The sequence below is a fragment of the Excalfactoria chinensis genome, chromosome Z, assembly GCF_039878825.1.
Source record: "Excalfactoria chinensis isolate bCotChi1 chromosome Z, bCotChi1.hap2, whole genome shotgun sequence".
Classification (NCBI taxonomy): Eukaryota; Metazoa; Chordata; class Aves; order Galliformes; family Phasianidae; genus Excalfactoria; species Excalfactoria chinensis.
In genome coordinates this window covers 68,857,220-69,001,398 of record NC_092857.1, presented here as the reverse complement: position 1 = coordinate 69,001,398, position 144,179 = coordinate 68,857,220, and the positions used below count along the sequence as shown (strand labels likewise).

Below are 144,179 nucleotides of genomic sequence, written 5' to 3'. Positions count from 1 at the left end.
AACCGCTGGCTCTTGTTCTGTAGTCCCCCAGGTCCTGCAGAGCTGCGCCGAGTTCATTGAGCAGCATGGCGTGGTGCAGGGGATCTACCGCCTGTCCGGCGTGGCGTCCAGGATCCAGCGCCTACGGTAAGAGTGCTGCGACTGACACAGCTGTCAGCAGGGGCACGTGCCATGCTGCGGGCGTTCAGAGGAACCCCTTCCTTTTCCTGACTGTATTCTGTGTGGCTTTGGACTTGCTTTCCTCTTTCTCAAAGCCCTCTGCCCAATCCTGTGTCCTTCTCTGCAGCCATGAGTTTGAGTTGGAGCAGGTTCCCGAGCTCAGCGTCCGAGACATTCACAGCGTGAGCTCCCTCTGCAAGATGTACTTCAGGGAGCTCCCGAACCCTCTGCTGACCGAGCAGCTGTATGCCAAGTTCTCGGTAAGCTCAGGGCAATGTCTTGGAAATGACACGCACCTCTTCCCTGGGCGTCCTGGCTGATGGTTGCAGCAGTGCCCCAGCTCCGAGGTCTTATTTCTGTTAGCCCCATGAGGCATGTCTTTGCCACATCCTGCCTCAGGCTGATGCCACTTTTGGTGGTGCCAGGAGGTGCTTATTTAAGCTATTCACGACGCTTGGAAGAATTCCCTTTCCTTTGCTATTCCCGCCTGGTGTCTGAATCCCTTCCTGCCTTTTTCCAGGACGCTGTTTGCGCTGCGACGGAGGAGGAGCGGCTGCTCAGCATGCAGGATGCCATCCAGCAGCTGCCCGCTCCTCACTACAGGTCAGTGCTGCGCTCGGTCTGCTGAGTTCAGCCCTGCTGCCTTTCAGAGGGCCATGATGCGATTCCAGGTGTTGCCTCACGCTGGCAGCATCATGCCTGTGCACGCTGAAGCGGCTGAAGGCTGCGTCGGGTCGGTTGATTGGGTCAGTTCCTTGGTACGGGGGCACGGTTGGTGCAGCCGATGGCTGCGGCTGTGCTGTGCTGGGGCTTGGTGCTGCAGTGTGGTGGCATTGGGAATGTTTTACCTACTTCATATTCAGGGACGGTAGCAATGACAACAACCGGCATGAAGTGAGGTTTGTTTTGTGCGCTGCAGCACGGCTTGCTTTTTGGTGCTGAACATCTGCCCCTCTTGTTTTCCAGGACGCTGGAATATCTGATGAGACACTTGGCGTCTCTGGCCGGGAACTGCTCCATCACCAACATGCATGCTCAGAACTTGGCGATAGTGTGGGCTCCAAACCTCTTAAGGTAAACTTCCGTTTCAACACGATGCTTACTTCTGCTCTGGCCCAACCCCAGGGGCACAATTTCCAGGTGACAGTTTCTACTCACTTGTTTAGCTGGGACTGCTGTGTCCCTGATCATCCAGGAGAATTTTGTCAGTGGCATCGCTGATTGCCCACTGCGGAAGTCTCCAGAGCCCAACTTGTCAGGTTTTGGCTACAGAAATTCAGACTGGGGGAAATGATCCTGGGGAAATGACTTGTAAGATCTGCCTTTTCTTCAGATCCCAGCAGAGCCAGTCCGCCTGCGCCAGCGGAGAAGCTGCGTGCAAGGAGCTGCAGATGCAGTCAGATGTTGTGGAGTTCCTCATCAGCCACACAGACGTCCTCTTCCCCTCCAAATCCACGCCAGCCGTGGGAGAGAGGGCAGGTGAGCGTCTTCCTCCATTAGCTTGATCTTGATCTGACACCTTGATCCAAGCCAGGCCTTCTCCAAGACCTTTGAAAATGCTTTTTCTGTCGAGGAGACAGCAGGCTTCTGGGTTTAGATTAGAATATGGTGCCCCGTTCCTGGGTCCTGAGAGTGTCCAAACCCAAAGCTTCCATGGAGAAAACCGTCACTGCCGTTCAGATGTTTTGCAAGCAGGTGAAGCTTGATTGAAGTGTGGCAGCAAAGCTTTCCGAGGTCCCTGCCCCCTAGTTTTTCTAGGTTTTTTGTTTGCCTGTTTCGATACAGTGAGCTGCTCTTAATTGTGGCTGTGTCCTTTGCCACGAGCATACCTCTGAGCACACGGTTCTTTTGAGCTCCTCTTCTTCCAGTGGCTCTGATAAGCAAGTCTGAGAGAAATGCAGAACTGGGATGGCTGTGCGGCTGCCTTCTGATCCTCCCTCTTACCTGTGGTTTCCCCTTGCAGGGCACAGCTCTCTGGACGGGCCCAAGTCTGTGTGGGTGTCTCCTCCATCCACAAAGCTGCTCACGCTGCAGGAGGCACAGGCTGAGAGGAGAGGCCAGAGCAGCTCTCCTGCTGCGACACAGAGCAGCAACACCGAGGTGGAGGAAGGCCCCACAGCTGTAATGAGGAACTTCCACACGGTCATTGATTCTCCATCGGAAAGGTAAAGAGGACTTCCCTTTCCAGCCGCTATCATCATTGGTCGGGTGGGTTTGCCAGGAACGGGCAACTGTCGGCAAGGGCTCGGAGCAGCTCTTCCCTCACCCTGCACCACGACTGACAGCACGCTCTGCTTTCTCTCTCCAGACCAAGTTCTCACAGCAAGAGGACGGAGTCACCAGCTGGCAGTTGGCGTTCCTGTTTCTGTCTGGGCAAACCATCCCCTGCAGCCAAACGCCAACTGCAGCTCAGTGCCAGGGATCCCTCAGAAGCACAAGTCGTGGTCCTGGCAGGTAAGGGTGCAAATCCAGCTTTCAAAGCACTGCTTGTCAGCAGCACAGGTAGGATTCATGCTTTCAGTGGGCTTGTACCTCCTTCTGGCGCTCGAGCCTGTGCCTGACATCTTTGGTTCACCCCTGTCTTTCCCAAATGAGTCTCTTGTCAACACAAGAGCTGGACCTGCACGAGGATCACTGTCAAGACAGTGACACTGTTGCTAGAAGCCTATTTGCTTCTGCCCACCACCACTACGTAGCCAGATGTCAAGAACCTCTTTCATGATTCATCTTGTGAACGTTTGACACTAACCGCTGTCCATCTACTCCTTCCTAGGTGACCCGAGCCCTCGTGTGTCCCGAAGACGCAGGGCATGCTACGACAGCGCATCCTGTGCTTCCATCAATGAAGAGCTGTTAGGAAGCACAGGGTGCTGCATTTCAGTGGAGAGCCTTCCATATGGCACCATCAATGCAGACAAGAACATCATCGTCGTTGAAGCCCTCGTTCATCCCATCCCTCCGGAAGCTGCTGACCTGAGCCTGCCAGACACCACAGGCACCAGCGTGGATTGGGACCCAGTGCAGGGGTCCCAGGACAGCCCAGCCCAAGCACAGCCCGAGTGCCCCGACAGCAGCACCACCATGCAGGCTCAGGTCAGCAACACCGAGGAGAAGCCGAGCCTCTTGGAGGGGGGTGTAGAATCAGGCCACCAGTGCCAGGCTCCAAGCAACAGCACGAGCTCTGAGTTACTCTCTCCTTAACAACAGAGGATTGGTCCCATCTTAAAGCCTGGACCTCTCACGCCCTCCTTTGTCCCATTGAATAAAGGCACGCTCGTGCTCAATCAACACTTTGGCTGCATTCCGATTCTTCATTCACAGGGACTGGGATGAATGCAAGAAACAGCAAGGCAGCTCAGCTTGCAGTGCTCTGGCTGTGGGGTGCGTGCAGCCGAGCTCTGGGTGTGTTCCCATTTTGCCTGACTTTGGGATGCCTGCAGCGAGAGCTCTGCTACCATTTTTTATCCTAGCATCCTGGAACTGCTCATGAAAACTCCAAGCCTCCTGGCTGCGGCTTTGTGATGCTTTTCAGTGCTTTTTCTTTATTGCTTTTTGGATGCTCTAACACCTCTGTCCTCTCGTCGTTTCCATTCCCGGCTCCCACCTCTGAGCCAGCCCTGCAGATCATCTCCAGCCCTGCCATCATGGCGCTGCGGCAGGAGGAGCTCACCCTGACCAACATCAGGCAGTGCTGCCTGCCTCTCTCACTCTCTAGACCAAGTGTAACTACGCTGTTGTGGAGACAAATGCTTTCTGTCACATCCTCCATCCCCGCAGCCATTTACTGGTAGGCGGCTCTTGCAGAAGAAGATTCAAGCAGCAGGACCTTTTGCCCAACTACAGCACACGAATGCTACAAAAGCAGAAACAACCCGCAAGCTCTGAGTCTGTGAGTCTGCACAGGCACGCACCGACTGCGTTTGATGGTACCCCCCATCCTTGATTTCCTTCCCTGCTTCTTGTCTGATGGCACTGCTGAGCCAGGAACAAGCTGCCCGGCGTGGCAGAGCGTGGTGCAGAGCTGTGCTGGGACCTCCTCCCCTTCCTCTGCTGCAGCTTGGCGTGCAACCTCACCCACTTCTCTGACAGACCTGCTGATCCCATCGGGAAGCTCTGGCACGGGATGTGCCTCCAACCCAAAGCTCCTTCCCACCTCCCAAGGGAAAGCAAAGCAACCCGAGCATCGCCAACAAACCTGCCCAGCAGACAGCAGGGAATGCAAACAGCTTCTGGCTGCTCCCCTGCACTCCCATCCTAAGTAAGAGACCCCACGAGGACTGGCTGGGAAATCAGTGCATGACACACGTGAGTGTGCACAGGATTGTGCAAAGCAGTGGGGTTCCACCAGTGTGTGTGTATTTGTGCACAGATGCTGTTGCACACGTTTGTGTTCATGAGTGTACAAACCAGTGGGGTTGCTCAGGTCTGTGCATGTCAGTGGGTATGTGAGCAAGGACAAGCACGCACATATATGTGCGTGCACAGGGGTGTGTAAAGGTTGGAGCTGTGCAAAGACATTGTGGTACCGGTGTGTGTGTGCACTTTGGGAGTGAAAGGAAGGGGTTGCACGTGTGTCTGTGTGTGTGCGCACAGGGCTGCACTAAGGGATGTGGTTGCGTGAGTGTGTGTGAGCACATGGATAGTGCGTGGATGCGGTGGCACCAATGTGTGCTTGCACAGGGGTGTGCTGAGGAGTTGGGTTGCACACAGGTGCACACACAGGGATGTTTGTGGTAGCTGTAGGCAGCTCTGAGCAAGTTTTTCTGAGCAAGTTCCCATCTCTTTTCCATTCCTTTGCCCCTCAGAACGGTTTTCCAGTGGCTCTCGTCCAAGAATTCTTGGAACAGCCTGCGGCTGGCTCTCCTGAAGCTCAGGGTCCTGACTTTGCTTTTGGCCAGGCCCGCATTCCTCGAGATGAGGAACTCTAGGAGGGCATGGTCACTACAGGCCTGACCACCTCCAGACTTAAGCCCTGCTGTGCACCGTGTCCAGTAATGCTTCCCTTCTGCTTGGTGTGCTTAATGCTTGGGCCACACAGTTCATCTCTGTGCACTCCAGCAGTCTCTCAGACAGCTTGCAGCCAGCCATGCTGATTTCCCAGCCTGACTGGAATCCCCCATCAAGTTAAGAGTCAGTGAGCGCGGTGCTTCTGGTAGCTGCAGTAAGCAGGGCCCATCAACAGGCTCCCTTCACCGGGCGGCCTGGAGCAGACCCTCACCTCCAGAAGCCCACGATTGGTTCAGTCATTAATTTGACCTGCAAGTTCTCCATGTGATCATGGCTGTTCTTAGTCCTTAGCAGTCAGCTTCTTCATATAGAGGGCAAATCCCTTGCCCTCCTGAATTCCACAGTAACAATCACGTCTGCTTTGTGTCAGGCTTTTGTTTTCTTTTTTTTAGTTATTACTATTCTTTTCCCATTTACTAGGTAGGAAAGCTACTTTCTGAGCCAGGAGAAGAAGAAGTGCAACAGGCAACAATCTTCCTTGCACTACGCAGTTTGCATGAGTAGCCAAGTGCTCCTGAGGTCATGTGTGCTGCAGAGCTGACCTTGGTGGCAGGGGCCGTGTCTTCATTTTCTACCTGCCCCGTGGGAACATAAGAAGACTATTCAGAGCAGGAGCTGCAGAGCAGGATGAACGGCATGAGAAGGTAAGGCTGGGAACCAAGGAGGCAGCTTTTGTGTCGGGCAGCAGTGATGCAGGGGGCTCCACAGCAGGAAGCTGGCTCATCCAAACGCTTGCTGAGTGTTTGGAAGCCCAAACCCTTATGGTCTCTAAGCTGAAGGCAGCCCAGAGGCAGCATGTCCTTGATCTGATCGTGGTGTGCCTGAGTGAGGGAGTGATCCAAGCTGGATGCAGAAGAGTCATCTTAATTTCTCTGATATTTGACTTCAGGTGACACCTCTTGGGTGTTGGTTTCCTAAAATTTGGATCTAGGAGGCGGCCTCTCCCTTTGCTTAAGGTTGCAGTCATTGCTGGTGTGGGATCATTTGTCCCACAGCTGGTGAGCAGAGCTGTTGCTCTCCTGAGCGTGCTGCACGTGGAGACAGAGCTTTGGACCCCCTTGCTAAAGACCACCCTGTGAGAGCCTGTCAGAAGCACTGCTGCGGTGTGCACGTGAGCTGGGCGCAGCTTAGGCTGAGCAGAACTAAGAGGTGAGCTGGGTTTGGTGCTGGGTGGTTGCTGGGAGGTGTCTCAGCAGAAAAGCCTGGCTGGGGTGTGCACGCTGTGTCAGTCCTCATCCCAGCTGGCAGTGAGAGTTGGAGGAGGGTGATGGGTGCTGCCTGCTCTCGCTGCTGCACCGAGTTTGTGGCACAGCAGCACAGTGGTGAGTGAGCTGGGAGGGGGACGGACTGCTGCTGTGCATGGCTAGGCCAGAGCTGGAGGTTTGTCCAACACGTGCATCATGCTGGTGCAGCCATTGCAGCTGCAGCAGGAGTGGAAGACAAAGAAGTTTTCTTCGTGAGAGCAACACCAATGATTTGATTCAAATGTATAACTGCTATGAAGATGGTGAGGAACAGATCCACCTGAAAGACATGCTTGATCACATCAGGAATGAGCATGTGATCAAATAGAGCCAGCATGGCTTTCCCAGGGGAAGGCCATGCCTAACCAGTCTGGCGGCCTTCTGTGATGGAGTGGCGGCATTTGTGGACAAAAGGAAGGAAACAGATGTCATTGACCTGGACTTGAGCAAGATCTTTGACATGGCCCTCCACCACATCCTTCTCTCTAAATTGGAGGGACGTGGATTTGACAGGTGGACCACCTGGTGGAGAAGGTATTGGTTGAAAGGCCACAGACAGAGGGTGGTGATTCATGGTTCTGTGTCCAGGTGGAGGCCGATACCAAGTGGTGTCATCCAGGAGTCTGTCTTGGGACCAGTGCTTTTTTACATCGTTATCAGGGACACCAATGATGCAATCGAGTGCACCCTCTGCTGTTTGCTGAGGGTGCGTCTGACACAGCAGAAGGAAGGGATGCCATTCAGAGGGACCTCGCCCGAGAGGTTGGCCTAGGTGAATCTAATGAGGTTCAACACAGCAAAGTGCAAGGTTTTGCACTTGGGCTGGAGGAATCCCAGGCATTCCTACAGACTGGGAGGAGCGGTCCTTAAGAGAAGCCCCGCAGAGAAAGACCTGGGGGTCCTGGTGGATGAAGAAGAGAACGTGAGCCATCAGCGTGCTCTTGCAGCTCAGAGAGCAAATGGTACCCTGGGCTGCATCAGAAGAGGGGATGGCCAGCAGGGACAGGGAGGTGATTGATCTTCATGATCCTTGAGGTCCCCTCCAACCCGGGCCGTTCTATGGTTCTGTGATTACACTCGCTGTCCGAAATAATGGCAGCTGTGCAGAAGCTGGATATATGTGGGGACAGCTCTTGTAAGCAGCTGATTTTAAGACCTTGCCCTAGTCGAGAGTCTAAATTGCGTGTCAGAAGAAAGCTGGGAAAGTGGTTATTGCTCATTATTTTTCATTTGCTGATTCTTTCTTTAGGGTTCCTTTTCAAAAGGAGATTTTGGTGATGGAAGCAGCTGAAGAAGGAACAAAACCAGCTCTTGCCAGGAGTGCTTGAAGTCCCTGTGGAGAGAAGCAAAGAACCTGGGCTTCCTCTGGGATGCTCCCCACCATGTCTCAGGAAGGAGACAGCTGCTGTTCCAATTTCTGCTCTGTGTGTGGAAAGGTACGCCTGGGTTTCTTCTGCTTGTTTTCTCTTTCTTTTTCTCTCTTTTAAGGAGAAGGGGTGGAGCAAGGGGAGACCCACTGGTCATTTGTTACCTCAAGAACAGGATGGATTCTGCATTCACCGTGAAAAACCTGGGCTAGTAGCACGGGCGTGTTTCAGGCTGGACTCTTCTTTTCCTGCTCAGTTTCCTTTTGGCTACAGGGAGACAGCTGTCGAAAGGTGTGTTTTCAAAGCCACTCTAGAAAACCGTGTTTCACTGTTGCAGGTGGTTCAGTGTGCTCTTGCAGTGTAGATGCGTTTGCTGTAGAATCTTAGTGTTTTCTGTTCCTAGGGGAGGACTGGGAGGAGGTAGTGAGAAGAGAATTCAATGCCTTGGGTGTATCTTAGTGAGAAATGTTGGCATGAGGTGCTGAAAGTCTTCAGCTGTAAAAGGACAGTGAGGCTCAGACTCCTTAACCTGCTGGAGCAGGGCGGAAGCAAGGAGTGGGCACTGCCCTCCCAAGTGCAGGCTGCACTTGGTTATGGTCTGCCAGGTCTCTGCTGCCCTGTGTTTCTTCTGAGAAGTTTGTTGGAGCTGCTTGGAGTAGTGAAGGGTGGGGAAGAAGTGCTGTTCAAGAGCTAAGGCTCTGCATGATAATTCTGGATGGATTGAACCACGGTGTCTGAAGACATAGCTTCCATCAGAATGATCCCAGCATTGTGCAAGTGTCTCAGCTGAACCCCCTGAGCAGGTGTCTGAGAGCACCCGCCTCCTCCAGCTGAGCCATAGGCAAGCTAACTGTGCCCAGGAATTACAGCTTATGCAGACTGAATATGCTTCCAAGTGTTTTCCTTAGTGATAAACAATGTCCCAGCACTCTGATATTCCATCTCCGGCACAATCTGGAGCATCTCTGCAAACCATGGGTGCCCCTTCCCACCCCCGTTTCTTCCTTTCTCTCTTTAGAATCAGTGTGGTGCAGTTCCCTGCGTTTGTGAGCAGCAGCCAGCAGGCCGCAAGAGATCCAGTTGCACCTTTAGCAGACAGAGGGATGTGATGGGGACAGACTGTCCTTACCGCCATGCAGAAGTGAGTTTTTCCCGTCCTCTATTAAGAAGTAGGAAAGAATAGAGTTTGAATGTTACTTCTGAGCAGGTGCTGTGCTGTAGGGGATGTCAGGTAACCATTTACTTGGGGGTGCGGGAAGGAGCAGTGCAAAGTGATGTATTAGTTTGTGTTTTGGCTGTTGAAGTGCAGTTCCATTTTGGGGAGCAAAAAGATGGGCTAATGTGGAAAACAGAAGGGAGAAGGCTAGTACCTGGACAGTGGGCTGAGCTTTGGTGACTGCAGCCATTTGCAGGAGAAGTTTTGCTGTTTTGCACAGTGGAGTTCAGAATGGGAGCTGATGATGAATGGGAGCTGCTGGAGAAACAGACTTCCATGGACAAGTTCCAGTGCCTCAATGACTTTCTTGTAGCGAGGCAGCAGTGATGCTGGAGGGCACGTGGTGAGTGCGTGGACAGGGTGGCACAAACGAGTGCGTGTGCTGAGGAGTTGGGCTGCACACAGGTGCAGACAAAGGGATGTTTGTGGTAGGTGTAGGCACGTCCGTGTTCCCAGGGATGGTTTGCACACGTCTGTGAATGCAAAGGAGGGCAGAAGATGCGGTGCGTGCATGAGGGTGTGCAAAGCAGGCAGGGTGGCACACAGGTGTGCGTGTGCACGTGGATAGGGGAAGGCTGGGGTTACAGGTTGACCTGTGCTGAGGTGAGTGGGGGCTCACGGTGTTGCTCAGTGGTAGATTTGTTCACACTGAGTGCTACCAGGAAAGTCGCGCACCCTTTTTGTTTCAGCTGTGCCAGTGCTGTGATCCCTTGCTGCTGGGCTGGGGTGTTGGAAGGATGGTGTGCGTGCCGAGCTCCCATCTCTCTTGCAGGAATCAAGTGTAGAGCCAAAGGGATGTTTGGGCCAGGTGGCTGCAAGAAGGCTGGCTGTTTGGGATGGTGGTAGCTGATGGAAAATGGGTATTCCGTTCAGCTTTTAACAGAAGTCAGGGGTCCTACAGCAAGAATGACTAGGATCTCGAATGGCTTCAAACATGCACACTGAGTACATCTGTCCTGCCATGCCATCTCTGCTTCTTTCTGATGAAAGCATTTTTACGACCACGTGTTGGGCCTGTTTGCTTGAAGAAGGAGAAATGTTAGGTACAGTTCTCACCGAGAACTTCTGCGTAATTTGAATCATGAGTGTTAGCACAGTTCTCCTACTACTAATGGCTTTCACTAAACCACGTCCCTCAACACAACATTCAGTCGTTCCTTGAACACCCCCAGCGTCGGTGACTCCACCAGCTCCCTGGGCAGTCCATTCCAGTGCTTGGCCACCCTTTCTGAGAAGTAATATTTCCTAATGTCCAGCCTGAATCTCCTCTGCTGCAGCTTGAAACCATTCCCTCTAGTTCTGTCAATAATGACACAAGAGGACAGGCCGTCCCCCAGCTCACTACAACCTCCCTTCAGGAAGTTATATTGAGCAAGAAGGTCTCCCCTGAGCCATCTCTTCTCCAGGCTGAGCATTCCCAGCTCCTGCAGCCTCTCCTCATATGGCCCCATTGTGCTCCAGAGCCCTCACCAGCTTTGTTGCCCTTCTTTGAACACGTTCCAAAGCCTCAGTGTCTTTCTTGCAGTGAGGGGTCCAAAACTGGAAACAGAACTTGAGTTGCAGCATCACCAGTGCCGAGTACAGGGGGACAGTCACCTCTCCGCTCCTGCTGGCAGTGCTGTTTCTGGCGCAAAATGAATGTAAGTGTCACATGTGTAACATCCTTTTTGATGGAGTTCTCTGACGGGAGTCCAATGGATTTGAGACCTGACTTGAAGCCTGTGGGCATCACCCAGGAGTTGGAGTGCCAGGATTAGGCCAGGGAACAGGAACCTCTTTGGTGGTTATTAACTCCCACCTTTTTTGGTCAGGAATCTATGTATGTATTTTTGTTGTTTTTTTTTTCATGCAAAGAAGAGACCAGTGAAGCTGTGAGGTGTCTAGAGCACAAGTCTTATGGGGAGCTTCTTATGGAACTGGGATGATTTAGTCTGGAAGAGAGGAGGCTCAGGGAGGACCTTATCATTCTGTACGATTACCTGAAGAGAGGTTATGTGGAGGTGAGGGTTGTCCTGCTCTTCTCCCATGTAAGTAGTGACAGGAGTGGAAGGAACGGCCTCAGGTTGTATGAGGGGAGATTCAGCTTGGATGTTAAGAAAACCATCTCCAAATGGGTGCTCAGACGCTGGAGGCATCTGCTGGCTGAGCGCTTTGTTGGGTGAGCATCACACTGCTGGAAAGCACGCAGCTGTTGTCTCTGCGAACAGCCCCATCCGTGGGGACTGGTGGCTTTTTCATGTTACCCTTGTGTTTCAAGTCCTACATCCAGTTACTCGTGCTGTTTGAAAGCACCATCTTAGAGGCAGCCTTGATTTCTGCAGCTGCGAGCTTTGTGCCACGGGAGCTCCCCTGCTTCTCCCTGGGATGGGCGACCGAATGGAAGGCCCAGCAGAAGTCTGGGTAGGTGATATCACTTGCTGTTCCTTTCCCCACCCGTGCCAGGAGAAGCAGGGAATGGGACTGGGGGACATCCCAGCGGTGGGATCCTGCCTCAGCAGAACTGAATGGCTGTTCTGATCCATGTATTTTAACCTGAGTGGATCTGACACTAACAAGAGAGGCGAGGGGCCTGTGGGAAAAAAAATGTATGTGCCACAATGTGTGCTATAATGTAAACCATGAGGTGGGTCAGAGTGGAGCACAGGCTTGGGTGCATCTGATTCAGGAGCAGGGACACGCAATGCTCATCTTGGGTGTCTGGCTGACAACAAGAGCAGAGAGGTAAGTTTCACAGGGTCGCGTGCCCATTTTATTTTCTTTTTCATTCATGATGCATAGAGGCGTTACCCAGACAAAGTGAGCATTTGTCAGCTGGACTTGCTAGAAATGACCTAGGCAGTGAAATGGGTTTGAAGCATCCCAAAGAGCCCTGCAAAAGAATGCTGAGAGTTAACCTGGCACCCTCCTTTGGAAACCTCCGGTGTCTGTCAGCTCTTCAGCTGTGCCCAAACACCTCCCATTGCGCTGCCACACCAGGACGTAATTCCAACCCCACCCTGAGTTCTGGAATGTTGTGGTGCCGTGTTGGAATCACATGTGACCAGGGGGTCTTGCCTCCCCCCCTTGTGGGGGGTCATGGTGGACCAGGCTGGTGGCTGTTGGTGATGTCATAAGCGGCTGGCATGTGGAGAGGAGTGGTGTGTTCTATGTTCCTTTGTGGGCGTGTAGGAGTTCGGAGTGGTTGTTTGGCTTGTTGTTCTTGTGCCTTTAGTGCCTTTGTTTGAGTACCATCGTGCGCAGCATCCTGTAGGTAAGCTGAGCCGGCGTGGGATGGACGGGTGGGCAGTGAGGTGTTGAGAAGTGCTGGCTGTCGGAGCTCCCAGCACCGTATTGCTTACTCTTGCGCATCAGACGTCATTTTCCCCCGGTAGACACGTCCCAAAGGGGGTATTCATAAAAGTACCACCCGTCCCATGCTTCTTCAGCCGTCTTCTTTGCTCAGTTGTGGAAGCAGAGTAAAGCTGCTGGGCGGACAGGCATCACATAGCCTGAGACTCAGCATGTCTTGCAGCAAGTGGATGGGACAGTTGTGCTGTGTGCTTTATTCCATGGCTGTCTTATTCCTGCTCACTGACCTGCTCTTTCTCTCTCCTCTGCCCACCCTCTGCCCACTGCCTTGGTGCAGCTTTTGCTCTCATAAGATCTGAGCAGAGTGACCAGGAACTGCTGCAGATAGCCTGAGGTGATCTCGTTGCCAGGTACGTGCCATCTTTTGTCCCACCACGTCGTTTTGCATGCCGTGGGTTTCTTCACTGCCCTCCAGCTCAGCCCTCAGAAGAGTGCTGTCTAATGCCCTGCTGTCGCACTGTCAGAGCGCTCTGGGCGAATGCATCTGCTGCTCTGTGCCAGAGTCCCCATCTGCTGGCAGAGGGATAGCAACTTGGTACAGCACTGCCTCAGAGGCTGTCACGTTTGAATTTACTGAAGCAAGGGGTAGTTTCTCGAACACTTGCCTATGCCGCAGGGTATGCAAGGGTAGCTCTGAAGAAGTCCCTCCATACTGTGCTGGGTGAATAGAGAAAACAGAAGTGTGTTTCTGCTCTGTTCCAGCTTGTCACACCTGCTGGGATGGGCAACGCATGCAGCGAGATCAGATGTGAGCCCGAGGTAGCGGGCACGGAGGTACAGTATGAAGCTCTGACTTGTCTTTGTTCCCTGTGTTGAGCTAGCAGAGGGAGCTGCAGATGTACTCTCCTACAGGAAAGAGTGGGCCAAAGGGGGCCAGGCCACCTGTCCACGCCAGTGCCATTGCTGATGAGTCTGTGTAGAGAGAGATGCATCTTTGCATGGCCTGGCGATCCTGCTGCATGCCAGGAAGAGAAACAACTGTGATGAGAAGTGCAGCTCCTTCTGAAGTGCTCCTGAGCAGGAGGGAGCGCATTTCCTGCAGCTTTCTCTGCAGATGTGCTCCTCACCTTGAAATCCTCCTGGTTTGTCCTCAGCTCCTGACCACGGCCTGTGCTCTGTTTTGCAGGCTGATAACATGTGGAAGCCGCAGCTGGTGCGTGCGGAGTCATCTTTCAACGTGCCAGCGATTGCGGCAGCCCATGTTATTAAGCGTTACGTCGCCCAGGGGCCGGATGAAGTCTCCCTGGAGGTAAGCAGTTACAGGCGTTCCTTGTTGTCATGCACGGGAGAGTAGTCTAGGGTGTGAACGGCTCAGGAATATTCACAGACACCTTCAGAATGTCTCGTGAGGTGAAGCTTCGAAGGTTCGGTTCCAGCTTAGACTTGCGCTGGGTCAGGAGGAGTTCAGCCATCTCTCCAGTATGGTTGGATTGGGCATTTGAACCTTGTAATCAAGCAGATCCTGCCCAGTATGGGAGCCTGGTCTCTGAGCAACAGCAGACGGGTGTGTGAAGTGTGCAGATGTGTTCAGGAAGCCCTGCTAACCGATGCCCGTGGTTAAAGTGGAGCTCTTCCATAGCCTTTGGCAGAGAGCCTGCTGATTTTGAGACCTGTTTCCTACTGCACAGCTGTACTGTGTATGTTGTGTGACCCTTGTACCTCCAAGTTCAGTTTTAGAAGGGAAAATGCCTTGGGGCTGCATTGGTGCAATTGCTGTCTAGCTTTAGGATATTCTGTGGCGCAGAAGAAGGCAGTTATTTGAGCTGTGTTTTCCTGCCAGCTGTGCTGAAGCTGGGATTGACGTTTCAATCTCTTGCAGGTGGGAGACTTGGTGTGCATTATTGATATGCCACCAAAGGAGCTGAGCCCCCGGTGGAGAGGCAAGCGTGGCTTTCAGGTAGGCACATGCTTTCGACTAGAGAGCCCAACTTCAGTAGAGTCAGGAATATCAGCTTGGAGCTGCTCTGCCTGCACAGGATGGCTTCCGGATGCAAACGGTTGCCCTGTGTCGCTGTCAGGGGACATTCCCTTGGGCTCTGGGCTCAGGCTAATGCCCTCCTCTCTTTTTGTTCTTGTTACAGGTTGGGTTTTTCCCTGGTGAGTGCGTGGAGCTCATCAGTGGAAAAGTTCCCGAGTCCCTCATCAATTCATTGCCAAAGCCAGGTACACATGTTACATTTGACAATGCGGGTTAGTAAAATGGGGTCAGAGCGTGGCTTTCAGGGGGTTCGTTAATGCTAGCGTTGAGCAAGATTAGCAACAGGACTGCATTAAGGTCCATGGGAACACGCAGAGATCTGTCCCAATCCCACTGTGTTTATTGTTGGGCTTGGGGAAGTCACAGAATCCTCCTGGAATGGCTTGGGATTGGCAGGGGCCTAAAGGATCATCCTCAGGCTCCATGGCCTCTGCCTCAGTCTGGGTCGGCAGCCGACGCATTTAGCAGGAGTCGAGAGCAGGCTGTCCGGGGCCCCTTCTGACCTGGCCTTGGGCACGTGCAGGGACGGGGAAAATCCGTTCTTGCGTGTCCTTGTTGGGAATGTTCTTCCCGATGTTCCGTGCTCGGTCGAAGACGTTACGCTCAGCCTCGTCCAACCGAGCCAAGCCTGAAATGAACTGGTTTCTTTGTTTTGTTTCTTTGCAGTGCCGAGGAAACGGGGCAAGCTCAGCACCTTCCTTCGTTCGGTGGTGAAGGCTCGCCCCAGGAGATCGGAGCAGCCGGAGCCAGCGAAGGAAGGGGTGTTTGGGTGTGACCTGGGGGAGCACCTTCTCCGCTCTGGCCGTGATGGTAAGGAACAGCCCATTGCTGAGATCTCCCTCCGCTGGGCATCTAAAGATAAAAGGGAGATCATATCCAACAATTGTTTCAGTCTGAAAACATAGGAAGCCTTCTGGCCAAACAGAGCATCCTGCATCCTTTTCCTAGCTCTTCTGGACTTGAGATTGCATTCCTCCATTCCCCAGGGAGCTGTGATGGGACTTGCAGTGTCTGTGGTTTTGCCAGAATTACTTTCTCCAGGCTGTTGATTGGTGGTGGCATTTCTGGAAAGCCAAGAACACGTCTCTGTGCAGTTTCCTCACAGCTGTCTCTGCCAGCTTTCTCCTCTAAGGAGGAAGCAAGCGGTGGCCCGGCTGGGCTTACTGGGTGGGATGTGAGAAGAGCAGGGCCTGAAGCAGGACTTGAGTAAGAAGCTGAGCTAACCGCTGGCTCTTGTTCTGTAGTCCCCCAGGTCCTGCAGAGCTGCGCCGAGTTCATTGAGCAGCATGGCGTGGTGCAGGGGATCTACCGCCTGTCCGGCATGGCGTCCAGGATCCAGCGCCTACGGTAAGAGTGCTGCGACTGACACAGCTGTCAGCAGGGGCACGTGCCATGCTGCGGGCGTTCAGAGGAACCCCTTCCTTTTCCTGACTGTATTCTGTGTGGCTTTGGACTTGCTTTCCTCTTTCTCAAAGCCCTCTGCCCAATCCTGTGTCCTTCTCTGCAGCCATGAGTTTGAGTTGGAGCAGGTTCCCGAGCTCAGCGTCCGAGACATTCACAGCGTGAGCTCCCTCTGCAAGATGTACTTCAGGGAGCTCCCGAGCCCTCTGCTGACCGAGCAGCTGTATGCCAAGTTCTCGGTAAGCTCAGGGCAATGTCTTGGAAATGACACTCACCTCTCCCCTGGGCGTCCTGGCTGATGGTTGCAGCAGTGCCCCAGCTCCGAGGTCTTATTTCTGTTAGCCCCATGAGGCATGTCTTTGCCACATCCTGCCTCAGGCTGATGCCACTTTTGGTGGTGCCAGGAGGTGCTTATTTAAGCTATTCACGACGCTTGGAAGAATTCCCTTTCCTTTGCTATTCCCGCCTGGTGTCTGAATCCCTTCCTGCCTTTTTCCAGGACGCTGTTTGCGCTGCGACGGAGGAGGAGCGGCTGCTCAGCATGCAGGATGCCATCCAGCAGCTGCCCGCTCCTCACTACAGGTCAGTGCTGCGCTCGGTCTGCTGAGTTCAGCCCTGCTGCCTTTCAGAGGGCCATGATGCGATTCCAGGTGTTGCCTCACGCTGGCAGCATCATGCCTGTGCACGCTGAAGCGGCTGAAGGCTGCGTCGGGTCGGTTGATTGGGTCAGTTCCTTGGTACGGGGGCACGGTTGGTGCAGCCGATGGCTGCGGCTGTGCTGTGCTGGGGCTTGGTGCTGCAGTGTGGTGGCATTGGGAATGTTTTACCTACTTCATATTCAGGGACGGTAGCAATGACAACAACCGGCATGAAGTGAGGTTTGTTTTGTGCGCTGCAGCACGGCTTGCTTTTTGGTGCTGAACATCTGCCCCTCTTGTTTTCCAGGACGCTGGAATACCTTATGAGACACTTGGCGTCTCTGGCCGGGAACTGCTCCATCACCAACATGCATGCTCAGAACTTGGCGATAGTGTGGGCTCCAAACCTCTTAAGGTAAACTTCCGTTTCAACACGATGCTTACTTCTGCTCTGGCCCAACCCCAGGGGCACAATTTCCAGGTGACAGTTTCTACTCACTTGTTTAGCTGGGACTGCTGTGTCCCTGATCATCCAGGAGAATTTTGTCAGTGGCATCGCTGATTGCCCACTGCGGAAGTCTCCAGAGCCCAACTTGTCAGGTTTTGGCTACAGAAATTCAGACTGGGGGAAATGATCCTGGGGAAATGACTTGTAAGATCTGCCTTTTCTTCAGATCCCAGCAGAGCCAGTCCGCCTGCGCCAGCGGAGAAGCTGCGTGCAAGGAGCTGCAGACGCAGTCAGATGTTGTGGAGTTCCTCATCAGCCACACAGACGTCCTCTTCCCCTCCAAATCCACGCCAGCCGTGGGAGAGAGGGCAGGTGAGCGTCTTCCTCCATTAGCTTGATCTTGATCTGACACCTTGATCCAAGCCAGGCCTTCTCCAAGACCTTTGAAAATGCTTTTTCTGTCGAGGAGACAGCAGGCTTCTGGGTTTAGATTAGAATATGGTGCCCCGTTCCTGGGTCCTGAGAGTTTGGACACCCAAAGCTTCCATGGAGAAAACCGTCACTGCCGTTCAGATGTTTTGCAAGCAGGTGAAGCTTGATTGAAGTGTGGCAGCAAAGCTTTCCGAGGTCCCTGCCCCCTAGTTTTTCTAGGTTTTTTGTTTGCCTGTTTCGATACAGTGAGCTGCTCTTAATTGTGGCTGTGTCCTTTGCCACGAGCATACCTCTGAGCACACGGTTCTTTTGAGCTCCTCTTCTTCCAGTGGCTCTGATAAGCAAGTCTGAGAGAAATGCAGAACTGGGATGGCTGTGCGGCTGCCTTCTGATCCTCCCTCTTACCTGTGGTTTCCCCTTGCAGGGCACAGCTCTCTGGACGGGCCCAAGTCTGTGTGGGTGTCTCCTCCATCCACAAAGCTGCTCACGCTGCAGGAGGCACAGGCTGAGAGGAGAGGCCAGAGCAGCTCTCCTGCTGCGACACAGAGCAGCAACACCGAGGTGGAGGAAGGCCCCACAGCTGTAATGAGGAACTTCCACACGGTCATTGATTCTCCATCGGAAAGGTAAAGAGGACTTCCCTTTCCAGCCGCTATCATCATTGGTCGGGTGGGTTTGCCAGGAACGGGCAACTGTCGGCAAGGGCTCGGAGCAGCTCTTCCCTCACCCTGCACCACGACTGACAGCACGCTCTGCTTTCTCTCTCCAGACCAAGTTCTCACAGCAAGAGGACGGAGTCACCAGCTGGCAGTTGGCGTTCCTGTTTCTGTCTGGGCAAACCATCCCCTGCAGCCAAACGCCAACTGCAGCTCAGTGCCAGGGATCCCTCAGAAGCACAAGTCGTGGTCCTGGCAGGTAAGGGTGCAAATCCAGCTTTCAAAGCACTGCTTGTCAGCAGCACAGGTAGGATTCATGCTTTCAGTGGGCTTGTACCTCCTTCTGGCGCTCGAGCCTGTGCCTGACATCTTTGGTTCACCCCTGTCTTTCCCAAATGAGTCTCTTGTCAACACAAGAGCTGGACCTGCACGAGGATCACTGTCAAGACAGTGACACTGTTGCTAGAAGCCTATTTGCTTCTGCCCACCACCACTACGTAGCCAGATGTCAAGAACCTCTTTCATGATTCATCTTGTGAACGTTTGACACTAACCGCTGTCCATCTACTCCTTCCTAGGTGACCCGAGCCCTCGTGTGTCCCGAAGACGCAGGGCATGCTACGACAGCGCATCCTGTGCTTCCATCAATGAAGAGCTGTTAGGAAGCACAGGGTGCTGCATTTCAGTGGAGAGCCTTCCATATGGCACCATCAATGCAGACAAGAACATCATCGTCGTTGAAGCCCTCGTTCATCCCATCCCTCCGGAAGCTGCTGACCTGAGCCTGCCAGACACCACAGGCACCAGCGTGGATTGGGACCCAGTGCAGGGGTCCCAGGACAGCCCAGCCCAAGCACAGCCCGAGTGCCCCGACAGCAGCACCACCATGCAGGCTCAGGTCAGCAACACCGAGGAGAAGCCGAGCCTCTTGGAGGGGGGTGTAGAATCAGGCCACCAGTGCCAGGCTCCAAGCAACAGCACGAGCTCTGAGTTACTCTCTCCTTAACAACAGAGGATTGGTCCCATCTTAAAGCCTGGACCTCTCACGCCCTCCTTTGTCCCATTGAATAAAGGCACGCTCGTGCTCAATCAACACTTTGGCTGCATTCCGATTCTTCATTCACAGGGACTGGGATGAATGCAAGAAACAGCAAGGCAGCTCAGCTTGCAGTGCTCTGGCTGTGGGGTGCGTGCAGCCGAGCTCTGGGTGTGTTCCCATTTTGCCTGACTTTGGGATGCCTGCAGCGAGAGCTCTGCTACCATTTTTTATCCTAGCATCCTGGAACTGCTCATGAAAACTCCAAGCCTCCTGGCTGCGGCTTTGTGATGCTTTTCAGTGCTTTTTCTTTATTGCTTTTTGGATGCTCTAACACCTCTGTCCTCTCGTCGTTTCCATTCCCGGCTCCCACCTCTGAGCCAGCCCTGCAGATCATCTCCAGCCCTGCCATCATGGCGCTGCGGCAGGAGGAGCTCACCCTGACCAACATCAGGCAGTGCTGCCTGCCTCTCTCACTCTCTAGACCAAGTGTAACTACGCTGTTGTGGAGACAAATGCTTTCTGTCACATCCTCCATCCCCGCAGCCATTTACTGGTAGGCGGCTCTTGCAGAAGAAGATTCAAGCAGCAGGACCTTTTGCCCAACTACAGCACACGAATGCTACAAAAGCAGAAACAACCCGCAAGCTCTGAGTCTGTGAGTCTGCACAGGCACGCACCGACTGCGTTTGATGGTACCCCCCATCCTTGATTTCCTTCCCTGCTTCTTGTCTGATGGCACTGCTGAGCCAGGAACAAGCTGCCCGGCGTGGCAGAGCGTGGTGCAGAGCTGTGCTGGGACCTCCTCCCCTTCCTCTGCTGCAGCTTGGCGTGCAACCTCACCCACTTCTCTGACAGACCTGCTGATCCCATCGGGAAGCTCTGGCACGGGATGTGCCTCCAACCCAAAGCTCCTTCCCACCTCCCAAGGGAAAGCAAAGCAACCCGAGCATCGCCAACAAACCTGCCCAGCAGACAGCAGGGAATGCAAACAGCTTCTGGCTGCTCCCCTGCACTCCCATCCTAAGTAAGAGACCCCACGAGGACTGGCTGGGAAATCAGTGCATGACACACGTGAGTGTGCACAGGATTGTGCAAAGCAGTGGGGTTCCACCAGTGTGTGTGTATTTGTGCACAGATGCTGTTGCACACGTTTGTGTTCATGAGTGTACAAACCAGTGGGGTTGCTCAGGTCTGTGCATGTCAGTGGGTATGTGAGCAAGGACAAGCACGCACATATATGTGCGTGCACAGGGGTGTGTAAAGGTTGGAGCTGTGCAAAGACATTGTGGTACCGGTGTGTGTGTGCACTTTGGGAGTGAAAGGAAGGGGTTGCACGTGTGTCTGTGTGTGTGCGCACAGGGCTGCACTAAGGGATGTGGTTGCGTGAGTGTGTGTGAGCACATGGATAGTGCGTGGATGCGGTGGCACCAATGTGTGCTTGCACAGGGGTGTGCTGAGGAGTTGGGTTGCACACAGGTGCACACACAGGGATGTTTGTGGTAGCTGTAGGCAGCTCTGAGCAAGTTTTTCTGAGCAAGTTCCCATCTCTTTTCCATTCCTTTGCCCCTCAGAACGGTTTTCCAGTGGCTCTCGTCCAAGAATTCTTGGAACAGCCTGCGGCTGGCTCTCCTGAAGCTCAGGGTCCTGACTTTGCTTTTGGCCAGGCCCGCATTCCTCGAGATGAGGAACTCTAGGAGGGCATGGTCACTACAGGCCTGACCACCTCCAGACTTAAGCCCTGCTGTGCACCGTGTCCAGTAATGCTTCCCTTCTGCTTGGTGTGCTTAATGCTTGGGCCACACAGTTCATCTCTGTGCACTCCAGCAGTCTCTCAGACAGCTTGCAGCCAGCCATGCTGATTTCCCAGCCTGACTGGAATCCCCCATCAAGTTAAGAGTCAGTGAGCGCGGTGCTTCTGGTAGCTGCAGTAAGCAGGGCCCATCAACAGGCTCCCTTCACCGGGCGGCCTGGAGCAGACCCTCACCTCCAGAAGCCCACGATTGGTTCAGTCATTAATTTGACCTGCAAGTTCTCCATGTGATCATGGCTGTTCTTAGTCCTTAGCAGTCAGCTTCTTCATATAGAGGGCAAATCCCTTGCCCTCCTGAATTCCACAGTAACAATCACGTCTGCTTTGTGTCAGGCTTTTGTTTTCTTTTTTTTAGTTATTACTATTCTTTTCCCATTTACTAGGTAGGAAAGCTACTTTCTGAGCCAGGAGAAGAAGAAGTGCAACAGGCAACAATCTTCCTTGCACTGCGCAGTTTGCATGAGTAGCCAAGTGCTCCTGAGGTCATGTGTGCTGCAGAGCTGACCTTGGTGGCAGGGGCCGTGTCTTCATTTTCTACCTGCCCCGTGGGAACATAAGAAGACTATTCAGAGCAGGAGCTGCAGAGCAGGATGAACGGCATGAGAAGGTAAGGCTGGGAACCAAGGAGGCAGCTTTTGTGTCGGGCAGCAGTGATGCAGGGGGCTCCCCAGCAGGAAGCTGGCTCATCCAAACGCTTGCTGAGTGTTTGGAAGCCCAAACCCTTATGGTCTCTAAGCTGAAGGCAGCCCAGAGGCAGCATGTCCTTGATCTGATCGTGGTGTGCCTGAGTGAGGGAGTGATCCAAGCTGGATGCAGAAGAGTCATCTTAATTTCTCTGATATTTGACTTCAGGTGACACCTCTTGGGTGTTGGTTTCCTAAAATTTGGATCTAGGAGGCGGCCTCTCCCTTTGCTTAAGGTTGCAGTCATTGCTGGTGTGGGATCATTTGTCCCACAGCTGGTGAGCAGAGCTGTTGCTCTCCTGAGCGTGCTGCACGTGGAGACAGAGCTTTGGACCCCCTTGCTAAAGACCACCCTGTGAGAGCCTGTCAGAAGCACTGCTGCGGTGTGCACGTGAGCTGGGCGCAGCTTAGGCTGAGCAGAACTAAGAGGTGAGCTGGGTTTGGTGCTGGGTGGTTGCTGGGAGGTGTCTCAGCAGAAAAGCCAGGCTGGGGTGTGCACGCTGTGTCAGTCCTCATCCCAGCTGGCAGTGAGAGTTGGAGGAGGGTGATGGGTGCTGCCTGCTCTCGCTGCTGCACCGAGTTTGTGGCACAGCAGCACAGTGGTGAGTGAGCTGGGAGGGGGACGGACTGCTGCTGTGCATGGCTAGGCCAGAGCTGGAGGTTTGTCCAACACGTGCATCATGCTGGTGCAGCCATTGCAGCTGCAGCAGGAGTGGAAGACAAAGAAGTTTTCTTCGTGAGAGCAACACCAATGATTTGATTCAAATGTATAACTGCTATGAAGATGGTGAGGAACAGATCCACCTGAAAGACATGCTTGATCACATCAGGAATGAGCATGTGATCAAATAGAGCCAGCATGGCTTTCCCAGGGGAAGGCCATGCCTAACCAGTCTGGCGGCCTTCTGTGATGGAGTGGCGGCATTTGTGGACAAAAGGAAGGAAACAGATGTCATTGACCTGGACTTGAGCAAGATCTTTGACATGGCCCTCCACCACATCCTTCTCTCTAAATTGGAGGGACGTGGATTTGACAGGTGGACCACCTGGTGGAGAAGGTATTGGTTGAAAGGCCACAGACAGAGGGTGGTGATTCATGGTTCTGTGTCCAGGTGGAGGCCGATACCAAGTGGTGTCATCCAGGAGTCTGTCTTGGGACCAGTGCTTTTTTACATCGTTATCAGGGACACCAATGATGCAATCGAGTGCACCCTCTGCTGTTTGCTGAGGGTGCGTCTGACACAGCAGAAGGAAGGGATGCCATTCAGAGGGACCTCGCCCGAGAGGTTGGCCTAGGTGAATCTAATGAGGTTCAACACAGCAAAGTGCAAGGTTTTGCACTTGGGCTGGAGGAATCCCAGGCATTCCTACAGACTGGGAGGAGCGGTCCTTAAGAGAAGCCCCGCAGAGAAAGACCTGGGGGTCCTGGTGGATGAAGAAGAGAACGTGAGCCATCAGCGTGCTCTTGCAGCTCAGAGAGCAAATGGTACCCTGGGCTGCATCAGAAGAGGGGATGGCCAGCAGGGACAGGGAGGTGATTGATCTTCATGATCCTTGAGGTCCCCTCCAACCCGGGCCGTTCTATGGTTCTGTGATTACACTCACTGTCCGAAATAATGGCAGCTGTGCAGAAGCTGGATATATGTGGGGACAGCTCTTGTAAGCAGCTGATTTTAAGACCTTGCCCTAGTCGAGAGTCTAAATTGCGTGTCAGAAGAAAGCTGGGAAAGTGGTTATTGCTCATTATTTTTCATTTGCTGATTCTTTCTTTAGGGTTCCTTTTCAAAAGGAGATTTTGGTGATGGAAGCAGCTGAAGAAGGAACAAAACCAGCTCTTGCCAGGAGTGCTTGAAGTCCCTGTGGAGAGAAGCAAAGAACCTGGGCTTCCTCTGGGATGCTCCCCACCATGTCTCAGGAAGGAGACAGCTGCTGTTCCAATTTCTGCTCTGTGTGTGGAAAGGTACGCCTGGGTTTCTTCTGCTTGTTTTCTCTTTCTTTTTCTCTCTTTTAAGGAGAAGGGGTGGAGCAAGGGGAGACCCACTGGTCATTTGTTACCTCAAGAACAGGATGGATTCTGCATTCACCGTGAAAAACCTGGGCTAGTAGCACGGGCGTGTTTCAGGCTGGACTCTTCTTTTCCTGCTCAGTTTCCTTTTGGCTACAGGGAGACAGCTGTCGAAAGGTGTGTTTTCAAAGCCACTCTAGAAAACCGTGTTTCACTGTTGCAGGTGGTTCAGTGTGCTCTTGCAGTGTAGATGCGTTTGCTGTAGAATCTTAGTGTTTTCTGTTCCTAGGGGAGGACTGGGAGGAGGTAGTGAGAAGAGAATTCAATGCCTTGGGTGTATCTTAGTGAGAAATGTTGGCATGAGGTGCTGAAAGTCTTCAGCTGTAAAAGGACAGTGAGGCTCAGACTCCTTAACCTGCTGGAGCAGGGCGGAAGCAAGGAGTGGGCACTGCCCTCCCAAGTGCAGGCTGCACTTGGTTATGGTCTGCCAGGTCTCTGCTGCCCTGTGTTTCTTCTGAGAAGTTTGTTGGAGCTGCTTGGAGTAGTGAAGGGTGGGGAAGAAGTGCTGTTCAAGAGCTAAGGCTCTGCATGATAATTCTGGATGGATTGAACCACGGTGTCTGAAGACATAGCTTCCATCAGAATGATCCCAGCATTGTGCAAGTGTCTCAGCTGAACCCCCTGAGCAGGTGTCTGAGAGCACCCGCCTCCTCCAGCTGAGCCATAGGCAAGCTAACTGTGCCCAGGAATTACAGCTTATGCAGACTGAATATGCTTCCAAGTGTTTTCCTTAGTGATAAACAATGTCCCAGCACTCTGATATTCCATCTCCGGCACAATCTGGAGCATCTCTGCAAACCATGGGTGCCCCTTCCCACCCCCGTTTCTTCCTTTCTCTCTTTAGAATCAGTGTGGTGCAGTTCCCTGCGTTTGTGAGCAGCAGCCAGCAGGCCGCAAGAGATCCAGTTGCACCTTTAGCAGACAGAGGGATGTGATGGGGACAGACTGTCCTTACCGCCATGCAGAAGTGAGTTTTTCCCGTCCTCTATTAAGAAGTAGGAAAGAATAGAGTTTGAATGTTACTTCTGAGCAGGTGCTGTGCTGTAGGGGATGTCAGGTAACCATTTACTTGGGGGTGCGGGAAGGAGCAGTGCAAAGTGATGTATTAGTTTGTGTTTTGGCTGTTGAAGTGCAGTTCCATTTTGGGGAGCAAAAAGATGGGCTAATGTGGAAAACAGAAGGGAGAAGGCTAGTACCTGGACAGTGGGCTGAGCTTTGGTGACTGCAGCCATTTGCAGGAGAAGTTTTGCTGTTTTGCACAGTGGAGTTCAGAATGGGAGCTGATGATGAATGGGAGCTGCTGGAGAAACAGACTTCCATGGACAAGTTCCAGTGCCTCAATGACTTTCTTGTAGCGAGGCAGCAGTGATGCTGGAGGGCACGTGGTGAGTGCGTGGACAGGGTGGCACAAACGAGTGCGTGTGCTGAGGAGTTGGGCTGCACACAGGTGCAGACAAAGGGATGTTTGTGGTAGGTGTAGGCACGTCCGTGTTCCCAGGGATGGTTTGCACACGTCTGTGAATGCAAAGGAGGGCAGAAGATGCGGTGCGTGCATGAGGGTGTGCAAAGCAGGCAGGGTGGCACACAGGTGTGCGTGTGCACGTGGATAGGGGAAGGCTGGGGTTACAGGTTGACCTGTGCTGAGGTGAGTGGGGGCTCACGGTGTTGCTCAGTGGTAGATTTGTTCACACTGAGTGCTACCAGGAAACTCGCGCACCCTTTTTGTTTCAGCTGTGCCAGTGCTGTGATCCCTTGCTGCTGGGCTGGGGTGTTGGAAGGATGGTGTGCGTGCCGAGCTCCCATCTCTCTTGCAGGAATCAAGTGTAGAGCCAAAGGGATGTTTGGGCCAGGTGGCTGCAAGAAGGCTGGCTGTTTGGGATGGTGGTAGCTGATGGAAAATGGGTATTCCGTTCAGCTTTTAACAGAAGTCAGGGGTCCTACAGCAAGAATGACTAGGATCTCGAATGGCTTCAAACATGCACACTGAGTACATCTGTCCTGCCATGCCATCTCTGCTTCTTTCTGATGAAAGCATTTTTACGACCACGTGTTGGGCCTGTTTGCTTGAAGAAGGAGAAATGTTAGGTACAGTTCTCACCGAGAACTTCTGCGTAATTTGAATCATGAGTGTTAGCACAGTTCTCCTACTACTAATGGCTTTCACTAAACCACGTCCCTCAACACAACATTCAGTCGTTCCTTGAACACCCCCAGCGTCGGTGACTCCACCAGCTCCCTGGGCAGTCCATTCCAGTGCTTGGCCACCCTTTCTGAGAAGTAATATTTCCTAATGTCCAGCCTGAATCTCCTCTGCTGCAGCTTGAAACCATTCCCTCTAGTTCTGTCAATAATGACACAAGAGGACAGGCCGTCCCCCAGCTCACTACAACCTCCCTTCAGGAAGTTATATTGAGCAAGAAGGTCTCCCCTGAGCCATCTCTTCTCCAGGCTGAGCATTCCCAGCTCCTGCAGCCTCTCCTCATATGGCCCCATTGTGCTCCAGAGCCCTCACCAGCTTTGTTGCCCTTCTTTGAACACGTTCCAAAGCCTCAGTGTCTTTCTTGCACTGAGGGGTCCAAAACTGGAAACAGAACTTGAGTTGCAGCATCACCAGTGCCGAGTACAGGGGGACAGTCACCTCTCCGCTCCTGCTGGCAGTGCTGTTTCTGGCGCAAAATGAATGTAAGTGTCACATGTGTAACATCCTTTTTGATGGAGTTCTCTGACGGGAGTCCAATGGATTTGAGACCTGACTTGAAGCCTGTGGGCATCACCCAGGAGTTGGAGTGCCAGGATTAGGCCAGGGAACAGGAACCTCTTTGGTGGTTATTAACTCCCACCTTTTTTGGTCAGGAATCTATGTATGTATTTTTGTTGTTTTTTTTTTCATGCAAAGAAGAGACCAGTGAAGCTGTGAGGTGTCTAGAGCACAAGTCTTATGGGGAGCTTCTTATGGAACTGGGATGATTTAGTCTGGAAGAGAGGAGGCTCAGGGAGGACCTTATCATTCTGTACGATTACCTGAAGAGAGGTTATGTGGAGGTGAGGGTTGTCCTGCTCTTCTCCCATGTAAGTAGTGACAGGAGTGGAAGGAACAACCTCAGGTTGTATGAGGGGAGATTCAGCTTGGATGTTAAGAAAACCATCTCCAAATGGGTGCTCAGACGCTGGAGGCATCTGCTGGCTGAGCGCTTTGTTGGGTGAGCATCACACTGCTGGAAAGCACGCAGCTGTTGTCTCTGCGAACAGCCCCATCCGTGGGGACTGGTGGCTTTTTCATGTTACCCTTGTGTTTCAAGTCCTACATCCAGTTACTCGTGCTGTTTGAAAGCACCATCTTAGAGGCAGCCTTGATTTCTGCAGCTGCGAGCTTTGTGCCACGGGAGCTCCCCTGCTTCTCCCTGGGATGGGCGACCGAATGGAAGGCCCAGCAGAAGTCTGGGTAGGTGATATCACTTGCTGTTCCTTTCCCCACCCGTGCCAGGAGAAGCAGGGAATGGGACTGGGGGACATCCCAGCGGTGGGATCCTGCCTCAGCAGAACTGAATGGCTGTTCTGATCCATGTATTTTAACCTGAGTGGATCTGACACTAACAAGAGAGGCGAGGGGCCTGTGGGAAAAAAAATGTATGTGCCACAATGTGTGCTATAATGTAAACCATGAGGTGGGTCAGAGTGGAGCACAGGCTTGGGTGCATCTGATTCAGGAGCAGGGACACGCAATGCTCATCTTGGGTGTCTGGCTGACAACAAGAGCAGAGAGGTAAGTTTCACAGGGTCGCGTGCCCATTTTATTTTCTTTTTCATTCATGATGCATAGAGGCGTTACCCAGACAAAGTGAGCATTTGTCAGCTGGACTTGCTAGAAATGACCTAGGCAGTGAAATGGGTTTGAAGCATCCCAAAGAGCCCTGCAAAAGAATGCTGAGAGTTAACCTGGCACCCTCCTTTGGAAACCTCCGGTGTCTGTCAGCTCTTCAGCTGTGCCCAAACACCTCCCATTGCGCTGCCACACCAGGACGTAATTCCAACCCCACCCTGAGTTCTGGAATGTTGTGGTGCCGTGTTGGAATCACATGTGACCAGGGGGTCTTGCCTCCCCCCCTTGTGGGGGGTCATGGTGGACCAGGCTGGTGGCTGTTGGTGATGTCATAAGCGGCTGGCATGTGGAGAGGAGTGGTGTGTTCTATGTTCCTTTGTGGGCGTGTAGGAGTTCGGAGTGGTTGTTTGGCTTGTTGTTCTTGTGCCTTTAGTGCCTTTGTTTGAGTACCATCGTGCGCAGCATCCTGTAGGTAAGCTGAGCCGGCGTGGGATGGACGGGTGGGCAGTGAGGTGTTGAGAAGTGCTGGCTGTCGGAGCTCCCAGCACCGTATTGCTTACTCTTGCGCATCAGACGTCATTTTCCCCCGGTAGACACGTCCCAAAGGGGGTATTCATAAAAGTACCACCCGTCCCATGCTTCTTCAGCCGTCTTCTTTGCTCAGTTGTGGAAGCAGAGTAAAGCTGCTGGGCGGACAGGCATCACATAGCCTGAGACTCAGCATGTCTTGCAGCAAGTGGATGGGACAGTTGTGCTGTGTGCTTTATTCCATGGCTGTCTTATTCCTGCTCACTGACCTGCTCTTTCTCTCTCCTCTGCCCACCCTCTGCCCACTGCCTTGGTGCAGCTTTTGCTCTCATAAGATCTGAGCAGAGTGACCAGGAACTGCTGCAGATAGCCTGAGGTGATCTCGTTGCCAGGTACGTGCCATCTTTTGTCCCACCACGTCGTTTTGCATGCCGTGGGTTTCTTCACTGCCCTCCAGCTCAGCCCTCAGAAGAGTGCTGTCTAATGCCCTGCTGTCGCACTGTCAGAGCGCTCTGGGCGAATGCATCTGCTGCTCTGTGCCAGAGTCCCCATCTGCTGGCAGAGGGATAGCAACTTGGTACAGCACTGCCTCAGAGGCTGTCACGTTTGAATTTACTGAAGCAAGGGGTAGTTTCTCGAACACTTGCCTATGCCGCAGGGTATGCAAGGGTAGCTCTGAAGAAGTCCCTCCATACTGTGCTGGGTGAATAGAGAAAACAGAAGTGTGTTTCTGCTCTGTTCCAGCTTGTCACACCTGCTGGGATGGGCAACGCATGCAGCGAGATCAGATGTGAGCCCGAGGTAGCGGGCACGGAGGTACAGTATGAAGCTCTGACTTGTCTTTGTTCCCTGTGTTGAGCTAGCAGAGGGAGCTGCAGATGTACTCTCCTACAGGAAAGAGTGGGCCAAAGGGGGCCAGGCCACCTGTCCACGCCAGTGCCATTGCTGATGAGTCTGTGTAGAGAGAGATGCATCTTTGCATGGCCTGGCGATCCTGCTGCATGCCAGGAAGAGAAACAACTGTGATGAGAAGTGCAGCTCCTTCTGAAGTGCTCCTGAGCAGGAGGGAGCGCATTTCCTGCAGCTTTCTCTGCAGATGTGCTCCTCACCTTGAAATCCTCCTGGTTTGTCCTCAGCTCCTGACCACGGCCTGTGCTCTGTTTTGCAGGCTGATAACATGTGGAAGCCGCAGCTGGTGCGTGCGGAGTCATCTTTCAACGTGCCAGCGATTGCGGCAGCCCATGTTATTAAGCGTTACGTCGCCCAGGGGCCGGATGAAGTCTCCCTGGAGGTAAGCAGTTACAGGCGTTCCTTGTTGTCATGCACGGGAGAGTAGTCTAGGGTGTGAACGGCTCAGGAATATTCACAGACACCTTCAGAATGTCTCGTGAGGTGAAGCTTCGAAGGTTCGGTTCCAGCTTAGACTTGCGCTGGGTCAGGAGGAGTTCAGCCATCTCTCCAGTATGGTTGGATTGGGCATTTGAACCTTGTAATCAAGCAGATCCTGCCCAGTATGGGAGCCTGGTCTCTGAGCAACAGCAGACGGGTGTGTGAAGTGTGCAGATGTGTTCAGGAAGCCCTGCTAACCGATGCCCGTGGTTAAAGTGGAGCTCTTCCATAGCCTTTGGCAGAGAGCCTGCTGATTTTGAGACCTGTTTCCTACTGCACAGCTGTACTGTGTATGTTGTGTGACCCTTGTACCTCCAAGTTCAGTTTTAGAAGGGAAAATGCCTTGGGGCTGCATTGGTGCAATTGCTGTCTAGCTTTAGGATATTCTGTGGCGCAGAAGAAGGCAGTTATTTGAGCTGTGTTTTCCTGCCAGCTGTGCTGAAGCTGGGATTGACGTTTCAATCTCTTGCAGGTGGGAGACTTGGTGTGCATTATTGATATGCCACCAAAGGAGCTGAGCCCCCGGTGGAGAGGCAAGCGTGGCTTTCAGGTAGGCACATGCTTTCGACTAGAGAGCCCAACTTCAGTAGAGTCAGGAATATCAGCTTGGAGCTGCTCTGCCTGCACAGGATGGCTTCCGGATGCAAACGGTTGCCCTGTGTCGCTGTCAGGGGACATTCCCTTGGGCTCTGGGCTCAGGCTAATGCCCTCCTCTCTTTTTGTTCTTGTTACAGGTTGGGTTTTTCCCTGGTGAGTGCGTGGAGCTCATCAGTGGAAAAGTTCCCGAGTCCCTCATCAATTCATTGCCAAAGCCAGGTACACATGTTACATTTGACAATGCGGGTTAGTAAAATGGGGTCAGAGCGTGGCTTTCAGGGGGTTCGTTAATGCTAGCGTTGAGCAAGATTAGCAACAGGACTGCATTAAGGTCCATGGGAACACGCAGAGATCTGTCCCAATCCCACTGTGTTTATTGTTGGGCTTGGGGAAGTCACAGAATCCTCCTGGAATGGCTTGGGATTGGCAGGGGCCTAAAGGATCATCCTCAGGCTCCATGGCCTCTGCCTCAGTCTGGGTCGGCAGCCGACGCATTTAGCAGGAGTCGAGAGCAGGCTGTCCGGGGCCCCTTCTGACCTGGCCTTGGGCACGTGCAGGGACGGGGAAAATCCGTTCTTGCGTGTCCTTGTTGGGAATGTTCTTCCCGATGTTCCGTGCTCGGTCGAAGGCGTTACGCTCAGCCTCGTCCAACCGAGCCAAGCCTGAAATGAACTGGTTTCTTTGTTTTGTTTCTTTGCAGTGCCGAGGAAACGGGGCAAGCTCAGCACCTTCCTTCGTTCGGTGGTGAAGGCTCGCCCCAGGAGATCGGAGCAGCCGGAGCCAGCGAAGGAAAGGGTGTTTGGGTGTGACCTGGGGGAGCACCTTCTCCGCTCTGGCCGTGATGGTAAGGAACAGCCCATTGCTGAGATCTCCCTCCGCTGGGCATCTAAAGATAAAAGGGAGATCATATCCAACAATTGTTTCAGTCTGAAAACATAGGAAGCCTTCTGGCCAAACAGAGCATCCTGCATCCTTTTCCTAGCTCTTCTGGACTTGAGATTGCATTCCTCCATTCCCCAGGGAGCTGTGATGGGACTTGCAGTGTCTGTGGTTTTGCCAGAATTACTTTCTCCAGGCTGTTGATTGGTGGTGGCATTTCTGGAAAGCCAAGAACACGTCTCTGTGCAGTTTCCTCACAGCTGTCTCTGCCAGCTTTCTCCTCTAAGGAGGAAGCAAGCGGTGGCCCGGCTGGGCTTACTGGGTGGGATGTGAGAAGAGCAGGGCCTGAAGCAGGACTTGAGTAAGAAGCTGAGCTAACCGCTGGCTCTTGTTCTGTAGTCCCCCAGGTCCTGCAGAGCTGCGCCGAGTTCATTGAGCAGCATGGCGTGGTGCAGGGGATCTACCGCCTGTCCGGCATGGCGTCCAGGATCCAGCGCCTACGGTAAGAGTGCTGCGACTGACACAGCTGTCAGCAGGGGCACGTGCCATGCTGCGGGCGTTCAGAGGAACCCCTTCCTTTTCCTGACTGTATTCTGTGTGGCTTTGGACTTGCTTTCCTCTTTCTCAAAGCCCTCTGCCCAATCCTGTGTCCTTCTCTGCAGCCATGAGTTTGAGTTGGAGCAGGTTCCCGAGCTCAGCGTCCGAGACATTCACAGCGTGAGCTCCCTCTGCAAGATGTACTTCAGGGAGCTCCCGAACCCTCTGCTGACCGAGCAGCTGTATGCCAAGTTCTCGGTAAGCTCAGGGCAATGTCTTGGAAATGACACTCACCTCTCCCCTGGGCGTCCTGGCTGATGGTTGCAGCAGTGCCCCAGCTCCGAGGTCTTATTTCTGTTAGCCCCATGAGGCATGTCTTTGCCACATCCTGCCTCAGGCTGATGCCACTTTTGGTGGTGCCAGGAGGTGCTTATTTAAGCTATTCACGACGCTTGGAAGAATTCCCTTTCCTTTGCTATTCCCGCCTGGTGTCTGAATCCCTTCCTGCCTTTTTCCAGGACGCTGTTTGCGCTGCGACGGAGGAGGAGCGGCTGCTCAGCATGCAGGATGCCATCCAGCAGCTGCCCGCTCCTCACTACAGGTCAGTGCTGCGCTCGGTCTGCTGAGTTCAGCCCTGCTGCCTTTCAGAGGGCCATGATGCGATTCCAGGTGTTGCCTCACGCTGGCAGCATCATGCCTGTGCACGCTGAAGCGGCTGAAGGCTGCGTCGGGTCGGTTGATTGGGTCAGTTCCTTGGTACGGGGGCACGGTTGGTGCAGCCGATGGCTGCGGCTGTGCTGTGCTGGGGCTTGGTGCTGCAGTGTGGTGGCATTGGGAATGTTTTACCTACTTCATATTCAGGGACGGTAGCAATGACAACAACCGGCATGAAGTGAGGTTTGTTTTGTGCGCTGCAGCACGGCTTGCTTTTTGGTGCTGAACATCTGCCCCTCTTGTTTTCCAGGACGCTGGAATACCTTATGAGACACTTGGCGTCTCTGGCCGGGAACTGCTCCATCACCAACATGCATGCTCAGAACTTGGCGATAGTGTGGGCTCCAAACCTCTTAAGGTAAACTTCCGTTTCAACACGATGCTTACTTCTGCTCTGGCCCAACCCCAGGGGCACAATTTCCAGGTGACAGTTTCTACTCACTTGTTTAGCTGGGACTGCTGTGTCCCTGATCATCCAGGAGAATTTTGTCAGTGGCATCGCTGATTGCCCACTGCGGAAGTCTCCAGAGCCCAACTTGTCAGGTTTTGGCTACAGAAATTCAGACTGGGGGAAATGATCCTGGGGAAATGACTTGTAAGATCTGCCTTTTCTTCAGATCCCAGCAGAGCCAGTCCGCCTGCGCCAGCGGAGAAGCTGCGTGCAAGGAGCTGCAGACGCAGTCAGATGTTGTGGAGTTCCTCATCAGCCACACAGACGTCCTCTTCCCCTCCAAATCCACGCCAGCCGTGGGAGAGAGGGCAGGTGAGCGTCTTCCTCCATTAGCTTGATCTTGATCTGACACCTTGATCCAAGCCAGGCCTTCTCCAAGACCTTTGAAAATGCTTTTTCTGTCGAGGAGACAGCAGGCTTCTGGGTTTAGATTAGAATATGGTGCCCCGTTCCTGGGTCCTGAGAGTGTCCAAACCCAAAGCTTCCATGGAGAAAACCGTCACTGCCGTTCAGATGTTTTGCAAGCAGGTGAAGCTTGATTGAAGTGTGGCAGCAAAGCTTTCCGAGGTCCCTGCCCCCTAGTTTTTCTAGGTTTTTTGTTTGCCTGTTTCGATACAGTGAGCTGCTCTTAATTGTGGCTGTGTCCTTTGCCACGAGCATACCTCTGAGCACACGGTTCTTTTGAGCTCCTCTTCTTCCAGTGGCTCTGATAAGCAAGTCTGAGAGAAATGCAGAACTGGGATGGCTGTGCGGCTGCCTTCTGATCCTCCCTCTTACCTGTGGTTTCCCCTTGCAGGGCACAGCTCTCTGGACGGGCCCAAGTCTGTGTGGGTGTCTCCTCCATCCACAAAGCTGCTCACGCTGCAGGAGGCACAGGCTGAGAGGAGAGGCCAGAGCAGCTCTCCTGCTGCGACACAGAGCAGCAACACCGAGGTGGAGGAAGGCCCCACAGCTGTAATGAGGAACTTCCACACGGTCATTGATTCTCCATCGGAAAGGTAAAGAGGACTTCCCTTTCCAGCCGCTATCATCATTGGTCGGGTGGGTTTGCCAGGAACGGGCAACTGTCGGCAAGGGCTCGGAGCAGCTCTTCCCTCACCCTGCACCACGACTGACAGCACGCTCTGCTTTCTCTCTCCAGACCAAGTTCTCACAGCAAGAGGACGGAGTCACCAGCTGGCAGTTGGCGTTCCTGTTTCTGTCTGGGCAAACCATCCCCTGCAGCCAAACGCCAACTGCAGCTCAGTGCCAGGGATCCCTCAGAAGCACAAGTCGTGGTCCTGGCAGGTAAGGGTGCAAATCCAGCTTTCAAAGCACTGCTTGTCAGCAGCACAGGTAGGATTCATGCTTTCAGTGGGCTTGTACCTCCTTCTGGCGCTCGAGCCTGTGCCTGACATCTTTGGTTCACCCCTGTCTTTCCCAAATGAGTCTCTTGTCAACACAAGAGCTGGACCTGCACGAGGATCACTGTCAAGACAGTGACACTGTTGCTAGAAGCCTATTTGCTTCTGCCCACCACCACTACGTAGCCAGATGTCAAGAACCTCTTTCATGATTCATCTTGTGAACGTTTGACACTAACCGCTGTCCATCTACTCCTTCCTAGGTGACCCGAGCCCTCGTGTGTCCCGAAGACGCAGGGCATGCTACGACAGCGCATCCTGTGCTTCCATCAATGAAGAGCTGTTAGGAAGCACAGGGTGCTGCATTTCAGTGGAGAGCCTTCCATATGGCACCATCAATGCAGACAAGAACATCATCGTCGTTGAAGCCCTCGTTCATCCCATCCCTCCGGAAGCTGCTGACCTGAGCCTGCCAGACACCACAGGCACCAGCGTGGATTGGGACCCAGTGCAGGGGTCCCAGGACAGCCCAGCCCAAGCACAGCCCGAGTGCCCCGACAGCAGCACCACCATGCAGGCTCAGGTCAGCAACACCGAGGAGAAGCCGAGCCTCTTGGAGGGGGGTGTAGAATCAGGCCACCAGTGCCAGGCTCCAAGCAACAGCACGAGCTCTGAGTTACTCTCTCCTTAACAACAGAGGATTGGTCCCATCTTAAAGCCTGGACCTCTCACGCCCTCCTTTGTCCCATTGAATAAAGGCACGCTCGTGCTCAATCAACACTTTGGCTGCATTCCGATTCTTCATTCACAGGGACTGGGATGAATGCAAGAAACAGCAAGGCAGCTCAGCTTGCAGTGCTCTGGCTGTGGGGTGCGTGCAGCCGAGCTCTGGGTGTGTTCCCATTTTGCCTGACTTTGGGATGCCTGCAGCGAGAGCTCTGCTACCATTTTTTATCCTAGCATCCTGGAACTGCTCATGAAAACTCCAAGCCTCCTGGCTGCGGCTTTGTGATGCTTTTCAGTGCTTTTTCTTTATTGCTTTTTGGATGCTCTAACACCTCTGTCCTCTCGTCGTTTCCATTCCCGGCTCCCACCTCTGAGCCAGCCCTGCAGATCATCTCCAGCCCTGCCATCATGGCGCTGCGGCAGGAGGAGCTCACCCTGACCAACATCAGGCAGTGCTGCCTGCCTCTCTCACTCTCTAGACCAAGTGTAACTACGCTGTTGTGGAGACAAATGCTTTCTGTCACATCCTCCATCCCCGCAGCCATTTACTGGTAGGCGGCTCTTGCAGAAGAAGATTCAAGCAGCAGGACCTTTTGCCCAACTACAGCACACGAATGCTACAAAAGCAGAAACAACCCGCAAGCTCTGAGTCTGTGAGTCTGCACAGGCACGCACCGACTGCGTTTGATGGTACCCCCCATCCTTGATTTCCTTCCCTGCTTCTTGTCTGATGGCACTGCTGAGCCAGGAACAAGCTGCCCGGCGTGGCAGAGCGTGGTGCAGAGCTGTGCTGGGACCTCCTCCCCTTCCTCTGCTGCAGCTTGGCGTGCAACCTCACCCACTTCTCTGACAGACCTGCTGATCCCATCGGGAAGCTCTGGCACGGGATGTGCCTCCAACCCAAAGCTCCTTCCCACCTCCCAAGGGAAAGCAAAGCAACCCGAGCATCGCCAACAAACCTGCCCAGCAGACAGCAGGGAATGCAAACAGCTTCTGGCTGCTCCCCTGCACTCCCATCCTAAGTAAGAGACCCCACGAGGACTGGCTGGGAAATCAGTGCATGACACACGTGAGTGTGCACAGGATTGTGCAAAGCAGTGGGGTTCCACCAGTGTGTGTGTATTTGTGCACAGATGCTGTTGCACACGTTTGTGTTCATGAGTGTACAAACCAGTGGGGTTGCTCAGGTCTGTGCATGTCAGTGGGTATGTGAGCAAGGACAAGCACGCACATATATGTGCGTGCACAGGGGTGTGTAAAGGTTGGAGCTGTGCAAAGACATTGTGGTACCGGTGTGTGTGTGCACTTTGGGAGTGAAAGGAAGGGGTTGCGCGTGTGTCTGTGTGTGTGCGCACAGGGCTGCACTAAGGGATGTGGTTGCGTGAGTGTGTGTGAGCACATGGATAGTGCGTGGATGCGGTGGCACCAATGTGTGCTTGCACAGGGGTGTGCTGAGGAGTTGGGTTGCACACAGGTGCACACACAGGGATGTTTGTGGTAGCTGTAGGCAGCTCTGAGCAAGTTTTTCTGAGCAAGTTCCCATCTCTTTTCCATTCCTTTGCCCCTCAGAACGGTTTTCCAGTGGCTCTCGTCCAAGAATTCTTGGAACAGCCTGCGGCTGGCTCTCCTGAAGCTCAGGGTCCTGACTTTGCTTTTGGCCAGGCCCGCATTCCTCGAGATGAGGAACTCTAGGAGGGCATGGTCACTACAGGCCTGACCACCTCCAGACTTAAGCCCTGCTGTGCACCGTGTCCAGTAATGCTTCCCTTCTGCTTGGTGTGCTTAATGCTTGGGCCACACAGTTCATCTCTGTGCACTCCAGCAGTCTCTCAGACAGCTTGCAGCCAGCCATGCTGATTTCCCAGCCTGACTGGAATCCCCCATCAAGTTAAGAGTCAGTGAGCGCGGTGCTTCTGGTAGCTGCAGTAAGCAGGGCCCATCAACAGGCTCCCTTCACCGGGCGGCCTGGAGCAGACCCTCACCTCCAGAAGCCCACGATTGGTTCAGTCATTAATTTGACCTGCAAGTTCTCCATGTGATCATGGCTGTTCTTAGTCCTTAGCAGTCAGCTTCTTCATATAGAGGGCAAATCCCTCGCCCTCCTGAATTCCACAGTAACAATCACGTCTGCTTTGTGTCAGGCTTTTGTTTTCTTTTTTTTAGTTATTACTATTCTTTTCCCATTTACTAGGTAGGAAAGCTACTTTCTGAGCCAGGAGAAGAAGAAGTGCAACAGGCAACAATCTTCCTTGCACTACGCAGTTTGCATGAGTAGCCAAGTGCTCCTGAGGTCATGTGTGCTGCAGAGCTGACCTTGGTGGCAGGGGCCGTGTCTTCATTTTCTACCTGCCCCGTGGGAACATAAGAAGACTATTCAGAGCAGGAGCTGCAGAGCAGGATGAACGGCATGAGAAGGTAAGGCTGGGAACCAAGGAGGCAGCTTTTGTGTCGGGCAGCAGTGATGCAGGGGGCTCCCCAGCAGGAAGCTGGCTCATCCAAACGCTTGCTGAGTGTTTGGAAGCCCAAACCCTTATGGTCTCTAAGCTGAAGGCAGCCCAGAGGCAGCATGTCCTTGATCTGATCGTGGTGTGCCTGAGTGAGGGAGTGATCCAAGCTGGATGCAGAAGAGTCATCTTAATTTCTCTGATATTTGACTTCAGGTGACACCTCTTGGGTGTTGGTTTCCTAAAATTTGGATCTAGGAGGCGGCCTCTCCCTTTGCTTAAGGTTGCAGTCATTGCTGGTGTGGGATCATTTGTCCCACAGCTGGTGAGCAGAGCTGTTGCTCTCCTGAGCGTGCTGCACGTGGAGACAGAGCTTTGGACCCCCTTGCTAAAGACCACCCTGTGAGAGCCTGTCAGAAGCACTGCTGCGGTGTGCACGTGAGCTGGGCGCAGCTTAGGCTGAGCAGAACTAAGAGGTGAGCTGGGTTTGGTGCTGGGTGGTTGCTGGGAGGTGTCTCAGCAGAAAAGCCAGGCTGGGGTGTGCACGCTGCGTCAGTCCTCATCCCAGCTGGCAGTGAGAGTTGGAGGAGGGTGATGGGTGCTGCCTGCTCTTGCTGCTGCACCGAGTTTGTGGCACAGCAGCACAGTGGTGAGTGAGCTGGGAGGGGGACGGACTGCTGCTGTGCATGGCTAGGCCAGAGCTGAAGGTTTGTCCAACACGTGTGTCATGCTGGTGCAGCCATTGCAGCTGCAGCAGGAGTAGAAGACAAAGAGGTTTTCTTCGTGAGAGCAACACCAATGATTTGATTCAAATGTATAACTGCTATGAAGATGGTGAGGAACAGATCCACCTGAAAGACATGCTTGATCACATCAGGAATGAGCATGTGATCAAAGAGAGCCAGCATGGCTTTCCCAGGGGAAGGCCATGCCTAACCAGTCTGGCGGCCTTCTACGATGGAGTGGCGGCATTTGTGGACAAAAGGAAGGAAACAGATGTCATTGACCTGGACTTGAGCAAGATCTTTGACATGGCCCTCCACCACATCCTTCTCTCTAAATTGGAGGGACGTGGATTTGACAGGTGGACCACCTGGTGGAGAAGGTATTGGTTGAAAGGCCACAGACAGAGGGTGGTGATTCATGGTTCTGTGTCCAGGTGGAGGCCGATAACAAGTGGTGTCATCCAGGAGTCTGTCTTGGGACCAGTGCTTTTTTACATCGTTATCAGTGACACCAGTGATGCAATCGAGTGCACCCTCTGCTGTTTGCTGAGAGTGCGTCTGACACAGCGGAAGGAAGGGATGCCATTCAGAGGGACCTCGCCCGAGAGGTTGGCCTAGGTGAATCTAATGAGGTTCAGCACAGCAAAGTGCAAGGTTTTGCACTTGGGCTGGAGGAATCCCAGGCATTCCTACAGACTGGGAGGAGCGGTCCTTAAGAGAAGCCCCGCAGAGAAGGACCTGGGGGTCCTGGTGGATGAAGAAGAGAACGTGAGCCATCAGCGTGCTCTTGCAGCTCAGAGAGCAAATGGTACCCTGGGCTGCATCAGAAGAGGGGATGGCCAGCAGGGACAGGGAGGTGATTGATCTTCATGATCCTTGAGGTCCCCTCCAACCCGGGCCGTTCTATGGTTCTGTGATTACACTCGCTGTCCGAAATAATGGCAGCTGTGCAGAAGCTGGATATATGTGGGGACAGCTCTTGTAAGCAGCTGATTTTAAGACCTTGCCCTAGTCGAGAGTCTAAATTGCGTGTCAGAAGAAAGCTGGTAAAGTGGTTATTGCTCATTATTTTTCATTTGCTGATTCTTTCTTTAGGGTTCCTTTTCAAAAGGAGGTTTTGGTGATGGAAGCAGTTGAAGAAAGAACAAAACCAGCTCTTGCCAGGAGTGCTTGAAGTCCCTGTGGAGAGAAGCAAAGAACTTGGGCTTTCTTTGGGATGCTCCCCACCATGTCTCAGGAAGGAGACAGCTGCTGTTCCAATTTCTGCTCTGTGTGTGGAAAGGTACGCCTGGGTTTCTTCTGCTTGTTTTCTCTTTCTTTTTCTCTCTTTTAAGGAGAAGGGGTGGAGCAAGGGGAGACCCACTGGTCATTTGTTACCTCAAGAACAGGATGGATTCTGCATTCACCGTGAAAAACCTGGGCTAGTAGCACGGGCGTGTTTCAGGCTGGACTCTTCTTTTCCTGCTCAGTTTCCTTTTGGCTACAGGGAGACAGCTGTCGAAAGGTGTGTTTTCAAAGCCACTCTAGAAAACCGTGTTTCACTGTTGCAGGTGGTTCAGTGTGCTCTTGCATTGTAGATGCGTTTGCTGTAGAATCTTAGTGTTTTCTGTTCCTAGGGGAGGACTGGGAGGAGGTAGTGAGAAGAGAATTCAATGCCTTGGGTGTATCTTAGTGAGAAATGTTGGCATGAGGTGCTGAAAGTCTTCAGCTGTAAAAGGACAGTGAGGCTCAGACTCCTTAACCTGCTGGAGCAGGGCGGAAGCAAGGAGTGGGCACTGCCCTCCCAAGTGCAGGCTGCACTTGGTTATGGTCTGCCAGGTCTCTGCTGCCCTGTGTTTCTTCTGAGAAGTTTGTTGGAGCTGCTTGGAGTAGTGAAGGGTGGGGAAGAAGTGCTGTTCAAGAGCTAAGGCTCTGCATGATAATTCTGGATGGATTGAACCACGGTGTCTGAAGACATAGCTTCCATCAGAATGATCCCAGCATTGTGCAAGTGTCTCAGCTGAACCCCCTGAGCAGGTGTCTGAGAGCACCCGCCTCCTCCAGCTGAGCCATAGGCAAGCTAACTGTGCCCAGGAATTACAGCTTATGCAGACTGAATATGCTTCCAAGTGTTTTCCTTAGTGATAAACAATGTCCCAGCACTCTGATATTCCATCTCCGGCACAATCTGGAGCATCTCTGCAAACCATGGGTGCCCCTTCCCACCCCCGTTTCTTCCTTTCTCTCTTTAGAATCAGTGTGGTGCAGTTCCCTGCATTTGTGAGCAGCAGCCAGCAGGCCGCAAGAGATCCAGTTGCACCTTTAGCAGACAGAGGGATGTGATGGGGACAGACTGTCCTTACCGCCATGCAGAAGTGAGTTTTTCCCGTCCTCTATTAAGAAGTAGGAAAGAACAGAATTTGAATGTTACTTCTGAGCAGGTGCTGTGCTGTAGGGGATGTCAGGTAACCATTCGTTTGGGGGTGCGGGAAGGAGCAGTGCAAAGTGATGTATTAGTTTGTGTTTTGGCTGTTGAAGTGCAGTTCCATTTTTGGGAGCAAAAAGATGGGCTAAGGTGGAAAACAGAAGGGAGAAGGCTAGTACCTGGACAGTGGGCTGAGCTTTGGTGACTGCAGCCATTTGCAGGAGAAGTTTTGCTGTTTTGCACAGTGGAGTTCAGAATGGGAGCTGATGATGAATGGGAGCTGCTGGAGAAACAGACTTCCATGGACAAGTTCCAGTGCCTCAATGACTTTCTTGTAGCGAGGCAGCAGTGATGCTGGAGGGCACGTGGTGAGTGCGTGGACAGGGTGGCAGAAACGAGTGCGTGTGCTGAGGAGTTGGGTTGCACACAGGTGCAGACAAAGGGATGTTTGTGGTAGGTGTAGGCACGTCCGTGTTCCCAGGGATGGTTTGCACACGTCTGTGAATGCAAAGGAGGGCAGAAGATGCGGTGCGTGCATGGGGGTGTGCAAAGCAGGCAGGGTGGCACGCAGGTGTGCGTGTGCACGTGGATAGGGGAAGGCTGGGGTTACAGGTTGACCTGTGCTGAGGTGAGTGGGGGCTCACGGTGTTGCTCAGTGGTAGATTTGTTCACACTGAGTGCTACCAGGAAACTCGCGCACCCTTTTTGTTTCAGCTGTGCCAGTGCTGTGATCCCTTGCTGCTGGGCTGGGGTGTTGGAGGGATGGTGTGCGTGCCGAGCTCCCATCTCTCTTGCAGGAATCAGGCGCAGAGCAAAAGGGATGTTTGGGCCTGGTGACCGCAGGAAGGCTGGCTGTTTTGGATGGTGGCAGCTGATGGAAACAGGTGTTGTTGTGACCATTCAGCATTTAACAGAAGTCAGGGGTTTTGCAGGAAGAATGACTTGGTTCTCGAATGGCTTCAAACGTGCACACCGAGTACGTCTGTCGTGCCGTGCCATCTCTGTTTCTTTTGGATGCAAGCATTTCTACTACCATGGCCTGTTTGCTTGTAGAAGGAGGAATGTTAGGTACAGTTCTCACCCGGAACGTCAGTGTAATTTGAATCATGAGTGTTAGCGTAGTGAAGCGAAGGAGGGCCCCGGAAGCAAATTGGGTGCTGTGGAAGCACTGCGCGATGAGAAGGTGGGAGGTAACACCTGCTGGCAGATGTGGAAACCACTTTGGGATTGAGGTGTGGAGGAAAGGAAGGGCGATGACGGAGCTGATGGCAAAGAGCTTCCTGGGGAGGCTAGGTGCTTGCTTGGGGATGGATCTGACCGACTCCTTGTGTGCAGGTGTCCAGACAGGGTGTGTGGAGCAATTTTCATCCCAGGGTCTGTCTGGTAGGACAGGGGCTTGGGCCAGGCCAGGGCAGTGTGCTTTGCTCTTGTTCTTAGTTCTTGTTTTTGCTCTGGAGGGCAGGTGGCAATCCTCAGGAGCCAAGGCCTGTGGTTGCGGTTTGCAGAGAAAGAGGTCCTGCAGGCCTTGTGTGACACCCATGGAGCTGCAGCGAGGCTGCATCGGTGTAAAACACGAGAAATCCACAAGAGATCTGAAGGTGGGTTGGGGGACTCGAGTTATGCCGGAGGGGATGTGCGTGCTCCTTTACGTGTGCGTTGTCCGCCTACTGTATGGCGGGTGGGCTTGGAAAGCTGGTACCGTGTTTGTGTTGTTGGGAGAAGTGGATATCAACTCTTCTCTCTATTGAAAGATTTAAGAAAAGAGCCTCTGCTTGCTTCTTAGCGTATGAATCATGGAGTCGTAGAATCACCAGGGTTGGGAAAGACCTAAAAGATCATCCAGTCCAACCATTCTCCAATGACCAATAGCTCCCACTAAAGCACGTCCCTCAACACAACATCCAGTCGTTCCTTGAACGCCCCCAGGGTCGTTGACTCCACCACCTCCCTGGGCAGTCCATTCCAGTGCCTGGCCACCCTTTCTGAGAAGTCATGTTTCCAAATGTCCAGCCTGAATCTCCCCTGCCGCAGCTTGACACCATTCCCTCTGGTCCTATCAATAACAACACGAGAGAAGAGGCCGTCCCCCAGCTCACTACAACCTCCCTTCAGGAAGTTATATGGAGCAAGAAGGTCTCCCCTGAGCCATCTCTTCTCCAGGCTGAGCATTCCCAGCTCCTGCAGCCTCTCCTCATATGGCCCCATTGTGCTCCAGAGCCCTCACCAGCTTTGTTGCCCTTCTTTGAACACGTTCCAAAGCCTCGGTGTCTTTCTTGCAGTGAGGGGTCCAATCCTGGAAACAGAACTTGAGTTGCAGCCGCACCAGTGCCGAGTACAGGGGGACAGTCACTTCTCTGCTCCTGCTGGCAGCGCTGCTTCTGCTGCAAAACGTATGTAAGTGTCACATGTGTGGCATCCTTTTTGATAGAGTTCTGTGACGGGAGTCCAATGGATTTGAGACCTGACTTGAAGCCTGTGGGCATCATCCCGGAGTTGGGTGAGGATGAGGCGTAGGAACAGGAACCTCTTTGGTGGTTATTAACTCCCACCTTTTTTGGTCAGGAATCTATGTGTGTGTTTGTTTTTTTTTACATAAAGAACAGACTCATTGTGCAGCTTGTGAATGAATTCCTTCACGCCTGCTGATTGGTGCTGTTCTCTACAGGGAGCTGCAATGGAAATGGACACTTGTGGTCCCCTGTCTGGCCCCCTCCCACGTGCTCAGATCAGCCAAGTTGTCAAGGCCTGGCTCTTGGTTGGTGAGTTGTGCCGAGGTCAGAGAGCTGGATTTTCTGGGCTTTGAGACACGTCTTCCAGTGGCACGCTGTGTTATTTCTGATGTGTTGACCTGTTGAGCTGCAGCCCCAAATGAGGATTCAAGTCCTACCACAGCAGAAATGGTTTGGATTGGAATAGGAATGCAGAAGGCTGGAGCCAGCAGGAGCAGGGAATCCATCATGGCCCTGTACTCGGCACTGGTGAGTCCTCACCTTGAGTTCTGTGTTCTGTTCTGGGCCCCTCACTGCAGTGAAATCCTGAGATGTGTCCAGAGGAGACCAGTGAAGCTGTGAGGTGTCTAGAGCACAAGTCTTATGGGGAGCTTCTTAAGGAACTGGGATTATTTAGTCTGGATAAGAGGAGGCTCACGGAACACCTTATCATTCTCCGTGACTAACAGAAGAGAGGTTATGTGGAGGTGAGGGTTGTCCTGCTCTTCTCCCATGTAACTAGTGACAGGAGTGGAGGGAACGGCCTCAGGTTGTATGAGGGGAGATTCAGCTTGGATGTTAAGAAAACCATCTCCAAATGTGTGCTCAGACGCTGGACGCGTTTGCTGGCTGAGTGCTTTGTTGGGTGAGCATCACACTGCTGGAAAGCACGCAGCTGTTGTCTCTGCCAACAGCCCCACCATGGGAACTGGTGGCTTTTTCACGTTACCCTTGTGTTTCAAGTGCTATGTCCAGTTACTTGTGCTGTTTGAAAGCACCATCTAAGAGGCAGCCTTGATATCTCCAGCCCTGAGCTTTGTGCCACAAGAGCTCTCCCGCTTCTCGCTGTGATGTGAGACCGAATGGAAGGCCTTGCAGAAGTCTGGGTAGGTGATGTCAGTTGCTGTTGATTTCCCCACCTCGGCTGAGAAAAGCAGGGAATGGGACTGGGGGACATCCTGACGGTGGGTTCCTGCCTCAGCAGAACTGAATGGCTGTTCTGATCCACGTGTTTGAACCTGAGTGGATCTGATACTAACGACAGAAGCGAGGGGCCTGTGGGAAGAAAATGTATGTGGCGCAATTTGTGGTGCAAGGTGTTGTAGGAGCTGCTGCTAACAGTGCCCAGAAGGCTTCCTTTTTGATGGGGAGAGGATTAACTAGGTTATTTTAATGAATCTATTTCCTTTCTGTTCATCTTTCCTACTACCTCTCATAAAACTGTCTGTGGATTCTCAAGTAGTATTTCTTGCTAAATAGAGTATGCGTGCACCCTGCGCTTTCGTCTGCGCAAAAGATCTAATCATCTCTGTCTGTGTTTCTTTTAGACCCTGAAGTGTAGCACAGACTTGGGTGAGTCTTCATTCAGGAGCAGGGACATGCAATGCTCATCTTGGGTGTCTGGCTGAGAAGAAGAGCAGAGAGGTAAGTTTCATAGGGTTGCGTGCCCACTTTATTTTATTTTTCATTCATGATCGTAGATGCGCAGAGGTGTTACCTAGACAAAGCGAGCATTTGTCGGCTGGACTTGCTAGAAATGACGTAGGCAGTGAAAATGGGTTTGAAGCATCCCTAAGAGCCCTGCAAAAGAGTGCTGAGAGTGAATCTGGCACCCTCCTTTGGAAACGACAGGTGTCTGCCAGCTCTTCAGCTGTGCCCAAACACCTCCCATTGCGCTGCCACACCAGGACATAATTCCAAGCCCAGCCTGAGTTCTGGAGTGTGTGGTGAATGTTGTTGAAATCAGATGTGACCCCGTGGTCTTGCCTCCCCCCCTTGTGGGGGATCATGGTGGAGCAGGCTGGTGGCCGTTGGTGATGTCATAAGCGTCTGGACTGAGGGGAGGAGCGGTGCGTTCTGTGTTCCTTTGTGGGAGAGTTGGAGTTCGGAGTGGTTGGTTGGCTTGTTGTTCTTGTGCGTTTAGTGCCTTTGTTTGAGTACCATCGTGCGCAGCATCCTGTAGGTAAGCTGAGCCGGCGTGGGATGGACGGGTGGGCAGTGAGGTGTTGAGAAGTGCTGGCTGTCGGAGCTCCCAGCACCGCATTGCTTACTCTTGAGCACCAGACGTCATTTTCCCCCGGTAGACACGTTCCAAAGGGGGTGTCCGTAAAGGTGGCACCCGTCCCGTGCTTCTTCCGTCGTCTCCTTTGCTCAGTTGTGGAAGCATCGTCTAGTTGCTGGGCAGACAGGCATCACGTAGCCTGAGACTCAGCATGTCTTGCAGCAAGTGGATGGGGACAGTTGTGCCGTGTGCGTTATTCCATGGCTGGCTTAGCCCTGCTCATTAACCTGCTCTTTCTCTCTCCTCTCCCCACCCTCTGCCCACGTCCTCGGTGCAGCTTTTGCTCTCAGAAGATCTGAGCAAAGCGACAAGGAACTGCTGCAGATAGCTTGAGGTGATCTCTCTGCCGGGTAAGTGCCGTGTTTTGTCCCCCCGCATGGTTTTGCAGGCCGTGTGGCAGCGTGTTTAGTAACACAGCCTCATCCAGCTTAGATGTGACCCTGGTCACGGGTGGGATTTTCCACTGCCCTCCAGCTGCAGAAGTCTCTCCATACTGTGCTGTGTGACTAGATAAACAGAAGTGTGTTTCTGCTCTGTTCCAGGTTGTCACACCTGCTGGGATGGGCATCGCGTGCAGTGAGATCAGCAGTGAGCCTGAGGTGGCGGGCACGGAGGTACAGTGTGAAGCTCCGGCTGGTCTTTGTTCCCTGTGTTGAGCCAGCAGAGGGAGCCGCAGATGTGCTCTCCTGCAGGAAAGAATGGGCCAAAAAGGGCCTGGCCACCTGTCTGTGCCAGTGCCATTGCTGATGAGTCTGGGTAGAGAGAGATGCATCTTGGCATGGCCTGGCACTGCACGCCAGGAAGAGAAAGGACTGTCATGAGACGCGCAGCTCCTTCTGAAGTGCTCCTGATCAGGACGGAGCGCATTGCCTGCAGCTTTCTCTGCAGATGTGCTCCTCCCCTTGAAATCCTCCTGGTTTGTCCTCAGCTGCTGACCACGGCCTGTGCTCTGTTTTGCAGGCTGATGACATGCGGAAGCCGCAGCTGGTGCGTGCAGAGTCATCTGTTAACGTTCCAGCGATTGCGGCAGCCCATGTTATCAAGACCTACGTCGCCCAGGGGCCGGATGAGCTCTCCCTGGAGGTAAGCAGTTGCAGGCGTTCCTTGTTGTCAGGCACAGGAGAGTAGTCTAGGGTGTGAACGCCTCAGGAATCTTCTCAGAGCCCTTCAGAATGTCTCGTGAGGTGAAGCTTTGAAGGTTCGGTTCCAGCTTAGACTTGTGCTGGGTCGGGAGGAGTTCAGCCATCTCTCCAGTATGGTTGGATTGGGCATTTGAACCTTGTGATCAAGCAGATCACAAGCCCAGTATGGGAGCCTGGTCTCTGAGCAACAGCAGACACCACGGTGCGTGATGTGTGCAGATGTGTTCAGGAAGCCCTGCTAACTGATGCCCGTGGTTAAAGTGGAGCTCTTCCATAGCCTTTGGCAGAGAGCCTGCTGCTTTAAGACCTGTTTCCTGCTGCACAGCTGCACTGTGTGTGTTGTGTGACTCTTTTGCCTCCAAGTTCAGTTTTAGAAAGGAAAAAAGCCTTGGGGGCTGCACTGGTGCAATTGTTGTCAAGCTCTAGGATATTCTGCGGCGCAGAAGCAGGCAGTTGTTTGAGCTGTGCTTTCCTGCCAGCTGTGCTGAAGCTGGGATTGACGTTTCAATCTCTTGCAGGTGGGAGACATGGTGAGCATTGTCGCTATGCCACCAAAGGAGCTGAGCCCCTGGTGGAGAGGCAAGCGTGGCTTTCAGGTAGGCACCCGCTTCCAACTAGAGAGCGCAGCTTCAGTAGAGTCAGGAATCTCAGGTTGGAGCTGCTCTGCCTGCACAGGATGGCTTCTGGACGCAAACGGTTGCCCTGTGTTGCTGTCAGAGGACCTTCCGTTTGGCTCTGGGCACGGGCTAATGCCCTCCTGTCTTTTTGTTCTTGTTACAGGTTGGGTTTTTCCCTGGTGAGTGCGTGGAGCTCATCAGCGGAAAACTTCCCGAGTCCCTTGTCGATTCATTGCCAAAGCCAGGTACACATGTTACATTTGACAATGCGGGTTAGTAAAATGGGGTCAGAGCGTGGCTTTCAGGGGGTTCGTTAATGCTCGAGTTGAGCAAGCTTAGCAAGAGGACTGCATTAAGGTCCATGGGAACACGCAGAGATCTGTCCCAATCCCACTGTGTTTATTATTGGGCTTGGGGAAGTCACGGAATCCTCCTGGAATGGCTTGGGCTTGGAAGGAGCCTAAAGGATCATCCTCAGGCTCCAAGGCCCCTGCCTCAGTTTGGGTGGCCAGCCTGCGCATTTAGCAGGAGACGAGAGCAGGCTGTCCGGGGCCCCTTCCGACCTGGCCTCGGGCACTTGCAGGGATGGGCAAAATCCGTTCTTGCGTGTCCTTGTTGGGAATGTTCTTCCCGTTGTTCCGTGCTCGGTCGAAGGCGTTACGCTCGGCCTCGTCCAACCGATCCAAGCCTGAAATGAACTGGATTCTTTGTTTTGTTTCTTTGCAGTGCCGAGGAAACGGGGCAAGCTCAGCACCCTCCTTCGTTCGGTGGTGAAGGCCCGCCCCAAGAGAGCGGAGCAGCCGGAGCCGGCGAAGGAAGGGGTGTTTGGGTGTGACCTGGGGGAGCACCTTCTCCGCTCTGGCCGTGATGGTAAGGAACAGCCCATTGCTGAGATCTTCCTCCATTGGGCATCTGAAGATGAAAGGGAATACTGGGTGGGATGTGAGAAGAGCACGGCCTGAAGCAGGACGTGAGTAAGAAGCTGAGCTAACCGCTGGCTCTTGTTCTGTAGTCCCCCAGGTCCTGCAGAGCTGCGCCGAGTTCATTGAGCAGCATGGCGTGGTGCAGGGGATCTACCGCCTGTCCGGCGTGGCGTCCAGGATCCAGCGCCTACGGTAAGAGTGCTGCGACTGACACAGCTGTCAGCAGGGGCACGTGCCATGCTGCGGGCGTTCAGAGGAACCCCTTCCTTTTCTTGACTGTATTCTGTGTGGCTTTGGACTTGCTTTCCTCTTTCTCAAAGCCCTCTGCCCAATCCTGTGTCCTTCTCTGCAGCCATGAGTTTGAGTTGGAGCAGGTTCCCGAGCTCAGCGTCCGAGACATTCACAGCGTGAGCTCCCTCTGCAAGATGTACTTCAGGGAGCTCCCGAACCCTCTGCTGACCGAGCAGCTGTATGCCAAGTTCTCGGTAAGCTCAGGGCAATGTCTTGGAAATGACACGCACCTCTTCCCTGGGCGTCCTGGCTGATGGTTGCAGCAGTGCCCCAGCTCCGAGGTCTTATTTCTGTTAGCCCCATGAGGCATGTCTTTGCCACATCCTGCCTCAGGCTGATGCCACTTTTGGTGGTGCCAGGAGGTGCTTATTTAAGCTATTCACGACGCTTGGAAGAATTCCCTTTCCTTTGCTATTCCCGCCTGGTGTCTGAATCCCTTCCTGCCTTTTTCCAGGACGCTGTTTGCGCTGCGACGGAGGAGGAGCGGCTGCTCAGCATGCAGGATGCCATCCAGCAGCTGCCCGCTCCTCACTACAGGTCAGTGCTGCGCTCGGTCTGCTGTGTTCAGCCCTGCTGCCTTTCAGAGGGCCATGATGCGATTCCAGGTGTTGCCTCACGCTGGCAGCATCATGCCTGTGCACGCTGAAGCGGCTGAAGGCTGCGTCGGGTCGGTTGATTGGGTCAGTTCCTTGGTACGGGGGCACGGTTGGTGCAGCCGATGGCTGCGGCTGTGCTGTGCTGGGGCTTGGTGCTGCAGTGTGGTGGCATTGGGAATGTTTTACCTACTTCATATTCAGGGACGGTAGCAATGACAACAACCGGCATGAAGTGAGGTTTGTTTTGTGCGCTGCAGCACGGCTTGCTTTTTGGTGCTGAACATCTGCCCCTCTTGTTTTCCAGGACGCTGGAATACCTGATGAGACACTTGGCGTCTCTGGCCGGGAACTGCTCCATCACCAACATGCATGCTCAGAACTTGGCGATAGTGTGGGCTCCAAACCTCTTAAGGTAAACTTCCGTTTCAACACGATGCTTACTTCTGCTCTGGCCCAACCCCAGGGGCACAATTTCCAGGTGACAGTTTCTACTCACTTGTTTAGCTGGGACTGCTGTGTCCCTGATCATCCAGGAGAATTTCGTCAGTGGCATCGCTGATTGCCCACTGCGGAAGTCTCCAGAGCCCAACTTGTCAGGTTTTGGCTACAGAAATTCAGACTGGGGGAAATGATCCTGGGGAAATGACTTGTAAGATCTGCCTTTTCTTCAGATCCCAGCAGAGCCAGTCCGCCTGCGCCAGCGGAGAAGCTGCGTGCAAGGAGCTGCAGACGCAGTCAGATGTTGTGGAGTTCCTCATCAGCCACACAGACGTCCTCTTCCCCTCCAAATCCACGCCAGCCGTGGGAGAGAGGGCAGGTGAGCGTCTTCCTCCATTAGCTTGATCTTGATCTGACACCTTGATCCAAGCCAGGCCTTCTCCAAGACCTTTGAAAATGCTTTTTCTGTCGAGGAGACAGCAGGCTTCTGGGTTTAGATTAGAATATGGTGCCCCGTTCCTGGGTCCTGAGAGTGTCCAAACCCAAAGCTTCCATGGAGAAAACCGTCACTGCCGTTCAGATGTTTTGCAAGCAGGTGAAGCTTGATTGAAGTGTGGCAGCAAAGCTTTCCGAGGTCCCTGCCCCCTAGTTTTTCTAGGTTTTTTGTTTGCCTGTTTCGATACAGTGAGCTGCTCTTAATTGTGGCTGTGTCCTTTGCCACGAGCATACCTCTGAGCACACGGTTCTTTTGAGCTCCTCTTCTTCCAGTGGCTCTGATAAGCAAGTCTGAGAGAAATGCAGAACTGGGATGGCTGTGCGGCTGCCTTCTGATCCTCCCTCTTACCTGTGGTTTCCCCTTGCAGGGCACAGCTCTCTGGACGGGCCCAAGTCTGTGTGGGTGTCTCCTCCATCCACAAAGCTGCTCACGCTGCAGGAGGCACAGGCTGAGAGGAGAGGCCAGAGCAGCTCTCCTGCTGCGACACAGAGCAGCAACACCGAGGTGGAGGAAGGCCCCACAGCTGTAATGAGGAACTTCCACACGGTCATTGATTCTCCATCGGAAAGGTAAAGAGGACTTCCCTTTCCAGCCGCTATCATCATTGGTCGGGTGGGTTTGCCAGGAACGGGCAACTGTCGGCAAGGGCTCGGAGCAGCTCTTCCCTCACCCTGCACCACGAGTGACAGCATGCTCTGCTTTCTCTCTCCAGACCAAGTTCTCACAGCAAGAGGACGGAGTCACCAGCTGGCAGTTGGCGTTCCTGTTTCTGTCTGGGCAAACCATCCCCTGCAGCCAAACGCCAACTGCAGCTCAGTGCCAGGGATCCCTCAGAAGCACAAGTCGTGGTCCTGGCAGGTAAGGGTGCAAATCCAGCTTTCAAAGCACTGCTTGTCAGCAGCACAGGTAGGATTCATGCTTTCAGTGGGCTTGTACCTCCTTCTGGCGCTCGAGCCTGTGCCTGACATCTTTGGTTCACCCCTGTCTTTCCCAAATGAGTCTCTTGTCAACACAAGAGCTGGACCTGCACGAGGATCACTGTCAAGACAGTGACACTGTTGCTAGAAGCCTATTTGCTTCTGCCCACCACCACTACGTAGCCAGATGTCAAGAACCTCTTTCATGATTCATCTTGTGAACGTTTGACACTAACCGCTGTCCATCTACTCCTTCCTAGGTGACCCGAGCCCTCGTGTGTCCCGAAGACGCAGGGCATGCTACGACAGCGCATCCTGTGCTTCCATCAATGAAGAGCTGTTAGGAAGCACAGGGTGCTGCATTTCAGTGGAGAGCCTTCCATATGGCACCATCAATGCAGACAAGAACATCATCGTCGTTGAAGCCCTCGTTCATCCCATCCCTCCGGAAGCTGCTGACCTGAGCCTGCCAGACACCACAGGCACCAGCGTGGATTGGGACCCAGTGCAGGGGTCCCAGGACAGCCCAGCCCAAGCACAGCCCGAGTGCCCCGACAGCAGCACCACCATGCAGGCTCAGGTCAGCAACACCGAGGAGAAGCCGAGCCTCTTGGAGGGGGACGTAGAATCAGGCCACCAGTGCCAGGCTCCAAGCAACAGCACGAGCTCTGAGTTACTCTCTCCTTAACAACAGAGGATTGGTCCCATCTTAAAGCCTGGACCTCTCACGCCCTCCTTTGTCCCATTGAATAAAGGCACGCTTGTGCTCAATCAACACTTTGGCTGCATTCCGATTCTTCATTCACAGGGACTGGGATGAATGCAAGAAACAGCAAGGCAGCTCAGCTTGCAGTGCTCTGGCTGTGGGGTGCGTGCAGCCGAGCTCTGGGTGTGTTCCCATTTTGCCTGACTTTGGGATGCCTGCAGCGAGAGCTCTGCTACCATTTTTTATCCTAGCATCCTGGAACTGCTCATGAAAACTCCAAGCCTCCTGGCTGCGGCTTTGTGATGCTTTTCAGTGCTTTTTCTTTATTGCTTTTTGGATGCTCTTGGACACTGTGGTTGCTCCCTCACACCTCTGTCCTCTGGGCTTAGATTAGAATATGGCGCCGTGTTGCTGGATCCTGAGAGTGGCCATACCCAAATATTACATGGATTAAACCATCACTGCCGTTAAGATGTTTTGCAAGGTCATAAAGCTTGATTAAAGTGTGGCAGCAAAGCTTTCTGCCCCCTGGTTTTTCTAGGGTTTTTGTTTGCCTGTTTCGATACAGTGAGCTGCTCTTAATTATGGATGTGCCGCATATATGATATGATATGGCTGTTTTCATATCATATCATATCCCTGTCTTCCATACGGATATGCTCCACGAGCTTTCCTAGAACAGAGATAAGACTTTCTTGTTTTTCTCGGCACTCCTTGCCAAGTTTAGTTCAAACTGGGCCTTGGCTTTCCTGCCCCCATCCCTACACAGCATAGCAGCTTGCTTATAGTCTTCTTTCCACTGCCTGTGCATCTTCTTGCTTCTCAGTTTCATGCCTCTCACTTCTCAAACAAGGAGACCAGCATCAACAGACAGCACAGCCAAGAGTGCTGCATCACTGGAAATGGACTTTGTTATTCAGTATACCTCTGAAACCTGTAGGAAAACATCCAGCGGATTATGAGGCACACAGTACACAGTATTTTAATAAGCCTTTGGTTTCAGTTTGCCTAACAGTGAAATCCTACCAGTGTACACTGTAGTTACACTGACCAAAGCGCAGAAGGATGGTCAGATAGAGCAGCTCTCGATTCAGAGCTGAGCTTCACTGGGGTGGCTCCTAATGTGGCACACCTATTAACTGCTGGACGTGATGCTGGCTGCATGGACCAAAATTCCTCTTCCTGCTTAACACGTGATGGAAGAAAACACAATTTCTAAGTATCCCACAGAATGATAAGATCCACTCAGTCTCAATACAGTATTTTTTTGCTGAACAGTAGTTGTCCTGGAATCCAGTGTTACGGTTGGCATGAAAGCAGGGGAGTGTTTGAAAGGAAATTTCAGCGTTATAAATGATTTCCCAACTGCACACAGCTGAAAATGTTATAAATGCACCCACTTCAAAATAGCAGAGCGTGTGGAACACAGAACCAACCACAGCTGAGCTGTTTCCTTGAGGATGGGGGGAGAAACACCCACCACTTCCACGTCCTGCTCTCCCGAGAAGAGGAGCAACACTGCCCATGCAGCACTGGGCAGGTGCTGGCATTGCTCACAGGCAGATCATTCAGGTATGTGAACCCAACATGCCACAAGGCACTTCAGCTCTTCCCTTCCTGCCCTCTTCCTTTTCAATGGACCAAAGGGGCTCTCACGTGTTTGTGTTCATGCCTAACATCCTATCTGACCATGTAGGATCTTCAGTTCTTTTCAGAGAAAGGAAAACAAAACTTCTCTTCATCAGGACATACGTTCTTCAGGAAAGCACAGCTGGATTAAATATCCAAGGAAAATAAACCAGTCACCAGCACTTGAAGTGAGCACAACCAAAGCAAATAATTGAAAAGATCTTTTTCCAATGAAGTTACGTTAAAAACCCGCCAATACATCGCTGCTTGTGAGACAAAAGCCAGTAACGGAGGACATGAAATGGACCTCAAATATGTACGTAACTTGGTACTGTTAGCACCAAAACAAACAAGAAGAAGAAAAGGAGGAAAAAAACAAAACCCGCACCAAGGCCCCCAAACCAGTCCTTTGTAGAAAGCAGCAGTTATTCAAATATGACTGAAGTGTCAAGACAGAGATCCACATAAATCGAGGTCAGATCTCTTTGCCCACAGATTGTACAGAAACGTGACAGACACAGCTGCAGGGTCAACTTCTCTGTTGTTCAGACCAGAGAGATTGGTGCAAATGCAAGAATTTGGGGTTTTTCTGACCAAGGGATGGGCCTGGTAGCTGTGAATGGGCCTCACCTGCATCAAAGGGGGAACTGAACCCTAGCTCAGGAGCCGGCAGAGCTCACTGAGAGGACTTGGAATATGAAGGGACAAGGGCACAAAACCAGGCCTACTAGAGATGAGCCTGATGAACCCCGACAAGACCTTCTCTGTTAACAAACAGCAGGTCCAGCATTTTGCTTCCCCTTGTTGGCTCCTTCACCAGCTGTGTCACGAATTGATCTCCCACACACTCTAGGAACCTCCAGGACCGTTCCTGATCTGCTGTATTATCAATTTTGCAGATGCCCGGGAAGTTGGGGAATGAGGGGTAGAGACTTTGAGACCTCACCCAACTGTCTATGTAGCACTTTATCCACCACTCCATCCTGGTTGGGTGGCCAAAGCCAAAACGCTGCTTTGTACCAGACTTGATGAAGAAAACTAACTTTGTTCCAGCTGAAGCCAGGACAGGGATCATTCACAAGTATTCAGTGTCTGTGCGTTGGCTTTAATATTATTGCACAGCTACTGAAGGGGCAAACTGATCTAAAAAGTCTCACATCATATGGTTAATCACTATCAGAACAGGGACTGAATTTCACTCAGAACATACTATCTTTTACTTAGTGCAGGCATGCCCAACCCACAGCCTGCAGGCCCCGTGCCAGCCAGCTCTGCCCACCTTGTGTTCACCCCCTGCCCCATGCCATTATGGTAGCAGCTCAGCCCTACTGAGAGGCCTGTCCCAGCCCCCACTCACACACAGCCACCGCTCACAACAGCCCCACACTGAGCCCGACTGATTGATCTCACAAAAACACGGTCAAATATCCCACTTTTTTTCTTCTTCTTCTCTCTTCATGATTCAATTAAATACACATGTGCTTCTTCCTCATCAACTTCTATGATATAGAGCACAGTTGTCAAAACTTTTGGCTTGCATGGGCCACAATGAACAAAGAGTTGTCTCAGGCCAAATACAAAATATGTAACATAGCTAATGCATATCACCAACAAAACCTACTTCATTTTCATACGTGCTGACATCCACTGTTTGGTCTCCATCAAAGTTCAGCAGGCAAACATCGGGGTGGGTGTCATTTTTTCCACATGGAGGAATTCAGTGACACCCCTTTGCTTCATGCAGGCTTCCACATCAGATGCCATTCTGTCAGACTACCCCTGTGCTACCAGCTGTCACACGGCAGTGACATGTAAGGAGACACTGATGGGAAGGTTCAACCTCTGCTGTACCACCACCATCTGCCTCTGACAATGTGAGCACCATAAAGCAGGAGGCATTACTTTCAGAGCAGCCCTTGTACCACTGCGGGGTGAAGGATACGCAAAGATTTCAATGAGAATAAACTTACGATTAACAACACTCAACCGTGCAGTCAAATGTAATTCTATATGAGGTTGGCCAAAATCCCATGGGGGAGCCCACACTTATTCTGTGGTTAGCCCTGATTTCGTATGTTAATAACAGCTCCATCAAATGTCATTTCCTTTGAGGTGCAGGCTCTGCTTGGCAGGAACTGTGCTTTGACCTATGATGTCTAGGTTACCGATGCTTAAATCACTGTTTTATGACAAGCAAGCAACTATGCTTTACTCTTCAGCTTTTATTTTCGCACTTCATGTCTGTTTGTTCTGTTTTGTTTTCTAAATGCACTCCAATAGGAGCAGCGTAAAACTGAGTGTACCTGTCTGACAGTGCAGTTTGTTCATTACCTGAAAGACAACACTGCCACCGTGTGTTGTTATAGTCTGAATTACCCACAAATTAGGCAGAGAAAACATTTCCTACTTCTTTCACTAAAATCAGGTTCAGTAGGATTTGAAATCATTATTTTATCTTTATTATTATATGGAAACTGAAGGACTAGAGAAGAGGTACCCAGACCCTCAATCCCCCACCAGAACTGCATCCACACACAGTTTTCCCTGTACATATCCCCCCAGGGGATGGGACCATGCAGCCTTCCTCCTCTTGCATGTGGACGCAGATGCTATTGGGCACTGCTAGTACCGTGTTTTGAAAGGCTGCACAAAAGCACAGCAAAAATACACTTCCAAAACACAACACTGTGCATCAGCAAACACCAGAGTACTTTATGGACAGTCAAAATGCTGGTGTTAATGCCTTTCCAGAATACTGGTGTTACACTGGAAGGTTGCTCAATGCCTGTACTGTATGTTTATTTAATTGACAGTTTCTTTAGCACATAGTTCAACATAGGAAAGCCATTACACACCTTATTCTTGTACCTCTTTACTGGCATATAAGGCAGGTTAGAGGCAATGACAGTTTAGGTTAAACAAGAGTTTGCTTTCTCCACGTCTCATTTCTGTGGCCTACATTTAAATAGCAGATGCATATAATAAGCAGGAAATACTATTAGAAATTAATCAGTTAAACTGTGGACACGATTTGCTACCCCCAGCAATAAAAATATGCTTTGTTAGACAACTTGGTTGTATTGAATTCACTTCCTTTTATTGCAGTGACATCCCCATGGTACAAAGTATTAACTGCAATAGTTACATTGAAACATTAGAAAAGCATTTGTGTGTGACAGTTACAGTACAGTATCAAATATTACATCTTCAAACCACGTGGGTCATTACCCACAAACGCTCAAACCTTTAAATTATTTTCAGTTATTCTTAAATATGCAATGTCAGAAAAGCATATAAAAAGAATGTATGTAAAAGGAAACCTAAATACAAATACAGAGTGAGCAAATAAATAATTGATTTTCTCCAGCTATTGCTGTCTTCCTAAACCCATACAAAGAAACCTAACCTATAAAAGTATGAATTTCCATGTGTCAGCGATACTTCAGTTTTCAAGTAATTAACCACAATTGGAACTTAACTAAATTTGGCGTCAAAATCAAAGCAGAAGTAGGAGTGACTGCCACTAACTAACATTTGTTGCTAACAATTACTACTGGCAGTTGAAGTTGTAGTGTAGCAAATAATCTTGAAAGTTGACCTCATGCCTCGTGTTAGTGGACTTCCCAGAGTGCATATGTGAAAAGCATCCTATAGTATTTCACAGACATCACCCTAACTATCCCCGTATGCATATTTAGATATATTTTATATAATTTTATACACATATATGCATGTATACACACACTTCATTTGGTTTCTGTGTTACAGATCACAAGCAATGGTTTCCTGAATGGGCAAAAAACCTTTTAAATAAGTGTACCTGTGCACGATTTTTATTTTAAGATAGCAGCACTAAGTCTATGCCTTACTGTCTGTCTGTTCAAAAGAGCGTAACCCACAAAACAAAAAGAAACGTGGCCATGGTTCCATATACACAATGCGACATTCATATTCCCCAAAAGCCATAGTGAAACCTGCAATTATTCTTGATTCCCACTCCTCGCTTAGAAGGAAGTAGAACTTTTACTGCAAACTGCCATAATTTTTACTGTAAGAAGCCGGGTTCATGCTGGCATCAGTTATCCCACGCTTAGCAGCAACGCGTGCATGTTCCTGTTTAGGCAAAATGATTCAATAGGCTTAAATCCAATTGACAAAAATAATGGAAACAACTTTGCAGTTCACCAAGAAACTGACAGTGTATACAGCACCGTGTAGAATACAAGTAGCTTTTTTTTTAATCTTGAATCATAACTTGAATCTTTACGTTGTCGCACAATGATTAATTGTTCTATTCTTCAAAAGGAACAGTTACGTTTTAACTTGATCTTGTATTTAGCATAACACAACTTTTCTGTGTGTCCTTAAATCAAAGTCGCTGAAGCACTGGTAAACTGATCTATTAGCATGACCAACGCTGATATCAAAAGCTTGTGAAATGTTTTTAGGCAATCCTTTCTATCCAAAATAGATAGCAATTTAAAAAGCAGTTCACGTTACTAACCTCCATATAAAGGCCCAAGTGTAATTTCTTGTGTAGGTGTTCATATAGTAGACTAAAACATGAAGTTCAAAATAGAAAATGAGAGGGCACACAAGATTGGCAGTTTCTTGATTGAACATAGAAAATGTATAAAGTAGAATGCATGGAAAAAATCTAACCTGGCAGATGATCAAACCTGAGTATATTTTAATAAGACTAGGTATATTTTCTGACATGCGAATGAATTGACTAAAAACATCTCCCCTAGTAACTCGTGGTCCTTTTAACCATTTAATAGAGAAATGTGAGACAGCTTTAGCTTTTGCTTTTTTTTTCTTTTCTGGATAGTGAGATTCCACATAGTGCTTACTGTTTTCTGTTAGATAGAATCACGTTGCTCATATTATCCCCACTTAAGTTGTTTTGTTTCAAGATAAGTTCTAAGTGACACCAAAACATCGATAGGCCAGGAACTAGGACAGGTCTGTTCTTCCAATTTTAAGATGAATGGCCTTAGTCTGTAAGATGAATTGTTTCATACTAGAACTACAGATTTATACAGCATCCTTCACCACCACCGCTAGCTAATTTCATAGCTGTGTATATCAGACTAACACCAAAAAAGACCACAATGTCGGATTCGAGAAATAGGATCCTCTCTGACAGGACAACTTTATTTAGAAACATAACTAAATTTTGTAACAGTTAAAATCAAACGAGGTCCAGACAACATCAAGGATTTGTCTTTGTTCAACTGACCTGCCTCAATTCTCACATTTCTTTAGAATCTAACAGATATAATAATAATTAAAAAAAAAAATAATAGAAATCAACAAAACCTTCTGACAATAGAAAACATACAGTACTAATAACTAATAACTCAATGGAAGACTAAAAAGCAGCATTCATTTTTACTGTAATATGGAAGAGACTAAAAAATAAAAGTCTGATCTAAAGTCTTAGTTGAAGGCAGATTTTGACATTCTATATAAATTTACAAAGTAGGATGTATGGATGAGATTTGGTTAATTTCAGAAGGCACCTCAAGGCTAAAAGGCTTTTATAAATCTATAATCCTTTCGTTGATTAAAAATAAAACACTTTTATTGCTGCTATTCAAATAGCAAACAAAAAGCTTGCCTTGTTCTTCAGTCTAACAAGGAATCCTCCCCCATTAAGCAAGATTAAATTACAGAAAATATAGAATAAAACTGAAGATGTTACAACTTTAGAAATACATTGACTTTCCTTGTGTGCTTTCAAGTCAGTGAAATAGTGAAAGAAGAGTCACTTTTTGCCTTTGTGATGTTAATAATCTATAGACCACGTCAGTCACTCTTCCCAGGGCACTTAAGTACCATGTCCTTACAGCTGTTTCGCATGCAGTGTTCTTAGGAGTAGAAGGTAAGGACGCTCTGATGATTCCCACGAACAAGAAGAATTGGTGGCAGATCTTTTGAAAGAGCTTCTAACCAGGCCATGTACAGTGCACTAGAAACTGCACCTTTTCGTGCAACTGGCAGACTCCTAAAGTTCACATTAGGGAAAAAACAAACAAACCAAAACAACACATTTAATCATATGACAACGAAAGTACAATTCTGCACAGAGGGAGACATTAGGACAAATTTCCTGACCTTTCTGGTTTTTGCTTTTTTTCCCCTCAGAATTCAGTTAGTAAGCTGAAGAGCCTGTTACCTTAACCAACAACAGGCTCTATCCACACCTCACTTTTGGCCTTCTACCATTATTCAATATTCAAGCAGCTTAATGAGAAATTCTTATTTTGGAGATCTTATTACTACTCCGGATTTTAATATCTGAAAAAGCATTTTTTTCCCCCTCCTATGATCAACCCCACATTGATGTAGTCATTCAAAAGCATCCATACTATTTTCCTTCAAAAAACTACTTTAAGTCTATTTGCCCTGTTCTAATTTTATCTTAACATGGTACCACAAGCAGTCTAACCAAGGACAAGTATTAGAATGAGCATCACCAAAACAAAACATCATCAATGGGGATTCCCCACTAAGGGGCACTGAGACAGTCATTTGCCATCTGGACAATCTCTCCAGAGAGGTTTGCTGTCTACCTGGGGACCACGTTCGTGATATCAAGCAGCTACCTGGTACAATAAAGCCAGAGAACTACTACCCACTCCTACTTTTTCAAAGTGGGTCACATCAGGCTGCAACAAGGATATTAATATTAGAAGGGATTTTATGGCCCTTGGAAAGATTCTGAAGGAATAAGGAGCACAGATAGTGTTCTCCTCTGTCATTCCAGCTAGAGACTGGACCCAGGTAGGAGGAGGCAAATGGACCGTGTGAATGAACAGCTGAGCAGATGGTGCCATTCTGATGGCTTTGGATTCCATGTTCTTGGACACCTTCCAGAGTCTGGGCATGCTGACAATGGATGGGACAAAACTGGCCAGGTAGGGCAATAGTGTTCTGGGCTGCAAGCCGGCTGCACTGACCCACAGAACTGAAACCAGATTTGACAAGGAAGGGGATATACTTCTGTGCAACAGAGAAGGGCCAGGGCACACTGTCACTTTACAAAGCAGCAGGGAAAAAAACCTCAGAATTGTCCCAAAGGAGTCAGGGAGGACTCCTCTAAGAAGGTAGAGCTTTAGTGCCTCTAGACCAACACATATAGCCTGGAAGATAAGCAGGATAATCAAGGTGCAGTTAGAAAACTCTGACTGCCACAGAAACATAGTGGGACAAACTATACAATGCTGTACTGAGGCTTACAAATGCTTTTTTAGAAGCGACAGGCAGGGCATAGCAGGCAGAAGAGTTGCTATCTATGTTAAGAAGTGGATAGAATGCAGACACCTGCCTTTGAGAAACAGCTGTGAACAGGCTGAAAGCTTACGGGTTAGAATTAGGGACCAGATCAAAACAGACTTCTGATGAGCAGGTCTATTACAGGTTACCCAATCAAGGGAAGCTTGTGGATGTGGTAGTCTTGCTTCAGCTACAAGAAGCATCACATTCACAGGCTCTCATGGTAATGGAGGACTTCAACCATGCAGATATCGGCTGGGAAAGCAATATGGTGAGCTGAAAGCAACCCAGGAGACTCCTGGCATCTGCCAAGGACAGCTTCCAGGTAGGGGACAAACCCACCAGAGGTAAAGCATTCATGGACCTGATGTTCAACAGTGCAAATGACTTCAAAGAAGTCTGCAGAAACCGCGCTCTGAGTTTGTGATCTCTAGGAATACAGGCCTGGCAAAAAGTCGAGTTCAGGACTCTGAACTTCACAAGGCTGACCTGCTGGCTATTCCAGGAATTACGGGATGAAATCTCCTGAAATCTCTCCTAGGGACAAAGGAACAATAGAACTGGCAAGTCTTTAAAAATGACTTTCTGAGGGTACATGAGTTTTCCATTCCTATAAGTTATAAATCAAGCAGAAGAATCAGGATGTCAGAATGGGTGGTACAACAGGGACCTTCTTGTTAAACAGATGAGAGGGAAATGCACAGGCAGTGAATGCAGAAATGTGGTCTGGGAATAACATAGGGATGGCATTCAGATATGAAGAGATGGGATCAGGAAAGCCAAAGCACAGATGGAATTGAATTTGGCATGGGATGTGAAAATTAATAAGAAGACATTCTACAGGTACAGTGATCAGAAAACAGTGTCCAAGACGAGCATATTCCTCTAATAAATGAGAACTGGAAACAACAGAAATGGAGAAGGGTGAGGTTCTCAATAAGTTGTTTGCATCAGCCTTTTCTGGCAGCCAAGCTTCCCACACCTTTCACGTCCTTCAACCTCTATGCAGGGATTAGGGGAGCAAAATCCCTCCCTCTGCAAGTGAAGAACAAGCTCAAGATCACCTGATGACTAAACACGTATAAGTCTATCAAGGCTCCATGACATGCACCCCCAGAGTCCTTCAATGATGGAGTGACTGCATCAGAGGAGAAGGGAAGAATAACTTGGATATAAATGGTGCATTGTTCAGTGGACAAGGAATTAATTGGATGGTTACAGCCAGATGGCCGTGGTCAGTGGCTCAGTGTCCAGGTGGAGGCTAATCACAAGTGGTGTTTCCCAGGGATCCTTCTTGGGACTGGTGCTCTTTAATGCATTTATCAATAACACAGTGGGACTGAGTGTGCCCACTGCAAGTCTGTAGGTGACAGCAGCATGAGCAGTGCAGTTGTTGATACAATAGAAGGAAAGGATGCCATTCAAAGGGACCTAGAGAAGCCTGGAAAGTGAACTTGAGATTCAGAAAGGCCAAGTACAAGGTACTGCACTTGGCTGGGACAATCCCAGATGTGAGTACAGACTGGGAGAGGAACTCATTGAGAACAGCCCTACAGAGAAAGACTTGGGAGTTTTGGAAGACAAAAGGCTTACCATTTTTGCAATCTAGCTCCATCATTCTAAAGTGCTCTAAAATATTTCTAGCACTGATATCTTCTTGATTATTTCTACAATTCAATCTTATGCCTTGGTACTTTTCCTGACCTGTATTTACATATATTTATGGTTCATATTAGAGTTCTATATTAATTAGAATAACAGAAAAAAATCATTTACTTACATTACAATTACATTAGCTGTACTTGAATGTTCTTTGAGCAACTCATTTAACCTGATCTGCCGGTAAGTCTGTAAGGAAAACAAAATTTGTTAGGAAGAGTTCTTCTGGACACTACAAAAACGCTCATTCACTTCAAAAAAGTGACAGACAGTAACAATTAGTTGGTACAAATTATTTTAGAAAGCATGCACTTCTTGCTTAGTTTGGCAACTTTTTCCACTTTCTTTAAATATCTTTGATTCCAAGGCTTAGGTTGAGAAAAGCTTAAAATCTGCAAATAAAACAAGTACCATGAAAGCCAACTTCAATAGAGTTTTTCTACTAAAAGTACCGTAGAATCACAGAATTACTCAGGTAGGAAAAGACCTCAAAGATCATCAAGTCCAACCGCAGCCTAACCACAGTACCCTAACTCTAACAACCCTCTGCTAAATCATATCTCTGAGCACCACATCCAAATGGCTCTTAAACACATCCAGGGACGGTGACTCAACCACCTCCCTGGGGAGCCAGTTCCAGTATTTAACTACCCTTTCTGTAAAGAAGTGTTTCCTAATGTCCAACCTAAATTTACATTGGCACAACTTGAGGCCATTTCCCCTCATTCTGTCACCTGTCATCAGTGAGAAGAGACCAGCTCCACTCCCACTATAAGCACCCTTCAGGTACTGGAAGAGAGCGATAAGGTCTCCCCCTCAGCCTCTTTTTCCCCAGACTAAACAGCCCCAGCTTTCTCAGCCTCTCCTCATAGGGCTGATTTTCCAAGCCCTTCACGAGCCTCATTGCCCTTCTCTGGACCTGCTCCAGTACCTCCACCAGTACCTCCATGTATTTTTTTGTACTGAGGTGCCCAAAACTGAGCACAGTACTCAAGGTGCAGCCTCACCAATGCCGAGTACAGGGGAAGGATGACTTCTCTATTCCTGCTCACTACACTGTTCTTGATACAAGGCAGGATGCCATTAGCGTTCTTGGCCACCTGGGGACACTGCTGGCTCATATTCAGATGACTGTCCATCAGCTGAATCATTCTCCAATGCTTGTGGAAGCAAGAGCCCTTATGCCCTCAAGGTTTGTACAAGGTATCTCGTACACTCAGAGCGTTCCTGAAGTGATCCTGATCTTTAGGAATGGACTTCTTTTTTTAATCAGTCTGTCCTTTCCTAACACCTTCTGCTGAAGATGTTCCTCCCATTCCTCCTATCGTCAAATTCTTTTGTAGCTTGTACTTACATCTGCAGGTCTCTTTCCTGTCAACTGCCTTGCAATAAACATTCAGTTTTAGCTACTCATAGTTTTGCTGCTTTCAGCTCAGTTTAAGACTCTTCCTTGCCTGCTAGCTGCAGTAACAAATAAGCTATCAGGAGGAAATGAATACGTTACTGCTATGATCATATCGAAAAGGTTTTGTGGATAAGATACGACAGACAGCAAAGCATCTGTAAGAAAACTACTAAATGTTTTCCACAAATATCTTCATAATATGCAGTTACTACACCCTGCCATAAGCTGCCAGTCAACCTGTATCTACATGTTGTTTAAGTCCTTGCTATTTACACTTGCAATGCAGCATGACCTATCTATAATTCCTATTTATTCTTTATTGCAAATCCTCGGAGAAGCTGAAAAAATTCAGGAAGCAGAAAATAAAATTAAGGGTGGAATATCTTTTAAAAACCTCCAAATGTTGAAATTTTACTCAGTCTTTCTTTAGATTCTTGTCTATATCTGCATTCTATTATAGGATGCAGCTTAAGTCTCCTCCACAGAAGCTCTGGAAAAGGATTCTCTGTGGAGTGTGCAATGCACAACCCCTTGAGAAAAACATCACATCCTTCAAACATCCGCTAAAACCACAACTAGGTAATAGTGTATTTTGTTTTGTTTTTTTAAATAATGAAGCACTGAAGGGTAGATGTGGCTCAACTAAAAAAAAAAAAACAACAAAAAAACAAACAACAGTTTAGGCCCACAATCATAAAAGGCACCATTATATCTTTTTGATACAAGTGATTCCCCCCATTGGACTGCGATGCTTTCTACTAGTTATTCATTAAAGCAGCTACAGAAAATACAAAAAAGCAATAATAAGCTTGATGGCACCACGGGCACAAATATAGCAGAAGAGAAGTTTTACAGTGTTTAATACAACATGCTGAAGAATACAGAACCTTTGTTTTATAAAGCTCAAGTTCATTATCTGTTATCCTCCATGGTTCATCCTCCTTCATTTTATCTGCAACTTCTTGCTCTTTATCATCTTCATGAAGTCTGAAAGGCTCTATCATTTCTTCAAAAGCTGCAATACTGTAACAATCAAATGAACAGTCATTAAAAATGGACATGGCACCACTCCATATGTCAACAATGACTTTCACACTACTAGAAATTAAGCTTTACTGACGTATAAAAACTGAGCAAACTTCCTGCACTTGTAACACTGAGTCAGCTACTTACATACACCATAATAAAGGTAAAGGCAGATATTGCAATTTAACATCCATTAGTTACTTTCACTGTTTTCTGTGAGTAAATATAGTTCTAGACAGTTTATATAGTTCTAGACAGTTTAAAAGAAACCAATAACTTTAGCTAAAGTATTTTACTATAGTTGTTTCAAAGCTCATGACTAGTTACTGTACATTTTCTAAGCTAGAATAGTTTCATCCAAATTAAGTTTGAAAGAGGAATTTACAGGTCACAGACCAAAAAAAGCCCTGAATGACTATCAGGTCTCATACTAGCATCATTAGGACTTCAGCTTTGATTTCATTCTGCTCTTTTAATCTTTCCATAACAGCCTACGAGTGGCATTCAAATGCCACTCAAATGCAAATATTTGCATTCAAATGCAAATAGGCAGAGCAATTGCATTTCCTCTTTGTTAGTTTCTATTTTTCAAGAATATGAGCTGTTATTTTGAAACTACTTGAATGTTATATCAACAGCTTTAAAAGAAAACCTTCAGAAAACCAGAAGGATATTGATTTTTGCTCAAAGCAACTTACTGTAATGCTATAATCCTCTTCAGTATCTTTATTTACCTGGATGAGGGCATTGAGTGCACCCTCAGGAAGTTCGCAGATGACACTAAATTGGCTGGGAGTGTGGACCTGCCTGGGGGTAGCGAGGCCCTACAGAGGGATCTAGACAGGCTGGAGAGCTGGGCTGAAGCCAATGGGATGAGGTTCAACAAGACCAAATGCCGAGTCCTGCACTTCGGCCACAACAACCCCAGGCAGCGCTATAGGCTTGGGGCGGAGTGGCTGGAGGACTGTGTGGTGGAAATGGACCTGGGGGTACTGATTGATGCTCGGCTGAACATGAGCCGACAGTGTGCCCGGGTGGCCAAGAAGGCCAACGGCATCCTAGTGTGTATCAGGAATGGTGTGGTAAGCAGGACTAAGGAAGTCATCCTGCCCCTGTACTCGGCATTGGTGAGGCCTCACCTCGAGTACTGTGTCCAGTTTTGGGCACCTCAGCACAAGAAAGATATGGAAGTACTGGAGCAGGTCCAGAGAAGGGCAATGAGGCTTGTGAAGGACTTGGAGAATCAGCCCTACGAGGAGAGGCTAAGGAAGCTGGGGCTGTTTAGTCTGGGGAAAAGGAGGCTGAGGGGAGACCTTATTGCCGTCTTCCAGTACCTGAAAGGTTCTTACAGCGAGAGTGGGGCAGGTCTCTTCTCACTAGTGACAAGTGACAGGACGAGGGGAAATGGCCTCAAGTTACGCCAGGGCAAGTTTAGGTTGGATATTAGGAAGAACTTCTTTACAGAAAGGGTAGTTAGGTACTGGAATGGGCTCCCCAGGGAGGTGGCTGAATCGCCATCCCTGGATGTGTTTAAGAGCCATTTGGATGTGGTACTCAGGGATATGATTTAGCAGAGGTTTGTTAGAGTTAGGGCACTGGTTAGGCTGCGGTTGGACTTGATGATCTTCAAAGTCTTTTCCAACCTGGGTAATTCTATGATTCTATAATGAGATCGAAACTATTGTGATAATGCAGGGTGGCAAAGTCTTTGACTACAGCAAATGAGAATGAGCCCAAATGCAGCAGCCACAGATGCAGAAACGAAGGAAAAGGGCTGCTTACCTTTGAAGGTTTCAGATAGGTAGGGATCTCCTGGGAGAAATACCCTCTTCCCTTCACTGCCAGCCCTTAAATGAGGTCTGGGAAGGGGTGGATCCTGGCTCCACCCCTTCCAGTTACTCAGGTGCATTGCATTCACCTGAGCTTCCTTGGGTTGGCCCTGCCTTCCCACCAGGTGCTCAATCACTGATTCAGGCTGTGGCTCAGCATTTCCACTACACTTGCCCTATTTTCTCTACCCATGTTATGAAACTTCAACACTAAAGTAGGGCTGCTGCATGTTATGAAATGCAACTCATCTTTGAATAACCCCATGTTATGAGATGAGAGGTAGGAACAGCAATGAAAAATTTGGCAGAGGACACTGAAAATTATGCGTTACATCCAATGAAATAAAGAATTTCAATATATATATATTTTTATAAAGAACTCAAGCACCATACACCTTCTATGATTGAAAATTACAGTACAGAAAGTTCAAAATCACTATTTATGATATTTTGTAATATCAGAATGTACTTACACCTAAGCATCCATGCAGTTACACTGGAACTCAACCCCCATTAACGGTATTCTACTACCTCTAATGTTTTCAATACTATATAAATATTCTTTCTACTTAATTTACAGCTACTGTTAGCTCAAATTGGATGTCTTAATAAGCTCTTGGATTTATTGTGGAGAACATTCTCAAAGAGAGGGGAAAAATGATTTCAGAAGAAAGAGCTCATTAAGCACTCCTATGAAATAGAAATATTTGTATGAAATTCTACAGTCTCAACTTTTATACATAAATGAGCACTATCTCTTAGTTCGTACATTTCACAGTAGTGGAATCCCAAGAATCAAGACAACAAGCATATCGGAGCGCTAGCAGTGCTCTGTCATTTTAGATACTTGATATACTCCACATCATCTGTATTTTTTTTTAACTTGAAAATCAGTTATCACATACACGATTAGGTAACTTACAAGTTCAAGCTAATCTAAAATTAAAAACGGAAAAACAGATCAGACTATCTGAAGTTTCATTACGTTTAACTAAGCACGCAAATATGACTAACTGGCATTTTTACAAGCATTTCTCTTTTTAAAGAAGATTTTGCCAGGTTTTAAGCAACCGGACAGCTTTAAGTTTAACATGACAATTTAAGTGCTAGAGATCTGAAAAAATAAGAAATTGAGTTTTCTCAGATGCAAGAGTTTTTGCTTAGTTTACTACCTAGATTTCTGTGAGAAATCACACTGCCTTCTTCATCACATTTATTATGTTGGAAATAACTGTATTCTATTCATGAAACAGACTAAGAATTCAAAAACGAGCTGGATTTTTCTGAGACTTACTTTTCTTTCTTTGGCTTAGTATTAATATCACCAAGAACCATAATGTCTGAGAAGTCTATCCGAAACTTGCTGAGCAGGGTAGCCATCCTGTATTAAAAAAAAAAACAACAAACCTTAATGCACGTTCAGATTTTTCCCCCAGGGTAAACAGGTAAGTATGTGGTAATAAAAACTTTCTTTCTTTTTTTTTTTTTCAAAAAGGCAACTTAAGTGTGAAATTATCTGACTAGTATTGCTATAAAGCTGGCATACTGCTAAGAATTAACAACAAACATTAACTTTTAAAATATAAGATCTTTTCCCTTGAAGTCTTCCTTCAAGCTCTCCCAAACAGTTCTTCGCTTAGAAACCAGAGAAAAATGTTACTGTTAGACTGCTGCAAAATGAACATCTAATTTGGAAGTAACTTGCCCAACACTATTTAATTGCAATGGAACACTTTTCTGAAGAGGAAGAGAATATGGTTCTCTGATAAAGAACAACTAAAAAAGCTACTAAGAAGAGTCTCACTTGTTCTCCTAGCATTTGAAATGAAAATTTTGAAGGTAAACTTACGCTCTTCTGTCATGATCAATCCTGTTTATTTTTCCACCAATGAACACTCTTATCTTACACTCTTTCCATTTTTTCTTGGTTGTAATAAGATAAGGAATCAACAGTGTCAAACCTGCATTTTGATCAGAATTTAGGAATGGGTCAGAAAATACAGAAAGAGAAGAATTTAACAGCAGCTTGTATATGTACCATCTGAAAAGTATTTATTAAGAATTAGTTTCAAATCACTTCACCTTAGTAATTCTTTTCAGCAGTTTTAAAATATAAAGTACATTACCTCCATCATCGAAGAGCCACCAGACATCAATATTGCTTTTGCCCTGTTTCTTCTGAAACTGACTACTAGCATCAAGAAGTCTTTGGTCAGCCACATTTAAAGGAGAAGATGAGCTCTTCAAATCTGGAGGGAAACAAACCACACAAACATTCATTTTAAAGTGTTTTAGTTAATAATATTAAAATTGTGCATTTGGTTTCTGAGATTTTGCAGGCTCCCTGCATTTTCACTTAAACCATTATTCCCCAGACTCCAAATTTGAACAGAATGGATAGAAACTGCTACATTTAGGGAGCCTGGAAAACTGTAAGCTCAGTAGTTAAAATTTAAACCTCTTAATCATTTAGCAGACATTTGATAAAGGATTGCAAGATCTTGATATACTCATTTGCCTGTACGACTACATTTCATACATACTTCAGGACTTTAAGCAACTTGTTGCTACCTCTGGCATATAACAGTATCTACATGAATTTCAGGGAAATACTAATGTACAAGGAAATACCAACTCTTCATAGATTATCCCAAGTTGGAAAGGACTCACAAACCCTGGCTCCACATATGACCACCCAAACACAAGGTCCTTTAGCTGCAGTTGCTCAGGGCTATTCCCACCACCCTCTGGTGCACACCCTTTTCCTGACCTCCAGCTGCCTCTCCTTCCCCTGACACAGCCCCATGCCATTCCCTTGGGCACTGATCTTTCCTCAAATTCTTCTTCCTTCAAGTAGACAAGAGAAAGGCTAGTTCTAAACATCAAAATCACCTGCAAAAGTAATTTCATGTTTGCTAGGCTCTGAAGCACAAAACAGGTTATTTTCTGCAATGATGTCACTGGATTTACTGAGAAGACAACAACACCGGCTTTTTTCAATTACATTAATACATGAAAATATATTTTAAAGTAACTATTTGAAAGATAGACAAATTAACTCCCTCACCTTAGATAAGAGTCTAGTTTTAACAAGAACTGGGAGTTAGTCTGGAATTTAGAGCACATCTGTAACTGACTTAGTGTTCTACTTTACTGCTTACTGGGAGTTTCTCCGAACTGCCATCTTGTGGTTTAATGTGTAATCTCACATTATGCTATTCATAAACAAGGGTTTCTAGATGTTGAAATTATAAAGGAAACACAAAATAGGATAAGATGCTTTTTAGGTAAGGCAAAAAAAACCAACAAAAAAAACAACAACAACAAAAAAGAACCTCACACACAAAACACATGTGCTTAATTCCCAAAAAAGTCTGAAATAAACTAGGTGAAAATTCCCCTCTGAAAACGCTGTTTATCTGAATGACTACTCCACATTATTTCAGATGTTAATCTCACAGATTGGCTACACTATCCTTTGCTTTACAAACTACTGAACAACTCAAATAAAGCAACAATTACAGCTTTAGAAGATGACTGAACAGACCAACTAGGCACTTCCACTACATCATTAAAACATCCACTGTACCTAAATCAAGTTGACTCCAGCAAATACCTAAGACATGAATAACTTAGCAGGCTCCTGAACACACCTAATCCCCACAGATGAAGAAACAAACTGAGCTTGCATATTTTCTTGTCTTTCAAATATATGTGTAAGATGGAGTACAAAAGGAAAATTGAAATTAACAATGTGAAAGTATGATTTAACAAAAAGGTGAAAAATGCCTGCCTTTTTTCAACAGTGGTTGTGTTGGAGTCTTTCCATCCTCGTCCTCCTCTGGAAGATTTTTAAAGATACAAAATAAAAAGGTTAATATCCTCTGTGATGTTAATGAAAACAGTACAAGTGTATAAAAAAAAAAAAAAACAAAGGAAAAGAAAAGAAAAATGAAAATGAAATGGACTTTCATACAAAGAAAACCACACGAGTTTGGTCTACCACGTCCTGAGAATAATTTGTATTTGAACACAATAGCAGCTTAATCATATTTCTCAATAGTTAAGTCAATCCTAAGTTTTACTTGCAAAAGAAGAGGAAAGTTGGTTATTGTCATGTCAATTATCCCAGATGATTTGTTAGTTAACATGAAGATCATAATATACTCAAGCCTGAGGTGAAAACCACCATCATGAATTCACCAGCCTTAAAAATCACACCTCTAACAAACAGCTGTGAGGCCCGATTCCCAAACAATTTTTATTGGCACTCAATCTCATTAACTAAGAAACAAAAAAGGCGTTGCTGGCCTTAGGCCATCATCATTTTTATTTAGATCATAAAAATATGACTTACATACTTGTAGTAAGCAAAATATTTGAGCTATTAGATATCGGCACCCCAAAAAGAATGACAGTTTCTCTATTTCACAGATAAAACAAAAACATCAGAAGGAGAGAGGGACTGAAGAGGAAACAAGAGAAAGAACGAGAACTCAAATTTCACTGCTAACTAGCAGTTAGCTACTTTAACTAGTTACCTCTATGTAGAGCAGCAGTTCTCTCACTAGATGATGGCACAAAAGCTACAGAAGTGTCTGTCTCAGCCTTCTTGCTATAATCCACCTTTACTATCACATCCTTGGAACATGGAGATTTCTCTTGGGATGACAGTAACTCTTCTTTGGGAAAGCAAAGAAATGCATTATAAATCATTGACTTGTCCCACATAGTATAAGATGGAGGTCTGTGACTATAACGAGATGGTTTTCATTTAGCTACACAGCTCAGTTCCACTGCCCCTGTCATGCTATGGCAAAGGGGGGAAAAAAACAAAAATAAACCTCCATCACAAATGAACAGTTTCCAAGTATAAAAAAATGCACCTGCTCTGAACAGAGCTTTAATCTCTTCCTACTTCCAAGATTTTGAGCTCTGAATGCGTTACTGAAGGCTAAACGTAAAGCAGATCTACCTAACACTTAAGAAGTACAAATTTCAAGTTTGTGCTCGTCACCATTAATGTGATGGCTTTTTTTTTGGTGTTTTGTGGGTTTTTTTTGTTTTGTTTTTTTCCAAATGTGTAGCAATGTAATGACAGTACCTCTAGCATAAATAGAATTTGAAAGCCGGAGCTAAATATAACTGCTGGCTAGAATATTTCACATTGTGGTTAAGTTTCCCACAAGAGGAAAATCCTCTTAGAAGTACTGGATTTTGGTATCTGTTACCAGCAAGCACAGAAATCCTGACAGTGTAAACATAATATTGACAAGATGTGTTAAACCTGAAACACACCACAAAAGCACTGCATTTTCTGCCATCATATTAATGGAGTTACACTACTGGTTACATCTCACACTGAGATTCTGTTTACAGTCGGAAAGGGAAAAAAATGTATTTAATGAAGCATTTTCCATGCAAAAAAAGATCGTAAATTCTAATTCCAAGTGGAAGTTGATCTTTACACAAGATCCCAAAACAAAAACTTTTTCCAGGCATGGCTCCAGTGGAGCTGTTTGGTAACTGCCAGAGTTAAAGCAAACTCATTGTCTCAGTGGGTACTAATACCTGACATGTCTTGAAACCCAACAGACTGCCGCTGAGGTCTCTAAAGTAGGTAGTAACAGGGGCTACACTGAAGGAGTGAGAGACACGTGACCCATACTACCTGATCAGGCAGCCCACAACTAGAAGAACTCAGTGCCAATTTTGCTCTTCAAAGCATTTCAGAAAGAATATAATTCCTTTGAAAGTAACAGCTTACAAACACAGATAGTTGAAATGCACAGAAAAGCATTTCTATTGCTGAACAAGGGTTATTTTTATTGTACATTTTAGCTTTACTCATTTCAATGGTTTTTATTCTATGAAAAGAGTGGTGTGGGAGTCTTGACTTTCTTCACTTTTTTTTTTTTTTAAATAAACCATCTTTATTTAGTATTTTCAGAAAATGGTTTTAAAAGAGAGTAACAGCTAATAATGACAGGAAACAACATCTTACCTTGCCCCTGAAGGTGAGAAATGTCTAAGCCCTCCTTTAGGCGGATGACAACCACACCATACTGAATGTCAAAGGCATCACTAAACAGAGAGAACAACAAGACAAAACATTTTACCTCTTCTTTCCCAGAAGATCTACTTTACATGTCCCTCTGTAGACAAATATTGATTAAACGTTGCTATTTAAATTCCCAAATCATACATTTGTTACAATTTCAGCTTCAATTCCAAAGGAACAGACAGAAAGGTTATATACTATCTTTGCTCTCTCTCCTATATAGAACAGTGATAAAAGAGTAACAGGTCATTCAAGTTCCACACAGATGATGACAAGATAAACTGGAAAATATAAATGATGCTGGAAAGTGAGACATCAAAGAATGGATTTCTCTTGAGATCTTCCTGACCTGATAGTTATGAACTTCCGAGACATTTAGGTATTAAAGCAATCTATAAAGTTGTTTGTTGTAACGAAAACAGCTACTAGACACTTATTTCCATTGCATCTGAGGGGGAAGAAACTCACTTTTTTAAAGACAGAAAGCTAGAAAAGAAATCTTACTTACTGTAGAAAACAGAGTAACAGTCAGAATTAAAGGCTAAGTAAAATGTAGGACAAAAAGAACGCCCAGAGAATCACTTGACTGGGCAGGTCATGAGAGCTCTCCCAGTACAAGACATTTCAAAGTGAAATAAAGTAAAAAAGCAAACCCAAGTACTAACCAACAACACACCACCAATTTTCCCAATCTATTGTGTACTCCTACTTTTTTTTTTTTAAGGGACTGGAAGTGTGAGTGGGTGTGCTTTTTCCTTTTCTAGTATCTGCCTGTAATCCCTTTCCATCATTCTTTCAAAGGCATAATAAATAAGCGCAAAGCACAGATGGAACAGGTTTAACAGTATGTTAGGAAAACGAGAAAAAACCCTCTATGTAAATGCAAAAAGATCTGTTTTTCTAAATGCTAGCAGTAGCAGTCAATGCTATTTTCAGACAATTGGTCTGCCTTTCAGTACTACCAAAGTACAGTCAGATTTCCTCTCTTCCACCTTTTAGCTACTTTTTACTTTTGGCATCAATGCAATCCACCTACACTAAATATCTTACTTAAAAGAGGGCAAGCTTCAGCCCCACAGTTGATTCATTCCCTCCACTTAGTCTGCACAGGGGAAAAAAAAGTAAGAAAACCCTCACTTTCAAGAGAAAATAGTCTAATGAATTCAGCAGACATATAAGACACTACTTTCTTCACTGAAAACAGGAACAGTTAAATCTCAGACAACTGCCAGAATTCCTTCTGGATGCAGGAGTTATGTGGAAATCTGGTCTGCTGAAGCAATAGAGTTGCTCATATAATTTCTTTATCAGGAAAAAAACCTAGCTTTTCTGTACAGCAGTATAGACAAGTTGATCTGAAAGACAGGAGGAGAGCTTATGCAACAAAGACATTGAAGTATAAGTTCTTTCACTTCTTAAGAAATGTACTGAAATGGAACAAATGCAGCCTCTCTGCATTTTCTACTTACTGGAACAAATTAATGTAGGTTTCAACATCTCTCATGTCACTTTGTCGCCAGTTTTTCTTAAATCCAACAACAAGAGTATTTGGTCTCATTCTACCCAAACCAGCAGCCTAAGGAGAACATAATATATTGTTAAAATCGCATTACTGAAACAAGTAAAGGCTACATTATTTATTTCAAACAGAAAATAAAGCATTGAAAAGTTATTTTTAAGAACTTTACATAATGAAAATACTTCAAAGTGAAAAAACATTTCTGTTTTTTGACACTCAATGTCCCCATTTCCATTGAGAAAAACAAAGAGAGGTGCACCTGCATTAAGTACTGTCCCCCATCCCTCAAATCCTCTGCATGTACTGGTGCATAGAAAGCCTTCATCTTGTTTTTAATTAGCCATCGCTGGTATTTGGCCAGATCAGTTGACAGCTCCTTCATGGCTTGCCTCCGAGGACCCTTTCAAAAGAAGGAAACACGAAGTAGAGTGAACAAGAATCATGAGCACAACTAAAGCCCTGTTTTTGTGCGGTTTTTCTTTTTGTTTGTTTGGTTTTTTTTAAAGCTACTTTACTGCTAGAATCGAAATCAAACTTGTCTGTAACAGGACTGCAATTCTGCCTATGACCGTAAATAAAACATACTGCAAGTCATCTTTTCTTTCAATTTTTTCTTTAGTGACCTCAAATTGCAGCAAAGTTTGAATGGTGATGACACATACATGAATAGATCCTACTCTATTTGAACACCTCAGGATACCACACCTTTTCTTTAAAAAGGAAAGAGACAGTTTAGTTAAAGGAAAAGAACAACAACAACATAATATATCTTTAAAGATAGAATGTACTTACCATATGTACGTGTCCACAGATCATTAAGCCCACATTTTTGGTAAAAGCATGAACAAGATGAAGTAAAGCTGGACGTGCATTTGGAGCACCTGTCATAATTAAGCACTGTGGCCTACAATTGTGAATAAGAGTTGGGAGAAGCAGTTATAACATCGCTTATCTTGAGAGTTTGCATAGTTTAGAAAAGCTTATTCTAAATACTGCTCTCAGAAACACAATCTTCAGTGAGGAGGAACATTATCTATTCTTACAAGACTATGTTAAATTAAGCAGAGATCAATCTTTCACAATTGTCAGCAGATCTATGATCAATTGGTTCTAATAAATAAATAAATTAGCAAAGTCTGAAGTCTGAGAACTTACACATTTAAAAAGATCAGAAACAGACTTTAGAGAAAACTAAGCCAGACAGGTGAATTTCTTCCCCTACTTGTCAGACATTCCCACACTTTCTAGCATGCAATTCTTAAGGCATACAGGAAAACCACCTCACACAATTTTTCCTCTCACTGCTCGCACTGAGAAGGCAAGCAACCGCAAGTGCAGCCCTTCTAGCCATTCCTTCTAATCAATTACAAAGATCAAGTATTTAATCTTATTTTAGAAGGTCTCATTTTTAAGATTCTTTATTTTTAAGATTTTTTTTAAAGATTATTTTTAAGAATCAGTGGAGTTATGTATTTATCACTCCGAAAGCTCCAGGTTTTGGGTTTTTTTTATGTACATATACACATTTTTATTTTATTTTCTTTAATAAACTACATAGGTGAGAAGCCAGTATTGTGACAAAAATATTACTACTAAAGTTCCTGTGCTTACACCTGGCAAGAAGATCAACACCTTCCTCGCAAAACAACTAGTGAAGTTTATAACTCAAAAGGCTACATATTAACTTTCAAACAAAAAAGCTGAAGTACTTCCAATGGAACCTAAAATGCATACTGGCCAGCAGAGCACTCACTCTATCAGCACAAGCAAGAAGTTTTATTTGGCAAGAACTTTCCTATGATGTCTGTTTCTTCAGCCTGCAGTCCAAAATAGATTTGCACCAGAGACAATGCAACACTAATCACAGCAAGGTAACATAAATTACATTATGCCAAATTTGAGATTTGCATTACGACTGAAAATTGCTTCTCTTGACAGCTAAGCAACAACAAATCAGTTTCTGAAGTCAGGCTATTTTGCTGATAACAGTACAACTTAACATCAGAGGAAATACAGTGTTTGTAAATAATCAGCAATTTTAATGCCTATGGATTTCAGGAACAGCTGTTCCATAAAACATTTCCTCAAAGCCTAGTAAGCTTTTTAAATGTTTTTTTTTTTTTTTTTTTTTTTTAAGCATATTTTCTCTGGAATTGCCTACTCCAATGAAGAATAAATAATGCAGGATATTGCCTACTTCAGTCAGCTCTTCCTGGGCTGCTGTCAGTCATGCTGGTTGATAACAAATCAGTTCTGTCCTTCAGCTGTGTCAAACACAAGTGTAGTCTATTTACCACAGCAACAAGAACACATCTGAAGTGAAACTGCTGTTGAGGACAGTATACACATCTTTGGGATTTTAGCATAGATCATATTTAGCCTTATGTGAACCTTAGTTAACAGTTGGGAGGTTATCTTCCAGTTCAGTTTCATTAATAATGAATACAGTTCACAAGTCATGATGCAATCCATGAAAATACAGTGTATCAAGACAATAAATAAATGGGCAACACTCATTGGGTTGCTTCTGAAATGGACTCTTAATCTGAAATAATATGTTCATGTAGCCATGTCCAGACAATCTCTATGATAATGAAATTCAAAGCTGTGAAAATCCACAGCAGGTAAGCGGACAGTTTAATTAAAGTCATGACAGCAGTCACCATTAGTTTACCCTACCGATCACACAGCGTAAATAATTTGCTGTATAAAACTTACCTGAAGTTTTTCACATGATCTTCCACTCCAGAAAGACGAATAGAATGCTGTAATGCGTTCAAGTAAGTCAAAGCTTGCGTTGATGATCCCCAGTTCACATCTGTGAAAATTGAAGTTTCACTATTTTACATATAGTTATTCAACATTTCTTTTTCTTAAATCATGTTAACACACAAGATTTAATCTACACCTAAATGCGTTCTACGCTACACAAAACAAATCTCAAATTACATATGCAATTCCAATTAAAGATAAAACTTGCATGGAAGTTCTGACAAATAAGAGTTTGTTTTTCTACAATTATAGGAAGAAATAATTGAGTATTTTGCAACATTAAAGAGAATAACTTCAAAGCTACAAAAATAATGCTTTTGGAAAGAATATAGTTAGAGCTATGCTACATCTCAGCAAAGGAAAAAGCAACCTTAAAACACTGTCTCAATTAGTTAACTACTTTCTGTAAATAACTTGTGCACTAAAGAGGACAAGGTCTAGATAAAGCTGTACTACTTAGATATCTATCTATTTTTTAATATGGAAATGAAAGTTCCCAGTATATTTACTATTTGTTTCCATTTGTTTTTGACAGCTACAGTGACCTTACGATCCTTATGATCACACACTTGAAAACTACACAGTTTTGGTCTTTTTCTTACTGTCAACACTTTTTGGCTCAGATATGCTACATCTTCCACTTACAATTATACTGCATTCTTAAAGGAAGAAAGAGCATATACATTCTTGTTCAAAGCTATAGGAATGGTGTACTGAAAAAAAAAAAAAAAAATACAAAACACAACCAAAAACAGACACTATCAAATCCCTTTTCCAACTGGAGAGGTAGAAAAAAATACTCCCTTTTGCTTCTAGCCAGAAATATGCTTTCAGAAGTTTGAATCAGTCAAAAAAGAATTAGGCTCCCTATTACCCCCTTCCCTCGTCTCCTCCCTTCACCCCCCACTGCACACACACCTCTTCCATCTTCTACATCCCTCTTCCTCCCACTAGAACCAGAATCGGCCCCTATACGTACCTGGTTTCTTGTAAGTGACATAAATGTACAGTCCAAGGACTATCACATATGTTAGAAGCGCGGCCCACCAATTAATGACAAACATCACAATGCAGCACAAAATGGCTCCAACAAGAGAAATCCACATATTGTAGTATTTGAAAGCAGGACGCCAACCTAGCCAAAATTTAATTTGGAGGATAAAGGAGGAAAGAGGGGGAAAATTTAATTTTCAAGGGATAGAAGGTGCTGTTACTTTCCCTCCTTTGTGCTCTGAATCACATTTCACCATAACACATAACAGTTTCAGTAACATAACAGTTTAACACTTTGGCCCATTTATAAAAATTTCTAATTTTTCACCATCTATGAAACTTATTCACATCTTTATTAAATAGGTAAGCAAAAGTTCCCAATGTTGTCCTCTAAAAGTTACCTCTGAATTTTCAAGATGCTTGTGCTGGTATGTTTACTGAAGCGGACTAGAGGTACCTTTGGCAGTAAGTTACAAGAAAATTGATTTTTGCATTCAAAACAAGACCTCAGTCATCTCAAAGGGTAGCATCAGTTATCAGCTAGTACCTCTCCCTCTTACACTGTTTCTGAATATGTACGTTTAGTATTTCCACACAGAAATTTTCATTACATGAAAATCCCCCTATTTCATCAATACATACGGATCCTTCACAAACATTTATACAGAGCTGTGTAAAAACTAAAACATTTAAGGACATTTTAGCACAGGGGACCAGGTACAAGAAACACCAGGTCTGCAAGTATTGCTCCTCAGTTCAGTCTTACATTCTAACTGGCCTCCCATACCAAACAAAGGCTATACATATATGTCTACCCCACTTTCTTCTGGGCTAGAAGACTAAATATATTACAAGAGAAATCCAAAGATAACGAAAGAGTGGGTCTTGAACACCAGAAAATGATTTAGCAAGAAAGCTTTCTTGAACTGATAGGCTTAAGAATACTTTATAAGAAATGAGATGCTGAGGCATATTATCAGAGATCTATTCAAGAGTTACTGAACACACATTGAATTATGTTCTGTTTCCTCAGCAAAGGTGACCAATACTGGTAGCTCCCAAGCTTTTCTGGACCATTTCATCCTTCAAATTTTGAAGGCTCAAGGTCATATTTTATTAAGAATAACTCAGATGTGTCATGAAAGTCAAACAGACATTTAGTGTTGAATAAAAGCAGACTTCCATTTATGTTAGCAGCTTTTGAATTATTTTTCTGCATTTAGGAATTGTGAGATAAACTCTGAACCCAAGAATATGGCTCCTACCTGGCGATTTTGCAAGAGAAGCATGGAACACAGAGAAGTTAATCAAGGCATACGAAGCCAAGAAGAAGTTAGAGATAATTGGAGCGATGACATTCAGTTCAGCTGCAGAATAAAAACAAAGTAGAATGTTATAGTATATACCACCTAATGGCTTTGTACATTTCAGATTTAACTCAATTTCACGTTACGTAGGCAGAAGCACATTGTGCTTTCCAATAGATAAGTAGCTACTGAAAGGTCTCTTATTAACTGACTTATCATCTGATAATCAGGAAGCGCAACTTTCAGTTTTTTAAAAATACAGCATTTTTACAAGACCATCAGATGTTCCACAACTGCTTCTTCTAATTACTATATGCTTTCTTAAAATAACTTGAGAGAATTTCTTTCCCACTACGGTTTGATCAAACAGTACTGCAACGTATTGGGTTCTGAAGAACCCGAGAAGTCAGATTTATTTAGTTAATGTCTCAGTTGTGAAACGAAAAAAGAGTAAAAGGCTAACAAGAGACACTCATCTATGGCAAATTGTAAAAGCAAAATTAGTGTGAGCAAGTGTAACAAACATGTTCATTTGCTTGCATTTTAATTGAAAATCTGAATTAATGGTAATATTATTAGTACATTACTTCATATCAATTCCATTGCAACAGTGATGAATGCTCTCTCTGCAGAGAAAGAGATGTAAAGGATTGCATCGATCTCTTCCATGAGGCAGCACAGTACTAAGAATTCAGACCTATGCCCTCTCTATTAAAAAGCAGCAATCAAAACGTGTCAGTTAGCGAGCATTTATTTGTTATAATTAAGCTTCACAGAATCACAGAATGACCTGGGTTGGAAGGGACCTCATGGATCATGAAGTTCCAGCGCCCCTGCCTGGCAGGGCTGCCAAACTTCCACATTTACCAGATCAGGTTGCCCAGGGCCCCGTCCAACCTGGCCTTGAACACCTCCAAGGACGAGGCATCCACAACCTCCCTGGGCAGCCTGTTCCAGGACCTCACCACTCTCCTAGTAAAGAACTTCCCCATAATATCCAACCTAAATCTACCCTCTTTCAACTTAAATCCATTTCCCTTTGTCCTGCTATTATCAGCCCTTTCGAAGAGTTTATTCCCCTGTTCCTGAGGTACCTCAGCTCCTGATACCCTGAGACACTCCCAGATCCTTTTCAGCAGTGCTGCACTCTATCCTTTCATCCCCCAGCTTTATTGGTAGCGAGGGTTGCCTCAACCCAGGCACTGGTACTGAAGGTACTCAAAGGCTGCAATGAGGTCACCCCGCAGCCTTCTTTCCTCCAGGCTGAACAAGCCCAGCTCCCTCAGCCTGTCTTCATAGGCGAGGTTCTCCAGTCCCCTGATCATCTTTGTCACTCTCCTCTGGACCCTTTCCAACAGCTCCATGTCTTTCTTGTACTGAGGGCTCCATACCTGGACACAGTACTCCAGATGGGGCCTCACAAAAGTGCAGAGTAAAGAGGGAGAATCACTTCCCTGTCCCTGCTGGCCACCCCTCTCCTGATGGAGCCCAGGATCCCATTTGCCTTCTGAGCTGCCAGAGCACACTGCTGGCTCATGTTAAGTTTCTCTTCCATCAGGACCCCCAGGTCCTTCTCCGCCGAGCTGCTCTCAAGGACCACTCCTCCCAGTCTGTACAGATGCCTGGGGTTCTTCCGGCCCAAGTGCAAAACATTGCACTTTGCCGTGTTGAACCTCATTAGGTTCACCCAAGCCCACCTTTCAAGTCTGTCGAGATCCCTCTGAATGGCATCCCCTCCTCCCTCCGTATCAACCGCACCACTCAGCTTGGTGTCAGCAGCAAACCTGGTGAGGGTGCACTCAATTCCATCATTGATGTCATTGATAAAGATGTTAAAGAGCACCGGTCCCAAGACAGACCTCTGGGGGACACCGCTTGTTACCGGCCTCCACCTGGACATAGAGCCATTGACCACCACCCTCTGTCTGTGGCTTTTCAACCAATTGCTTATCCATCGAGTCGTCCACCCATCAAATCCACATGCCTCCAATTTGGAGATGAGGATGTGGTGGGGCACCATGTCAAAGGCCTTGCTCAAGTCCAGGTAAATGACATCAGTCATCTTCCCTTTGTCGACCAATGCCGTCACTCCATCATAGAAGGCCACAAGATTGGCTAAGCATGGTGAAGCCTCCAATCACCTTGTTGCAGCTGAGACAGCATATTTATACACACCTCAGATAGCGAAGGATAAAATAGCATATTAGGAAGAGCTGATACTGCTAGCAAAATGGACAAACATAGCAATATTAGTTCACCATCTACCTAGAACACAGGTAATCCTATACCTAGGACTGTGTTCACCACTGCCAACAGCAGCAGCATCAGTCATCTCTATCACTTGTAGTGTAAATGAAGAACACACTTTAAAAAGTTCTGTTTATGTAGGCTTGCCACTTATGAAGCCATCTGCAACTATTAAAAAACTAAATTAAATTTTCATATTTACAACATATTACAACACTCTACTTTAAACAAAATGTATTTCATTCACTGGCAGTATGTAACAACAGAAGCCTGAAGAGACTACAGAAAGTGCAATCTACTTATAATTCAGTTTAGATTTATTCTAGTCCTAAGCATTGAGACATTTAACAGTTAGGGATTTTCTCCTGTCTAAACAACTTTGGAACCCTTGCTTAGTAATCAGCTGTGTGTTAGACCTCACAGACAATGTCATCAAGTCATGAGATGGAAAAGAACGCTTTATGAAAAACAGAAAGGAGATTCAGATTTACTGTAATTTCAAACTAACCGATTAGTATGAATCCAAGAGCAATTAAAAATGTTAGAAGATATCCTCTCAGTGGTTCATTGTTCTTCCCGTAGCCTTTAGCAAACATCTGAAATCCTGGATAGATGTTGTCCTTACACAAAGCCTAAACAAATAAAATGCAAGAGTTAGTGTGCATTTTGTTCAAAAAATATCCTTATTAATGTTTACTAATGCTGTTTTTCACTGCATATATTATCTTCCTGGAAGAAGAAAACTTATACTTATTCTGTAAACAGCTGTCCTACCACTTCAGTATTCTGCGTTGCCAATATTCTATCCTTCATAGGATATGAATATAATGTAAGAGCAAGTGCTGCTCTTCACTAAATGTTTCACTGCCCTTCACAGGTGTCATACAGTCAGTTTCTCATTAAGGATAAAACCAATTTCTTCAGAAAGCGGAAAGTTTACCTAATGTTTACAGTAGTTCTCTGAATCAACACTTCTGTTTATAACCTGCAACAAAGACCCTTCTACATTTGACTGCTTACTGACATTCTGGGGGAGAAGCGTCAACTAGGAAACGGTAAAGTTTTAATCAAAAATAACATGAAATACAAATAATATGATTGAAGAGTTTAAGAAGGAGGGGCAACATTCCAACAAAACATACCAACAAAATTAACGTAAAGAGTTGTAAATAAGAACTCGTTCACAATTACATTATTTTGTGAAAGTATTCCATGATTAAGATTGAAGAGCTACAGGTTCTACTCCTTTCAATTATTTTGAGGACCGAACTGATCTATTATTTTGCTTGTATGCCAGTGGTGCTTCATTTATTGGAACTTCCTAGTTCCATGAGAAAGCAATTTACTGAATATCTAGTCGTTATGCTCCCCTAACTATACAGCATAAAAACAAGTACATTTGGCTGCCACATATAAACACTCTTGGAGGCATGACTATTAACATCCCAGTTTCAAGTGTAACCACCATCTTCATCCACTTTAACGCTAGCTTGAATCCTTGGTTTGATCCAAAAGGCAGAAACTCTAACAGACTTTAGTTAAGTGACATTACAAAGGTTCCTAATAACTCACTCCTAAGAAAGTAATCAGAAACTCTTAAGATCTGACATAAGTTTCATGCTAGATACATATAGTAACATAGTATGCTGTTTTCCCACTTTTAAGCACCAGGAAAACAGATTTATTGGACTCAGCTGTTACGAGTCACGATTACAGTACATCAGAGTCCATTTTTCAAAATTCTGATTTGAAACTTAATTAAAATTATTCTGTAAACGATCATGGTTTACCATCCGTACTTACCTGGAAGATTTTAGGTGCACTCACAAGGGATGCTAGTGCAGATGACAGGGTGGCTGAAAAAATGCCTGCGGAAATCAGTGGTGCAAATCCTGATACCATGCTCATCACCTACAAGTAGAAAAATTTTGTTTTGCTGTGGGTTTTTTGTTGATGTTTTTTAAAGAAAAACGTTAAGAAGTATAATATTGTAACTATACAAGCTACTATTAACAGCATACAAAAAAAAAAAAAACATAAAATACTTGGTACTTCACTTAAAAGCAACCACACATTCACATCAATGAATGAACTAGGGCTTAAAAGGGGGATTAGGAATTAGGGTTAAAAAGTCCTAGATCCAGAACAAGAGAAAGTAGCTTATCACAGAATACTGAGTCCAATCATGTCAACTGACTGATGGCAGAAGTCTCCATGGGCTAATAAAAAGATAGAAAACTGAAGCCATGGAAGAAAAACATGCAATGTAAATCATTTTGACCATCCAGTTGCTAAGAAACAGCCCAAGTAACAAAGCAACTGAACTTGAGGAACATCTTGGGCTGTCTCATCGTTTGCAACACCAAAGTTAGGTTTGTTTCCCCTTCTCACCTACAAGGACAGAACAAGTTTGGTCCTCATCTCTGTAAGATCACATTCTCAGTCATCTGAGTGAAATATACCATTATTGCCCTATGACAACTGGTGCCATGAGAAATACAAAATTACTGCTTCCAAGCGACTCATTATGTTGGCATAGCATTTCCTTTTTAGACAGTTTCTCACATTCAAAAGATTTGTGATATTGAAATATTCTGTTTCAACTACAGCTTAAATTCTTTGGGTCAGCCATTGGGGATCAACCACATGAAAACAAACCCCAGTGAACTGTAAAGATAACTCTTCGTGATGAGCATGCAAAAAGTATTATTCAAACCTCACTTTTCCCAACTACTTTCGCATGCTGTACAGCCTCCTTCCTTTACAGAAAGAAATGTTTTAGCAGAACTTGTACATTGAATTTTTTCTGAAATGTAGTACTTTTATTCACACTACTTCCACTTCCCATCCAAAGTTAAATTATTTCTCATGAAAAGAATTTGGATACACATAACATTGTGTGATCAAATGCTGCAGTAAAATTACCACAAGTTACTCACTTCCCTTCTCATGTCTTTTGAGAAAGCAGTCAGACTTTTCCCAGAGAGACAGAAACATGAGACTAAAAAGGCAGTGGAAGTTCTGCTAGCTAACAGAAGAACAAAGTTCCACAAAGAAGGTGGTCAACTCTGTAGCAGGTTGCCCAGAGCAACTGTGCGGCCTCCACAATGAAGTTTTTAAAATCCAATGGGGAGGTATGTGACACTGCATTCTGTGTGCAGATTCTGGCTTTGAAACTTTCTTATCCTATTCAGAACCTACTATTTTTCCCTAATAGAAGCAACCGTAAAGTGGGAGGTATAAGTACCCTTGAATCAATGTCTTATCAGAAATGCAAGCATCTCACCATAGGTAATTTTACTGAAGATATGAAATGCAGAAAAAAAAATACAATCTGAGGAAGTCAGGTCTTAGAATCATAGAATATTCCTAAAAGGGATCCACAATGACCATCAACTCCATCTCCACACTATTGTCAGCAGTACACTGACGGTATGGTAGAACACCATGACAGAATGAGGAGAGCTATCAACAGATGTCACAAAATAATTATTCCCAAAACAGCAGTTCTGAAATGTTTCCAAATTCAGATTTTTTTTATTTATTTATTTTTTTCCCTGACCCAGAACAAAGCAATGCTACGCAGGTACACAGATTACTCTACAAAAGAGAATATTCCATTCTAACAAAATGGTCTGCTCTGGAACACTACTGGCATGTGAAAACTTTAATTACTTTGATGGCAGGCTGAAAGGCTGATGTAGGTACGTACGCACACTTATGACCAAAACACAGAACCCATTAAAACACAAGTGCTTTCCATCAGTGGACTAGTTTCCACCCAGATCTCCATAGGGATATTAGAAAAGCATAGGCCAGAAACTACCGTAAGGCAAGTTTAATTCAATTATCAATGAGTATGTTCTCCTTGATTTCTTTTAGACCTTCACAAACAGTTCACAAACACAAGCGACGTGTGCATTAGCTATGAAGTATGAAGGTTGAAGACTAGACTCCCCTCACAAACCCATGGTTTTCAAATATTGTAACATCAGATTTTTTTTAAACCTCAAAACACGCCTATCATAAAATATTGTGACAAGTACACATCAACATTTTTAAAAGCTTATTTGCTAAGAAAAATATGTTACTGAAGCAAACCATCTATGATTGCTACATGTCACTTAAACAATGAATACAACTATCCACACAGTGAATGACAGCATTCATATCTAAACACAGCAAATTGCAGTCTCAACACCAAACTTACGCAGTTTACTACAGAGAAAAGCAAACATTCATAACCACCTGAGTATAAACAGGCCAAAGTTTAACATAGCTTCTTTGCTCTTCTCCATGCTTTCTAGAGTGTACTTCTTAGTTAATTCAGACAAACTTTGAATTTATGGTAAGAATTTTTAGCAATTCAAAAGACCAACAAAACCTAGTGAACAAATGTAAGAAAAGCTTCATACCTGAAAATTGTTCATCAGTCCGTAGTGACACCCAGTCTGACAGGATGAGAAATCATAGTTTAACTTGCAAGCTGCAGTAGTGCAATTTGTCAGTTCAGTAATCATCGTGTTATTAATGTTCCCTGTGGCATCTCGAACAACACAGGAACCTAAAGTGGAACGAACCACAAAAATAAGTATCAGACCAGGCCTGAACTTACAGACATGCATCAAACTCTCAAATGCCTTTCAACATAAACTTTATTCTTACAGAGGTATGTTAAATGTGGCATTAAGAGTTCTTAATACATTTCTGTTTCAAGCACATTTACCTTGACGTACAAACAAACTTAACTTCCCAGGTTTGAGAACAGTTTTTGTCCAAAACTTGAGTCTCAAAGGAAAAATCTTAGCACAGAAGTGTGTCAACAGAACTGACAACACTTAACACTGCAATGTTATCTCAGTATCTAATTTCATCGAATCATGACTTTCCCCTTATTAAAAAATCAGCAATACAGACCATCACTTGAATTCATAGTTTCATTTTTTCAGTTTTCACAGAAGAATGCAGTTTTAAGTTTGTATGTAGGTATGTAAGCAGTGCAGCTGCATCCTTCCCAGAAAATGAAATGATACAGTGAAAGTTTTTCAGAATCTCTGATTAGAGGCAAACCAAGAAAGGAAGATAACCCTCACAGATTATTCTGTGAATAGTTTTCTTCAATTTAGCCTCCACCTTTCCACTCTCAATCAGATACTAAGATACATAAGATGACTTATGAAGTTTTATACACATACTTCAGTTTTTAGAGCCTACTGTTATGTATTCCCCACAAAAGCATATTCATACCAAACACTGTCACAACTTTCAACCTTGTTATAACAAATGATTTCTATTTCAGTGGATGTATATTAACAGGTTGTACATCTGAACAGTCAATATTAAAAATAATCGCTAAAAAAACCCTGATTTGTCATTAAGGCCTGTTGCAAGTTTGTTTCTGATAATTTAACAAAATACAATGTAACTGTGGTACATCAAAAGTTTGTTTCTCCTCTTTCTTTTTTTTTTAAGTTCTATTACAAACTACCATCTTCAGTTTGTCTATGATTGATCCTAACTTCTCAAGAAAACTTAAGACACAGTATGACAGCCTTAAAATACTAAGAACAGTGATTCAATTAAAGAACCTCAAAGTTTTCTATTTAAACCATGTTTTTCCCCCAGCTTTTATAACAAGTAGAGCAAACTAAGCATTATTTAACACTGTTTTAGCAGCTGAGGTAGTTAAGTAACCATCTGATATTTCAAGGAACAGGAATTAAATAAAGAATGGGGAAGAGAAGAGGGAACGCTACAGAGCAATTAAAGCCAAGTGAATTCCATTAGTTTGCTCTCCTAGGACAAGGAGGTCCTGGGAACAGAAGCATGTGATTTCTGATGACTTCACTGACTTACTAGTAAGCTAAAAATAACAAGGAGGGTACAGATACATGACAAGATAAAATTTCTCAAGTGACAGTATCCGTTATCTGAAGCAATTTCTTTCTCTTCCTGTTGTGAAAATAAATTCCTAAATATCTATACTATATTTAGATTGCTTCCAAACCTTAAAAACCTCAAGCCTACTAGCTGGTCCTGGTAGGCAAACTTGACCTACTCTGCTTCAACATGCTACGTTTATCAGTTGCATATTAGGCCCTGACAATTAAATTTCAGCAAGTTTCCTATAATGATCATTTCTCTTAAGCTTTTTTGTAGGTATATGGAAGGGCTGGTTTGTTTTGCTGTATTAGGGATTAAAAAAATTCATATGAGAAAAAGCTGGGTAGCAGCTCCTTCACACAAGGAGTTATACAGTGGAAAGTTTCAATATTAGTGTGAACAAACCTTATGTGAGCCACACTACAAGAGAATGCAGAAGATGCAAGCTGCATTCTCAGTAGAAGATATTTAGGTATAAGTAATAGTTCAGTCATTTAACAGATATGTTGTACTTTATCTGGCAGTATTTTCACTAAGAATGTCTAAGTTTCCTTTCCTATAAAAAAAAAAAAAAAAAAAAAAAAAAGAGGCTTTCAGGAGCACGCTTCTGTCAACACTAAACACTCTGCCCAAGAGAGTATCAAGTTTGTCTCCTTGTCTCCTCCTAGCCATGCACAGCCCAGAAAAGCTCCATGGATAGTCCTGTAGATTTGCATTAGTCCTTAGCTAAAACATTCACGTTTTCTTCATTTTTTTATTTTTTTTTTTTAAATGGGTTGCCTAACTCCCGTGAAGGACAAGCATTTTTCCCTCTTACTAAGGCCTCTCTGTTCAGAATCTGAAATTCCTTGTGTACTACAGTACGTACAAACACTCAGCTAAGTTCAAAATATCCTCCCCTTCAGTTATCATTCTCACTCATATTTACAGCATCTTCTAAGATTTAATGACTTCCTCAGCGTTAGTATACAAGAAGTATGCAATGGGGAATATCTCATGGACAAAACATGAGGATTTCCATTTGCCTGATTTATAGCCCAATGCCAAAAAAAAAAAAGAAAGCAAACTAGATTTCTCATTTCATAATCTCTAGCATCTATAATAGCATTGGTCTTTTCAGTTATCAGATTTCTAATTGTAAGTCATAGGCAGCAACTAGAACAGGACATTTCTAAGTCAACACTCTCATCTTCAGTTGATATGCAAAGTGTTTCTTTCGCAACATAAAAACGTGAAGTTTTTCACATCTGAAAGTTGATCAAAGTATTCAATTAGCAAATTAATATTAGTAAGTTATCTTGCTCATGTGGATTCAAGTTCTAAAGTATTCAGATTTGGTAGCAGAAGCCTGTGGTCAACCTAATTAGGAAATAAAGTACATAATTATGCTCCACAGGGCACAATTGATACAGAGTATTTGGCAGAGCTACCTTATAATGCTGGCCAACAGAAGCAGACCAGCAAAACTGCCATCTTCGCAGAAGTACCATTAGTGGTAGCACTGATGATAATTTTATTAACATCAATTTCATCCAAAGGCAGCATAGCTAAGATATGAAAGGGTCTTTTAAGACATGGAGACTAATTAGTACTCCCAGAAACTGATATTTTGACATGTATGAAAATGTTTCCTATCATAGGCAAGACACGCAAGATGATTACTTTCTTACATCCTTAAGATTACTTCAATCATTCTGTAAATGGAGAAAAATCTGGACAACCACTGAAGCTCTGGAGCAAAACAGAGAATGTCAAACACAAAGGCAAGTACTACTGAGAATATTCAGACCACCATGGCATGGAGAAGGGAGCCTGGAAATAAAGGTTCTACAGTACTCAGACTAACCCACAACTGTTTGTCCTCCAGCCACATGAATATAAAGCCACAGAGATTCTGAAAATGACACCATGTCTGGTAAAGGGCTAGCCAGATGCGGGTACTATTTGCTCTTTTCAGTCTTCTGAAGATTTACTGCGTACAGATCTTAAGATAGGTTGCATAACATCTTCCTACTTTATTCCTTAAGATAAAGTAGCTGACTATCATCATCTTCAGATCAACACAGATGCTTGTTCAGTATTTCCTGAAAATGCAGTCTTCTAATAAAAGAATCCCCCTGCAAAATTCTGAGCACATTAATCTAAGTGACTGCAAGAAGTCTGGGAGTATCAGTACAGAGGAAACCTTAGCTTCTCTTTAGTCTGAAGTGCTCACACACTTTAGGAAATGAGCACATCTGGAAACCAAAATCTTCACCAACAAAAGTTAGGCAGCTCTGTTTATTGACAAGATCAAGGGAGGTCACCCTCCTCACTCCACTCTTTGTCAGTGAGAACACATCTGGAGTACTGTATCCAGTTCTGGGCTCCTCAGTTCAAAAAAGACACAGAACTGCTGGAGAGAGCCCAGCAGAGGGCCATAAAAATTATTAGGGGGATAGAGCAACTCCCATATGAAAAAGCCTGAGAGATATGGGGCTGTTCAGCCTGGAGATGAGAAGACAGAAGATCTTAACAATGCTAATAAGTATCTACTAGTCAGGAGCCAAGTGGATGATGCTAGGTTCTTTCCAATGATGCCCAGCAATAGGACAGGGGCAGTGGGCACAAACTGGAACACAGCTTTTCCCATATGAAAATGAGGAAAAAAAAAAATGACTTTGAAGGTAAAAGATCACTGAAACAAGCTTCCCAAAGACGCTGTGGTCTTTTCCTCTGGAGACATTAAAAACTAATATGGACGCTCTCCCAAAGAAAAAGTTACCTACTGTAGGGAACCTGCTGTTGTAGGAGAAGGTGGACTTGATGATTTCCCAGAGGTCCATTCAGACCCCTAAGATTCTGTGATTAATTCTCCATGCATAAAAGTTGAACTGAATTACAAAACACTGCATCAAAACACCATCGGAAAGAACATGAAAAGAAAACTACTCACTACTTACCTACAGATACTGCAATTCCCATGTAAACCAAGGTAGTAATTAAGATGGCCAACAGTGTTCCTTTAGGTATGGCTGACTGAGGATCCTGAAAGGAAAATATCAGTAGACAATCATGACAGAGATAGAGGTACAATCAGTGGTTCTGAATAAAATTTTCTACTTCCTAACTTACTACTTACCGCAAGATCACCTGAGATATTTGCACCAGCAAGTATGCCAGTCGCAGCAGGGAAGAAAATTGCAAATACAGAGAAGAAGGTTTCCTCATTTCGGAAATCTGGTCCAAAATTCTCCATGAATATTTCAGCTGCAGACAAAGATATATGTATTTAAGTCTGCCAATACTTATAGAAAATCTATATTATAAGCCAGTTTTAACCCCCTAATGCCTCCATGTAAAGTCCAAACAGCGCAGTACTGTAAACCATTTAACAACAATAAACTGGGTAACATTTTGACATAGATAAGCTCTAATTTCTTAATATGAAGTTTAAATAGAAACAAGAAAAAGTACACATAACCTTATCCAGCTTTTTGCAAAGCCAGTTCAGTTATAATATTGAGTAATTACTATAATATGGTATTATAGTGATTAGTAGGATTGATATTAAGCTGGTATACATTCCCTAAAACTTTAATGCCCTAATGTTTTATGCCCTAAACCTTTAATGAACACCAAGAGTTTGAAAGAATCAAGTCAAGCAATTTCTATAATTAAATAGGACTACCAGCTATTTTCCATGTTCACCTGATTTTTTAGTTTTTTCACTCAATTACAACAGCAAGTTGACTTTTCACAAATATACCATGCTATTAACTGTTCCAAACGTACCTTTATAACCAAAGAAACCTTTAGCCTTCTTGCTGTCCAAAGGAATAAATGTTCCTATTACAAAGTCTCCAATAGCAAGTATGAGGATCACCAATAAGACTATCTGTGCCTGAAATAATGATTACAGTCAGAATAAAAGAACTACTGCTTCAGTTTAAGACTCCATGGTGAGAACATGCCAAGTCTACAGAAGAACAAGCGAGAGGTATAAGGATGCAGCTCAGTGATTACAGAATTCTTTAGTAACGCTAAGTAGAAAACTCAGGATGAGGGCATTTACACAGAGAGCAATTACACAAGTGTAAGGAGCTTCTACATTAAGCGGACTCTTGGTGTAGAAAACAGGGTCAATTCTCACTGCAGAAAATATTTGGTTCACAATCATCATTAACCTGGAAGGGAGATGAAATGAGTCTCTTCTCAATTCTTTGAAGATAGAAGAGACAAGCGAGTATGGTATGGAGGGGTATGCAAAAAAAGCCTTTTAATTCAGAAAAAAAAAACAAACCAAAAAACTGAGCAAGAGTGGTTACCCATCAGAAGGCTAATAATACAGACTCTACCTGAAGATACCCCAGGATTTGAATGTGTTTGGTTTCACAGAGTTTCTTAAAACCACACAGCCACAAAAACTGTCTTAGCCCTTGTACACATTCAGCAGCAGTAGCCTTCACATTCCTCTCCATTGCTGGGCCTACTGACTGCACAGCACTGTCTGACAACTCCAAGTTAAAAAAAAACAAACAAGAAACAAATGGAGGTGGGAAGGAAGTAAGAATACTGGTTTTCAACTAGCAGTAACGTACATTTTCCAGAGAGCACATTTGAAATTCCCAGTGGTAAAAACCGTTCATGTTAGCGCTGTGCTCCTGTTCTGTTGTATTTCTTCAGAAGACAGTAACTTTAACCTACTTGAAAAAGCCATCAGGAACAGATTTTTCTGTTCTCAAAGTTATCAGATCCACCTAAGCTTGCAGGTGAGCAAAGATACCAAATGCTGTCTAGATCTGTGCAAGCTAGCACTAGACAGAGCTGTTATAAAAGAACTGTGCACTGCTTGACTGCTACCATACTGAATATATCATACCAACTGAACTAAATGCATTAGAAAAAATAAATAAACCAGGGAGCAGAGTGGGAAAAAAACAGACAGAAAACTAAAGAACTCAAAGGAGAAATTAACAGTAGCTTACTTTCGCTTCCCATTCCATTCCTGCAACAGAAATACCCAGCAATATAACCACGGTGATGGCTCCTATGATTCTAATGTCATTCATTTCATCGATCATCAGTGTCCCATTTTCCTAACAAAACAAAAACAAACAAGTCATATACTTCATCAGGCACTTATATTCCCTGAACTGCATTAATAAAGACTATAACTGATTAATAGCAGTTAACCTGTTAACCTCTGTATTACAGATTCATTCATTTTAAATTCCCTATAGAGATGTGTTTTTTCAGTCACTGAATCACTGTAAATGAAAATAATAATTCTTCATCACACAGCCCCACAGAGAATGGTCTGTCTTGAAGTGTCAGATAATTAATCAGCCAAACAACAGCTACCATCCTGTATTTATATCTCTGTCTAATTAGTTGTTCACTATTTACTCTTAATTCTGTCAGTGAACTCCATACTTCTTCCCTTCTCTGAAAGGTTGAGTTCTTTTTGTTTCATTTCATCAGTAATCACAACACAAACAGGTGGTGTTTATCTTAAGAAATTGCTCTTAACGAGAAAAAGAACTTAATATAAATTACTATCGCTTACCAAAAAAAGCTTATTAAAACTCTTAGTATTATAAACTTATAATTCTGCATCATGTATCTATACCTCCACCCTTCTCAACATCTGGTTAGGAATTCACACTGAATTCTGCATAGTATTTTTCAAGGAGAAACTGTGCAGAAAGTCTTAGTTTGACACCAGTGACAATTTGTTTTATATCAAAAAGCTATATAATATCTGTAAACTAATACTGTAACATCTGCAGTAACCTTCTACCTCACTCCATGTTTTGTTAAAACAAAAATTTCTGCCACCAAATGACAGCTCTAATCTGAATACAGTATAATCAATACAATCAATATACCTTAAGGAGCTCCACAACTGTTTCTGCAAAGCCAACAACATACATTGCTACTGCTACAGCATTGGCAAACGCAAAGATCAGACCTATGGCACCACCAAATTCTGGTCCCAAACTCCTGGAAATTAAGTAATATGCTCCTCCTGAAAGATGAGAAAAAAAAAAACAACTGTGACCAAAATAAATAAATAAATAAATAAAACCACTTCATGAAAGAATCACAGAATTGAGCCAAAGAAATATGCACAGGCATCATTAACTTAATGCTTAGACGACTATAGTATAATTTATTCTTGCAACTTTCCTGGCACATCAGAAAATATCCTAAATCTCAGCATTTTAGATGCAGGCATAACTTTTAAGAAAACACACCAATTGGAAGTAATGAACTGATTCACAAAACACACTGTATTATTCAGGAATGCAGGAGAAGGAACTTCTACTATTTAAAAATACACAAAAATAAGTTGTAAAGTACAGGCTGAAATATTATTGGGCTTTTTACTGCAAACTATCAGAAGCAACTGTATATAACTTTCAATTACACATTTAAAGTAGCCACAGAAACTAGCTAAAACATACTGTTATTGAACTACTAAATTCCCAAATCTGTACAACACGCTTTTTAAAACTGTTATTAAAGGAACTTTCTGCCCTGTAATGGAACTATCAAATCTGTTATTTTTATTTTCCTAGCCTGTAAAATACCACATCTCAAACCCAACCTAAGTCAAATTGAAAATTTAGTACATTTTTAAAAAAATGAACAGTGTCTCCTAATAGAAGAGCAAAATCTTGTATGTATGGTGCAGTATTTTCAGAAGGTGCAGACCAAAGCTTGACATAAGATTCATAGAAGATCTTTCCTACTGGGTTTCTTTACTCTGTCATATTGAGACTTTTCTCTCCATTCTTAAAACATGAGAATTCTATATGCACAGAAAAATTAACTGTATTTTTTAAATTTTGTCACAATTTCTGCAAGTAGGTATCATGTAATGTTATTAAGCAGTTTGTGTAGATAATTAGTATTGACTATTCATATACTATCTCATGGAAACTGGTGACCAGAGTGAATTAACTACGAAAGCAAACAAGAATCTCCACCCTGAGGAAAGTGGAAGATGATCAAAGAATTTGGAAAATGTATTGTGTATAGCAAAAATCAAAACTGGAATACATCTCATACTTCTATAGGAGTTGCTTCTTCAGTAGAAAGATCTGTTTCAGGACTTGAAAACATAAAAGCAAACACGCACTTTCTTAATCAACCAATACAGTTGCAAGGAAACATTAAAGCCCTATTTGTTCTTGGACAAGTCACTGAAAACATCTGCATTCCAAGAACTAAAAATAGATGACGTTTCTTCGATGCTGGAAAAGGAAACCCTGAGACAATCAAATTGCCCAATTAATTACTGGTATTTTATTATACATCTTTGAAGTTAAAAGGAGGAAATTAGGAGGACTGTGCTCTTCAGAAAACTCTTCTCTGCTTTTTTGTCCTTTCTTTTGTTACCCCCTGCTGCTAAAAGAAAATGGAAAAGAAATTTAAGGTACCATCATTAGAATGTATGCTTTAGAGTGATGATATACTTCAAAAAGTCTTATGAAAGTAGCTTTACCTCCTCTTACAAATCCATTTGTGGCTATAGCTGAAGTAGATAGTCCTGTAATAGTTGTCACAACAGTGGCCATTGCAATAACTACAACAGACAGACCTTATGGAAAAGATGAAAAATGTTTAAGTTACGCAGAATAGAAATGTAAAAATCTTCAACTTATTTGAAGAACTGTTCTTGCAAATCTTAGAGAAGTTTATTGTATGTGGCCTTGTACATTCAAGGAAAAAAAAAAAAAAAAAAAAAAAAAGCTTTGTTTCCCTTTGTTCCCTTTCATGGGTACAAACAAAAATAGATGTTATCTTCAATCAGCAAAGTAAAAACCATGCACTAGAAATTCTAGTAAACACTCGTCTTTTGCAGGTGACAGATGTGCTATGGTCCAATTCTAATTACTTTCTTCAAAGGCTTATAGAGTACTCAGTCTATATACAGGTTTTAATAACTAGAGCCCCAAAAGTTTATCTCTACAATTTACTGAAGACTTGAAAATACCAATTTAAAAATTATGTATCTTGTAGCCAAATGAGAAGTACTATGTAACTTCATGCTGTTTGAAGTTTTGATAAGGGTAAAATACTGACCACACTACAGCAATTTCTACTCCAATTTAATAAATTCTGGATCAAAACTTGTACTAGATCACATTTAGAAGTCACTGAAATACAGGTATAACATTCGTATGCATACCTATTCCAGCTTGTCCTACAATCCATGACAGTCTAATGAAGAGCATGACACCCCAAATATTTAACATACATCGTACCTGAAATGACAGAAGAGACATTTAATGTATGTCTTACAGCTGCAGTCATCTCCACTAATTCATTCTACCTTAAATACTGTTTGAGTTACCTCATAACTCTTTCTCACTATTTTTCAAATGGTTTTGATAATGATAATTTATTGTTAGACAGTTTTTGGTCTGATTAAAAAAAATAAAAGGGAACGTCAGCACAATTAAAATATTACTATCTTGAACAGGAGAAAGTTAAAGCAGTTCAACAACTGACATTCTAGTACTTCTCCACTTAAAAAAACTGATAAACCCAACAATATCTTACAGTAGAGTAACATGCTAACAGGAAGGAGAGGCAGAAGGTACAGTAGAAAGGGAAATGAATCTGTTCTTATCCTCAATAAGATAGATTTCGTACTGCAAAGGAGTCAAATAGGAGACAGACAGCAAGTTTCAGGTGTCCCTCTCAGCTGGAGAATACAGCATCAATCCTGCAAAACATTTAGCTGGTCACTGAAGGTAGACAAAAAACTCTCCAAACCACTAAGGTAAAACGTTTGGAGGGATTTATAGCATCTTTTGCAAAATGCAAAAACTTCTGAGCTGGAAAGCAGCTTATGCCTACAAGGAAATACGAACTGGAAGTTTCAAACCTTCTTAAAACTTCTAAATAGGTTTCTGAAGATATAAGGCAGCAACATTAATCCCATGAAAATACTCACTAACACCTTCAAGTCATCATAGAGAAAATGCACTATCAAACTTTTCTTTCCAACTCTTTAATACTTAGAACTGCTACTTAGAAAAACAGCATAAATGCAAAACTTGGGTTTAGAGAAATTCAATGTCAGCTTCACACCTGCTTTAAAACAAACAATTCAGTTCTTGGTTGGAGTACATCAGGATGAATGGACCATATCTGTTATACAGCTGCTGCAGGTACTCCCATGAGAAAGCATATCACTACTTCAAAAGTTGTAAGGAAGATGCTACTGCAAAGCAGAATCTTGCTCAACTAAGATCAGGTATGCTAATGCTTGATTTCAGTATTTACCAGTTATTGCACTTACAGCCTCCACTACAAAGTCTCATAGCTTTGGAGAGTACAGGTACTAATCATAGCTTGCTTCTCTCAGCCAAAGTACTAAAAAACAAGTTAATACGTACTTGAAATAAAATTGGCTGTGTTATCAATTATTTTTCATTATACCAAGTTGGGAAAGACTCAGAAGTTTCTTTCCCTATAGCAGAAAAGGTACTAGTACTCAGTCTCCAAAAACTTCTAACAGGCTCATCAAAACTCATATAATGAACTCAAGTCTGGTTTTGCCATACAAATGTAGGTATCCTCCATACAGCAGCACTTATTGTTTATATAAAAATAAATATATCATATTCTCTGTCCAAAACTTTACAAAGTAATTACGTAGGTATTCTCTAAATTTTCATTTGTCTGTACCAATTACAACTCGCGCAGTTTTACTGTTGGTTTTTGATTATACTACATATGAATATTTGTGTCATCTTTCAGCATTTTACAAATCACACAACTTCAAAACAACAAATCCTATGCAGAGAAACCACAACTGCTTCAAAACTTAAGTGCCCTGTGGTATTTATGTCCTTAAAACTCAGTCAAAAGACAACAACAAACTTTACTATTGTTCATTTTAACATCCTGTTCTTTCTTTATCCAAAGCTTTTACAGTCCCTCCTCAAAAGATAAGGTTAATAAAAAGACTTCAAGGCACTTAAGTACAATATATCATACTTACCAATACACCTTTTATCCACCCAAATTTAACTATCCCTTTGCTGTCAGGTGTGTAAGTTGCAGCAGCATCTCCAGCTGGTGTTCCTTCCTCCCCATTTGCATACCCATCTTCAAAGGGTTCCTTAAATACATAAAACAAACATTTCCTCTTTTAATAGCATAAAGAAGGAACACAATACTCAGATTTTAAGGATAGCGTACTTGCACAAGTGCAGAAGTTAGAGTGGCAGGGCATAAATCACCATTTTACATTCTTCGCAACAGGCATGGAATAACTTACCAATTTTTTAAACAAATATACATCAAGGCTGGAAGTACAGTTTAGGTATTCTGCCTCAGTGAAAACTGTTCACAATATAAAAAAATATTTTTAAGAATCTGTTCTACAGCACCAAGAAGCTAACATCTATTGTTCGCTTTTTGTTTTTTGCTACAACAGAAGTATAAATTCAAATACAAGTGACTGGTACAGCATGTGAAGTTTTATTCCTTCATCTGAAAGTGTACTGCCACAAGTTAATGGTTTAGCCCACAAGACTTCCTGTAGCCCAGGCTGAGCTGAACTGTAGCCCAGTTCATCAATTTTTCAGGATATAAATTATTGACTTTCCTGTAAGCCATTCTACTACTCATTGTAAGATGATACTGCTGGAAAGAAGGGTGGGGGAATGGTGTTTCAGGAAAGAAGGAAGGAAGAAGGATCTGCTCGCAAATACCGTGCAGCTTAAAAGGGAAGGATGGAAGACAGGAGGAATTTCAGCCCTATGTACAAAGACCAATTTGGGGCTTCTATTTACCATCTAACTCTTAGACTTACAATACATCACCTCAATTATTTGATGCCTGTATGTACTTATCTACACGTGCATATGCACGCACACATAGTAACCTTGCCCTTTAAGAGCCCTTTTTGTTTTGTCCAGTCAAACCAGTAACAAAACATCTGAACAAAAGTATTTCCTGCACTCACTGCAAGTTCTCTTCAGAAAAGATTCTAGGCAAAATATGCTAGCAATCCAAGGCAACAAATATAAGAATGAATATACTAGGAGAAAAACTGACTACCATTCAGAGACTATTCAACAAAACAGTTCACGCTGCTTTTGCGAGACAGCATGCATCCTAATGAGGTAAAAGTAGAACTTATCTTCACTAAGACAAAGCAGACTGAACTCAGAATTACACTTTCAAGTATTCTCTGTACTGCAGGCACACAGGTTTTAGTAATGTGAGAAATGTTATTCTGCTCCTCCATCTTATATATTAATACCAAATATATAATCAGCACAGATCCCAAGGAAGCATTTACACAACTATCACTTACAGAAGGTGTCAGCTATGGAGGCAAGCATACAAACAGATTAAAACAAGAAACAACAAAAAACAGATTATGTCAACCTTATCCAGAACTTTTTAAGCACAGATTGATGTCGGTACATCTCTCAAGTGTTTTGTATCACATAATTCATACAAATAGCTATATCTACAACACATCTGGAGATCCTATGTGGCATAAGGCAGAATGCCCAACAATTTTCATATCATTACTCTTACCAGGTAGGCTTTCTTGTCTCCAGGAAGAAGGAATTAAACAAATGCACACACTCCAAACAGACAGCAAGAAGGGAGATAAAAGGAATTACAAGGCTTGCTGAACTACAGATCTTCTACACAGAAGAGATTTAAAGGCTGTGAAGTCAGGTTAATCTGGTCAAAGACTATGGAAAACTCCCCTATATGCTTTGCTTATATGGAAGCACTCATATTCAAAACTCATCAAGTAAAAAATAGTGTGCGTGACCAGTTAGAGCAGAGAAAATAAATAAACACATAAATAAATAAATAAAAGGTGATGAACAAGTTAGTGTTACCACACTGCAACACTTAAGGTTTTACACTGAATGAATTCTAGCTATCCATATGTCAGAAAGGGGAATAACTATTTTTCTTTCAATACAGCTACAAGCCACCCATTTTCTGAGCCTATGCTGACCTGTCTATGCCAAAGCTAAAGAAACTGAAAAATTCCTCATCAGGACTGTCACTCAGCACGGGCACATATGAAGATTACAATGGAGTGGAATCTGCATACTACTGCCCCACTCCAGAACTCTTGCAATCTCTTCCAGATTGCCTTTCTAGAGGTCCAAGGAAATATTAACAAAAAACCCTCAAAACTCCTTCTAAATATTAATAACAGTGTATAATCAAGGCAAATGTTGCCAGCACTCACCAGAAGCTTTTTTCTGCCAGCCTCCTCCAAAAACAGGAAAGGAGAAAAGAACTTACACTAAAGCAAAACACAGGTTACAGCCATAAACAAAAACTTACAAGCCAGGCTTTTCTAAAATGAAAGAATGCTTCTCACTTGCTGAGTTTTCACAGCAGAAAAGTTTTCAACAGTAAATCAATGGAGCAACACAGCCTCCCACAGCTATGGGATGGAATAACACTACATTCCCATTGCCAGCTGTATGTTTGTGAACAAAGCAGCCCCCATCACAGCAGCTTTATAAAATAAAGCAAATGTCCTCCTGCACGTTCTTTAAGAGAAAGGTGATAGCATTTGAGTACTTAGTGCGGGAGACAATTACATAGTTCAGTGTATGGCCACTTCTTATCAAGTAATAAAAGAACCTCCACTCACCATAAAACTACACATTTCACTGGAGTACTCAAACAAGTCTACCTCTTAGTCTGTCTTATTCTGAAGGAGATAATGGCTCGTAACTGATATTTATCATCCAACAGATCATTTCCAAGATACTCACACAGTGAGTACAAGAAAGTTTTGTTCTGTATGCCTTGTCTCTCTACACTGTGCAATACTTCTTTGAAAAATATTTCAAAGCACACAGAAAACTTAATTAGCAGTAACCTTTCAGTTATCCTCAGTGCCACTGGGTGCCCAAAAAAGCACCAGCAAGAACACAGATATTATGAAGCATGGGCACAAAAGAATTCCAACTTCAGCCTTTTTGTGCCAGATTAATAAAGCATCAAAGTGGTCTCAGCTGTAAATAAAGCAGACAGTTTATTTTGCCATGTTTGTAGTCATGAGGAAACAATACTTTAATCAAGTCACTGAGTGGGGAAAAAAATTCACTAGTACTGATTTAAAAACAGCAATACGTGTATGATGAGATCTTAATAATAAACACCACAGTACTGTGGGTTGGAAGGTGCACAATAAAATGGGCAAGAAGAGAATGTTTTACCATTTCAAATCAGAAATGCCACTACCGATGCAATTATCTACCAAAGTAGTCTTCTACCTAAGAAGCTCAAAGAACACTCACATTGTTCAGCTACACTTAGACAGGATACATTTAAATGTTGACAACTGTACAACATATAGGAATCTAGAAAGAAACAGCTGAATTCTATTCCTACACACATATCTGCATTGCTATACCATAGTCCATTTAACAGTTTAAGATCATCTACTTCCACTCCAGTGTTGTTTCATAAGGATAACAATAATCTATTTGTGTCAACTATGAATGCCCACACACTTATAAGAAGTGTATGAGGAATGAGAAACAACTTGACAGGCAGAAGAAATCTGAGTTTTTTCAAACGCAGCATGTATACTGGTGTCCAGAAAACTTGTCCAGAAAACTTAATGCAAGAACACCATCTATTGTTAACATGCAGAAGATAACGGTGTTGATTTATTATACAAGGAAACTCAAAATACTGAACAAGGGCTTTATGGATTCTTGATTTCTTACCAAAAGTTCTCATCCTTCAGATGTAAATACCACTTAAGCTAGAAGACAGAGGCAAAAAAAATAAAATAAAAATAAAAATAAAAATAAAAATAAAAATAAAAATAAAAATAAAAATAAAAATAAAAATAAAAATAAAAATAAAAATAAAAATAAAAATAAAAATAAAAATAAAAATAAAAATAAAAATAAAAATAAAAATAAAAATAAAAATAAAAATAAAAATAAAAATAAAAATAAAAATAAAAATAAAAATAAAAATAAAAATAAAAATAAAAATAAAAATAAAAATAAAAATATCATCACAAAACAAAACACTTGATATCATGTTTAGACATCACACATTCATTCTTATTTTGTAAAACTGTCAAAATCTGAGGATAAGCGTAAGATTGGGTTCCTTGCCCTCCCCTCATCAACATCTCCCCCCATATTTCACATACACTTTTAAACTCCCAAGCCTCTCTAAACTGTTGGTTTGTGTTTTTTTGGAAGAAAAAGAAGAAAGAAGCCCAATCTTATGGACTTATTTTTTTAATCCAAGTAAAAACTCTGTGATTGCAACCTTGAAGTAGAAGTCTGTACACAATCTGCTTTGTAGCCTGTCTGATTTGGCACATTCCAATAGTGAGTAACTTATTTGCCCAATCTTTCCTATTTCCCTTACTCTTATGAAAGGGGAGGAAGCCAGAGAAGCATCTGAGACTGCAACACAACATTTTTTTCCCCACTCAAGTCTGATCAGTTACTGGTTTAGTATGTGAAAAAACAGAAAACAAAAAACACCTGTGTGCTTTCTTTAACACAAATTCCCTAGGCTTCAGAACAGTAGTGTTTCCTTGCCTTAGTAGGATACAGTAGTGAAGCAAACTTAAGTAGCCAGTACTATCAAACTGTCAAAGAAAATCAAAGGGCCTCGTATTTTCAAGCTCCAACTTCTACAGCAATATTTAGAAGCTGTTCTCTCCTACATCTGATCAAGAGAACAGCTGCTTGTATTCAAGACAGCCTTTTATTTACACATTTTCCTACCAAGCATAGTACTTTCATCATTTAACACACTTCCAAAGTACCAGGCAATAGACAAGCCACTCAGGAATGGTTTCTCATCAACTCAAGTATTGGCACAACAACTGGGCTTAACATCATGTCTCTGTTCACATTGACAACCACCACCAAAGCCATAGCAAAATGACTGTGCTTTTATCTACTACCAGTCTTGTGTTTAGACATGTTTATAGCAATGACTGACAATGGAATTCTTCTTCGCACATCTTCTACATGCCTTCAATGCAGCATCCAGCTTCTCTAAGAAAAGGTCAACTCTATTTCTTCTAAGAAGTTTCCTTCAGTGGAAGGAAGCAATTGGGACAGTATTGATCCAGAGGTTGCATGCCAGTTGTCTCAAGAACCAAAGTATCATTATATGTAGAGATTATAGTCATAAACAGCTCAACTCTGCAGTTGCATACAGTTAATGCTACGGCTACCAAGTACAAAACTTGTCATTGAAGATAGAACACAATCTTTTGTCAGTTGACAAAGCTCAAAACAATGGGGAAGAAAAAATAATAACTATTTGTTATTGCTTTTCTAATTCAGGCATGCTTTTGCTGGAGTACAGATAAGAAGAAAATGAGAGATTGAAGAGTTATCATGTAATCAGCAAAACATTCCTCTTTTACAAAAAAAAAGTCCTTGAAGGAACAGACCTTCCATTTTCCCTTCTGGAATGACCTTTTAGATTCTTCCTCCCACATCACTAGTGATATTTCTGATGATCTGAATATAAAATTTAAGAAGCACAACATTTATATTATACATAGAATAATGGCATGAAATAACTTGCTGACATAAATGTACAATTCTGATGCAAAGACAACTTCTGTACCAATATAGCTGCAAATATATGCAAGTGTGATACCATACCAGCAAAAAGTAAGCTGGCTATTAAAACACTTTGTTTGCAGCATGCTAATGTTTGTGTAATACAGATAAGGGTCTTTGAAAAACTGTTTCCACATTTTAATGGTTTTATCTCCCTGGTTTACTCCAGTCTAAGAAAGTACTGAGTTTCCTTTCCAAAACTTGTAAATCTCCATTTAGCCATGTTAAATACATTGCTGTCCAGGGGAGGAAAAAGGAAAAGAAAAAAACAAAAAACCTAAAAACTAAAACTGAAAAACATTTACAGTTCTGTCTGCTTTCATGTACTCTCTCTAACAGAAACAAAGTTTGCTGAAAAGAAGTACTGCAGATAATTATTGAAAAATATTTTGCTCTATCACCACACACTTAAGGTACAGTTGGTACTTGAATGGCGAGTATATTTTCATGCTCTTTACTGATATGTTTCAGAAGCATTAATCCTAAAGTTTTGTTAGACACTGCTATCACTTATGCCAAAATGAGTTTATCAAACCCTCCCTCCTATTAAGAATGCAGAGTTATACTGCATATATCAATATTAGGATTTGCAGCAGCAGCACTTCTTAATGCTTATCTTTACAGCTAGATAAAAAAGAAAAAACCTAGAAAAAAGACTGCTAATGCATTAAATGGCACCCAAAATTTACCTACTGCAACAACAGATTAATTAACCAGAAGAAACATGATCTGTTCTTAAAGATTCACTGAATGAAACATAAACAGATTCAACCACTGGGTACTAGTTTCAATTAAAGGAAGTTGTTTTCTAGTTTGCAGCCAAGAGACCAAAAAACTTAAGTGCTCTGGTTACATTACCCTCTCCACAATTACATATTTAAAATATAGCAGCAAATACTTTTGGCACTGACTTCCAAAGATTTTAAAAGAGATTGCAACAACAGAGTATTTTACTGTTATCTTAAGCTGAAATTAGCCTGTAGTACTTTGATTACAGTAGAGCAATTTTAAACACAGGAAAAATTTATAGTTACAATTAACATGTCAGCTCAAGATTTAGCCAGCTCCATACCACTATCAGCTTGTATTTCACTCTCTTGCAACTCAGTACTACTTTTACATAAGCATTAAGCAATACTGGAGCATATCTATTCATATTCTTATTTTCAGATTTTAAGAGTCAATCATACTTAAGTTTTTATCAAAGGGATAGAAAATCAGTTGATTTTCCTTCTAGCTCTCACCAGTAGTTGGAATTATTAACCTTGCAAGCAAGCTTGTTAATGAAGGAATTTGTTCAAAAATACAATTTCAGCTTAGGAGTAAATCACGGTGGTGGTATACTTACTAAAAGACAGATAGAAATCTTATTAATGAAACTAACACTCAAATCTTATGTGCACGCTCTCATCCCTGGTGGAGGATTTCAACCACCTAGATATCTGCTGGGAAAAAATAAAATAAATAAATAAAGAAATGGTGAGCTGCAAGCAATCCAGGAGACCTCTGGATTACTCTGAGGACCACTTCCAGGTCCAGGTATTGGACAGCCCAACCAGTGGTGACAAGGTGACACATTACTGGACCTGGGGCTCACCAATGGAGAGGAGTTCATTCAAGAAGTCAAGACCCCGAGGCAGTCCAGGCTGTAGCAACTGCACCCTAACTCAGTCTGTGATCAAGGAATATGGGCTCAGCAAAGAGTAGTACAACCCTAACTTCAAGGGTTGTGTATTTAACAGATACTTTTTTTTTTTCTTTCAAGAAAGTAACATAGTAAGTTATTTTATGATAAACTCTGAAACTGATAAAAATAAGAGTATATGCATCAAAGTGCTAGAATAAATATATCAGAAAGGAAGCTCCTCTACTTATACACTTTATCTATATTATATATTTTATATGCAGCCCAAGATAATTCCTCTTCAATTAGTGCAGTCTAGGCAAACCAAAAGGTTGGAGAAACATGATTTAAAACAAAGGTCTTACCAAAGGAAAAATTCAGGACAGAGGAAAAAGACAGAAATATTTTACAGACAAATTTGTAATGTCAGATCAACACTTACATTAGAACACTGCATCATATTACAAGGTTGATTCCACTGCTTCCACTACCTTCTCCACCTTCTGCATTACTAGAAGTTTTTGAGGTTTTAGCTCAAAAATTGAAAAAAAAGTCACATTTCTTTCCTAAATATCAGATCCAAACAAGGACTCTCTCAAAGTAAAGAGTGCTCATCAGTGCATCTGGCAAGGGAAGATTTAGAAAGTGTCTCCACTTCCAGTTAACGGGAATTTTATCATTAATATCAAGTTACAAAACACAGAGGCATCGCTTCCCACACAAACACTGTGGTGACCAATCTGTCCAGGCTTAAGAGGAAGAAATACATGTAGTCTAATTCACAGATCAAGACACAGTTTTCATGGATCACAGTAAGAGCTTCTATTACTCTATAAATATGACCAAACCTTTTTCTGATTTACATTAAATCTTACCCTTGCAGTTTTTACAAGTTTTAATAGCAAAGTGTCGGGGCCTGCTGGTGAAGAACATCAGAGTTAGAAATGCAAACTCCTTTCCTGTCCTCTCCAGTATCATACTAGTTTCCTTGCTGCATCACTGAATTTGATCTTTTCAAAAGAATCATTGTACAATGAATCTCTATCAAAGTCATGCACTGACTGTTGTATTTATTTGACATGAAAAGAAAAATCACTCCTCAGGAAAACAAATCAAGGTTCTGAACAAAAGCAGTTTTGCCCTATCTGAATAAATAAATAAATAACCCTGATACATGTAACAGTTTAAGGTCATTTTCAGATTTTCTTTTAATACAACTTTCTTCTTCTCCAGAATGAGGCAGATGCAGTATTAAATTACACAAGAGCCAAATCAAATCCTATTAGCAAGCCACTGGCATAGCAGTTTTGCATATTGAAGTACAGTCCAAATAACACAATGTTCTGTCCATAAATGCAAGTGAATTCCTACTTCAGTCTCACTCAAGAACCTGTTTTCAATAGAGCAAATTTCCAAGTCATCTTCTACACTCCATCCCTCTAAAAGGTTGATTTTTAGAATTCTTGCACAAGAAATTGCTTTTCAACTGTCATCTATTTCTGACAAACAGAACACGATGCACTTCCCACTCAAGAGGTAGGGAATAAGGAGTAAGTGTAGAACAGTATGCAGCCATAACATTATAAAAAACTCTTCAGCTTCTAATTTTAAGTATGTTTCCAGGTAATGAACTTACATTTAACCCATTTCTTATAATAGATTAAATAGTCTCATGAAGTAATTGGAAAAAAATAAAAATAAAAAAATAAAAATCAGTTAATCAGTGATTAAATTTTTAATGTCATCCCACAGAATGACAGATGCAGCTTACTGCACAGCACCCTGAGCCACCACAGAGCACAGCTATTATCATAAAGCACAACATTTGTACTGGCATAGTGTTACATTCAAGTCAAAGCTGCCAAACTGCTTACAGCTTAAGAGCAAGATTACACAGGATAGTCCTAGGAGTCTCTCCACCATATAAACTCCTTCAAGCAAGTTGAAACATTAACCTGGCACTGACTGCTTCTTCACAGCTGCAAAAGATGTTGCTATTTCCTTTGAATTCAAAAGTTTGAATAATCTGAAATAGAAGCAGTTCATTTGAGGAAGTTAACAAGGGAAATGAAGACGTAAGGTGAGCTTCCTTGTTAATGTGGCTGAATAGGACCATTTTTCTTTTATTTCTACTCACCACATCTGTGAGTAAATTCAATTTACTGTCCAGAGAAAATGTGTTGTTTTTTTTATTTTTTAATGTAGAGTGGAAAAACCCACAAAACAATTCATTAAGTTTATCAGAAATAATCAACATGCTGAAGTGAAGAAATAAATCAAAGATGTTCCACATGCTCAAGCTGCAAGAATTGGATGATTTCCAAAATACTACAAGGCAAACAATTTTAAGTCTACCAATAAGACATTTTTAAAATAGCTAGCAAATGAACATACTGCAGTTACTGTTGTCTATGTCAAAAAGAGAAGCAGGAGGAATGGGTTCATGGTTGCTCAAATTATTAGAATATTATACAGGACTTCAGGAAAATACCTGAAGGATGCAGCTAAAGATGTAGCACACTGGTTTGAATTACTCCAAGATAGTGATCTTGCCAACATCTTCCCTGCATGAATACTCTTCAGCAATGAAAATCAAATGACATCTGATCAAATATAGTACCAAATCTGGGAGAAAGTTAATTTGAAGATTCATATTCATTCTGCAGCATCTTCATTTTTAACCTGTTGTGATGTAGCTTATGCTGAAAGAAAAATCTATCCAGAGAGAAAGCAGTACTGGTCTTTCACATTTTGGTCCTGAACATCTTACTGATACAAATGATACGAGAGCAAAGAACAGCTTATTAAAAATAATAATAATAAAGCTTTTCCGAACAAGTCTCCTCCCTTCTTTGTACCCCACTGGAAAATTACTGAGCCTTCTCTTCTGACACTAGTGCTCAAGAGGCTCAGTACTGCAGAAGTCTCCAATAAGGGGTGCACATAATCCAAGAGACATGCAAGACAACCCACTGGGATGTGGGAGTATTCTTCTGTAATATCAATAAATAGAATTGTAGAATTTTTTTTGAAGCAGCACTTATATTCACCTCATCCTTTTTTATATCCTATTTTTGTTTAAATTTTATTATGTACAATACACAGAGAAAGTACTACATTACGTAACTTATAAATGAACATATACTGTGGGTATTAATTCAAAATTATTTTACTGAGAGTTGCAACATCAAATATGTTTGGTGGCTGCTGCTGTAGCCTATCAGGGAGTCAAGCCCTGAATATAGTAAAAGATCTCCAATTTTGTTTATTTATTTAAGCCACACCAGTCTCCAGATTCAGCTTAAAGTTGCTGAAATATATAACCACAAGACAAAGCAGAATTTGTATGCTTCCGGCAGCAACTCAGACTTGCATTTTCAAACTATAACCTGTTAACAACTCTATTATCTCCAGCTTTTCAGGAATCAAATGAAAAGTAGTAAGAACAATATGAGCAGTTTGCTAACAACTGTTGAAGGGTTTCAATATTCTACGGGTGTTCTGGACTAAAGACATCACAACGATCAGATTAAAGAAGAGCCACACAACATCATTTTGCAAAATGCAAACTGTCCTGATAAAACAAAACCTGGAGGACTAACACAAAACAAACTGCTGCTGAAAATAGCAGTTTATTAGTTATCACCATCAAGGCAAGAAAAAATATATAATTTTGTGGTACCAGGATAAGCAAGAATTTTCCACACAGATTTTTGAAAAAACATTAGAACACCGTTTTGCACAAAGCTAGTAAAGCCTTATCCAAGCTCATGTACACAGAGTTCAGTTTTCAAACACTGTGAACAAGAACAGCTAGAAATGACAAGCTGCTAGGATGTCTAGAAGTATGGTGACCAAGCTTATGACAACTTCCAGTGTTTTATTTTAGTAGTTCAGAAATACATACAAGTACTGCTTACAAATATAAAGAAGAGCAAGAAAGATGACAAGTGATCTGATTTAAATCACAGAAACTCATGAACCGTAAGGCCTCATGATTGACAGCAGCCTTGAGCAAGGTGCTGCAAGAAGAACACTACCTGAAGGAGCCAGCCTTAGAAAGAGGCAGGAAGGAGGAAGCAGCTTTCAGACCTGACATTACATCATCAGCTAACTAGCCTAGAATCATCTCTTAGTCTTCGAAGCATCTTAAGCTTTGTCTTTCTTTTACGGACTAACAGAGACAAACCAAGAACTAGAAGAAAGGTGCAGCATTCACCATTTTCAAGAGATTATACATTCTTTGTTAAGAAATGAGTGTCATATGCAATATTTGCACTGTACCCAGCACTTTATAAGAGAAACTGCAATGTTCTTCCAACAAAATAAAAATTAAAGAAGACAGTTTAAAGAACTCATCACCCAACTTGATTACAAAAATTACAAAAAAAATAATCAACCCTGTGATTTCAGATGATCCCTGCACCAAGACTACCACTAATGTTTTATTCTGTCTTCAAATTCAGAGGAACTTTCTGCAGCCGGGCACATTTTTGTTTTTAAATGAATGCTTCCCCCCTCCCCCCCTCCAGTTTAATCTTGACAGCAGGGGTAAAGTTCTTCCTCTGAGATCACCATCTTACAGCCTGTCAAGGGAACCAGCAAGCACATTCATTAAGTATTTAGTGAACAACGGAACAAAGCTACCAGTAGAGGGCTTGGTCTACATACCACTTATCACAGTGCTAAGTGGCTGAACAAAAGGCATATATTAAATCAGAATCATTCACAGACTGTGAAGTTTCTTGTTTCAAAAATAACCTCCCCAGTTAAGGCAACACCATACATTTTTGTACGGCAGTAGATAACTTAATCCAATTCTGGTTGCTTTAAAAGCATTTACCTTCCGGAACTATAAGGCCTGTGACATTACAGCACATTTACATTGCGGAAAACAAAGGCATATAGAATGTCTTTTACAAGCTATAGTTTTACTTTACTGGCAAAACATATTCCTAAACTCTAAGAAAAAGGAAAAAAATTAAGGAAATCTAGGTCACTCCTCGATCTTCGTTAAGTCTGAAGGAGATCCTCTCAACAGGGCAGTGGACACCACTGCAAACACAATAAAAATACGCAGAGCACATTATGTTGTCTCCCTCCTCCTTCTTTGTTAATTATAGCTATCCTCACAGCTCTATGTCTCTGGAGACTGTTACTCCTGCATCACCTTATCTGAGATACTGGCAACTGCAACAGTATCATCAAACTCCCTCTACCTTTTCTCTACAAGAGAAATTAACAAAAACCAAGTAGACAAACAACATACCAATCACCCTGGCTATTTGCAGCCAGCAGTAAGTGACAAGTCCATTACTTGGAGCTTAAAATAAGAGAAGATCGATACTATGCAATTCATCCTCAGAGTACTGAAGCATCACCCAGCTGCGTTGCCACAACCCCTTTTAAAAACAATCCCTTTCTACCCTACGAGTCTCAGCTGGAATGGACCAAACAGCATTTCAGGTGGTTGGTCTGACACCTATCCTATCTTGATAGGACAAACTCTTGCAAAAAGGTATTCCTCCTGCATGTGCATCTTCCTCAAACACTGCATCCTTCCCAAGCTGGGCTCTTCTGCGAGAACAGAATCAGAATTACACATGTGATATTGTAAACAAAGCTATGAAAAAAAATACAAAATGAATTCTTTAATGGGCACTAGCACCAGCATTGCAGAAACACTGCCGGTCAATATGCACTTCTGAAAAGCAAGAAAGCATTGTGAAGACCCAGGGTAAGATGAAATAGCTAAATTCAAGCAGCAAACATTGCTGGTGCCTGCTTCTAGATCAGCCCTGATGCAAAGTAACAGCCAATTTTGGTACACTGGATTAAGAAGCTGTTCAAGGCAAAAAAAATAAAAATAATTAAAAAAAAATAAAAAATGGATGACAGTTCCCTGAGGAACAACAAACAGAGGAACAACAAACATTTCTGGGACGGGGGGGAACAACAGATCTTAACTTAGCATACACTGCATTCAGCAGCGCCAGAATGCTTGTACCAACTGCCCTGCTAACACTTTGACATACATGCAATACAACTTATGGTAGTACAGGAAAATCAGTGTTGACAAAAGGGCTTAATTTTTCAAGTTCAGAAGAAGGAAAACACCAAGTTAAAAGAATAAAATAAAAAAATACCTTAGATACCTATCCATCCTGCAGAAAAAGTAAGGACGGTTTAGAAATTAGTAAGCAATGCTTACAGTGTATCTATTTTGAGACCCTATCCAAAGCAGCCTATCAAGAACAATTTTTCCTATTCTTTATTTTGAATTTGAAGAAACGATGCTTATAGAAAGCACAGCTCCACACTAAGTTACATTATACACTGAAATGCCTTAATGGTATCATAAACAGCTTGCTGGGTTGCCGCAATATAAACACATGGAATACCTGCCTGCCAAGCTTAGGATTGCGGGGTATGTCCTGCTTACAGAACAGTTATCCAACAGCCTTTCTCTTTCTGCTCTTCATCCCAGCATAGAGCTGAAGTCAGAAATACGAAAGAAGTTTGGTGTGTTTCCCATAGATCATATGGCTTATTTATAAAGCCTCTAACCTCACAAAAATAACAGCGATTGGTCGATTCTGCTCTGCACTAACTCAAGAGTCAGACTAGCAGGCACCAGCCCGAAGGATTAAGCTGTTACTGTTAGTAAGCATTGTGCTATCTAATCAGAACTGTATCAGAGACAACTCCTTGCATCACGAAACAATCCCTCTATCAGAAGAGAGATGTGCTTCCAGAAAGCAAAGCTGGAGAATCACCAGAAACAAAAACAACAGCGCAAAGAAGTACAGATGCACGGAGCTGCCTAATGAGGGTCTGAAGCACCGGAGCCTTCAAAGACGACATTTTCTCATGGAATTCCAGTGACGGGGAGTGAAAGATGGGACGTAAAGAGCTCTGGAAACGGAACACGCCTCACTTCACTAGGATGTGGCCCACACGTTCCCTCATTCTAATCGACCAGCAGAAAAACCAACTGAGGTACGCACACACCAGAGCGCTGCCGGAACCCATGGGGCTGCAACAAAACGGGACTGCAAGAAAACAGAGCTGCAATACTTTAACGTTCCCTGCACAACACGGCCCTGAGATTACCTCTCGTTAAATCCCGCAGCAGCAGCCTCCTCCTCCTCCTCCTGCAGCACCTCGGCGAGACGCGCTCCCCCTCCCTCCCCTCCCCGCGGCGATGCCCTGCAGAGCCCGCATACCCCGTTCGGCAGCGAACGGAAAACCGCTTCATCCGCGGCCGCCGCTCCGCGTGCTGCGGAGCACGGCCCAAGGACTGACGGCCGCAGCGCTCCGCCAGGCTCCGTCCCCCAGGCAAGGGGATGGACGGGAGGAGGCCCGCCGTCCCGGGGGCCCCGCTGCCCCGGGGGCCGCCCAGAGGCCCGCTCACCTTGTCCAGCTCGTCGTGCAGCTCGGCCAGGCTGGGCCGGATCAGCTTCTCGCCCAGGTCCGCGGCCGTGTGGCGGTAGTGGTCGATGCGGGGCACGGCGTCCATGGTGTTGTGGCCGAAGGTGCGCAGGTAGTAGGTATTAGTGTGGGTGTCATAGTAGTAGTGGTGGTGCCCGCCGGAGTGCAGGCTACCCTCGCTCAGCACCGTGTCGCCGCCGTTTTGGAAGCTGACGTTGGCGCCCTCCGAGCAGCCGCCGCCGCCGCCGGGCTCGCTGGGGCTCTCGTCACCGGCCGACGGGTCGACGAAATTCACCCGAAAGCGGCCCTTGGCTTCCTCGCTGCCCTTCCCCGCCACATCGCCTTCTCCGTTGGCCCTGCGGGGCGCCTCGGCCACCAAGTCCACCTGGAAGCGGCTCTGGCTCGGCGTGGGTCCCAGCGGTCTGCCCAGCGCGTCGGCGCCCGCATCCTTCCCGTCCGAGCGCGGCTCTTCACCCACAGCCCCCGGCACCTTCAGTTCACCGGGACCCGGCTCCCGTTGAGGAGGCTGCTGCTGCTGCTTTCCCTCCATGGCTGCTCCCTGCGCTGCCGAGCAGTGCTCGCGACGGCGGCCCCGGCTGCTCTGAACGCCCCTCGCGGCGGCGGCTCCGCTGCTTTAAGCCGCCAACCAGCGCCCGGGGCTGCAGCGCGCCGCAGACAACGCAGCGCCGCGCCCCGCCCCTCCGCAGCGCCAGGTGATGATGCCGCCGCCGGTGTGGCCGCCGCCTCCGACCCCCGCTCGCCTCCCGCCCGTTAGAGCCGCCTCCCGCCGCCTGACAGCGCCGCGCAGGGAGGAGCGGCCGCGCCGCCGGAGGAAGAAAGAAGGAAGGAAGCGGCGCTCGCCGCACCCCCCGCCCGCTCCACCTGACCCCCGCGGAACTGGGACGCCGAACGGCCTGGCCGCGCCCCTCGCTTCCCCGCTCACCAAGAGGCGGGATGCCGGGGGCCGCCCCGCTCCGCAGGCTCCGCCCGCTGCCGGAGAGGGCGGCGGCGGCACCGCGCGGAACCAAACGACTGCGGAGCCGCCGCATCCGCCCCGCGGGGAGCGGCCCCGGGGCGGGGGTTTGGGGGGGGGGGGGGGGCGAGGAGGGGAAGCGAGGCGCCCCGGCGCCATATCTCGCGAGAGGAGCGCGGCTCCGGCCCGGAGCCCCCGGGAGGAGGAGGCACCGCAGCCGCCGGCGTGGCCTTCTGCAGCCGCATCTCGATCCTTCCGGAGCACGCTACCGCTGCTCGGGCGCGGAGGGGTCCGCACGTGTGGGTCGGATAAGTAAGCGCGGAGATGGGTGCGTGCCCGTGGGTCGGTGCGGAGCTGTGTGCGCACCGGATGCCCACGAGTGTACCTCGGAGCAGGAGTGGGTGAACACCGCGCTCCCCTGGCGGCCTCCAGATGTTTTCCGAGTGCACTGTGGAGTCCTTTCTGCAAAACACCCTGCATAATTTGGTACCAGTAACGTCTCCTTCCTCTGTCCTGGGCTGCGAGTAACACGATCCTTCTGTGTCAGTGGAGAAGCCTGCACAACCCATTAGGACGTGGGAAGTTAGTTCTAAGGCTTAAAGGGGACTTAGAGTGATGTGAAAACCTGCTCCACGCTATCAGATCAGCCAATACACTGCCGTTATTCATTGCTCTCTGCTTTATACACGTGCAAGTCATAGCTCACAGAATGGGAGGAGAGTCAGGCAACAGTTATCTTCCCTCCCCTCCCCCACCCCCTACCGAAAAAATAAGCTGATATTAGGATTGATGGGGCACTGATACTCTTCTCAGTGTTTCCTTTTCAAACATTTCTACAAGAGAACAAAAATCATGTACCTACTTCTTGTTTCTTTTTGAGAAATTCCTGGTCTGTTCCAGAACTCCGGAGTGTGACAGGTTACAAAAGACAGGATTCAGGAAACGGCTGCACCGTATGAAGTATGAATGCAAAAATCGGTGAATGAGCTGGGAAGTGTAAGGTGAAACTGTAGGGAAATTTTGGCCTCTGACAAGGTAACGTCTTCAAAAGGAGCGGGTGATAAAGAGATGTCAGAATAAAGGTCTTCAGCTCAGAACTAGAAGCCAGTTATGATTCTGTGGTTCAAACACCGTTGTAACAACTGGTGACATGCAAATAAAACCCAACATTTCCCATAAACAGGCATAAAGATCAGATGACCGTACCTGTGAAAAAACTGCCCTGTTGTCAGGGGTTTGGAAGCAATAGAGATTTGGAAGTAGTTAACAGAAATCTCTGTCCCTTCTCCGTACTAATAAGCAACAATAGGAAAGAGAAGGGAAACGTCTCCTGAATTCCTGTGTGCAAAGGAGTGTGGTAAGGTTATATCATGATAGTTTGCTATTTTAAATCGAGCAGTATTTCATGTGTATGGCTAGATGGGTACTGATTACACTTGCAAGGCCTACCACCTGTTTAATGTCAGTTCCCATTCTGTCCTTATGTTTGTACAGCAGCGCTCAAACATTTTGCCTGCCCTGCAGTTCTGCATTCCCAGAGTTAGTGCAGGCCCCACTTGTACTGAGCGAAGCCACAGCCCTGCCTGAAAATAGTGGGTGGATGCAGATGGAGCCCTGGTAAAGCAAGATTGAAGAAGGGTGTTCTTAGGAGCAGGAAGAAGTAATTGGATGAGAGGAATACACTGATGGGAAGAAGATGGGGCACAGAAAAGTCCTGAGAGGAGTCCTACTTTCTAGTAGTTAAATACTAGGGGCGTGTGAATCCAAATGGGGGAGAGCTTCATGGGAATGACAGTTTGTGGAGTCTGTAGCAAGTGATATGAGATGATAAACAGAATCATAGAACTGAGTTGGAAGAAATCATTAAAGGCCATCTAGTCCACCTCCCCTGCAGTGAACAGGGACACCTACAGCTATATCAGGGAGCTCAGAGTCCCATCCAGCCTGACCTGAATGTCTACAGGGATGACATCCGCCATGTCTCTGGGCAACCTGTTCCTGTGCCTCAGTACTTCTATTGTAAAAAAACCAAACTTCTTCATATCCAGTCTAAATCTCCCCTCCTTTAGTTTAAACCATTTCCCCCTGTCCTATCACAGCAGACCCTACTAAGGAGTCTGTCCCCTTCTTTCTTACAGTCCTCCTTTAGGTACTGAAAGGCTGCTATCAGATCACCTGGAGCCTTCCCTGCTCCAGGCTAAACGACTGCAGCTCTCAGCCTTTTCTCATGGGAGAGGCATTCCATCCCTTGGATCATGTTTCTGGCCCTATTCTGGACATGATCCAACAGGTCTCTCCTCTGCAGAGGACTCCACACCTGGACCCAGTACTCCAGCTGAGGCCCCACCAGTGCCAATCAGAGGTGCAGCATCACTTCCCTCACCCTGCTGGCCATACATTTTGCTGCAGCCCAGGATACTGTTGGCTTTCTGGGCCATGAGGGCACATTGCTAGCTCATGTCCAGCTGCTGTCTCCCAGTCCCAGGTCCTTTTTATCAGGGTGGTGCTCAATCCTTTCATCTCTCGGCTTGTGCTGATTGTGAGAGTTGCCTGGTGCAATACCTTGTGCTTGACTTTGTCAAGCCTCATGAGGTTCTCCCGGGCCCAGTGCTCAATCCTGTCTGTGTCTGTCTGTATGGCATCCCATCTCTCAGGTGTGAAGGCTGACTTGGGAACACTACTTCAGTCCACACAAAATACAGGGAAATAGAAGACCCAAGGATAGGATGGAGATCTTTAAGTAAAATACAGTCTATTTGGAAATGAAAGCATGAAAGAGATTAAGAAATACCACTGTATGGGAAACAAACAAGCAAAGTGGTTGTGTCTTCGTGAAGGTCTCAGGGCTTCACGTGCCCTGTGAGAAGGGTGACAGAATCTGTAACAGTAAATGGGAATAGAAGGTGCACAAACTCTCTAATTGGACTGCTACATAAAACATTAAAAAACAAACAAACAAACAAAAAACACTTTGGAAAAAAAGAAAAGTGTATTCACTTTAAGCTCTTAAATAAATGTTTTCTGGCACAACAGTACTTAAAATACTAAAAATATAGTGGAACCTGGTGAGCAAAATAAAAACAATGGAGGAGTAAATAAAAATAAGAAATAAATCCAGTACCAGCTAAGATTATTTGCCACGCACTGTTACTTATGAAGCATAGAGAGTAGCACTGTGAAGAGTTTCAGCATCCTGTGAAAGATACAAAAGCACTACTGAAAGTTCCACATTCAGTTTTGGCTGCTTAAAGAGCATTAGATTACAATTTACTTGTGGATATATAGGACACACTCTTAAATGTACACACACACACACACACAGGAGGAAGTACCAGATGCAGCTGGCTCAATGGCTGTTACCAAAAATATCTTTCAACAGATGTACACATTTGACACTGAAGGACATCAGAAGTGCCTGTTAGCATGACCATCATCATTACCGAAAGTAATCTAACATCTATATGAACCTGAACATAAGAAAATGGAAGCTGAACATCTGTGCTGGGTCTTGCAAAGAGCTCATTTAGTCCAGTAACCAGACAGAAGCAGTTGGCTGCCAGGGAAAGGCTGTCTAATGGCAGGACAAGCACAGGTATTGCAGGTACTTTCCCAGCCTGAAAGATGCTGTGGCTAAGGCACTAGACAAGCCAGAGGTGCCTTCTCTTCCATGGAGCTATTTTCCTCCTGATGTTAAGCAAACATCAATCTTTTGCAACATCCTGTGACATGGATTTCTATGTGTAAATGACCCTTCTTTGGCCTGGGATTTGCCATTTGCCAGCTTCACTCAGTACTCCACAGGGTTTTCCTGATACCCAGTACAAACCGCTGGAAAAAATGCAACCTCTCTGTGGCCACTTGGTGGTTCTACCAGGTCTTTTCTGAAATGCACACAGTGTTCCAGCTTGTTAGTCCACTGTGGATCTCTTTTCATTTTGCAAACAGACCACTTAGTCCAATTCTCTTTCTTACCTTGAAGTAGCTATTTATCAAAACACTTAACAAGCCTCTTATTTCAAGATTCCTTAGTTTCTCTAAGAGCTCTTGACCAGAGATCTTCTTGAAAACGTTCCAGAAAACTACAATGAATAGTTTTGAATAAACTTTACCTAGATGCTTGTGAAAGTGAGCAGTATACTCCTGAAGTATGAGTTTTGAAGTATGAGTTTTGAGTTCCTTAGCAGACTCCCAAACTCCTACAAGTAGCATTACAAAAGGGAAGATACAAGATGCCTCAAAAACTGTATTTACCTCCATAGCCACTGATTCCATGCTTTGTTATAATTTCTCATGACCTGTCTGCTAACAATACTACCAGGCTTATAAACCTGTATATTCACAGATCTCCCCTCAAAATGTTAAAATTAGGTATCATATTTCCAAAGTGCATGACTTCAGGCCCAAGGTTGTTTTCAATATAATGTGCATCAGAATTAGTAATTCAGCAGTTTCATCCCTGAGCTCCTCCAGAGCTGAGGGCTGAATGCCAGTGCCTCACTGCTGTTCAGGCAAATCCCTGCTTCATGCCTTGCAAAGAAGGGTTCCAGTGGGGGAATCTTCCTCACCTCTTCCACAGTGCAAACAGGTGATCATTTATGCTGCCTTCCTTATACAACTCTATCTTCCAGTACTCTTTAATCATCAAGGCCTAGACTCTAAAGAGACCTGCTGTTCTAATTGTGTGTGAGATGGTATCTTATTGTCTTATTTTTCTGCAAATTCTGTTTGGGTTGTTATCTCAAGCTCATAATGTTTTGTTTTTGTTTTATCCCTCTCTCAATATATTTGGACACAACTTCAGCTTTCAGAGCATGAGTTCTAGTGACTTGCCTTTCTTCAGCAGTCTAATGCCTGTTTCCATTATTTCTCATGTAATGGATCAGTGGTGTAGATCTCCGCTCTCTAATACATTGTATTTCAGCAATCACCAGCTATAAGAACCTAGCACATTTACGTCTCCTCTCCAGCCCGGTCTTTTTTATGCTTCCTTATCATGTTGTTTTCCATTGAGTACAGATCTGAGGATCTGGGGACTTGGTGCATACTTTTGAGATTTTTATTTTTATTTTTCCCCACAAGGATATAAATTCGAGGAAACCTATAGTCACTGTTGGCAACACAGTTCTTGAACATCAAAACTCTGAAACATGTCCTGTTTTCTCCTTGAAATGTTGCTTTCCCTCTCTTATACTACAAGCTTAACTGCTCCTTGATACACTCATGGCTAACATCTAAAAATGTTTCTTCATCATAATTTTCTGTTACTTTTTCCCCAGTCAATGCATGGTCTGATTCTTCTCTTTTTATTCTGTTTCTTGTATCTTTTTCTCTTCCTACTTTTCTGCTTCCATCACAAGTAGAGGCACACGTACTATTGGCACTGTACTAACATGGTGTTTATTTGGTCCTTTATAACGATTGTGTGCGTTAAACCAAATGAGTGTTTGAGTGTTTGAAGTAATTTCTCAGAAATCTGGATGAAATCCTACAATGTCGTGTGGCAGCTAACCTGTTTTTGTATTGTACTAATCCTAGCTTACAAAAAAAAAAAAAAAAAAAAAAAAAAAAGGAAGAAAGAAAAGGAAATTGCAGTAACACATCTGAAAAGCTGCCAGACAAATCCTATGATTAAGCTGCTATGAAATAAAACCCTTGTATGCCAGCCAGATGAGGCAGTGGAACAATGGGTTTCATACACCTTTCTTGTTCTACCCATGCATTTCATAGAATGGCCTGGGTTGAAAAGGACCACGATGATCATCCAGTTCCAACCCCCCACTATGTGCAGGGTCACCAACCACCAGACCAGGCTTTCCAGAGCCACATCCAGCCTGGCTTTGAATGCCTCCAGGGATGGGGCATCCACAACCTCCTTGGGCAACCTGTTCCAGTACATCACCACCCTCTGAGTGAAAAACTTCCTCCTATTAGCCAACCCAAACCTCCCCTGTCTTAGTTTTAAACCATCCCCCTTGTCCTATCACCAGCTCTCCTCGTAAACAGTTGTTACCCCTCCTGTTTAATCAGAATTGCTCAGGTTGGAAAAGACTTCAAAGATCATCAAGTCCAAACACAACCTATCCATACTATCCTATCTGCTCAATCATGTCTGTGGACACCACATCCAAACAGTTTTTAAACACGTTCAGGGATTGTGACTCAACCACCTCCCTGGGGAGCCTATTCCAGTGCTTAACAACCCTTTCTGAAAAGAAGTTTTTCCTGATATCCAACCTAAACCTCCCCTGGCACAACTTCAGGCCATTTCCCCTTGTCCTGTCACCAATGAGCAGAGACCAGCTCCACTCTTGCTATAAGCACATTTCAGATACTGGAAGAGAGCAATAAGGTGTCCCCTCAGCCTCCTCTTCCCCAGACTAAACAGCCCCAGCTCCTTCACTCTCTCCTCATAGGGCTGATTCTCCAAGCCCTTCACAAGCCTTGTTACCCTTCTTTGGACCTGCTCCAGAACCTCCATGTCCTTTTTGTACTGAGGTGTCCAAAACTGAACACAGTACTGCAGGTCGGGCCTGTTGTGGTTTTGTGATTTTTTTTGTTGTCAGTAATCCACATCATCGTGTAAAACAATGTGAGATGAAGAGTTAGTGTTCTGGTTCTATGAACTGCCTTTTATGGGCTTTTTGGGTCTTAGGATGGGAGGGAAGGTGTGGCATTCCCAGCAGACATATTGCACAGAGGAGGAAAGGTGAAGCTCCTGGCAGGACACCAGCCGCTTGGTCGCTGTCTTGGTTTGCCACGGAGAAAAGTATGTGCTTCCCCTGCAGTCAGATAGAGCAAGACTACTTCATCTACTGTCCCATATTTTGGATACCACACTTGGGCCTATTGAAACTCATACAGTTTACCTTGGCCCATCAATCCAGACTATCCAGGTCCCTCTGTAGCGCATTACTACCCTCTGGCAAATCAACACTCCATTCTAACGTGGTGTCATCTGCAACCTTACTGAGGGTGCACCCAATCCCCTCATCAAGATCATTAATGAAGATGTTAAACAGAAGTGGTCCCAGTAATGAGCCCTCGGGGACACCACTCATGACCAGCCACCTACTGGATTTAACTCCATTGACCACAACTCTTCAGACCCAGCCATCCAGGCGGTGTTTCACCCAGAATACGCCTATCCAAAATGTGGGCAGCCAGCTTCTCCACAAGGGTGTTGTGTGGGACAGTGTCAAAGGCTTTACTGAAGTCCAGGTAGACCACATTGGCAGCCTTACTTTCATCCACTAAGCATGTCACCTTGTCATAGAATGACATCAGATTTGTCAAACAGGATCTACCATTTGTAAACTCATACTGACTGGGCCCGATCCCCTGGTTGACCTTTAACTGGTCCATGATGACTCCCAAGATCACCCATTCCATAACTTTTTCCCCAGCGCTGAGGTGAGACCAATAGTTCTGTAGCTACCAGGACCATATTTCTGGCATCACATTTGCCCATCTTCTGTCCACCAGGGCATCTCTGGTTAGCCAGGACTGCCAAAGAATGAAGGTCTTCCTTTCTCCCTTTCTTAAAAATAGAAGGAATATTTCCCTTTTACTAGTTGCCATGGACTTCACTGGACAGCCATGATCTTTCAAATATGACGGAGAGCAGCTTGGCAACCAATATCTTATCTATTTCTAATGTGCAAGTCTGACATGAAAGAGAGATTTTGAATGGCTTCTTCAGTGGGCTTCAATTTTTAGTATGTATTAACAGTGCATTTGCTTAGGAGTGAGGTGATGCATGTACTTCATATCCATTCAGAAACTGAGAGCTTTATAAGATGCTGCATTTTCTCAGTTAATGGATGAAGGAGTTTAGAACTTAGCCCCTGTCCCGAGTTTGTGAGCTTTCACAACTAGTTTTAGTATACTAGTTTAAACATCTGGGTGCCTCTCTACCTAAGAGATATTTCTTCCCATGCCCTTATCAGTTTGGTCAAGACCATCAGCCAACAGTCCCACAGCCTCTAGAAACTGCTGCCAAGGTCTAGTCTACATTTGAAAAAACGAGATTAAATGTGTGGGTTTAAATTACAACCTATCATCCAGAGCATGAAATACTTAACTCATCTTTTGTCTGGCCCTTGAAAATTTTGGTGTGTATTTATAGTGTCTATGCATTTGGAAAAGGAAATTTGTCAGTCTGGAAATAGAGCTTACTATATTAAGCTGCTGTGGTTATAGGAAGTTCAGTCTCAGAGTGACCTGGAAATACATATACATGAGCATATTGCAACTATTCTGCAATATAAATATATAAGCAAACAGAGAGGCTGCTATGTTCAGTCTGTTGTACCTTCAGCATGGTGCTCTTCATTTATCTTCTTTCATTTTGCACTTAGTTTTCATCATTTTTATGTATGCGAGCCTTTAAGGAAACTGCTAACAGGCAAAGATGCAAGGAAACACCAAGTGTGTGATGAAACATGGACAGCCTGAGTACTCAGTAACTGCACACTCCAATCCCTAGAGTACTAATTCTAAGTCCAAACCATGCATGCAGATTGCAGTGAAGTAGTTCAGGGTAGACCCCTCACAGTCTTTCTCACCAGAAATCCTCCTCTTTCATTCCTCTCTGAGTCAGGATCCTGTTTTGATACTTCTTTTCTCACACTTCTGCATGAAGTGAGTCCATTTTACATGATCCAGTTCCTTTCTAAATTCATCTCTCTGATCTTGAGTACAAACATCTTGTAGCAATTAGACACATCAATACAGTGGGAAAGGTGTCACAACAAAAATGTGATGACAATTCAAATGGACATCCTTTGGAGTAGGCATCCACTACTTAGAAAAGCCTAAGGGACTGGTTTGGCCTGCTGCCCACTAGGGCCCACAAACAAAATGCCTGTATTTCCAGAAGCTCAGGCCAGTTAACCACATTCTATTCATCCAATTAATTTTCATTTGGTATTATCGCAGTCTATTAATTTATGTTCTATAAGCCCTTATTACCAAAACAGAGTGGAAATTACCTATCATTTATGCTACAGCTATCCAATTTGCTTTTTTCACTTTGCCTACTTCATTCATTGTTCAGAAAACATGGTTTTTATCCTGCCTTACCAAAACATATTTAAAAGCCTCCTCAGTTATTCTCTTCGTAAACCATCTAACATTTCCAAGAAGTATCATGACACTGTACAACACTGTGATTGGTAAAATTAGAGGAAAAAAATAATAATAATAAAAAAAAAATAATAAAAAAATTAAAAAAAGAAATAAAATGTTAAATAAGTAAATGATGCTTTTTGTGTGTGTGCATGCTTTTTTCTTCTTTGTCAAGCATTTTTATAATTTCTTCTCAGTCTTTTCAATCACGTCTCAACAAGTGGATAAATGACCAACCCATGTCACTCCTTTCTACTTACTTCTCTATTTCCTTTGTTAAGAATATTGTCAGATGAAAAAAATGAGGCAAACAAATTATTTAAATTCTGATCAGTTGTTTAGATGAAGAACATCTGGATGATTTCTTCTTGTTTTCTCAAAAACAGGAAAACAAGAAAATCCTACAACAAAGAACCAGCAGAAAGTACCAGGATTAACAGTGTGATATTTTGCATTCGCAGCCTCTCTAACCAAAGCAAAGCTGACAGTTTCATGTAGTTTGTTTTACTGTTTTTTGACCATGGCTGTTAAGATGATTTGACCACCCTTTCATGACTTAACTGCAAAATGTAGCTACAAATCATTCTTAAGTTATTGGGTTGCTGCTGCCTGCAGTTAGTTGGTTCTAGTCATATCTCAATCATAATTTCCTCACCTTATATCTCTGTGGAATCAGCAGACTCCTTATCTGTACCACACCAACAGCTTAAATTTGCAAAGTCTTGTATGCTGACCTTATAAAAATTAAGTCAAATTCAGTTGGATATGAGATTTACCACCACTCAACAGATGTTGTAACACACTTCTTAACAAGAAGGGGAAAATGACTAGGCATTGCCAAACAGATTCACATGTTCTAGATGCTCCTGCACTATGGGAATTTTTCATTTGTGTGTACTTCCCAATTTATTCCAAGAAGATAGATATTTGGTAATACTAGGATTCTACTGAAGATGGTTAGAAAAGCACAGTTGTGCTCCAGGTCCTCACAGTTAGACACCAGAAACATAGTCCAGAAAATAGAGTACAATAACAACTTAAAACTGAGTAGGTCATTCTGGAAGGAGAAGGTCTAGCTGTTTGAATGGAAATCTTTATTCTCTCCCCTAAAAGGATAACGTAAAAGTCTCCCATACAGCAGCAACATGAAGTATCACTTATCTGCTTGTTATGCATTTTTTTCACTTTTGTTCATGAGCTACATTTTAAAGAGCTTAAAAATAAACATTCTGGAAATTAATGACATGGAAAAGAAAAATTACATTACTTCTATCATACCTCATTGATAATTTCTCTTAACCTTAACTCCCATTCAAATGCCTGGGGAGATATGCATGTAATTTATTGCTCATGAGGTTCGGTAAATATTAGGAGCTGAGATTCTAGGTGGCTCGTCAAGGAAGACAGACCTTTGCTGCACTGCTGGAGGGTAGGCACTTAAGAGAACTTGTGTCCCAGCATATATACATTCTTCAGATGTACTTAGCAAGCAATGAGAGAGAACTGAGAAAACATCCTAGTAAGCAGTCTTAAAAATGATTTCTCTCCCTTAATCTTCAGAAGAAGGTATGGATGTGGGAAGACAAGAGAACTAATAAGTGGGAGAGGTATATTAGTGGCTTATTAGTGGACCTGGACCATTTCATAGATAGGTAAACTGAGGCACTGAAAGACAACAGCATGAATCAAATGTACTGTGTGTAAGTGGAGGTAGATATTTTTAACATATAATACCCTCTTTGTTTTCATTTCCACATTTTTGTTCCACTCAAAAATTCATCTGGGAAATTACTAATACCAGTGGCAGTCAAATCCACTATAATCTTATAAGCAGTGGGAGCTAAAGCCAGGTTTCTAGTAATGTACTTGTTTTCCACTTGCTTTCAGTCTATCTGAGAACTACAGATTGCATTTCATATTAGTTTAGGTCCTTTGTGTAGTTTTTTAACACACGTTAGCAGTATAAATTGCTGTAGAATTCATTGTATCCTTGAACAATGCTAAATAATGCGGTCTAGTGTTCTTTCTTTCTTGGGGTATTTTTGTATGCGTTCTTAAAATGTTTAAATGCTTAGGTAGTGACTCACCTGCATCCATTCAAAAAGTTTAGCCTGTGCAAATCATTACATCAATGCATAAAAAAAGCATAGTCTCTTTATTTTTTTTATTTATGTTTCTTTCCTACAGAGAGGTTTAGAGTGACCTGAATGGATGGTTCCTGGCCAATGCTGTGTTTAAGAAAATTCACTGGAAAAGGTAGCACGTAACAATTCAAAGAAAAACAATCTAAGTGCTGCTAACACAATGAAAACCCACATCCTTTTGCAGGAGGAAAGAAGAGATAAGAACATAATAAAACCTTATAATATTCAAGCAGTCACTCATTTCAATTTGAAATACTATAGACAGATCTGATGAGTCTACTTAAGAAAAAAAAACAAACAATGATAAACAAAGTTTAGATGAAGAGTTCTATTTTTAGAGCAATAGAAGTACTTACAAGTAGGGAAATAGGAGACTGAATTGCTTGTGGTTCGTGAGAGAGATCATATGGGAAAGGACTTGGTAGACTTGTGCAAAATGATGAAGGACCACAATAGCGAGAAAACTGAGAGCTACTAACAGCTTTCCTATTAGAATAAGAACAATCAGTGAAATTAAAGAACAATGACATACAGCATAATTGTTGATGCAGTTGTGATATGTGGAGGTAGGTGGTAAGACAGGACCAGTCATTCAAATGCTGAATATAAACTTCAGTGATTTTTATGCAAAATAATGTTAAAAGGATCTAAATATATTTCTGTCAAAGCGTAAGCAATTAGAGTTTTTCTTCAGGTCGCTTTATCAACAGCTACCATGAACTTTCCTCATGCTTGCTCCTGGCACCAGACACTTTCAGAGGCTGGGTTTCCAGTAGCCTGTCTGCACTATCTCAGTTTGCACAGTGCTTTCAGTCCTAGGAGTACATCTCTATTCAGAGGCAGACCATGGCTGCCTGGATAAGAAGGCTGTTAGCAAACTAAGGCAAAGGTACTCCTGATCTTGCTCAAATGAGCCATCAGGATCACAAACCAGTCATTTCATTATGAATGAAGCCCAAGGTGTAAGCTAACTGTGCTGTCATATCACCATTGGGAATGCAAAAGTGGCTGTCAGGTGTCCTTATAAATTCTGAAAAACTCAATTGGCAGCTCTAGATTATGATAGCAATGTTCTAAAGAGAATCTGTTCTGTTAATTTTCTTACTTCTTGGTGAAAGTTACACAAAGCTTGAGCACTACTTTGGTCACTTAACTAGTTCATATATTCAAAACATCCTGTTAACAGTTCATTTTGATGAAGGGGGAGAGCTACTACTATAACTATAGCTTGTTTCTATCCCACGTAGTGTTGTAAAACTTCTGTTTTATCCAGTTTCAAAAATAGCTACTTCAACTGTGTAAAAAAAACATATGACAAGCAACACCCCCACGCATTGCAATCTATTGTCATCACCCATTCATGTCAAGGGGAATTAATATCATAGGCACTCCTTAATCTTTCAGAATGGGCTGGAAGGAAATGCATTTAGAAATACTTCCCAGCATCTGTCCCTGCATATCCTCCAATTGTGAGTTCTGGTTATCCTTCTCATTTGGAAAGTCAAAATGCAAAAATCTCTAGATTTGCCCTTTTGCATTAGTGAGTGTTTCTTTTTAGCTCTTTATTCTGTTGGTACACAGCAGTTTTTCCTTGCATGGCACAATAAATATATAAATATATATATATATGCTTATCTATCCATTTCTGTATTTATTTACAGTGGAAGTGATAATAGAGTCTTTACTGCTTTTTCTTCCCGGCTGAACCCACAATGACAAACGTCAATGTTATTATTTGTAAGACCATCTAAATCCAATGATACAGCTTGTGTCTTAAAAGGTCTCAGGTCTGAGATTATGATTTTCATTAGTGCTTTAAGCCACTTCATTTTGTAAATTACTTAATGACCTATACCGTACTGACTGAAATAAACACAAATGCTATATGTATTTGACTTACACAGCTAGACTAAAAATGTAGCAAATCACGTAAGTATGTGTTTATCTCTTTTTCTATCATTAAAGTACTAAACAGTGTACACAGAATTATACTTGTCCAGATCCACTATGGTGAAGCAGATTGTTTAAGGGCCATGCCAAACAGAGGTGCACTGCTACAACAAATCCCTATTAAAAATTTATTTTGTAACTTAGTGTGTGGAAAAATAAGCAGGAAGAATGGAAGCTAACAACGAGTTTCAGAGTTCTGAACTGAAATACTTTAGCTCTCACTAGACATATTTGAATATTTTTAATGAAGTTATATTTTAGGGTTTTTTTTGTTTTTGTTTTTTTCTTTGTTTTTTTTTTCTGTAAGAAAAGGTATTTAATGGAAACTGGAAACTCCTGGTACATTTTAAATTATAATCACAACTACTTAAGGAAATTACACATAGTATATTTTGTGTGAAGGGGAATATAAACTTTACAAATACAATATTATACAAGAAATGTATAATTTTTTTTTTCCCCTAAAAGTTTTATATTAAAGAATGTATTCCACCATTACCTTGCTAATTTGGCAATTATTCTGTTTAGGTGCATTACTGATGTACCATTCTTACAACAGAACAGGTGTTTTCTTCTTATACAAAATCAAATACATAAATACCAAATACAGCACTTTGAAAAACGGTTCTTGTCACTCCACTCATTTTTTTTGGCTTGCTGTCAATAGCTTGATGAAGTGTAGACATCTGTGGCCTTTGGCAACCTCATGCAAATAAATAATCTTGTCAATTAATGGAAGATTACTCTAGTATCTTGGTAGTAAAGCCTAGGCATTATTAAATACATGGAAGGCATTGGAAAGGTGTTTCCTGATACACTTATCTGAAAATGCTATCATGCATTGAGGAACTGACAACTTTAATTTCATAATCTGAAGATTTTGCAAGCATTAATATTTTCTGTTTAACCCAGCTGTTGCTTTGCTCAGATTTTGATTATATTTGCTCAGATTTTGATATTTTTTTTTCACAGAAAAAAATAACATGTATCGATTTGTCCCCGAAGAAAAGAGTTTACTTTTTTCAAATATATCAGTTTGACTTCAAAATATTACATAAGATGATGATTTTATCACTGAGTGTAATGTATTTAGAGAGCAACTTTATATTAAAACCGTTGTGTTAACTATGAATACTTCACATAACATGATCCTTACATTTCTGGGTAGAATTACTCTGTTAGTAAATAACATTCCTTTGGTGGATTAATGAAGATTCCTTTAAGACAGCTGACTTTCAATACAAGTATGATTCACCCAGAGTTCTGCAGTACAAAATTTGTTTTTTGTTTATTAAAAATGCACAGGAAGGAAAGGTCAAGGCCAAAGGCAAAAAGCTCAGAAATCCAGGACAAAAAGTTCATAAAACATTTCAAATTTCTGCAGCTGTTGCTCTCCCTCTTTCCGCACCACCAGATGTACCTAAACCCACATTTTTAGTCTGGCAAACATCATATTGAACATTAAGCATTTCACAGGCACAGTTGAGGACATTTGATTTCTTCACCTGAATTTTGTCTTGGATGTGGGTCAAACTTCAGAACTGTTTTTTACCAGTGGAGTCATACTGCAGATATTCAGAAGAATACAGCACTGAGATAAAACAGATTCTACTGGCTAATTTTCCATTATTCTGTTGCTAGATAGTTTCAGCTCTAACATACATTTACATTGTGCTGCTTTTTTATCTGTCTAACTGATAAAAGTATAACTGAATTCCTTAATTAATTAGTTATATAAACAAAAGAAAATTTAAAAAAAATGTATTCTCTCATCAATCTTGCCTTTTCTGTGATAATATAATGACTTCTATTTAAATTATTTTCAGGTTTGCCTTCTGTGTTTGTAGTAGATATTCTTTTGTCTTGTTCTGAATCCAGTTAGTAGATTTTTTAATTGGTATTATGACAGCTTTAATTTCCTAAGATTTATTATCTGAATAAATAGTAAAAATTGTAACTTTTCAAAAATAGCTGGGAAGGTTCATCACCGTACATTCATCAAAACTCACAGGCAACTCGTATGTACTGTGAGTACATAAGGAAGAGAAAACAGCAGCATTTTTGCACTAAAGCTTTGTATACTCTGTTGTATATTATTATGCTGGAAAGTGGGGATTCTATAGTTAAATCTGTCTCAGTTACGACAGCTACTCTGATTAAGGCAGTAGAGTATAGAAGAATAATGTGTGAGCATATATATGTACATTTGATCAAAATATTATAAGCAGTATGCTAATTAGCTGTCTGTTCTTTATTATCTTTTTATTTTCACAAAAGAAATATAGGCTTAGATTTTTCATGCTTGGTAAATAAATGAATTTCTAAGTACCTTCAGAAAACTAAATCAAGCAGAAACATCCTCAGAGTTGTTCTGGCTTGGGAAAAAATGCAGAGGAAATTCTTTCCCATTCCCTCCCTCCCACCTTTTTCCCTTTGATCACTTTCATCTCTTCTGTTGCTTCCTCCCTCCATGTCAGTCAATCAGTAAAACACAGGTCCCTTTTGCTCTTCACCACCATACTTACACAGCCACCAGCATAGAAATAGCTTCTGTCAGAGCCATGCACTGTATATAAATTTCCCACTTGTACTCCTTAGAGTTAGGGTACTATGGTTAAACTGTGGTTGGACTTGATGATCCTTAAGGTCTTTTCCAACCTGAGCAGTTCTGTGATCCTATTCTATGATTCTATGGGCAGTATGACATGCAGGCCTAGCCTGAGAGGGAATTTGCCAAAGGCAGCAACTAAACAATCTCTCCCAGAACTTTATCTTGAGCTTCCCCCTAACGCCAACACCCTACATCCTAACTTTGCTAAAGCAGCTTCTCCTGCTCTCTTTACTGAAACATTAGGAATCTGCCCATGCTACATAGTCAAAATGTAGGACTAACAATTTGAGTTAAAAACTAACTCTGAGAGAGATCCTTGAGCTTTGCAATCACTGTGGAAATTTATTTTATTTTCCTGAAGAGAAGCTTCAGTTCAAATGAAGTGAACAAATCCATTCAGCTGAGGTTCCTTGGCTTCCCAGAGCCAACTTGAAATATGTGGAGAGAACCTGACACTTCTCGAGGGTTGCTGGTCTTTAATCATCCCCTGGAGGGTCCTGTATCCTTCTACTAGCTACAGAGATAAGATAGGGCATCTCATTTATTAATTTAGGCATTGGTAAAATACCTAGAATTAGGTAGAATTTTTACAAATCCAAGATTTATTATTGCTAGGAATGTTGCCGGTGTGAAGACTCTGCCTTACAGAGACTGTGTGGCAAGAGAAGGAGAGGGCAGTTTCCTGTTGCGAGGGCTGTGGTGAAAAAGCAGTTTCAGGCTTACCACATGAGAATAAAAGCTTTGCATGTAGAATCAGCGCATATGGATTTTTATTAATTGTTTCTCTCACCTCAAAGGAAGAAGCGAGGATTTTAGGAGAAATTGGGCAGAGGTGACGAACATGGTTGGAACAAACAATTCACTATGAAAAGTAATAGCTTCAGCAACCTATTTCTGTTATCATTTTTAATTACCACAGTAGTGTGTTTAACCAGATGCATTGCACACAGTTCTGTTTAAATACACAAACTGAGTTCTGCTCACTTCAAAGGAAGCAGTAGAATTATAGCTCCAACTTCCAATGGCTGCAGAAGACCTAGATAAACAAATTTGATTGTGAAAAGGGTCAGCAGATAGAGACAATAGGAATGGTAGCTGGAGCAGTGTGGGGATGAAGAGCAGACTTTGAGAAGTCCTGTAGTCGTTGCTTTGTAGCAAGACAAACTGACTGCACCAATACATACATGACATATATTTGTCTTACCTATTAATAAAATCTGCAATGAATACTTCTCGCCAGTTTCCTTTCTTTTGGTGTTTAACTAGCTTTGATGCTATGCCCCTGGAAGGCTCATTTGAACAGACATTTCTATCTGCTCACACTACATAGTTCTATAGTTCCTCCCATGGAAGTTTCGTTGTTAGTGTTTGTTCTGCCTTCTTGTATCTAGACAATCTTTCACCTAGCCAGGGCAGGTGTAAAGTTGGGCTTTGTTCAGTGCCAAAATTAGCAGATACATGTTCCTGGATCGGTCTTTACATTCTTATCCTAGTCGTCAATACGTACGTAATATGTTTTTGTGGATTTTTTTTCATCTGTACCACGGGTTGCAACATGTAAATGTTTGTGTCTGCGGTGACTATGTACTGTTCAAGGACATTTTTTAAAAACAGGATAAGACTTTTTAAGAGGTTATCTCCTGATTACAACAGGATACAGCAATGAATTTAATAATACGTCCTAAATCATAATGGTTGATGAATTAAGTGCTGTAATTTCTTAGCTGGTTACTTTTATCATGGCGATGTTGTGCATCCTCTGAAGAGAACATTCTACAGCTTTTTCAGAATAAAATTACTGTTCTCGTTTACATCTTACTTCTCAAGATTTGTATCTTCTATTGGTAACACCCATGAGAAAATCTGTATTTCATTGTTTCACTTCCTCATCCTGGGTGTAGAAAGAGATAGAGACTTAATATCAGCAGTGGGACAAAATACTTGAGCTTCTGTAATAAGGTTCCTATGCTGAAGTGGTGGGTAAATTTTACATACCTATGATTCCTTCAGCTAAGTCAGTAGAGCTGAAGATGTAAAACAAAAACAGACCTGAACTTCCGTCAGAACTTTCCAAAATTCAACAGTCCTTATCACAGCGTTCTGCAAATGTTATAGCTGTACAGTACCAGATTTTGGCTTGGACCATGATTAAGCTTGAATCATTTCCAAATGATCAAAACAGAAATTAACAGATGCCTAGTAAGAAAGCTCTCTTTGTGTTATTGACACTGTAGTTTAATCTCAAGACATTTAGATAGCTATGATAAGTATCCCTTTGAACTGAAACTAATTTATTTTTGAAGGTTTATAGAATACTGAAGTCTATGTGTGCATTAAATACAACTTCTGCCTCAAACTATGATGTAATTACTTTTCTATATTTTTTAGCACTCACAAATAACTTCTCAAAACACATCCTACAACCACTTTGGTATTCCTTATCTGTTATGGAAGAGTGGAAGTTTGTGCTATTTTACTGAGAACAGAAAATCCAACAGGAGACTTACTGTTTTAGGTATAAAGAGACTAAATAGGGCAGAGGATTTTTTATCCTGTCCAAACCACACATCTAATAATAGAAATGAGGGCCTGGAATATATCCTCTAGTATAGCCATAAGCAAGTCAAAAACATAATTAACAAATAGCCAGCGGATGTCATTTGTGTTTTAGGCTATTAAAGCCAAAAGACGGTTGATACTGCTATGAAGTACTTTGATAATTTGCACTTTAGGGAATGTAAAATTTAGGTCAGAGTTTGAAATGTGCTGCTTACTAAGTTTCAGTGGAAATTAGATTAAAACATCATAATCTATATTGCTGAAAGTTAGAAATCTGTACGAGACAAAACATTTCAGTGTACCCCTCAGTGTGGAATAAAATAGGATTTTAATTATTTTTTTAATTTAAAATCAATCTAACTCGCATCAGTCACTTTAGCAAAATTGATTCATTTCAGTAGAGAAATATCAAATTAAGTACTGCATGCATACAGTTAAGTTAGTTTTAAAAACAATCTATCCAGAAAATCCTTAGGGTGAAAAAAAAACAACACTACTGTTGTGTTTAATTTACGGCATTTCTGTTTGGGTGAGGAAAGGTTCTGTGTCAGAAGAGTTGTTTGAGCAAAACATAGAAAGTTATAATTTTTATATGTTTTTAAGTTCTGCTAAGATTAACTAGTTCTTTTGGAGACCAGGAATAGAATTACTTGGTGCTGAAATCTTGACACATTCTAAAGCATTTTCTTGCACAGTAGGCTAAGTCACTGTCTACAGTCACTGTCTACTTCAGTAGCAAAGCCAGATGTATTGCCATCCTTCCTGCACATGTATGAACTGACAGGTACTGCCACATTTCTTTTCTCCTCTGGACTTCTGAGTTCGCTTGCTTTCTACTAATAGCGTTAAAAATGGAAAAGCTATCACACAGCCAAACCATTTACAAATATCTGTCAGGCAAGGTTGTTGAGGCTTTATACACATGCTTCTGAGCTTTGAACATTGGGTTAGATCTGCTGTATTGCTATGATTTAAATGTGAACAATTTATATCACATATTGTCTTGGAGACTGGTATACTTCAGTGGAGTTTAGCGTTACATTATCAAAGAGGAATGGAGTATATGTAGTTTCGTGAGCTGGTATAATTTACAAAGCAGAGGTTTATGTTCTGTTTGCCCAACTTTTATAAAGCAGATCACTGACTTTTGAAGCTTTACTTTTTTATATTTTTCTTACGCAGGTCAATACTCTGTTAATAATATTATTAAATTACATTTTGAGACACAATAAAAATCATAGTTGTGAAGGTCTTTGCATATCATTGGGAAAACATCTGCTGCGCAGGAATTTTTCTGTGATAGAAAGAGTTCAAATATCTTCTAACACAGCATTCATAAAGTAGTGTGTGACTGTAAGGTAATGGAAATGCAGATACCAAGGGCTATTCCAGGATTTGTGCTCACTTATGTCAACTGAACATTATGCTGTGAGCCAGTAATTAAACATTTACAGAAGGATACAAAAGAATGTACACGAGATCTTTGAAGTTGTATGTGTAGTAATAGTAAGGGTACTGAACCGTTCAGAAAACCTCCAACAGTGATGAATTTAGAAACAACACTCATACATAGCACTACTGACAATAAAACAGTGCTACTTCAAGGCAACCAATGCACTATTCCTGCCAAAAGGCTTAGAGCCTTACACACTTGAAAAGTTCCCTTACAGTCAGTTGCCAGTATCAATATTTCTATGCTTCCCCATCTATCTTTTCAAGCATCATGACTCACTGCATGTGCATGGGCAGGACCACCCAAACGCTTATGACAACCATACAGATAGTTGAAGCAGAAATAGAGTCTTAGAATCATAGAATGTCTTAGGTTCAAAGTGACTTCAAAGATCATAGAATCATAGAATTACCCAGGTTGGAAAAGACCTTGAAGATCATCAAGTCCAACCGCAGCCTAACCAGTACCCCATCTCTAAAAAAAAAAAAAAAAAAACAAAAAAAACACCTCTGCTAAATCATATCCCTGAGTACCACATCCAAACGGCTCTTAAACACATCCAGGGATGGCGATTCAACCACCTCCCTGGGGAGCTTATTCCAGTACCTAACCGTTCCAACTTCCTGCCATAGGCAGGGCTGCAGATCAGGCTGCCCAAGGCCACATCCAACCAGGCCTTGAACACCTCCACAGATGGGGCATCCAACAACTTCTCTGAGCAGTCTGTACCAGCACCTCACCACTCTCTCAGTGAAAAATTTCCCCCTATCTTCTAACCTAAACCTCTCCTCTGTTAGTTTAAAGCCATACTTCCATGTTCTATCACTACCAGACAGTGTAAAAAGTCAGTCTCCCTCTTGATTTTAAGGACTACTTATTGGAAGGCCACAATAAGGCCTCCTCAGAGCCTTCTCCATACTGAACAAGCCCATTTCCTTCAGCCTTTCTTCACAGGAGAGGTGCCCCTGCCTTCTGATAATTTTTGTGGCCTATTCTGGACCCACTCCAACAGCTACACATCTTTCATATTCTGGAGGTCTCAGGCCTGGATGTAGTACTGCAGCTGGGTCCTGATGAGGACAGAGAAAAGGGGGACAATCATCTCCTTTGTCCTGCTGCCAACCCTCTGTTGATGCAGCCCAGGGTACTGTTGACCTTCTGGGCTGCATCCTCTCCCTGTCTGTCCACACAGTTCGGATAGCCTTGACCTTAAACTTGGCCATGTTGGACCTCGTTAGGCTCATGTGGTCTCACTTCTCAAGCTTGCCCAAGCCTCTCTGGATAGCATCCCTTCCTTCTGTAACATCAACCATACCACTCAGCTTTGTGCCATCTACAAACTTGCTGATGGTGTACTCAGTCCCACTCTACAAGCAAGTATAGTGATTTTTTTCTTTTTTCCTATTGCATGGACTCTTCCCAGGTGGATCAGTCCAGCACTAATATGAACAAGGCAGATCTACAAAATTACTTCACACAAGTAGCTGCTGAACACTTTTAAACTTCTAGCTTGAATTATGCTGACATTATTCCTGTTTGTATGGAGTGATTCCAACCATTTTGAGTTTGTCGTAGACTTTGTATTATTTTAGTTTCACACCACAAAATATTTCTTATTTCAGCATAATAAGATTTGTGTATTGATAAAATGTTTTTAGTTCAATATACAGGATGCCCAGTGTTATTAGAGCAGCATTTCTGAATATCACACAATCCTTTTACATCTTACATGTTGTGAACATACACTCCAGACATCCTTCAAAAGAACTGCTGATATAAAGTGCTATAAAAGTAACAATACAAAATTCTACATATTTAACTTTGTAAATTGATATGTGAGGCCCTGTTCATGTTCAACTTTAGTCATTACTGTAAAAAACCACAGCTGATAGTAAGATGAAGAGAGGCTGACACGTAAGCTACAATAGCAGTTTCAAGTTTTGTTCTCATCTTGATCCAGAACAACTCTGAAGAATTACTCAGATAATTGTCAGATATCATTTCATTTTCTGCCTTTACATATTTTGATAACACTAATGCCCCCGAGCTCAAAAACTTCTAACTGAAAAACTTTTAACTGAACTTCAGAAGGCCCCCAAAATGGATTATTTAATTAGACTGAAGATGTCTAGTACCTTCAGACAGTCTTCCTGATGTTATGAACTACACATCAAAATGTTCACAGAGGTTAGATCCTAGAAAATGCACGCTCAAAAAAGAAGAGAGACAAGAGAGCAAACTCTGGGAGTTTAAAGGAAGATGGCAATAATTTCCAGTGGATTTGTTTTGGATGTTAGCTGGATGGGATGTTGCTGACTCTCAGGATAACATAGCTCCTGACAGAGCTAAGGATTAGGATTACTCAGGAATTTTCAGTCTGATATATAGAGATATGAGATAATCTTTTATGGGAGATGGAGTTGAACTATTCTCAAGTAGTATACGAGCTCCACGCATACTTTGCTTATCACTGACACTCTTACAACATGACTGATCAACTATTACTTAACAGTATCATGAGAGAAGACAGGTCTTTAGTAAGTGAGAGACAGAATAAGAATCATGCAAAAAACCATTGGAACTTAAGGAATATGTGGGAGGAAGCCAGCATGAGCTAATGATAGGTAGGGTTTTTTAGCAAGTTCAAGCTAATCTACTTGAACAATTACCACCAACAGGAAAGGATCCAAAGCTGATAATCTTGGGACACAGGCCTATCAGCTGGCTGAATCAGATTAGTCATAAGCTCCTCTATTAAGCTTTTCTTTTGAGCTCATGCTCACTTTATCTTCTCAAAGATTATTCCTTAGAGAACCAATTCTCCTAAGCAGCTGGTGGAACTTCAGCTTCCAGTGAAATGCTAAAGATACCATCTGTGGGACTGCCTAGAGTTTGTGGGCAGACATGAATTATTCTGAGCTACAGTCTAGAATGTAAAAGCATGGATAGCAACCTTCTAGATGCTATTCTGATTTTTGAAAAACATGGGAGTACCTGAAGATGTTATAATTTATCTTTCCTTTTTTCAGGATGTAATGATATACAAAACCTCATCAGTAAAAACCACTCTAATGTCCAGTGCCCTTCCACTTAATAGTTCTTCTTGGGATGTGACCATGCGTACACAACTAATATATTCATTTTATTCATTTGGGCCAATTTCCAAGTTCTGTATGTACAGCATGGGAAAAAAAGCAAGAAACTAACTGCAAGAAACTAACTTTACACAACTCTGCAAGTGTTTGATTTTATACACATCCACTCGTTACTTTTCATTTCAGTGAAACTCTAGAAAAAAATAACTGGGACACATGTAATACAACACGTAAGTTAACCTGACAACAATTGCATGTGAAATCTCAATAATGGTTCACAGCAGGAGGAAAGCTGCAAGGTAAGAATAGCAGCACAACGCACTGATTCCCAATGCTCTGTCTTTTCTGTGGCATCTAAACCCTACTTGTGTTAGAATAGATGTTCTATTTTAAAACAGTTAAGTAAATATTAAACTTCTACATTCTCTGTCTTATTGTTTGCATTCTTTGACACTTGGCTGCAACTTGCTGCAAGTTTCTCAGATGAAGTCATTTTTTAGCAAGATGGCAGATAACTCTGAAGTAATACAAACAATCAAAACTTATAAAAAAAGACATTTCCTAAATGTCTTTCACATATGTTTCTTGCTAAACACACTTTTCGAGATAAGTGATTCTAGCGTTCTTCCAACTACAAGAAGAAAAACACTGCACTCCATTCAGCTATTCTATTGCTTTATTATTATTAGGCTTGTTTCCTTAATAAAAAGGGGGAACTTATGGCAAGCATATGCTTTTTGATGAAATGAAAGGTTGTGTTGCTGAACTCATTGCTAAGTCTCTTCTTTATTTGTTCTATCAGCCATATTCTAAAGAGACATGGTAACTCTGTGTAACTTCATTTCCTTTGCTTACATGTGCATGGCTTACTGACGGACTCCTAGGCTTTTGCTTTGTTGCTTAATGAACACCATGATTCAAAGTCCTGATTAAATGGGTGTTTGCTTTTTTTGTTATTGGCAAGAAATTAATTCTTTCCGTTAATGATTTGTGATTAAAAGCAAAGAAAATATTTTACATTTGTTACGTGTTACCAGCTATTACATTAATTTCTGGACGTCTATGGGAATTTCATCTATGCATCCATGTTTCCTTTAAAATATATGCTGCATTAAAGCATTAAGATGTTTATAATTTTTTTGTAACTGTTGCTGCTGCAATCCTGAGATAGAAAGCTGAACTTAGAAGCCATAAATAAATAAATAAATAAATAGTACAGCAGATTGTTAGCAAGTAAGCTTTATTCCTAGATTTGCTACTGTCGTTGAAGATAACGTCAAGTAATCATTTACTTCAAAGCTTTCAAAAACATCCTCTGATCCTGCAAAGTCAGTGAAAGGTATTAAGGAACCGATCCTCCCATGATAGGAATCATAGGAGAATCCTGTGCACTTCACAGGTAGAGGTATCAGAACTCAATACAGGAAAACGAAATGCCACGCATCTCAAATTAAGCACTACCACCAAAAAGAGTTTTGAAAAAATATATATATCCTATCCCCCCATTTTATCTTTCTTGCCAATATGTGCAAAATTGTTCTAGTACCGCTCAGAGATAAAAATTATGAAGTCAGAGTGTTCTGCACATCTTCTGTTTATGTAATTAATGACTAATGCTTTTAAGAAACAGTGTTTGGTCACAATGTTTTTCTTTTGTTTGTTTGTTTGTTTTGAAGAATTGCAAAAGTTATTCAATTGCAGATTGATTTATTTAAATGGCCTCACAACACTGATAAAACAATATTATATGTATGAATTAGGTTTGCCTTCCCATAGTTAATTTCAACAAAGAATTCAGTTGCTAAGCAAAAGTTCATTTGTCGACAGATTGTATTGTATTAAGCACAGCTTGTGTTTTGCATCAAGGCAAGAGCAATAATGTCAAGAAACTAGACAGAGTCATGGGTGAGCTTGCATAACCTTACTTTTCCTATATAAAGCAAAACTGTGTAAGTTTATACAAATATAAAAATATAACTATTATAAATAATATAAATTAATAACATAAGTAATACAATAAGTATGTTCCTGATACAAGTACCTTCTGTGATTTTCCAGAATGCTGGTACTGAGTTCAAACCACACCACACACTTCTCCAACACTGAGTTTCTACACATTTCACAACTTGCTGTTTGAAAACCTTCCTTTTTCTGTAACACAGCAAACATGCTAAATTTTCTTAGTGAATCCATTGTCCGTAAAACAAGACCAACAGAGACTAAGATATCTTTCTGTTAGTAAAAATTGCTGAAAATCAGTAACAAGCTTCCCTCCTGTCCAAGAATGCCTATTAATGTCTCTTAGGAAACAAACAAACAAACAAACAACAATAACAACAAAATGCCTGCTGCTCATTTGGTTATTTTTTACTGACAAATATTAATAAATTATTCTCACATCTTTGTGAGAAGCTTTGGGGTGGTCTGCAAGACTTGTATGGCATTAACAATTAGAAAGATATTGAATCCATTCTCCTCTGTTACAGTCTACAGACTGTAGGGTGGGGTACAGACTGTACAGGGTGGGATTTATCACCCTGAACTTTAGCCATCTAAATTTAAACATCAATTTTAAATCATGTGTTTATTCTCACACTGTGAGAATGAAGAGAGAGATGCACCTCCAACATATGATCTATGCTGCCTTAAGACAGAAACCCAAAAGAAGTGGTAAGAATACATTTACTCGAAGGAATTTAGATGATGAATTCATACAAGATATCTACCTTTTGAACATGTAAAATTATTTGAAAGAAATACCAAGTACTGCAGAAAAGGAAAAACATAGATTAATTTAGTAGGAACACAGGTTAATTGTTGCCTGATTATTAGGCTACAGAACAGTAGCAATAAATTAAAACCATAAATCCTGAAACTATCCTTGAGGAAAGAAGAACTAATAAAACTATTTTCCAGTTATCTCTACTAAATGCCCTGTTTTCAGCATCTAACAGTAAAGTGCTGAAAGGAGTAGAGATTCATCATCACTGCACTTGCTTTCCCATATTTCAAATAATTATCCTTAATTTGACTTCCACACGTACGCAGTCAGAGGATAGAGACACAACTCTGTTAACAGCTATCAGCCGTCTGCTTTGGACTTCTGGCCTATGTGCAAGAGGAACCATGCTGGAAAAAATAAAAAGAGCCAGACAAAGCTAGAAAAGTCTGCATTGCCTGGAAAAGGAGACAAGTCAGGTGCTGAAGGGCAACTGGACTGACACTGTCGCTCAGCACCAGAGCTGAAGGAAAAAGAGGACACAGTATTACTGCCTCAGTTCATTTCCTGGCAAAATGTAGTCATGGGGTCTACAAAGCTGTTACTTCAGACAGAGAAGTGGTGGAGATAACAATAAAAGCAGCTTATCTTTTGGGGGAAAACAAACAAACAAGCAAACAACAACAACACAACAAATATATATTTATATATTTATATACGCTCATCTCTCTTCTGCATCTTTTCTGTTCCTAACTTCAGACACATTCCAAAGAGGCTTTTGGATGTAGACAGACTCCCCATGATTTCTTCTGCTTGTTTCCTGCCTCTGACTTTCTCTGAGTTCCTGGCTTATATTCTGCTATCCTCCTACAGTTCCTTATGGCACTGTCTTAGGGCTATCCAAAAATACATGTGCTCCATAAAGAAGCTGCCTATTTGCTTGAAGCTGATATCAGCTTCCTGGATCTTGTTACATTATAACTTCAGTTCATTATTTTCCTTACAGAATAACTCTTTTCTAATGCCTCTGTGTTTGTTTGTTTTTTTCCCTTCATTTATAAACTTACACATGGTCACTCCTTTACCCAATGAAATTACAAGAAAATTACTTTGTTGTTGTGCCAAGGCATACAGATACTCAGAGCTGCAGAGCACATTCAGAATCATAGTCCTGGTTTTTATGGGTAACGTCCACCAGTCTGCAATTCCAGCCTCCGGTGTTATAGAAAGTGGAACAGCGCTGATAGAAGATGCACAGAAACGTGATTTGGAGCTTCAGATGAGTTTTGCTACTTCCAGTTTCATACACTATCCTCCTCTGCCCTCAGCATTATGCATGCATATAAGCACACTAATACATTTATTACATAACTGTTCAGAAATGCTCCCGTTTCACAGGAAGGATGCATCTCATTCACACACCTTACGCAAACAAGCTATGAATTGCTACACAAGTAAGGACATGCAACATGATGTTTAAAAACGCTATTCTGGTAAAGCTGCCATGGCCCTTCCCTGGTCCTAAGAGCGAGACCCTCCCTTTGGCTTGTTCTCCATTCCTGGAATTGACAAAACACTGCTACTTCAACGCTGATGGGAACAAGCTGAACCATGAGGAACGAGACCCTACTTACCCCCGCAACATGTGCTTTAATTTGCAGATTTGATGCCAACTAGATAGTTTTTAAAGAGCTGACCTAGACAGGGCTAGTCACCAGAATGCATGTATGGGTTAACTTATGGTCCTGTACATTGCCTTTCTCACCCTTGTTCCAGTCAGAATACAGCTGCAGGAAAGCAAGAAGTAGAATGGCTGATGCTTGGTTTCCACTTTTAAAAAGAGACATATTCTTCCAGCTGTAGCCTTCAAACAGCTGGGGAGTATAAGCAGTTCGTCTCAGGTGCAGATTTGTGGAATAAATCACGTGTTTTTTTTTCCCCAGCTGTGATTTTTCTCCTTTAAACAGCCCATTTACAAAGCCTTTGAGCAATTAATTTCTCATAGACATCTTCCTACTGCTGAAGTTGTGCTAAGGTTATTTGGGTGCAGGGGGAGGCAGAGAAAGTGATCGCAGTCTGACAAGAAGCTCTGCTGTGATAATTGTAGAAGCTTTCTTTTTCTTTCTTTCTTTTTTTTTTTTTTTTTTTTTTTTTCTTTTATCCTTAGTTAATTAACCCTAAATGACGAGAGCTGAAAGCAAACTGTGTTCCCATATTTTAAGACACTGAAACACTGCAATATTTAGTTACAGTGAGTAAGCACTACTCTACAGGAGAGCACTAAAGTGAAAACATATTGTCTCAGGCATCAGTAGACTCATGAACTGTAACAGCTCAGGCTTAGATCCTTATCAGTGAGCACGAAAATGGAGAGAGGAGAAATCTTCATGGGAAAGGTGATTGGTTTTGTTATTCTAAGGAAATTTCTGTATGCAGCAGAATATATACTGCCAATCTGCAACTTGAATTAAGACTACTATACTTGAATTAAGACTACTATACTGGAATTCCCAGTTGATTTTATAATACATTTCTTGAAAGAGGAAGTGAACTGAAGTAAGAGCAGAGCATAAGCAGGGCAGGTGAGCTGCTGACCCTGTTCCTTCACCACTCCCCCTCCCCCTGTCTAATTCTGGTACTTTTCCTGAAGCGCTCCTCACTGCAGGACAGTTTAGGAGTGTTTTGGCAGGGAACAGTCTGCTTATTCTCCCTGGAGACTGCACAGAGATCATAAATCCTCCTTGGAGTTCTTAACCCTTATATGCAACTGACAGCTTTAATCTTCTGAGTTACTAAAGGAAGAAGCAGTGCCAGTATGAGGGGAGAAGTCACATGTTCAGACCTCTGGGTAGCTAGCCACATGCTTTTGCATGTCGTTGTTGATGCATTTTGTCAGTAGAATTCTGTCACCTGCTATGCATACGATGTCTGCTTAAGACATGCTATTGTTGCAATTAAAATTAGTAACAGAATTAGGTCGCTGAGCTTTCTTTTCTTAAGGAATTGTTTATTCCAATCATGTTAGTCTCTTCTTGATTCTGTTCTACTTTGTCCCCTTGGCAGAACTGGCACTACTGTTGTTCCTTCTGCTGTTAGCCAGGTCCCAGTAGTAGTATTACAGCAAAGTGATAGATGAATACTGATCTTTTTGCAGAAAAATGGAGATGACAGACCTCTTAAGCCAATTAAGCCAGCTATTCAGACAATAGAACATTCTGTCCAATTCTTTTTTCAGCTGGCTGGATAAGCTGTAAGAGATAAACCTAACATTACTAACCTTACTTCTCACAAACCTCATTTACGCAGCACTGCTCCACATACAGTTCAGAGCATTTTAAGTCACGAGTAAACACTTATCCTTGCATTGAAAAACTGAGGAAATAAGTTAGGTGTTCCAAATCAGCACATGACTTTATTATTAAAGTCAGGGAGAGACTGATGTCTTGTGTCTTCTTGTCGCACCATTCTGGAGCTACAAGAACCATTTCTGAAAGATACTGGAATGCTGACGTATAATGCTTGGGGTTTTTCCACTGTTTTAGCATGCTTGGCATTAGTGTTAGACTGCGTGTTTCTGGAGATGACAGAACATTGTGTTTTTTTGGTTTGCAGAGGTTTTCATCTCTTTTACATAAGGATTGCTTTCACAGCATGGATTGCTTAAGGCAAGTGCTATCTAAATGTGTTTGAATGTCTGCAATCACCAGAAGCATGTTTGGCAACTTTTTGTCAGAACGCAATAAATACACAGCAATTAAAAGAGAGATTATGAGAATCTGGTAGGCGGGCAAACAAGTTTCTAAAACGAGCATTCTCCACACTTAAATATTTGCCAGTATAATTTTTAAAGAATCCAGCAGTTCATAAACTGCTGTGGTGCTCTGCTGTCTTCTAGATAGAATAAAAGCTCCTTTTATTTAGAAGCCAGCACAGGAAATAACATGTGAAAATTGGTACGATGCAGATAAGGCTGATGTATCCCAGTACTTCTCTTGAACATACTCTGAATGTCAACACAGCAAGCCCCAAAAATCATGACATTTAAACTTCACTCAATTTCCTCCAGTGACAAGATAGACTAGGATTTGATAGCTCCCAGCAGGGGGGACAATAAGTGGTATAGTTGCAAAGCTTGCCTTCTTAGGTGCTATCCAGATCAGCTCACCATCAGATGGTTTCATGTGGAGGGTTTGCCATTTGCCAACAAATAAAGCCTTTGTTCCTGACTTTACAAAAAATCTTCTTGAAGTTGGTCAGAAGCAACTTTCCCAGGAACAGTAAAGATATAACAGGTCACAGCATTCACCAGCTTTGATCTAGAAACCCAAATTATGCCTTTTTAGTATCACCAACATCTGTTACAGTAGTGGATGATTTATACTGAATGTCGCTGGGTTTCTGAAGTTCCTCTTGTTTCTTTGTAACTCCCCACTACCTATGGGAAGCTGCTGATAGGAAGTTGCAGGGCAGATCTAGTTGTACCTCTGTGGCTGCTCTTAGAAGTATGAAGTACTTTCGGAGCATTTTATTCATACTCAGTAAGACCTACAACAGAAGTTGAAGATCAGTCTACAGAAGCATGTAATTCGCCATGTGCCAGCATAGCAGTCATGTGTCCCTTACTGTTATCAGTAATCAATACATTTTTGAACAGAGGCTTTTTACCTATCTTAAGGATTTTAAACTATTACTAGAAAAACAGTAGAAAATTATATATGATTTGCTGTCCACAATCAGGTTCTCGCAATGTGAAAATGTAAGAATATCAAAAAGTGACTTTTCAGAAAATGGGTAGAATACAGATATACACTTAGAACAAAGATATAGATGTAGTTCAAAAAAGGACAGTCTTTTCCAGGTTGTATGTGGGAGGTTTTGGATATTATCCAGGATGACTCAGTTTGTCTGGCTTTTCTGAGTCTGTGACAACGAAAGTGACGCAAACATGAATTACAATCATAACATGCCAGTGCTGCTTTTTAAGGTCTCCGCTGTGCCTCACAGCATTTATTCTCCCATAAACAGTACAAGTGTCCTTAAGATACTATTTCTTACTTTATCAAACAGATTACTGATGGAAGTCTAAAGCAAGCAAGCTTTCTTGTACATTAACAACAGCAATATAAGCAAATAGGTCAGTCCTATTTCTTGTCCTTGATTCCAAGTACCATAGTTCTTTGAGCTTTTTGAAGCTGCATACATTATTGTCAGTTCAAAAAGACCTCTTTAAAAAACAAAGAAACAAACAAACAAAAAAGCTAAAACAAAACAAAAAAACTCCTCAGAAAAGTAAATGCTTTTCCATTCATGTAATCAGAATGAGAAAGCGTAAAGAGCAAGCGGTACTCCATTACACATACACTTCTTAACTTGTGCCAGCAAAAAACGGGAGTAAGATAACGCTATTGCTTGTGTCTTTCAGGCCTGACCCACAACAAGTTCTGTGAATAAGGATGTTAGCCTGTTCCATAATTTGGTGCCACTAGGTACATTTTTCATAGAATGTCCTTTGCCTTCTACTGTGTGAGATAAACACTGACTTCACAGAATAATGATTCCACCTGTACAGCAGTTGTGACATATTAGATGCCTTCATCTACCTTAATTGTACAGTTCTGATATTCAGTGTGGAGTTACAAAGTTTGGAATTCGGACCGTAAAATTACAACAGTTACTTTATATATATGCATATGTATATATATGTACATATTTCTTTTAATGTATCACCAGAATTGCTGTCAAAGAGGCTTAGGTTGAAAATTGAGATGCTTTGTAATTATTTTCACAGGTGAACTGGCTAATTGAAACAGTATAAGAGTGAACATATGAAAGATAAAAACTGTTTTGGGAGCGGTGCATCCCATCTGAAACAAGTTGGTCTTGTCCCTGTTGATGCCAGCAATGACTGTGTTTCAGAACAGCACTATAACAAACTCTTATGTGGAACTAACGTAACCTTTGTAGCACAACATTCAGCCTCACCCTTCCTCCCTCCCCACTCAAGGATAGGCCCTTTGTTTTGGGCAGGGACTTTGCTGGAGTACTCCCTATACTGGAAGGAAACTACAGTTTGTTTTTGGAACTTTTCCTTGAAATCTATCTGTCCTCCCCCAGCTCCTCTTCCTTCTCAGTTCCATGACTTCATGAAGTAGGTTCAAAAGGCTTCAGACAGCTTCTGAAACAGGTGGCTTGTAAGATAAAGGCCTGACATGTTTCTGATACGCCTTCTATCAATGGTTACTAACATGCTTTGAGTCACGCAGGCAACTGCTCTTAATATTAGAGACTAAAAAATTCTGTGATTATTCTTTTTGCATAA

At 43.8% G+C, this 144,179-nt stretch overlaps 1 protein-coding gene across 2 annotated transcripts; it reads right to left on the bottom strand.

Moving 5' to 3' along the window:
• Positions 1-55,652: 55,652 nt before the first annotated feature.
• SLC12A2 (solute carrier family 12 member 2) lies at positions 55,653-111,914 on the bottom strand. 2 transcript variants are annotated; one of them, XM_072359139.1, is made up of 27 exons: positions 111,214-111,914; positions 96,559-96,678; positions 94,735-94,810; positions 94,048-94,143; positions 92,426-92,565; positions 91,523-91,633; positions 90,330-90,438; positions 89,677-89,804; positions 89,498-89,582; positions 85,088-85,236; positions 82,476-82,583; positions 81,181-81,304; positions 78,384-78,485; positions 77,105-77,260; positions 76,072-76,171; positions 74,146-74,257; positions 73,613-73,753; positions 73,304-73,410; positions 71,778-71,857; positions 70,315-70,455; positions 69,567-69,614; positions 67,900-68,022; positions 67,623-67,734; positions 67,068-67,154; positions 63,806-63,941; positions 61,635-61,702; positions 55,653-58,583 (listed from the first exon to the last, which is right to left on the bottom strand). In XM_072359139.1, exons 1-27 carry the CDS (start codon positions 111,778-111,780, stop codon positions 58,448-58,450), a joined length of 3,462 nt encoding a protein of 1,153 aa, XP_072215240.1. In that variant the 5' UTR covers positions 111,781-111,914; the 3' UTR covers positions 55,653-58,447. The 2 variants fall into 2 exon arrangements, with proteins under 2 accessions (XP_072215240.1, XP_072215241.1); XM_072359140.1 differs by lacking the exon at positions 69,567-69,614.
• Between the last annotated feature and the right edge of the window lie 32,265 nt (positions 111,915-144,179).

What these genes read in the sequence shown, in the direction of transcription:
- SLC12A2 (XM_072359139.1), bottom strand. Translation starts at nt 111,780, where the DNA reads ATGGAGGGAAAGCAGCAGCAGCAGCCTCCTCAACGGGAGCCGGGTCCC. An exon ending in ACAACCACTGTTGAAAAAAG is followed by an intron (nt 68,023 to 69,566) that starts GCAGGCATTTTT and finishes GTTTCCCTCCAG; the next exon opens with ATTTGAAGAGCTCATCTTCT. An exon ending in ACAGCTAATGTAATTGTAAT is followed by an intron (nt 58,584 to 61,634) that starts GTAAGTAAATGA and finishes TGTGAACTTTAG; the next exon opens with GAGTCTGCCAGTTGCACGAA.